This window comes from Miscanthus floridulus, chromosome 10 (assembly GCF_019320115.1).
Source record: "Miscanthus floridulus cultivar M001 chromosome 10, ASM1932011v1, whole genome shotgun sequence".
NCBI classification, from domain to species: Eukaryota; Viridiplantae; Streptophyta; class Magnoliopsida; order Poales; family Poaceae; genus Miscanthus; species Miscanthus floridulus.
The window spans coordinates 132524447-132627801 of NC_089589.1; the positions used below are offsets into that span (position 1 = coordinate 132524447).

At 46.6% G+C, this 103355-nt stretch overlaps 5 protein-coding genes and 2 pseudogenes across 5 annotated transcripts; 1 reads left to right on the plus strand and 6 right to left on the minus strand.

The window, feature by feature from the left end:
* Window positions 1–22665: 22665 nt before the first annotated feature.
* LOC136487280 (glucan endo-1,3-beta-glucosidase-like) lies at window positions 22666–27356 on the minus strand. The gene is made up of 3 exons (XM_066484421.1): window positions 26160–27356; window positions 23180–23495; window positions 22666–23085 (listed from the first exon to the last, which is right to left on the minus strand). Exons 1-3 carry the CDS (start codon window positions 27234–27236, stop codon window positions 23057–23059), a joined length of 1422 nt encoding a protein of 473 aa, XP_066340518.1. The 5' UTR covers window positions 27237–27356; the 3' UTR covers window positions 22666–23056.
* A 3271-nt stretch (window positions 27357–30627) lies between these two features.
* On the minus strand, window positions 30628–35289 carry LOC136487281 (serine/arginine-rich SC35-like splicing factor SCL30). The gene is made up of 8 exons (XM_066484422.1): window positions 35165–35289; window positions 34579–34739; window positions 34413–34490; window positions 32759–32923; window positions 32642–32682; window positions 32219–32285; window positions 31941–32117; window positions 30628–31144 (listed from the first exon to the last, which is right to left on the minus strand). The coding sequence occupies exons 2-8, from the start codon at window positions 34725–34727 to the stop codon at window positions 31009–31011; spliced, it is 813 nt and encodes a 270-aa protein (XP_066340519.1). The 5' UTR covers window positions 34728–34739; window positions 35165–35289; the 3' UTR covers window positions 30628–31008.
* Window positions 35290–37097: 1808 nt separating this feature from the next.
* On the minus strand, window positions 37098–38956 carry LOC136485743 (xyloglucan O-acetyltransferase 2-like). The gene has a single exon (XM_066482589.1). It carries the CDS (start codon window positions 38739–38741, stop codon window positions 37317–37319), a length of 1425 nt encoding a protein of 474 aa, XP_066338686.1. The 5' UTR covers window positions 38742–38956; the 3' UTR covers window positions 37098–37316.
* Window positions 38957–46939: 7983 nt separating this feature from the next.
* On the plus strand, window positions 46940–49623 carry LOC136489665 (uncharacterized; annotated as a pseudogene).
* A 6353-nt stretch (window positions 49624–55976) lies between these two features.
* LOC136489667 (disease resistance protein RGA2-like) lies at window positions 55977–65139 on the minus strand (annotated as a pseudogene).
* Window positions 65140–65327: 188 nt separating this feature from the next.
* Window positions 65328–68554, minus strand: LOC136485744 (RHOMBOID-like protein 2). The gene is made up of 4 exons (XM_066482590.1): window positions 67870–68554; window positions 66597–66760; window positions 66172–66335; window positions 65328–66033 (listed from the first exon to the last, which is right to left on the minus strand). Exons 1-4 carry the CDS (start codon window positions 68244–68246, stop codon window positions 65479–65481), a joined length of 1260 nt encoding a protein of 419 aa, XP_066338687.1. The 5' UTR covers window positions 68247–68554; the 3' UTR covers window positions 65328–65478.
* Window positions 68555–73353: 4799 nt separating this feature from the next.
* On the minus strand, window positions 73354–84489 carry LOC136489668 (uncharacterized). Its single transcript, XM_066486240.1, has 5 exons — window positions 84043–84489; window positions 75974–76264; window positions 75645–75870; window positions 74127–74215; window positions 73354–73497 (listed from the first exon to the last, which is right to left on the minus strand). Exons 1-5 carry the CDS (start codon window positions 84487–84489, stop codon window positions 73390–73392), a joined length of 1161 nt encoding a protein of 386 aa, XP_066342337.1. The 3' UTR covers window positions 73354–73389.
* Between the last annotated feature and the right edge of the window lie 18866 nt (window positions 84490–103355).

The following is a 103355-nucleotide window of genomic DNA, read 5'->3' on the forward strand; positions in this document are numbered from 1 at the left end:
TTCAACATCTATCACCTCTCTAGGCCTTATATCACCAATGTCCATGTTCTTCATTGCATTGACCAATTGAGTGCCTCTTACATCATCTAGATTCTCATCTTCCTCTTGGTAACCATTTGTTTCATCAAACTCCACATCATGAACCTCCTCAAGAGTACCGCTAGCCAAATTCCAAACTCGATAAGCTTTGCTAGTAGTGGAGTAACCAAGCAAGAAACCTTCATCACATTTATTTTCAAACTTACTCAATCTAGTGCCTTTCTTCAATATATAGCATTTACAACCAAAGACCCGAAAGTATGCTATGTTGGGCTTTCTTCCATTCAATAGCTCATAAGGTGTTTTCTCCATCATTGGGTGACAATAGAGTCGGTTGCTATAGTAGCAAGCCGTGTTGATTGCTTCAGCCCAAAATGAATGACTCATATTGTACTCACTCAACATTGATCTTGCCATATCAATCAAGGTTCTATTCTTTCTTTCAACTAGCCCATTTGATTGAGGAGTGTACTTGGCCGAGAATTGATGTCTAATTCCAAATTCATCACATAACTCATCAATTCTAGTGTTCTTGAACTCACTTCCATTGTCACTTCTAACTTTCTTGATTGTTGTTTCAAACTCATTGTGAATACCCTTGACAAAAGATTTGAATGTTGCAAACACATCACTCTTGTCACCAAGAAAGAATACCCATGTGTATCTAGTAAAATCATCCACAATCACAAATCCATATTTATTTCCTCTAATGCTAGTGTATGTGGTTGGTCCAAACAAGTCCATGTGCATCAACTCAAATGCCTTAGATGTGCTCATCATGCTCTTCTTAGGATGTGTATTACCAACTTGCTTTCTAGCTTGACATGCACTACATAGCTTATCCTTCTCAAATGTGACATATTTCAAGCCTCTAACTAAGTCATGCTTAATCAATTTATTCAATTGTTTCATTCCAACATGACCAAGCCTTCTATGCCATAACCAACCCATGCTAGACTTAGTGATCAAACATGTTGACAATTGAGCTTCTCTAGCATTGAAATCAACCAAGTATAGATTCTCATATCTAAATCCTTTGAATATCAAGTTAGAGCCATCTACACTTATGATCTCTACATCATCCACACCAAATATGCACTTGAAACCAAGATCACACAATTGAGCTACCGACAATAAGTTGAAGTTCAAGCTCTCTACTAGTAGCACATTGGAAATGCTCAAATCATTGGATATTGAATCTTACCAAGCCCTTTGACCTTGCCTTTGCCATTGTCACCAAATGTGATACTATCAATCCCATTGCTCTTGCTTTCATTGATTGAATTGAACATTTTTGAATCACCGGTCATGTGTTGTGTGCACCCACTATCAAGCATCCAATGCCTTCCTCCGGCTTTATAATTTACCTATAAAAGAAGATCAAATCTTTTTAGGTACCCAAACTTGCTTGGGTCCTTATAGGTTAGTCACCAAGGACTTTGGTACCCAAATGACCTTCTTCTTTGGGCCCACAATTGGTGTACCAATGAACTTAGCCTTCACACCATTGGCACCCTTATAAAGTATGTAACAAGAATCAAATTTGATTGAGGATACATTAGGTAGCTTGTTCTTGTTAGTCTTGTAATTTTGCTCTATATGCCCAACTTGCTTGCATCTAATGCAAAACCGACCATTGCCCTTCACAAAGCTAGCTTTGGGAGTGACAAAGGTTGCCTTGCCCTTCTTGGAGGTATAGCCTAATCCCTCTTTGTTGAGAGAAAATCTTTGGCTACCCAAGCACTTTAGCAAGTGGGCTTCTCCACCATAGGCATTGCCTAAGGCACGAGTGAGCTCATTTACCTCCTTCTTGAGGGTTTCATTTTCCACCATAAGTGAGGCATCACAAGTGAGACCATCACTCAAGGGTGAAGTGGAAGTAGTAGTGCTACAAGAAGTGTTAGTGGGAGCAACAAAAATAGATTCATCAATAAGATCACATGTTAGTCCCACATCACATGATATGATCACTTGCTCCTTCTTGGCTTCCTCCACTTTGACTTGCTTAATGAGAGAGGAGTGAGCCTTTTCAAGCTTAGAGTGAGCTTTGCCAAGCTTCTCATGGGCTTCCATTAGCCTCTCATGAGTGGCATTGAGCTCATCAAGGGATTGCTCAAGAAATTTGACTTTCTTGTTCAATTCTTTGCACTCCTTTCCCTTCATCTCAAAGCAAGTATGCACTTGCTCACACATGTCCATGAGCTCCTCCTTGGAGTACTCCTCATCATCATCATCACTCCTACAATCATTACTTTCATTTTCGTCATCACTCACATCATATTTTACCTTGGTAGGCTTTGCCATGAGGCATGTTGATGGAGTGTCGAAGATGGAGGGCTTGTTGTTGATGGCGATGCTTGCTAGTGCTCTCTTGATAGACTTCTTGCCATCATCACTAGAGTCATCACTATCCGATGAGCCATCACTATCCCATGTGACCACATAGCCTCCACCCTTCTTCTTTTGGAAGGTCATTCTCTTCTCCTTCTTCTCCTTCTTTTCATTCTTATCTTTCTTGTGCTTCTTCTCATCTTTATCATTATTACTATTTTAGGGACAATTTGCTACAACATGATTGGGGCTCTTGCAATTATAGCATCTTTTCACATATTCTTTGCTCTTGGTGTGATCTCTTCTCTTTCTTGCACCATAGCCCTTCTTCTTCATGAATTTGCCCATTTTGCGCACAAATAGAGCCATAGCTTCATCATCAATATCACTAAGATCATCATCATCACTTGATTCTTTCTTGGACTTGCCCTTGTTTTTGTATGATGATGAACTAGCCTTGAATGCTATGCTTTTCTTCTTCTTGACTTCTTCTTCCTTCTTATCATCCTTGCCATCACCTTCCCTTTCCACACGGTATGTCTCTTGTGTCATGACATCACCTAGTACTTGGTTAGGGGTGATATCCTTTAACCCTCCTCTTATGATAAGCAATCTCAACATCTCAAATCTTGGAGGTAAGCACATCAAGAATCGATGGGAGACATCATCATCCTTGATCTTTTCTCCCAAAGCCTTCAAGTCATTGACAATTACTTATAGCCGATGGAACATCTCTAGAATGCTCTCATCATCCTTCATCTTGAAACTTGTCAACTTGTCCTTGATGATGTACAACTTGGCACTCTTCACCGTCGGTGTGCCCTCATATGTTTCCTCCAATCTCTTCCACACCTCATTTGCTCTTTCATAATCCTTGATTTGCTCAAACACCTTGGAATCAATGGCATTGTATATTGTGTTGAGAGCCATTGTATTGCATTGCTTGTTGATCTTATCTTGGTTGGTTGGATCATTGGGATCAATGATAGCATAGTCATTCTCGGTCACTTCCCATACTTGATCATTGATTGAACCAAGATACATCCTCATCTTTCTCTTCCAATAATCATAGCATGTGCCATCAAAGAACGGTGGTTTGCCCCCCATATGGTTGAACACAACTTGAGCCATAATTTGACACCGAGGTTGTTAAGCCTTCAATCAAACGGTGACCACGGCTCCGATACCACTTGAAAGGTCCTAATATGGCTAGAGGGGGGGTGAATAGCCTATTTAAAAATCTACAAATCAACTAGAGCAATTTGATTAGTATGACAAATAGTGTAATGCAAACTTGCTCTAGCTCTACAAGGGTTGCAAGCCACCTATCCAACAATTCTAGTTGCAATGATTACTTAGGCACCAAAACTTGCTATGTAACTACTCACTAAGACCTCTCAAACTCGCTACTCTAAAGAGCTCAACTAGATGAATGTAAATAATAAAGCAAGCTCTCAATTCTAATTACACTAAAGAGCTTGTATCAACTAGTTTGCAAGAATGTAAATAGGTGAGTAGGGTGATTATACCGCTATGTAGGGGATGAACCAATCACAAGATGAAGATTAAGCCAATCACCGGGAGAATGCAAATGACAAGAGACAACCGATTTTTCTCCTGAGGTTCACGTGCTTGCCAACACGCTAGTCTCTGTTGTGTCGACCAACACTTGGTGGTTCGGCGGCTAAGAGGTGTTTCACAAACCTCGTCCACATGATAGGACACCGCAAGAACCGACCCACAAGTGAGGTAACTCAATGACACGAGCAATTTACTAGAGTTACCTTTCGGCACTCCGCCGGGAAAGGTACAACTCCCCTTACAATCACCAAAGGCGGCCACGAACAATCACCACCTCGTGCCGATCCTCTACCGTTGCACCGAGCCGTCTAGGTGGTGCCAACCACCAACTGTAACAAGCGAAATCTGTAGCGCAACACGAATACCAAGTGCCTCTAGATGCAATCACTCAAGCAATGCACTTGGATTCTCTCCCAATCTCACAATGATGATGGATCAATGATGGAGATGAGTGGGAGGGCTTTGGCTAAGCTCACAAGGTTGCTATGTCAACGAAAATGTACAAGGGTTGGAGCTACAACCGGCCATGGGGCTTAAATAGAAGCCCCCATGAAATAGAGCCGTTATACCCCTTCACTGGGCAAAATGCGCTCTGACCGGACGCTCCGGTCATACTGACCGGACCCTGGACTCAGCGTCCGGTCCACTGATTTATGCCATGTGTCACTCTGAGTTAAAACTGAACCGTTAGATCACAACGGCTAAGTGCTGACCGAACGCTCCGGCTAAACTGACCGGACGCTGGAGCCTCAGCGTCCGGTCGAGTATAGTAAGGGTCCAAATCCATTTTTCCTCGACCGGACACGTCCGGTCCACTTCGACCGGACACAGCCCAGCGTCCGGTGGTATACCTTAGCTACTGTACCGCCAAGTCAGCACGACCGGGCGTAGGCAGTTAGCGTCTGGTGTATTCAGATCCAGCGTCCGGTCACTTGATCAACGCTGGCATCTCCTCTGTCTTCTTCACCCTTTCTCAAATGTGCTAACCATCAAGTGTATCACCTTGTGCACATGTGTTAGCATATTTTCTCAAACATTTTCAAGGGTGTTAGCACTCCACTAGATCCTAAATGCATATGCAATGAATTAGAGCATCTAGTGGCACTTTGATAACCGTATTTCGATACGAGTTTCACTCCTCTTAATAGTATGGCTATCTATCCTAAATGTGATCACACTCACTAAGTGTCTTAATCACTAAAACAAAATGGCTCCTATATTTTATACCTTTGCCTTGAGCCTTTTGTTTTTCTCTTTCTTCTTTTCCAAGTTTAAGCATTTGACCATCACCATGCCATCACCATTGTCATGATCTTCGCCATTGCTTCATCACTTGGAGTAGTGCTACCTATCTCATAATCATCTTGATAAACTAGGTTAGCACTTAGGGTTTCATCAATTAACCAAAACTAAACTAGAGCTTTCAAAGGGTCAGCTCTAGCCTCCACCTGTCACCTGCAATAGGGGGAATAAAACCCTGAGTACTCAATTATACTCAGCAAGACTTACCCGACAGGAGAAAAGAAAAAGACTCCAAGGATATGCAAGGCTATCTGGCTTGTGGGTTTATTGCATTTATAGGAAACATTACTAGGTGTGTGTCCTTATATTTGATTTTTATTTATAACCGCATTGGTTCATTAACTAACCATTCTATGTAAGCACATGCGCTACTTTCAAGTAGGGGGTAAGCAATTAGATTTCCTTTTTTTCTATCTTTTAGTTCTTACTACGGTGCTAGACACGAAACAAGCTGCACCAGATTGCCCGGCGATTCGCGAATCAATACCCCCAGCTGGGTACTCTGAAAATACATGCCCTGCTTGTACCCAAGGCACAAGCAGGATCAACCCATCACTCTCCTGTCCTAGGTGTCTAGGTCCCCGTCCAAACTGGGACTCTAAAAGCTCTAGTTTGGTTTTTATGAATTGATGAAACCCTAAGTGCTAACCTAGTTTATCAAGTGCTCATGAGATAGGTAGCACACTTCAAGTGGAGAAGCTAATGAAGATCATAACATGACAATGGTGATGGCATGGTGATGATCAAGGGCTTAAACTTGAAAAGAAGAAAGAGAAAAACAAAAAGCTCAAGGCAAAGGTATAATTTGTAGGAGCTATTTTGTTTTGGTGATCAAGACACTTAGAGAGTGTGATCACATTTAGGTTTGATAGCCGTACTATTAAGAGAAGTGAAACTTGTATCGGAATACGGTTATCAAAGTGCCACTAGATGCTCTAACTCATTGCATATGCATCTAGGATCTAGTGGAATGCTAACACCCTTGAAAATGTTTGTGAAAATATGCTAACACATGTGCACAAGGTGATACACTTGGTGGTTGGCACATTTGAGCAAGGGTGAAGAAGTTAGAGGTGAAATGGAGTTGGTCGCAATGATGCTGGCGTCGGTCTACTGACCGGACGCTGGGTCGCTCTGCGACCGGACGCTGAAGGGCTACGTCCGGTCGTGTTGTCGGTCGGCACAGTGATTAGGGTCAAGCACCGGACGCTGGGCTGTGTCCGGTCAAGCATGATCGGACGCGTCCGATCAGCAAAAACATGTTTTGGACCCTTACTGTAAACGACCGGACGCTGAGGGTCCAGCGTCTGGTTAGCTCTGTCGGAGTGTTCGATCAACATGTCGACCGTTGAGATCAAATGTTCACCGTTGAACATAGGAGACACGTGGCCGCCATCGAGCGATCGGACGCTGAGGTGCAGCGTCCGGTCAGTAGGACCGAAGCGTCCGGTCAGCCCGAGTTATGCCCAGTGAAGGGGTATAACGACTCTATTTCGTGGGGGCTTCTATTTAAGCCCCATGGCCGGCTATGGCTCACATCTTTGGCCATTTTCATTGACATAGCAACCTTGTGAGCCTAGCCAAAGTCCTCCCACTCATCTCCATCATTGATTCATCATCATAGTGAGATTGGGAGTGATCCAAGTGCATTGCTTGAGTGATTGCATCTAGAGGCACTTGGTGTTCGTGTTTCACTGTGGATTTCACTTGTTACTCTTGGTGGTTGCCGCCACCTAGACGGCTTGGAGAAGCGAGGACCATTGAGCAGAGGGTGGTGATTGTCTCCGGCTTCGATCGTGGTGATTGTGAGAGGTTCTTGACCTTTCCCCGGCGGAGCGCCAAAAGGTACTCTAGTGGATTGCTCGTGGCTTGTGTGATCCTCATCTTGTGTTGGTTGTGCGGCACCCTATTGAGGGTTTGGCGTGTGAAGCCAATTAGCGCGTGAACCTCCAAGTGAGTGAATCGCCACAACGAGGACTAGCTTGCCGGCAAGCAAGTGAACCTCGGTAAAAATCATTGTGTTCATCATTGATTTCGAGGTGATTGGTCTTCATTGTTATCCATCCTTGTGATTGATTGGTTCATTCATCTACACAGCGGTATAACTTTCTTGATCACTTCTTTACTTTATCGCAAACTAGTTGACAAGCTCTTTAGTGTAGTTAGTTGTGAGAGCTTGCTTGCTTGGTTAGTGTGGCTCTTTAGTTAGCCTTTGAGAGCACGCTAATATAGAGTAGTGTTATAGCTATTGTGTGAAAAGAGACTATCTAAACTAGAATTGTGATAGGCGGCTTGCATTTTGAGTAGGCTAGCACAACACTTGCTTCGCCTCATAATTGTCTAACCGTTTTGATAAGTGTTGTTGTAGAAATTTTTATTAGGCTATTCACCCCCCTCCCTCTAGCCATTAGGACCTTTCAAGTGATATCAGAGCCAAGGTCACCGTTATTTAAGGCTTAACAACCTTCGGTGTTAAAATGGCTTAAATCAACAACACCAAGAAGCCACCCCAATTTGATGGCACAAATTATCCCTATTGGAAGTAAAAAATGACCACACACATCAAGTCAATCAATAGAAAGGTGTGGAAGGTGGTAGAAACCAAAATTGAGATAGGTGATCCGGAGAATCCCACCGCGGCCGAAGAAGTGCTTCTCCAAAATAATGACATTGCTCTAAGTGCTATTCATGATGTAATTGATGAGAGAACATTTGAGCAAATCAAGAATATTGAGATGGCTCATGAGGCATGGAAGAAGTTGGAAGAATCATTTGAGGGCACTCAAGCCGTGAAGGGTGAAAAGGCTTACATTCTCAAGGAGAAGTTTGCAAGCTTCAAGATGAAGGAGGATGAAAGTGTGCCGGAGATTTTTCATAGGCTTCAAGTGCTTATCAATGATCTCAAAGCACTTGGAGAAGAGGTGAAGGACAAGGACTTCTCCCACAAGTTCTTGAGATGCTTACCTTCGAGATTTGGCACATTGGTCAACATTCTAGTGAGGAGTGGTTTGGACACCATGACACCAAACCAAGTATTGGGAGATATTATGACCGATGATACATATAGAGATGATGATGAGAAGGAAGAAAAGAAGGAGAAGAAAGATGAGAAGAAGGATGAGAAGAAGGATGAGAAGAAGAAGAGCGTGGTATTCAAAGCCATATCATCCAAGGGCAAAGCTAAGCAAGAAATATCAAGTGAAGAAGATGAATCATGGGATGATGATGATGATGAAAAGATGGCTCTATTTGTTAAGAGATTTGGCAAGTTCATGGTGAAGAAGGGATACCATGCTAGAAGAAAGAAGTCTTCATCCAAGAACAAAGAAGAATCAAGAAAGTGCTTCAAGTGTGGAAGCAAAGATCATCTTGTTGCTCAATGCCCATACAATAGTGATAATGATGATGACAACAAGAAGAACAAGAAGAAGGACAAGAAGGAAAAGAAAGAAAAGAAGGACAAGATGGCCTTTAAGAAGAAGGGTGGTTCATATATAGTCACTTGGGATAGTGATGCTTCCTCAAGTGAAGATGATGATAGTGATGATCACAAGACCACCAAGAAGAAGGTTCTTGCAAGCATTGCTATCAATGAGAAGCCTTCTCTCTTCGAATCTTCATCATGCTTCATGGCTAAGGCCACTAAGGTACAATCTTGTGATGATGAAAGTGATGAAGAACATGTTGATAATAATGAACATGAAAATGAAAATGATAGTGATAGTGATGATGATGAACCTACTAAAGATGAATTAATTGACATGCTAGAAGATGCTAAAGAACACTTTGACATCAAGAGAAGGGAATGCAAAAGCTCGCGTAAGGAACTTATAGCCCTTAAGCAAGCCTTTGATGAGCTCAATGTATCTCATGAGAGGCTAGAGGAAGCCAATGAGAAGCGGAAAAGCTCACAAAAAGCTTGAAAAGGCTCATTCCTCTTTGCTTGATGAGCAAAATAAAAAGAAGCATGTTGAAACTTGCAATGTAGGTTTAACTTGTGATATAATAGATGAATCACTATCTATGCCTATCATTGTTGCTCCTACTAACCCTTCTTGTAGCACTTCCACTTCTACCTCATCTAGTAGTGATGGTCTCACTTGTGATGCCTCACTAGTGGTTGAGAATGAGAACCTCAAGAAGGAGGTCACTAAGCTCACTCACACCTTAGCTAAGGCCTATAGTGGTGAGGACCGCTTGCTTATGTGCTTGGGTAGCCAAAGAGCTTCTCTCTACAAAGAGGGATTGGGCTATACCCCCAAGTAAGGTAAAGCGGCCTTTGCTCCGCACAAGACTAGTTTTATGAAGAACAATGATCGGTTTTGCACTAGTTGCAAGCAAGTGGGTCACAAAGAGCAAGAATGCAAAAATAAGAGCAAAAATGCTAATGTATCCTCCATTAAGCTTGATTCATGCTATATGCTTGCTAAGGGTACAAATGGTATAAAGGCTAAGTTCATTAGTAAACCATGGATGGGCTCAAAGAAGAAAGCCATTTGGGTACCAAAGAGCCTAGTGACTAACCTTCAAGGACCCAAGCAAGTTTGGGTACCTAAAAAGAATTGATCTTCTTTTGTAGGTCAATTACAAAGCCGGAGGAAGGCATTGGGTTCTTGATAGTGGGTGCACTCAACACATGACCGGTGATGCAAGAATGTTCAACTCAATCAACACCAATGACAATGATGATTATGATAATATCACATTTGGTGACAATGGCAAAGGCAAGGTCAAAGGGTTTGGTAAGATTGTAATATCCAATGACATGAGCATATCCAATGTGTTGCTAGTAGAGAGCTTGAACTTTAATTTGCTATCCGTGGCACAATTATGTGATCTTGGATTCAAATGCATATTTGGGGTAGATGATGTAGATATCATAAGTGTAGATGGCTCTAATTTGATCTTCAAAGCATTTAGATATGAGAATCTATACTTGGTTGATTTCAATGCTAGTGAAGCTAGATTGTCTACATGCTTGTTCACTAAGTCTAGCATGGGTTGGTTATGACATAGAAGGCTTGGTCATGTTGGAATGAAACAATTGAATAGATTGGTTAAGCATGACTTAGTTAAAGGCTTGAAAGATGTTGTGTTTGAAAAGGATAAGCTTTGTAGCTCTTGTCAAGCTGGCAAACAAGTTGGAAACACCCATCCTAAGAAAAGCATGATGAGCACTAGTAAAGCATTTGAGTTATTACACATGGATTTGTTTGGGCCAACACAATACACTAGTATCGGTGGTAACAAATATAGATTTGTGATAGTGGATGACTACACTAGATACACATGGGTATTCTTTCTAGTGGATAAAAGTGATGTATTTGCAACATTCAAATCATTTGTTAAAGGCATTCACAATGAGTTTGAAACAACCATCAAGAGAGTTAGAAGTGACAATGGTAGTGAGTTCAAGAACACTAGAATTGATGAGTTATGTGATGAATTTGCAATTAGACATCAATTCTCGGCCAAGTACACACCCCAATCAAATAGCCTTGTTGAGAGGAAGAATAGAACACTCATTGACATGGCAAGGTCTATGTTTAGTGAGTACAATGTGAGTCAATCTTTTTGGGCCAAAGCTATCAACACGGCTTGCTATTGTAGCAACCGCCTCTATTGTCACCAATTGAAAGAGAAGACACCATATGAGCTCTTGAATGGTAGAAAGCCCAACATTTCATATTTTCGGGTCTTTGGTTGCAAATGCTATATCTTGAAGAAAGGCACTAGATTGGGCAAGTTTGACAAGAAATGTGATGAAGGATTCCTACTTGGTTACTCCACTACAAGCAAAGCATATAGAGTTTGGAATTTGGATAGTGGTACTCTTGAGGAGGTTCATGATGTTGAATTTGATGAAACCAAGGGTTCACAAGTAGAAAATGAGAACTTGGAAGATGTTAGAGGCATTCAACTTTTAAATGCCATGAAGAACATGGATATTGGTGAATTGAGGCCTAGGCAAGTGAATGATGATGAAGATGATCAAGTGCAAGTGCTCCCTAACTCAAATATGCAAGATGATACAAATCAAGTTAGTGCAAGTGGCTCTCATGATAATAAACAAGATCAAGTGGCTAGTACATCATCTCAACCCAATGATCAAGCAAGTACAAGCAATCAAGTTCCAATCCTCCAACCAACCAATGTTGCAAGAGATCATCCTTTGGACACTATAATTGGAGATATTTCAAGAGGTGTACAAACAAGATCAAGATTAGCATCATTTTGTGAACACTTCTCATTTATGTCATCCATTGAACCAAAGAAGATAGATAAAGCTTTGAAGGATGTTGATTGGGTGAATGCTATGCATGAAGAATTGAATAACTTCACAAGAAATCAAGTATGAGAGTTGATAGAAAGACCAAAGGGACATAATGTGATTGGAACCAAATGGGTCTTTAGAAACAAGCAAGATCAAGATGGGATAGTAGTAAGGAACAAAGCAAGATTGGTAGCACAAGGATATATACAAGTTGAAGGTCTTGACTTTGGAGAAACATATGCCCCGGTTGCTAGATTGGAAGCAATTAGAATCTTGCTAGCCTATGCTTGTGCCCACAACATCAAGCTCTATCAAATGGATGTCAAGAGTGCATTTCTCAATGGCTACATCAATGAAGAAGTATATGTTGAGCAACCTCCTAGTTTTGAAGATGATAAGAAGCCCAACCATGTATACAAGTTGAAGAAGGCATTGTATGGCTTGAAGCAAGCACCTAGAGCATGGTATGAGAGATTGAGGGACTTCCTCCTCTCTAAAGGTTTCACAATGGGCAAGGTTGACACCACTCTTTTCATCAAGAAGATTGGAAAAGATCTATTTGTATTGAAAATCTATGTAGATGACATCATATTTGGATCAACAAATCAAGATTTTTGTGATGAGTTTGGAAAGATGATGGCTAATGAGTTTGAGATGTCCATGATTGGAGAGTTGAGTTACTTCCTTGGTCTTCAAATCAAGCAATTAAAGAATGGTACATTTGTGAGTCAAGGCAAGTACATCAAGGACATGATCAAGAAGTTTGGAATGATTGATAGCAAAGTCATTAGCACACCAATGGGAACCAATGGCAACTTGGATAGTGATGCAAGTGGAAACATGGTGGATCAAAAGTTGTATTGGTCTATGATTGGAAACCTACTCTATGTGACCGCATCAAGGCCGGATGTCATGTTTAGTGTATGCATGTGTGCAAGATTTCAAGCCTCACCAAGGGAAAATCATTTGAAGGCTACAAAGAGAATATTGAGGTACTTGAAGCATACACCAAATGTTGGTTTGTGGTATCCCAAAGGAGTAAAGTTTGAGCTAGTTGGTTACTCTGACTCAGATTATGCGGGATGCAAGGTTGAAAGGAAGAGCACATCGGGCACATGTCAATTGTTGGGAAGATCACTTGTCTCATGGTCATCAAAGAAGCAAAATAGTGTTGCATTATCAACCACCGAAGCCGAATACATATCCGTCGGTTGTTGTTGTGCACAAGTACTTTGGATGAAGGCCACTTTGAGTGACTTTGGAATCAAGTTCAAGAAAGTGCCATTGCTTTGTGACAATGAGAGTGCAATCAAATTGACAAGCAATCCGGTTCAACATGCAAGAACAAAGCATATTGATGTCCGCCACCATTTCATAAGAGATCATCAACAAAAAGGGGACATTTGCATTGAGAGTGTAGGCACCGAAGATCAACTTGCCGATATATTCACCAAGCCATTGGATGAGAAAAGGCTTTACAAGCTAAGGAATGAGTTGAACATATTGGATTTCTCAAATATGTGTTGATGCACTCCCCACTCATATGACATGCCTCTCCTTCGAGCAATCTAAGGTAAAAGTTGATTGGCATGGCATACATCCTTGCTAAGGACATGTTTAGTGCATCTAGTCATATTTTCAATCTTATTAGGACCTTTCAAATAGTTCTATTTTGTTAGGCTCATTCATGAAAATCAAATGTTTTTGATGTCCATATGGTATCACTATTGCTTCTATGCTTGACTTGATCTAGTGATGGCATATGACATGTTTATGGGCTTGTAAACCTAGTGTTTAATCTAGAAAATGAGCTATAAGTGTTTAACTCAACATGGTACAAGATAACCCTTATTTGGAGGTGTGAAGAAGCTTGTCCTTGGATCAAACCGAGTTAAATATCTTTGGCAAATAATCTAGACTAGACCAAATTTGGGAAAATGACCCTCACCCCATTGATTGACATTGATAATCTCGACCCTACAAGTAATACTATCATATTTTGAACCTTTGTGGTCATTGATGACAAAGGGGGAGAGAAACAAAGATAGTAGCAAAGATAGTGAAAAAGGGAAAGAAACATAAAGATATCATGATATATGACATAGGGGGAGAGATATGACAAAGGAAAGGGATCAACTAAAATTTTGAGCACATAAGTAGGGGGAGCAAGCTCATGAACTTGTATGGTGCATTTGAATGTGCATTTCATATGTTTGCTTGCATGGCACAAGTATTAAATTTAAACATCCATGCTTGTGTGATGAATGTTAGTTGTAAGATTGAATGATGAAATGAAATCACTAGATAACTTTCATTTCCAAGTAAGTCTTTACAAGTGGTATCTTTCCAAAGTATGTTTCCAAGTGATATTGAGCTAACCATGGTGCTAAGGATGGTATATTGGTGCACTCCGATTGGTATCATGCTTCAAAGGTCCATCTTTTATACCTTAGCATCATGTGGTAGACATTGACTCCTATATTTCCTATCTAAGCATATGTGCAAGCTACAATCCAAACTCTTAGCACATATGTAGGGGGAGCAATTGCTGCCATTTGGGATTCATGAAACTTGTCCATATCCTTTTACAAATGGTAAATATGCTTGGGCAAGCAACATGGATTCAATTGAATTTTCTTTCATATCTTTGTATAAGGGTTGTCATCAATTACCAAAAAGAGAGAGATTGAAAGCTCTAGTTTGGTTTTGGTGAATTGATGAAACCCTAAGTGCTAACCTAGTTTATCAAGTGATCATGAGATAGGTAGCACACTTCAAGTGGAGAAGCTAATGAAGATCATAACATGACAATGGTGATGGTATGGTGATGATCAAGGGCTTAAACTTGAAAAGAAGAAAGAGAAAAACAAAAAGCTCAAGGCAAAGGTATAATTTGTAGGAGCTATTTTGTTTTGGTGATCAAGACACTTAGAGAGTGTGATCACATTTAGGTTTGATAGCCGTACTATTAAGAGGGGTGAAACTCGTATCGGAATACGGTTATCAAAATGCCACTAGATGCTCTAACTCATTGCATATGCATTTAGGATCTAGTGGAATGCTAACACCCTTGAAAATGTTTGTGAAAATATGCTAACACATGTGCACAAGGTGATACACTTGGTGGTTGGCACATTTGAGCAAGGGTGAAGAAGTTAGAGGTGAAATGGAGTTGGTCGCAATGATGCTGGCATCGGTCTACTGACCGGACGCTGGGTCGCTCTACGACCGGACGCTGAAGGGCTATGTCCGGTCGTGTTGTCGGTTGGCACAGTGATTAGGGTCAAGCATCGGACGCTGGGCTGTGTCCGGTCAAGCATGACCGGACGCGTCCGGTCGGCAAAAACAAGTTTTGGACCCTTACTGTAAACGACCGGACGCTGAGGGTCCAGTGTCCGGTCAGCTTTGTCGGAGTGTCCGGTCAACATGTCGACCGTTGAGATCAAATGTTCACCGTTGAACACAGGAGACACGTGGCCGCCATCGGGCGACCGGACGCTGAGGTGTAGCGTCCGGCCAGTAGGACCGAAGCGTTCGGTCAGCCCGAGTTATGCCCAGTGAAGGGGTATAACAGCTCTATTTCGTGGGGGCTTCTATTTAAGCCCCATAGCCGGCTATGGCTCACATCTTTGGCCATTTTCATTGACATAGCAACCTTGTGAGCCTAGCCAAAGTCCTCCCACTCATCTCCATCATTGATTTATCATCATAGTGAGATTGGGAGTGATCCAAGTGCATTGCTTGAGTGATTGCATCTAGAGGCACTTGGTGTTCGTGTTTCGCTGTGGATTTCGCTTGTTACTCTTGGTGGTTGCCGCCACCTAGACAACTTGGAGTAGCGAGGATCGTTGAGCGGAGGGTGGTGATTGTCTCCGTCTCCGATCGTGGTGATTGTGAGGGGTTCTTGACCTTTCCCTAGCGGAGTGCCAAAAGGTACTCTAGTGGATTGCTCGTGGCTTGTGTGATCCTCATCTTGTGTTGGTTGTGCAGCACCCTATTGAGGGTTTGGCATGTGAAGCCAATTAGCACGTGAACCTCCAAGTGAGTGAATCGCCACAACGAGGACTAGCTTGCCAGCAAGCAAGTGAACCTCGGTAAAAATCATTGTGTTCATCATTGATTCTGAGGTGATTGGTCTTCATTGTTATTCATCCTTGTGATTAATTGGTTCATTCATCTACACGGCGGTATAACTTTCTTGATCACTCTCTTTACTTTACCGCAAACTAGTTGACAAGCTCTTTAGTGTAGTTAGTTGTGAGAGCTTGCTTGCTTAGTTAGTGTGGCTCTTTAGTTAGCCTTTAAGAGCACACTAACATAGAGTAGTGTTATAGCTATTGTGTGAAAAAAGACTATCTAAACTAGAATTGTGATAGGTGGCTTGCATTTTGAGTAGGCTAGCGCAACACTTACTTCGCCTCATAATTGTCTAACCATTTTGATAAGTGTTGTTGTAGAAATTTTTATTAGGCTATTCACCCCCTCTCTAGTCATTAGGATCTTTCAGACTCCAAGCCCCTGCCCCTGAGTCCCAGACTCAGTGCGGTGCAAGGACCTCCTCCACCAAAATAAAACCCTGACAGTCGGTCTGAAAAGAGCCGGATCCACAACAAGAGAGCAACAAGTCTTCCAAGCGCCCATACCCAAGTATGTGCTCTGGATAATAAGTCTGTGACTTGCCTCGATGGCTTATGCAATGATCGGTCCTTAATTGACACAAACAAGGAAATCAGTGTAACCAAGCCATGCCCCGCGTCCATGGCGACACAACCTTTTACACCCACCAATACCTAAACCATATCCCTGTCCGGTCACCATTTTTCCTTTCCACCATTTATTTATTCCAAGTGATCATAATACAGTAATATATTTCCTATCTCTCGCGAGTGACAGGCAATCCCTCGACTTCTACCGGAGTCCTGAGGCATAGCAATCTACACGATCCTATCATAGTAGTAAGACTCATAGGATAAAGATATATATATACAAGTGGGTTTCATTCAACTCCTTAAAACTTAATGCACAAATATAATTTAAACTGTAGAAAAGTAGGGGTTATGCGCCGGGGCTTACCTGGGTAAGATATATTAATAAGTTAGTATCAGCATCTTCAGATCATCCACAATATCTGAATAGAAAGCCCATTGCATCATCTCCTAGAGAGAATACCATCACACCATCTGCAGATTTCCACTCATCCTTCACTTGATCCGTTGATCCATCATTGTACCTATATGATATGCAATGTGATGTAATACAAAAACATAATTAATCGACTGCAATCGTGACTCGTAAAATACGATTTACGCCTCTCAAGTTAACGGGCTAGTTCTAACGACGATCGTACCTAGGCTACATATACACGTTGTCGGATAAGGCGCTATTTCCCAACAATAAACCAACGGTGTTTCTTTATTCTATTCTGTCAATTTAATCTTTATTCGCAATAGGACATCATTATCTATCTAGCAAACTAATTATTCTGGAGCTACAACAATTACAGTGAGTACCTAATATTGATAGGAGCCTACTGTAGAATTTTCAGATCCAATACTATTACCAATTTACTATAACAATTCCTACAAGTTTACATTTTTATAATATTAAGTACCTTAATTTAATTATATAGCTTCCAAGAATATTATCAAGCTATGTGAACAAAATACCCTAACAGGTAGATCATTATTTTTGAGCCTAACAAAATTGGTTTCACCACTTTTGAACGCATACCCAATTTTATTTTAAATTTACAATTTACCTTGTAAGCTAAATTAGGAACTGCTCTACAAATTAAAAAGGTCGGCGTCACTGATCCCGGCCCAACGCGAAACGCGGTCTAGTGGAGACCGACGGCCCAGGCGCGGGCAGCGACGCGGACGGCCCACGCGGAAGCAGCTATGCACGGCCCAGCGCGGGCGACATAAGCTAGCCCAGCGTGGCGCGCAGGCGGCCCAGACGCGGCGGCCACAGGCTGGCCCAGCGCGCGGCGCGAGCGGCCCAGGCAAGCCGGCCTACGGCTTAGGCACACTGGCAGCAGGCTGGCCCAGGCGGCAGGTGGCGACGACAAATTTGCTAAACGGTCCCTACACTTTCCCTAATCGCTCCGAGATCCACAGGCAATATTCATTCGAGTCATGTATTTTGCAGTAAACACCATGTACAAAACTATGCTTGGATGCATACCCTTCTCACCTCATCTTCTTCATCCTCCGAAGAAGAGCACCGGCAGGGGAGCTCTGGCCAGCGACCAATTTCGTCCGAGAAGGCATGGCGGCGATGGAACGACGCGAGAAAGGCGCTCCAGGTGCAGAAGGGGGCGGCTCATCGGTGGGGCTGGCCGTGCGGTGGTGCGGCACGATGACGATGAAGAAGGCGCCTGGGAGGAGCAGCGCGCTTGGCATGGACGGGGTGAGGCGCTGCGGCTGTGGAGCTGGAACAGCGGCTCCTGCATGGGACCAAGGGGCTCGCGCAAGGCATCAGGGAACCGGAAGGCGGCGCGGCCATGGCGCAGCAAGGTCCACGACACCGGCGGCACAGCGTGCACGCGCGACGGCGGCAGAAACGGACGACGTCGGGGCCGCTGCGGGACCGTGGTCCGGCGTGGGGACGCAGCGTGGGATCCGGGCGCAACTGCGCGCGATAACCGGCGACGGGCAGGCCTCCTCCGGCACCGGGCGAACCTGGCGCCGTGGCCCAGCGCTGCGGGACACGGCATGAACCGTGGAGGCGGAACCCCGCGCAGTAGCAGCAGCACGGGCCGGGCTGACGATGGCGGAGGAGTGGTGGGGCCGGGGGCAGTGGATGAACTACGCGTGCGCTAGGACGCCTCGATGGCAGCGGGCCGAGAGGCTTGCACGCGCAGCGTTTCCCCATGAGGTGACCGCGACGGCGCTCCAGGGCCTGGTGGTGCGGTGAGGAAAACGAGGCCGATGAATGGGTTCGGGCGGGTTGCTCGACATGGTGGTTCTAGAACAAGGAGGAGGGAGGCGGAGCTGAGCTCGGCGTGGTCCTGGGCGATGGCGCGGGGAGCAGGATGAAGGTGCGCGCAGGCAATCAGAGGGAGGCGAGGGAAGCAAGAAGTGACCGACGGACATGGCAGTAGAAATACAAAAAGAAGAGGATAGCATCACGAGGGTGGTACACGTCGTACACACGCTGGCGCTGCAGACTTGACCTTGGCATAGAAACAAACAGCCAACGCAGCCAGGCCGGCAGGCCCACGCGCGTGAGGTCGCAAGGAAGCAAATGCATGTGGTCGACTGCGCTCGTCCAAGAAGAGACACGTAGAGACAGGCAATCAGAGAAACGGAGACAAGCAAGACATTGATGGTGTTGCAGCGATGATGCGACGAAACGGGCAGTCGAACGATGACGTTTAGCGGGGCGTGAACACGACAGGGCCAGGCAAACGGACACACCGTGGTGCAGGGACAAGACGATAATAAATGCCAAGCAACGAGTACGCTGTACGTCAGGAAAAATAAACGAAACTGATGCGCTCTCTTTCTCGTCAGTTCGTGCTTAACAAAATAAACCCACGAGTAAATATATATATCATTCTATTTATTAATGGATTTTATTTTATTTGTAAAAAGTTGATTTGCATGCTTAATCAATTAAACAAGCTATTCGCTATTTATTTGCTAGAATCGTTATCGGACACTCCTAAATATTTCTACGCACTACCTAATTTAACTTCAGCGTTGATTTGAGTCCACGAAACTAAGCCACACAGGATTCGCTTATCGCCTCGAGTATGTTTTAAATAAAAAATCCAAGAACTCGCTTTGAAAATTTTACTTAGGCTTAAATCGTGTTGCTAAACGAGCTCGTAACACTAGAGGTGTTACAGCCGGGGAGTGAGGGGAAGGAGGAGAGAGCAGGCCAGGGCAGGCCGGCTGGGGAAGTGGGCTGAGGGGGAAGGAGAGAGGCCGGGCTAGAGCAGGCCGTGGGCCAGAAGGGAAGAGGGCTTGCTCTTTTCTTTTTTCCAAATTGTTTTTCCTAATACTTTTCAAATATGTTTTGAATTCATTTGAACCTTGAATCAAAACCAAATTTAAATATTATTTCAAATATACTTTTCAATTCAAATAAAATTGAGCAATTTTGGTAAGTTTTCAAAAATAAAATTTTACAACTTTTTAAATTCTTTTATTTTCTAATTTTTTTTCTTTTATTTCGAAGCCATTTTCAAATTTATCTCCAAAAGCAATTTCAAACTATTTTGAATCTTAATTCAAACCACTCAATCAATAAATCAAATGCACCGGCATGCATGCACAACCATGTTGCTACTCCTTATGATGAATTTTAATATAATGAAAAATATTCTTTTTCTTATATTTCATGAGCACACAAATTCAAAATTAAATCAATTTAACTACATTTCCAAAGTAGCAAAATTTAGGGTGTTACGGTGCAGGACTGTTTCTCTTTCTTCTATCTTCTTAAACAATCTCATGTATTTCTGTTTATCTTTAAATGGAAATGAAGAATGGTCTTCGCGTGGAAAAAAATTGAACATTTTGATTTGCAAAACTAAACATGGCATGTATATCACATCTTGGTGGCATCATATCTTGCACTGCTTTTCAGAACAGAAAAAATAAATTACATTTCAGTTTTTTTGAAGGAACAGGAGGGGCAAGGAGCCCCTACTGGAGATTAAATTAAATTAAACTTGCAGTTTGTTACAGAAAAAACATTTCATTTTGTTGATTTCACCTGCAATAGATGGTATGAGAAAAATACTTGTCCGTTTCTTCTCTATTAATAGAAACGGGCACCGTCTAGTGCTTAAACAAATACACACTTAACACTTAAAAGACCTAAATCCAAAATATTCTTGAAAGACTATGAGTAGAAATAAAGCGTTGTGTTCAATCTACAGTACGTACACACATATGCGGCTCACTGTGCCGCCCCTTGACCTAAAAAAAAGTAATAATGCAATCCTAAATGCATTAACCAAGAAGTTGCAAATTGTAATCACATAGGTACTAGTAGTATATATTAAACCAAAAATGGTCTTTTTCTTTAGAAAAAGAAAAAAAATAAACTAGGAAAGCCAAAACAAGTCAACCTTTGGCTTTGCAGCAGCAGGCTGCAAATCCTGTGCGTGTACAGTGGTTGATAGGGGATGATCCACGATCGTTTATGGCCTCCCGAACATGCTGCTATTCCTTTCATGCTGGTGGCTCCTCGGAAATCTAATCACGAAGTGGTTACTAGATCGAGATCAACGCAGAGGGTGATCTAGCCTAGTTGCAACGAACACAACACAAAACGATCATAGACCTGGGAGTCCGTCAGTCATTGGTATAGTAGAGATGTGAGTGGAAGGACTGTGCAGGTCAGTGTAGTGGTACGGCGGTGTAGCGTCGACCTTCATGACACCAGCGGCACTGGCCAATCACCTTGGCCGTGCCTAGAGTTGGGGAAGAAGGGTGGCAACATCATTCCAAGAAGGATTTTGTGGACATTATATTGTTCCTCTTCTCTGGAATTGGGTTTGGTGTAGGGTTTGCGATCGTAGTTGTATTAGCATGGGGAATCTCTGCTATTAGAAGGCAACCGTGAGAAACGCAAGAAGCCTTATTGAATCATATGTATTGTAATGGAATAATTTTTTATTGTGCAAGGTTCTTCAATTAGAACTATTACTATCGTGAGTTTACTATGTTATTAGTCTATCCAGAATTCCTGGGGTTCATTTAAAATTGTTGTGTGGTTTTTGGGGGTGTTTGGTTCCCCGCCGAAGTTTGCAATGCCATACATCTGGCTGCCATAGAAAGTTGGCTGGTGTATGGTTCGCGTGTAAACTGTGACAGTAACAAGCTTCTTTGGTTCATTTTCTGTGTTAGATTCTTGCCATACAGTTGTAGCAGCCATTTTCTCTGCAGCGCCAAACAGCCCAAGAGAAATCTGTTCCTTTATTTCGATAAGGGTTTGTACCTGTTACTTGAGGTCTGTTAGTCTGTAACATGCATGCTGCTTCATTAGAAGCCTCCGTTCGTCACTGTTACGTGGATGGTACTTCAGGCACGGTCCCTATATTTAAATTCAAAAGAAAAAGAAAAGGTACCATGAACAGCAACAGCTATTAAGTCGAGATAATTTCAGGCCAATAGCAGCATTTTGCTAGTGCAAGATGCCTAATTGCTGAATGATGGTGAAGTAGCTATTAAGTCGAGATAATTTCAGGCCAATAGCAGCATTTTGCTAGTGCAAGATGCCTAATTGCTGAATAATGGTGAAGGGAGGGAGCTATAGTCGATACATAGCAGGGGTCTACAAGTGGTAGTGCAATAGACTGAAGCCCAAGCGTAGCCTGCCTTAACGTCACGATAAATTTTTCGTTGGATAACTGAATGTTTGTGCATACGGTAAGTCCTTGGGTAACTGAAGAAACATAGAACCAGATCTGCAGGACAAATGTTGGGAGAATGGACGGGCAAATGTTTAGTGTAGCTTAAGTCTCGGTAGAGAGTTTCGTTGCGCTATTTTCAAGACTGCCATGCCATATAGAATGAAATAAAACTTGGATAAAATACCCACTCTTAAGGCGTGTTTAGTTTCCTATTTTGGCCAAAACTTTTATTGTTTTATCTTATCTTTTGGCAAAATTGATCTAAACACCATAGACAAAAACAGCAAAACTTAGGCTACAAAACTTTTAGCATTTGGGACCCAAGAGGCCCAAAACTGGGCAAAAAACGTCTTGGGGGCGCGTGCTGTGTCTGCATGGCTAAAGTTTTGCCGTGCATCTAAACATCAAATGCCAAAAGTTTGAATGACAAAAGTTTTGCAGCAAAAGATTAGGGGCAAAAGTTTTGCCATTCCAAAAGCATTTAAACACCCCCTCAATGTAAAGTTTAATGATAGAGTTTCATAGACATTTAATTCTAAAACTCGTAGAGAGTTAGTAATCGTGTCAAAAGAGTTTCATCCTCAGAAAACTCATTTCTTCTTCTCTTTTCACTAAAAACATTGTCATGTCATAAAAAATACATCCGTGGCAGTCTACTAAATGCAAATATAAAATTCAAATGAAACTCTCACTCAGACCGGTCTACCACCGAGAAACAAGGAGGCCTCGTTTCACTCTGTCAATTACTTCAATTTTTGTGTCTACATCGAAAGGAATAATGATAAGTTAAGAACACTTTATTATTCACCACTACTACACACGACAAAGAATCGCAACACGCGCCACCATCCATCCAAATCATCAAAACACAAAGCTAGAACATCTGGGATACGCTACACCACATCAATTTACTCCGCCCTCTGTGCTGAGGGAGAGGGACGGATGATAACAATGCAATGGCGGCTCTTGTAAGATTAAGAACGACTCGACTAGTAGTGATTGAGAGCAAGAAGCATGGGTGTCAGACATGAGTATAGAAGTATTTGGCGCAAGCCCGGCAGTATCAACCTCCCGGCGTTGCCGTGGCTGGAGCCTGGAGGACGATGTGGACTCGAGGCTGGTGCCCCTGCCCCCGCACTGCCTGGACTTGCTGCGCCCCGTCAGGAGACGTATTTGCAACTCCCGTAACCTGCAATATAATCCAGATTCAGATACGCCATGATAATGTATATATATCAGTTGCAGTACGTTCAGAGATCATGCAGGTCAGATTGGGAACTTACTGGGGTCACTGGAGGTGACCTCGCCGGTGCCCTTGAAGTCGCAGTCGTAGTCGTGCAGGCCATTGGCCTGGTAGAACGCGTTCATCACGTACGAAGCATGTGACTGCACGTTGTTGGGGTCGAAGCACGCGCCGCCGCTCTGGATCGGCTTACAGTCGACAGAGCCACAGGCGTAGTTGATGTTGTTCTGCAGGTCGGTTGCGTTCGCGCCGGACTTGGCCACACACCACTTGCCTCCGCCTGACGGCGAGGGGTTTGGTGACGGGTTGGGACTTGGCTTCGGAGATGGATTTGGCGATGGGTTTGGAGATCCAGACTGCAAGGCCAGATAGGAAAAATGACTTGTCAGCATCGGATTGGAACAATGCATTTGTCCCAACAAAAAATTAGAAACTGAATGCACTCATATCAGGATAAGGCTAAGCATTGTTTCTCGAATCAAAATTTTCATAGTAAGAGTTTCAAACTGTGAACCGAGATATGCTCATATGCACACTTGGTCCTTATTAAATCAATTCTTTGTCATAACTTTTTTTTGGGTAAACTTTAGCCTGACATGACTCTGCAATTATACATATGACTTTAGCATGTGACGAGATACAAACACATGCTCTCCAGAGCCAATACTGGCACCACCGGCCAAAAGGCCAAAATATGCCCTGCCCAACTTGCATTGATGGCACGCCTAAGATTCTTGAGTCAGTCACTAATACAGGTCCTCCAGCAGAATGCTAAAGAGTACAGACAGCCCACCTTCTCCACATGGTGCTGCATTTTGCCAGGGCATCAGCAAAAGCAAGAAGGTCGAAATCGCTGCCCCTGCCTCATTTTTTGATTGGGCAATTGGGGCAGCTAATCATATGCTCACCAAACAGAATAGAGGGCTACAAGTTTGAGAAGCTTGAGATAATGCGTAGGAAGCTAGAACGGTGAGAGAAAGAGGAAACGCCCAGCCCAGCCATAAAGGTGCCTGACTTGTTGGCGGCGATGACCACCTAACGAAGAATCCTCATTTGGAAGTACACGGAAAGCATCCCAAGTAACAAGCTTTTCGGGGTACATTCATTCAGATTTCAGAATCTAGAACCCATCTGCTTTGCTTCTTGGTAGCTACTTGTGCATGCACGAAACCTTCACCGATTCGATGAAGAGATAAAAGCATAACGCCAATGGATATGCTCATGTTTCGTGTATACTCTGCAGTTGTCCAGGTCAGAACCTATTATGCTACCCACAGGCCCTACCCATATGCTTACTATCTGTAGTGTGTTGGGTAAGCACCATGTGGTGCAGTCTAGAAATCAACATCTGGATGGATATACGGAGTAGGCTCTAAGTAGACAATTTTTCCCTGTTCGTTTGGCCGATAAGCTATGGCTGAAAGTACTATTGACTGATTTGTTGTGAGAGAAAAATACTATTCGTTGACTGAAAAAGTACGGCTTATAAGCCAAACGAACAGTGCAAGTAGTTTGGCACTAGACACTTGCATATGCACATGAACAACCTTTGTAGCAAACCAAGGCAAGAAGCAACAGCCTGTTCGTTTCGGCTTATTTGTTCGTATCTAGCTTATAATCCATGGCTTGAACAGTATTTTTCTCTCACACTAAACCAGCCAACAATACTTTCAGTCATGGCTTATAAGCCAATTCAGCCGAAACGAATAGTAGTAATCAATATATACTAGTAGTACGAGTTTGCAGGTAGTATTGTGTAGTAAATTGCTAATCATTTTTCGGATAGCTGACACCAGAATACCCCGCAGTTTGTTACAGCTGTAAGTACTATGGTAATAGCTACCGTACCCTGTAAAAATAAGAGAATTACCCTGTGCCAGCTAGCATTAGCAAAGCAAGTAGCTTTGGTACGGCAGCATGTCACCAAACACGGGTAGCAAGCTAGCGTGTGCACACACAGATCTAACTAATCAGGGTACCTTTCGTGAGAGACTAATCAGAGCAGTGCTAGTACTAGCAGCAAGCATAGAAATTGCAGAGGTGTCAAAAGCCTGAGCTGCACATGGGGCACGGGATGCCGTCACTGGATCTATCTATCGAGAGAAATAAAAACGACAAGGAAGCAACCGGGCTCAAAGGAAACGTTCTAAGCCTTTGACAACTGGGCTAGAGATGGCATCATGGTGGCGAGATAATTGGGAGAAGAAAAAAGTTGGAAACGAAAGCAACACTTTCCAGATGGGGCGGCGGTCCGGTCCACGCGGTATGTGCGCATGGCTGCACCTGTCCTCTGCTGATAATTCAGTGTGAACCAAACGGAGTGCCATTTCAATTCATGTTTGCATCAGCAGCGTAAATCAGGCATCACCAGTCTGTCGGCCCCGCATCGCATGCTTGCTTCGTTGCTTCCTTGCCTTCCAGTGACACGCACACGGAAAGCTTATGCCGTTTCCGTGCTAAACTTGAATTTGTTCCCATCCCAACGGTCGCATCTCGCATGCATACGTGTGCTGTGCTTAATAATTAAACAAACCAAACCCACTGGATGCAGATTGCAGGCATGGGAGGAGCTTACCCACTGCCGGTGGCGAAAAGAAAAGAAAACTCCAACTGGTTTTTCGCTGAGACCCCAAAAAATAATAATACTACTAATACTAAAATGGTGCTCTGTTGGAGACATCATCGGAATGTGAACCTATGACCTCCCTGAAGACCTGCTTGAACCGGCAACGGCAAGCGCGATCCTTTGACTATTTTGACCCCCCGCCGCGGTTTCTGAAACCGCGTCGGTCCATCTGCGGCCTCCCCCTTTCCTTTCTTTTCCACAGCAGGCGTACTACACTTTCAAATTCCCCCCAAAATTGAATGGAACAGTAATCAAAAGAAATCGCGCTGACTGGGAGCCAATAATTGCAGCAGATTCGTCCGTAATGAATGAACCAACGAACGAACGAAGGAAGCAGAGAAAGATATCGACAAACAAAAATGAGCGAGAGCAGAGTAATAGCAGCACAACTCACCGATCCTTGGCGGAGGAGTCCAAGATCATACTTGGGCGTGAAATCCGTGTTGAAGATCCCAAAATTCCGCTCCGCAACCGGCCCGGGCTTCTGGTTCTCATCAAACAGCGAGAACACGTACGTCTCGAACCTCCTCCCGGGCATCATCGGCGTCCCCTTCCCGCCGCTGCACACCCGGATCATCCCGGCATTAAAATCCCTCGCCTCCTCGGGCCCCACCCCCACCTGCCCGGCCTCCGCCTTGGTCGGCCACCCCGCCTCGCCGACGGCAATCTCCACGCCATCCCCGTACCCGAGCCTCTTCATCGCCGTGTAGATGGCGTCCATCTGCGCGTCGAACATGCTCGTGTAGTTGAGCTTCGTCCCGGGGTCGTACACCCCGGCGTTGGGACGGAACACCGCGTAGTTGAGCGTCGCCGCGTTGTAGCTGAAGTACGGGTACGCGTTCACCATGAACGGCGACCCGGTGTCGTTGTGGAACTTGAGCATGGGGGCGAGGATCTTCGTGTCGAGCCCCGGACGGAACCGCGCGTTGGACGGGATCCCGTCGGAGGGCGCCAGGATGCCCAGGTAGTGCGGCGTGGTGACGCGGACGCCGGGGAGGTTCTCGAGCTGGAGCGCCTGCGCGAGGCGCCGCATCGCGGGGAGGAGCGCCACGACGAGGTCGGGTACGACTGTGGGGCCGAGCACCTCGTTGCCCGCGAGGAGGAGGGTCACGTTGGCGCCCGCGGCGACGTGCGGGGACAGGTTGTCGCGGACCCACCCGCGCGCCGCGTCCAGGCCGGTCGATCTGTCGGCGAAGGTGGGGAGGAGGGCGTTGGGGATGGAGACGGCGAGCGAGATGGACGGCGCGTTGGCGGCGAACGCGTCCAGGAAGGCCGGGTTCGCGTCGAAGAGCTTCACGCGGTCGATGGTGGTCTTGGTGGCGAGGAAGGACGCGACGGCGGCGGGGGACGGCAGGTTGTCCGCGTTCGCGCCGTAGTTGACTCCGATGGGCAGCGACGGGAGGCCGCCGCCCTGGGCTGCGGCTGGCGACAAGCCATGGAGGAAGGCGGCGAGGAGGAGGTGGAGGAGCATCGGGAGGCGTGGTTGGTTGGATTTGGCCTTGGTCTCTCTGCTCTGCTCCTGGGAAGGGGGATGGATGGATGGACGGCCCGCTGTGGTGTGGGTTTTGAAACCTCTGCGCTCGCCGCGCTCCAGGCTGCTGCTAATTCTTTAATTATTAATTAATGCCGCTTGCCTAAAGCCCGGCTGTCTTTTGTTTAATACTATAATTCTACTTATAATACTATTATAATAATAAGATAAAGAAATAAAAATAAATGAAAGGAAAATAAATTGGCCCGCCCGCTCTGGGTCCTCGCAACGTGAGAGAGGTGCTCTGCCCGGCAGTTTCCTTTTCCTGTCGTGGTCTGCCCACTCCTGGAGTCCTGGTGCTCTGCGCATCTGCTCTTCCTGCTCCGACGCTTCCTCTTGTTTTTTTTTTTTTTTTTTTTGGCATTGCGAGTGTTTTCTCTTGTTGTATAATATAATATTATATTAGCATACGTGCATTGGATTCGTTCGGCTGGTCTATAAGTCGCTTGTGCTGATTTGTACGACTGATTTGTTATAAGAGAAAAACACTGTATCATGACTAATAAGCCCCGGCCGAAACGAACAAACGAACATAATGATTGTAGGCATAATATACATTCTACGAGTACGTTTAAACTTTTGAAAGAAAGAAAGTGGTGGCAAGGGAGGAAAAAGAAAACACGTACTAGAGTAAATTATTTAGTGATAGAAAAGATTCTATTTTTCCTCGTCTCTTTAAATTCCTTATTACAAACTTTATGTACCTATCTTTTTTTTTTTTAGATAATGTATTTACTTACCTATCTAGTACTAGTATTATAGGAATAGATTAGGGGCGTCCCAATGGCTTCTAAATAGCTACTCTAAGAAGAACTCTTTTAGCTATTAAGGAGAGATCAAATAGCTAGTTTAGCACGATTTCTTAGAAACAACTCTCTCACAACTCACATAACTCTTCGTTGCAGTGTTCTTGTTTTTATTATTTCTAAACCATGTCTAGGCCTAGTTTAGATTGCAAGTTTTTTCGCTCTCTCTCCATCACATCAAATCTTTGGACACATGCATGGAGTATTAAATGTAGATAAAAAAATAACTAATTACACAGTTTGATTGTAAATTACGAGACGAATCTTTTGAGCCTAGTTAGGCCATGATTGGACAATAATTGTCAAATATAAACGAAAGTGCTACGGTGCCAAATATTAATTCCTAATCCCATTCTAAACAAGGCCCTAGCTAGCTATTCCTAAAATGTCATTGAGGACGCCCTAGGGAGCGGTGAGAGCCAGCGTGAAAAACGAGCGACCTGCTTCCAAACTAGATAAGGAGTCATGTTTTCTGGGATCTGTTCCTTCGCTAGCTATGGCGATGATTTGCTATATCTTTTTTTTTTCCTCTCCTGGAAACGAAGATAAAATAAAAAAGGCACCTGCTCTGGGAAAGGCACACGATGGCAGCGTGGCATATTCATCTTGTCTTGTCTTGTTGTATGAACACTTGCTATCCTTTGGGATATGTTGTGAAATGAAATGAAAATACAAAGCACTAAAGCTGGCAAGCTGCCGTGTTTCCAATTTCGTAATTCCGCTTACTTTGAATTTTTATTTATCACGGACTTTTTCCCGGGGGCCAAAAGTTTTTGACCCATTATAATAAAATCAATCAATCAAACAGAAATACAGCACTACGGTTTGGGCACCTACGAAACGGTGAGGTGGGGCGAATTCATTTCCTTGGACGTGGAGGGAAAGAATGGAATTGCAAGCAAACGACGCACCGGGCCGGGCGACGGTAGTCTAGACTAATCTTCGTTTCTTCTATAATTTTTTTTTTCAGTTTATTTAAATTTTTCTCTAACCATAGATCGAAAAAGTAGGGAGCCACACACGCGGACCACCGGCGCTTGCGACGTCTCTGCAGCCGCGTCGTCCGTCCGGCCAATCCCGTCAAAACAGCCAGTCAGGAGGCCCGGCACAGGCCAGCCGCAGTTCCTTCACAAATCCAGTCATTGCACGCTGTCGGCTGTCGCTGAATCCATCACCCGTCTCTTTTTTTTCTTTTTTTTTTTTTGCTTTGCTGCCACCTACACTTCTTTGCTGTGTTTGCTTCGGCTTCAACTCCAACAAGCACCACTCGCCTCTTTCTTTTCCTCTCTTTTTTCTTCATTTATTTTATTTACGGCTGCTACCGGCACGTTGAATTGGCGGCCACTGGCAAGCAGGGGCGGATCCAGGGCCCGGGCTGCCCGGGCTGCAGCCCGAGGCGAGTCCATGTAGCCCCTTTAATATATGTGGTGTTTAGCCTAAAAAACTATGATCTTAATTAGACAAAAGGAAGCCTAGGAAGCAAGATCAAACTGTTTTGAACGTGAATCAGCAGCTCAGCTCGGGGCGCAGCCCCGTTCTGGATCCGCCCCTGCTGGCAAGTGAGGAAACAAAATGCTACTACATTAGGAGTACGTACGTATGTACTATACCAGCGTACTAGTACTACTACTAATTATAAAAAGCATTGTAAACGGTGCGAAATGCCGTGCCAACAAACCACTCGTGCTCTCATTCTAGGCAATGTCTCCTTAGATGCTTTCAGTTTTTTAGTGTTAAGACAGAGCGAGGCCAAAAGGTTTCACGAAAGTTCGCATGTCTTGTTGTGTCAGTGCAGGCGTGGGACGGCAAAAATAAAATATTCGAAAGCTCCCAAAGTTGTGTTAGTTTCTGAATCTCGATCCCTTTATTCCTGTGTCGAAGTTGGTATAATTTCCTTTTCTTTTGGAAAGGGAAAGACAGGAAAGAAAAGATTCACTACTAGTTTAAAAAACGTTTGCGAGGGCAGCGTGTCATATATTCGTCTTGTTCACGCAGATTTGCTCTCTTTTGTGCTTCAAAATAATTTTGCATGCGTCTCGAGGACCAATGGTCGTAGGAGTACTACTAGTAATATAGTCCCTATCCTCCTCCTGTGTACATAAAATCGTGTGAAAAAGAAGAACAGAAAAACGTGTGAAAAAAGAACACCAGGTGACACAAGAGAGGGATTGCCGAGTCAGTGAGTGGTGTTTAGCCGTTTACTGCTGCTTTGCCCCATCCCCATGACACCGTGAGTCGCTTGCTCCTCCCTTCCCTCACATGCCGTCAGCATGCGGCAGACCCGTCTATCGCCTACGCGTGGGATCAGGGGATGGGATGGGCACACCAGCTAAAAATGACTCGCCGGAACAGACCAATCACCCAATCGCAATCCATTTGTTCATCCTGCATTTCCTTTCTGCTGTGCAGTGCTGAAACAAACGGACCAGAGAACACATCACAGGCAGCTGCTACGCTCGCCTGAACACTTACCGCTTCCTTTGGCCAGGCCCAGCCCGTCCACACACACATACATCCACCCATGATGCAAAAATAGAATCCATTCTCAACTCTTAAAGTTTTGATAACATTGCACAACGATTCCAGTCATCATTCATTAACCTAAAACAGCAGCAATACATCCAGAACAAATACCACAAGTACCATACCACAGGAGAGTCTTCAATCCCTCAGACACATACAAAGACACCATACCAAACCGTCTCCACTCACCGACACGCCATCCATTTCCATCCATCCATTCACTCATTCCGAGCAACCAACCACCGGACATAGCCCACATACACGGGAAAATCAAAACAGAGCCTAGCAGCAGAGAGATAACAAGAGTCTGGCAAACTGCCCCAATCAGCACAGGGGGCCCAACTAATCTGTGCCCACACCCTTCAGTTCCATCGCCACATTCATCAGCCGCTGATAGCAGGTGACGCCGACCTCGACCTCGACCTCGACCCTGGAGGCGACATGGACGCTGGCCGGGGTGACCTGCGGCGACCGCGCCGAGGCTCCTCATCCTCCTCGCCTGCTGGGGACCTCTTCCTCCTGTCATCAACAAATAACAAGCGATGTTACTACTATTCAACAGAAACACCTATCTGAAGCAGCTAGTCCTGCTGTATACATATAATGAATTGTATATTTTACCATATAAAAAAACATCCAAAATGAATACACCAGATGAAGCTACTTATATCAAACAGCAACCATACAGTATGGACAAACAAGTGACTCGAGCCTACGTATCCTAGGCCCAAGATTCTAACTGGGAAACAAAAAGAGCCTTCTCCCTGCCATGATGCAGTTTGACTCTCAAGACAATGCAAAGAATGTGCCTGAATATACATGTAGATGTGCAAGTGTACAAGGGATTTCCACCATAATATTGCTCAGGAAAGGCATTTCATGTCAAGTAAGCTTTACACAATCATTCAAACAAATAAAGACGCTATTGCTCAAAGATATACCTCCCCCTGTTCCAAATTATAAGACATTTTAGTTTTTCTAGATGCATTGCTTTTACTATGTATTTAGACATAGTGTATATGTAAGTGCATAGTAAAAGCTATGTATCTAGAAAAGCCAAAACATATTACAATTTGGAATAGAGGAAGTACAAACTTAATGAAGGCCCCATTCCCTGATATCCTCCACAAAGGACCACTTCTCATTTCTTGCTCAAACAAATGTTCAATGTAATAACCCTAATGATGTTGCATGTTACAGATTGGGAAAAATATTGCTCAACAAAATAACCACTCAATAGGACGCACAACATTGCTACTTCAGAACATAACTAGATGGCATAGACATGCACCAACAGTGAAGGAACAGAACTTACTCATCATGACCGTTGTCTGTACCACGGCGATCATTTCTGTCATCAGGAGTATAGGATCTCCTCTTCTTATCCCTGTCATTTTCTTTAGGCTGTTTTGATGACCTTGGGTGCTCTTCCTTTGCCCTTGGTGGGGAAGCAGAGTAGTCATCATGCCTTTTTGGGGCAGGGGAGTATGACCTGTAGTATAAGGTAACATCATTTCAATGAAGGTTACTGCACTGGTACATCATGGTTGGTCCATTACTTATTCAAAGAGACTCAAGACACAGTAAACATACTGTGATCTACCACGGCCACGGGGGTGTGGTGAGCGGGAACGCGAGTATGAACGAGAACGAGACCGTCCTGCACATAAGGAAATGTAGCAACTTGTCAGTGCTCAAACAACTTCCGAAACCGTCAATTTTCAGTACACACTTTGCCACCAGCAGATGCAACCTTCAAACAGCCCAATATAAGATCCAAGGACAATGATACAACAGAATCGCATGAATCCCAATCACGAAACTAAAATGGACAACCCTCCCCCGCGCCCCCCCCCCCCCCCCCCCCCCCCCCCCCCCCAACTATCTTCCAGTTAATCAAACAGCAACAGTTGAACATGAGCAGGGTATTTTTTTATAAGATATTACGATGCATACTCAAGCATTCATCCATGCATCTCAAATAATAGGACTAACAAAGCAAATAACTTAGATTACCATGGCGATAAGGACGACGCCCTTCATGACCAGAATAACCTCTGCAGAGATACAACTCAAGTCATTTCAAATGAAACACAGATAGCGCTTCGAGAAAACCAGTGCTTATTGGCATACCTTGGCCCAGTTCGTCTACGCATGTCCTCGGGCCTTTTCCGTGTATCCGCAGCAAGTACAACAGTTATTTCACGCCCAGCAAACATCTGACGGTTCATGTGGTACTGCGCCTCAGAAGCATCATAAGCATCAACAAACTCCACAAATCCAAACCCCCTTGGTTCCCTGAATGATCACAAAAGCCTTCATAAGTAAAATTCACAAAGTATGGTACTGGTAAACAAGGAAGAGGGCACATAACAAACATAAATAGTATGTGCCTCACAAGTTACTACCAGGGATTCATATTATGGTGAATCATTTACAGTTCTCCATAGAGCACAGCTAACAACTTACAAACATGTTCATCAAATGGTAGCAAGCCTCAAAAAGTGGTTAGGAGCCCTTAGATCCAAAATTTCTTGTATACATCTTCATAAAGTGATTTGCTTCAAGTTCTTCGAGTTTGAAAAGTCATGAAAAGTGCTTGAGACCAACTTGTCTTCATTATATCTTCCCATGGAAGACACGGTAAAACCCGCTTCTCTTCAGGAAATTAACAAATCAAATCTTGTCTTGATAAAAGAACTTCATTCGCAATACTCTATCTCACCAAACAAATGAACGATTAGGACTGTTCAGGGCTTGTATTTACTTCAACCACAAATACAGTCCTGAGAATAATTTCAAGAGAGTAATTCGTACCAGAAGAAAGCATCATCATATAATGTAAATATATCCCATACACAAGAAATTAATTAGTGAAGTTCAACAGATGGTTGTATTACTAGCCTTACTCCATTGTTTCGCCTTAAGTTATCCTATGATGTTTTAATATTATGCATAAAGTGCATATAAGAAAGAGAAAGGGAATGGTAATGGTTGAGTTCTTTTTATTCAACTTTGCTAAGCCACGACAATCAGTCCATTTTTGGAATGGAGCCTCAGGATGTATATATGTCAACCGTGAGCCTGTGACAGTCTGTACACCTCCAGCAAAGCGTACAGCCCAAGCAAAGCTTTCAGTTGCATGCAAACATTTAGCAATCATAATTTCGACGCCTTGGTCAAAATATAACATCGAAAAATGGTTGCTCCTAAAAAGCAGCAGAAGATAAGGACCCCAAGCATATTTGTAGAATCCCAAATGGACATGTTTGTATATATATCAACACATGGAATGCACAAACGCACTTGTAGTGCGATGGCGTGTGCTCCCTGTGGTTGACCCAGCCGGCCAGGGTTCGATCCCTGGCCTCGCACCTTATTCGTGGGAGTCCCTCACCCTGGTGAGGTTCAAAAACAAACATGGAATGCAAATGTAACGGGTACAAATGTTATATCAAAAGGGAAACTCCAGCGACGCGTTACAACCCAACCAAAGTGTTCAGTTTCATGCAGACAAATGCTTTGCTCCTAAAAGACAGTAGAAATTAAAGTACCAAGCACATCTGAACCAAAACCACCAATGGTTGGACATGTTTATATATCCAATCGTGGCATGTAAATGTAACGGCTAGAAATGGATGTCAACGGACACAACCATTTATTAGCCTCCCAGTGTAATAGTCTCTTGGCAGGTAAGGACATGCTTATATATCCAATCATGGCATGCAAATGTAACGACTAGAAACGGATGTCAACGGACACGCCTAGTTGCCACATTAACACTTACCCAGTGTGATAGTCTCTTGGCAGGTAAACATCCCGAACAGGGCCGAACCGTTCGAAAGGGACACGGAGTTCCTCAGGCCTGCAAAGTTGGTTGGAAATGTGAGGAGCAATTTAACCGCCAGCGCAAGAAACAATGGGGAAGGGTGCCCAGGTCAGAGTTTGTATACCTGCATCTCAATGGAATGTTGCGGACCAGGAGGCTGACAGAGCCATGGTCACCACGGCCACCGCCGTATCCTCTCCTCGGAGGCGGGCTCCTTCCCCTGCCGCCGTATCCTCTCCTCGGGGGGCTGTACGCGGGGCTGTACCTCCCCATTCCTCCCGGTACCTGCACATTGGGAGTCCATTGCCGTGCTTAGGGGAGGGAAGCTAGTAAATCCAATACGGTGCGCATCTGCGCATCGCCGTGTAATCAAAGAAATCAAATAATGGATGCGCCCGCGCACAATTTAGGCTTTGGATTAGCTTACACCTTACAGACAGGACGCGTGCGTTTGAGCGGAAATCGAACCAATCCCCGCGCACGCCATGCTAAACGGATAGATCTACGCGACCTCTCGAGAACTAGGACGGATTAATGGAAGCTAACGTGAAGAACGGTGTTCGGACACATTCGAATCAGGGAGCCCCCTACCCTAGGTCACGTTGCGATTTTTTCTGTTCTTGTTCCTAAGCGCGAGTTCGTTCCCACAGCGAAGAGCGCGAGCGGCGCTGGAAGAGAGGAGAGAGGGAGGGAAGGGGGAGGGGGCTTACCGCTGGTGAGCCGGCGCCGGCGCCGCCGCTGCTGCCTCAGCCGAGGATGCGGAATTAGGGCAAACGAGGAGAAGATGAGGGGGAGGAGACTCGTGTGGAGAATATACCAAGTGTGTAGGATTTTATGTGGGCCGCCAAGACGGATTCTAATTTTCTACATGGGCGTCTTGGGCCTTAGTAAATTAGGCCCCCACAACCATGACTCTTTCCGCGTATGGGCTGCTATCACAGTGTTTTTCTTTTTCAGCCGTACTCCCTCCATCCATTATATTTTTTGAGATGTCATACGGTATCAATCTTGATCAAATATATATATAAGAAAATATTAATATTTAAAATACATAATTACTATCAATAGATGACTAAATATATTTTCATAATAAACTTTTTTGGAATACAAATATTGCTAATATTTTATATAAATAAATTTAAGAAATTTTGACCAGCATGAATGACATTCTTTTTAGAACGAAGGGAGTACACAAATCGAATAAATTGTAGATGCTCTACCCATTATCCAAGATTGATATCGCAGCGATTGGATGTGCTCGACATAGATTGTAGAATCTGCTCACCATAGTGGTGGAGTCATGGATTTTAGGGTTAGGTCAGCAAGACTCTAGCTTCTCCTAGAAGGGCTTCGGCTCTTTTTTTTTGGAGCAGCTGCTCAGGTGGAGCTAAAGCCATTTTAAAAAACATTTGGCAAAAACGGTTTCAGTGGTAGTTTTGTAATAATTTATATTGGACTTGTGAGGAGGAGGCACTTTTCTGGCTCTGGCTCCTCCAAGCTTCTCACAAGGAGCCGTTTTTTACATGGTAGTTTGGCAGAGCTCCTTAAAGATGCGAGAAGTCGGAGCCAAAGCCGTGCCAAGAGGGGTCTCAGAGAGCAATACCCCATGCTAGTAGCGACTCTTCAGGTTATGAAATTGCTCAAGAATAGTAGCTTCGTCAAGTGAATTGAATAGTTTCGGACAAATCATCGGCAATCTTATTATACGATTTAGACTTGATAATTTTCATAGTTGAGAAAGCTCTTTCAGTAATTATATTGTCAGTCATACCAGCGCTAACAATGCCAATTCCATAACCTTGTACACCAATGGAAGAACCTAATGTTTTTTTAGTTTGAACTATTTTTTGGGACAAACTTGCAGCATATATACAAGTAGAAAAGGTAGCATGCCTCCTCACACGAAGAATATGTGTCTCAAGTTGTCCTCTTATGATTGCACCATCATTATATGAGAAATCCTCTCATAGACTTCAACAAGTCGAGCAAGATTGTTGACATCAAAACTAGAGAAAAGGTTCTTTGTATCAAGAGAATAGAACCACATCCATTGCTCTATCATCGCTTCACTAAACTCTCTCCCCTAAAGCCTTGAGCTATATATATAGCGTGGCTAACATGTTGCCCTAGGCCCTCACGGCTAGCCACACCCCTGGTTGCGGTGAGCCCCATTGGCCATGCGAGCCACTAGCCACGCCAACCTCATATGTATCACCCTTAGCTCCCTGTCGTTCCTCCCAAGCCACATTGTCCCCGATCCGTGAGTTCACAGGAGAAAAGAGAAAGGAGGTAGGATAGAGAGGGAGCTTAGGGGGGAGAGACGAGAAGGAGGGAAATGGAGCTAACATAGGGGGCTGCATATGTTAGCATGCCACATCGGCACACGAGCTAGAGTCAGACCCATTCTAACATTGGTTATGAGACGACCCAAATATAGATCAATTAAGAACCTAATTGGCAATTTGCGATCAAGTTTAGAGACTGAGATGACACAATTCAACAATTTGAAGGACCTAAACGATTGACTTGTAAGTTTAGAGACCAGGATAATAAGTTTGAGGACCTAAAAAACGATTAGCGAGTTTAGAAACCGGAATGATACGACTGGATAAGTTGGGAACCGTCGGTGCATGCTATACAAAATGTCGAAGGATCAAAGATGCTTTTCAAGAATTTAGAAGTGGTTTACATTACGGTTAAAATTAAAAACAAAACTTTTCCACATAAAGCAAATGTTTCACAAACTTGCAGCTCGGATACATACAGTCAACATCGATCGGTTTTCTCATGCAGATCGTGGACGATACGAACGAAGTGAAGACATGCAAGAGCTAGCAAATCTAGATCAATCGAGCGTTTCAGCTAACGGAGGATGGTCTGGAGCAGTATCTGGTTAAACGTGTCCACCGGCCCAGGCATGCACCAGTGCAAGCAGTCGTGCTGCACCCGGCCGCCCGTGTTGCCGGCGGCGAACGGGTTCTTGCGCATGTACGGCCCCGGGTGGCCGTCCGGCCGCAGGTTGGCCAGCGCCGTCACGTCGACCGCCGCAAACCGCATGGTACTGGACGAGGACGACGACGACGCTTCCTCCACCTCTTCCACGACGATCTTCCTCATCTCTGTTTCGGTGTACCCCAGCTCCCTGTCGGCCTTCTTCTTGCACGGCGCGCCCTCGTTCCACTGCCCCTCGAAGTGCGACGGCGAGAACGTGGTCATCGCCACCAGCTTCACGCCGTCGGTGTGCTGCTCGTGATGCCGGCGGGCGGCCTCGGCGAGCGTCCGTCCGACGGCGTCCCTGAACGCGCGGAAGAAGCTGATCTCGGCGACGGCGGTGTGGTTGAACTCCGCCGCGTCACAGCCGTGGCAGCCGACGACCTTGCCGCCCTCGTGGTAGACGCTAGGGATCCGGAACCAGTGGCCCGCGGACATCACGACGGCGTCGATGCCGGCGAGCTCCGACATCCAGCGCTCGTCGAACGCGTCCAGGAACACCTGGTTGTAGCGCACGCCGTCGCGCTCCGACTTCTCGACGCCGCTGAGCAGGAACGGCGACCAGAAGATGGAGACGGTGGCGTTGTGGTCGCGGAACACCCAGCGCCGGAACCTGCCGTCGGCGCTGCGGTGCACGAGCTCCGGTGGGGACGCTGACGAGAGCAGGCACACGAGCGACTCCGCCTGGTTGCGCGCCAGCGAGTCGCCCACGAAGGCCATGTGCCGGTTGCGGAGCCAGCGGAGGAAGGCGGCCGCGGAGAAGTCCGGCAGGTCGCACGCCCGCGGCTGCCACCGCCAGTAGACGTAGCCCGTGTCCGCACGCCCGTTCGCTGTGCAGCTCCGGCCGTCGTCCTTGATGGCGCCGCAGGTCGTACCGTTGTAGAGCGGTGGGCGTGCGTCCGGCACCCACTCGCCGTCGGAGTAGTCACACGGCGGCGGCGGTGCAGCAGTCGTACCGACGATCGGCAATGTTTCATCGTCGTTGTCAGTTGCGGCTTGTCCTTGGTAAGGAGGAGGTGGAGATATCGTCGATAGCGGCGGCGCCGGCGGCAGCTCCGGATCCTGCTGCTGTATCGACGGCGGCCTCTCCGGCAGTGATGATGGCTTGGTGGTGGTAGATGATGATGCCGCAGCAGGCGGAGCTGCTGGGTCGACGAAGAGGTAGAGGAGCACGACGGCGATGAGCGCGTAGACGGCGTAGGTGACGAACTTCTTCTTGGGAAGCGAGAAGTTATGCTGCTTGTCGTTGTGGTGGAGGTGGTGCTGGTACGTCTTGAGGAAGTTGGTGGCCATCATGGCTATCTCCCAGTTGTTCAGATGTGGTGGCGGTGCTGCTGCTGCCTGTTTGTTGTTCAGGGCTTCAGGGTGAGGGTAAGGAAACCATGCATGGGCAACTGCATGCACGCATGGTGTTTGCAGCGGGTACCAAGAAGAAGAAGAGGAGGGGAAAATGGCGGTAGGTTGGACAATATTTTATGCTGAAGTGCGGATTTGGGTGTAACCGTGCAAGACTACTGCAAATTATAAAAGGCATTATATTATTGGGTTTCGCCATCAGCAGACGTGCCAACGACACTTTATGTGTTGGCAAGAAAAAATTGTATCGAATCGGAGGTAGGTTATGATTTTGCAGCTATACCTACCTACAATTTGTTACGCTAGACGTTTCTTTGTTAGGATGCAACGAAAAAAAGCTAGGTAGCTGTCATATAAAGGACCCTGACTGCTGACTGCTGCCGGTACTACTGCTGGTGCCATGTCACCACTCTGTACTACACTCCCTCTGTTCCGTCTTTCTATACATGTGACGTTTGTTACCAAGAGGCCATCCGCCATGAGGTCATATATAATGTAGGTTCGTTTTCACCAGTAGCTAAGCAGCTAGCTAGCTTTGTGTGTAAAATCTGTTAAATGGTTCCCAAGATCACTATATATGCATGTACTACACTGTGTGCTTTCAATGAATGTTCTTGTTTACCAAACAACAAATGAGCTCCATTTTACATAGCATATATAGGGGAATTCTCTACTACCGGAAAACAGGGTTTACTCAGCTTAGCCTGGGCATTCCGTTCTTCGGTTCGGTTTCGATTCGGTTCCTCGATTACATAAGAAGTCGGTTCCTCGGTTACCTAAGAAATTCGGTTCCTGAGAAACTGGAACCAATCGGTTCTCAAAAAACATTGCAACCGACCAATTTGGTTTTCGGTTCTTTCAGTTCGGTTTCGGTTCCCAACCGAAGCAACCGAATCTTTGCAGCAGGCCACCATGCGATGCGCTGCCGCGAGCGCCAGGACTTTGCGTGATGTGCTGCTGCCGAGTGCCCTTGCCGGCTTGCCGTTACCGAACGCCTCACCTCCGCATGACGCGCTGCCGTGGCTAGCCTCCGTGGAGCCACGACTATGCTGCCGCACCTCGCCGGTCTCAGGTGCAGCGGCGAAGTGGAGCGCAGTCGCACTGTGGTCGTGCTCCTCGTAGAAGGAGCATGGACGGGGCTAGGAGGGGAGCGGGAGGAGGGCGTGCGGTGAGCAAGGGCGGGCGGTAGGCGGGCGCGCGCCTGGAGCTGGCATCGTCGGCTAGCTGGTGGCTACCGGTGCTTGGTGCGTCGGGCCGCTGGGGCGCGGTGCGGGGTGAGGCTCTGGGAGCTTAGGAAGCGGTCACTTGGACTCGGTTCGGTTCTTCTGTTTCGGTTAATTATACCCAGGGCTACACACAACAGAGCACTATGTACTCAGTCCCAGCAGAAAATAATTAAAGCAGTGTGTGTAGTAGTTAATTAAGTGCACTTAATAAACCTAGTACGACACTGAATAATCAGCTAAACAATTATTGATGAATAGTGAAACCAGTCATGGGTCACATTCACCAAGACAGAAGCAAGCACAAGAGCCTTATCCGTCGAGTGGCACATCCATGTGGCTTAGCTTCAAAGGAACAAATAACGTTCAACAATGTTGTTTACCTACCTTCAAATTTTGAAATACCTACCTTCAAAAGCATCTCATTAACCAACGTGACAGCAGCCGCCACAAATTAAACTAGCTTCTTAGACCACACGAATGATTCAATCTTAGTCTTCCATTACATATGCAATGCTTTAGTTTCCATATATATGGTCCGGGGTTGTTTTCTTTTTTTTTCTTTTTTAAGGTTGTTATTAGATCCATATGATAGTTATATTGCATGTAATTGTTATGTCAACTTCTATCAGAACAAGGAAAAACATTGAGATGTCTCTTACGGTCCGTTTGGATGTAGATATTGGATGGCTGGCATTGAATTGGGTACCAATACCAAATCAACCTAGTATTGGAAATGAGCTACAATACCAAATAAGATGTTTGGATGTAGATGAAATTGCTATTTGGAATCAAGGACATGGCAAATACCAAATAAATGTTTGGATGTACATATCTCGTCGAATTGAATCGACTCGCCTTCTTCCCCACCGACGATGTCCTCGGACGCGGCGCGCTGCCCCGGAGATGCAAGACCCGGCTCTCTGGTGACAGAGAGGAAGAAGGGACTTGAGGAAGAAGGGGATCCTAGATCCCTGGCTGCAGACCGCCGGTGGTGGGGATCCGGGCACCTCAGTGGTGGCCTCGAGGAAGAACCGCTCGGCCTCCTAGATCCATTGTCGAGCTTGGGAAGGAGAGGATCCCACACCTCACCGGACATGGGGAAGGAGAGGACGGCGAGCTTGACCGGTGGGGGAGGGGTCAGGTGAAAGGTCCTTGTGTGATTTTGGTAATTAAGTATCAACCTATGTGGACTAATTGTGTTTATGTGAGATACATAGGTGATTAGTCCATAGGTACATGTGTATGAGCAACATATGCCATGAAGGTAGAAATGGCTCGGAGATGTTGCAAAGCTCACACATGTGATGATGAAGGAGCTCATTGAACATGAGACATGACATTGAGTCATGTGATCAAGGTGGAGAAGATCAAGACAAGACTTGGCTTGATAGACCGGTTGCAAGCGTGAAGGGTAAGTTGGAGGCTTTGAAGCGATGGACCACGTGGCGGTGAAGCTTAAGCAAGACCTGGCGCCGATGGACGAAGGCAACGGTGAAAAGCAAGTAAAGTCAAGATCGATGAACCAATACGGTCACGTGATGATATGAAGTGGATCATATCATTTGGTGATTGGTTGGTGCATGTGTTGCATCAATATTGGAGGAGAAGGAATAGAATGCGTAAGGCAAAGGTATAACCTAGGGTATTTCATTTCATCGGTCATAGGTGTGTAGAGAAGTTTATGACCGGATTTAGGATAGATGGCCGTACTATCAAGAGGGGCAAACTTGTTTGCATATCGGTCATCTAGTGCCACTCGAGTGATCTAACTTTGCATCGTCGCTAGGATCGAGTGGCGTGGCAAGTTGAGTGGCTAATCCTTTGAAAAATGTTTGTGAAAAGCTAACACACATATACATGGTGGTGTACACTTGGTGATGTTGGCACATTTATAAAGGAGAAGAAGTTGGAGTTGATGTGGATCAACTCAGTAAAGAAAAGGGTTCGAAACTTCACCGGCAGAGTGTCCGCCCGTCGAGTGCGGACAGTCCGACGGTGCCACCGGCGCCTTGTACAGAAAAGACAGGGTTTCACTGAGTGCACCGGACGCTGGGGTCCTGCGTCCGGTCAGTGGCAGCAATGAAGGCGCAGGCGTCGGTCTTCGACCGAACGCTGGGTGGGTGCGTCTGGTCTCGCTGACGTGGTGGCACAGAGAAGAGGAGAAAGGACCGGACGCTGATGCTGCATCCGATCCTGACCGACCGGATGTGTCTGGTCGTAGTTTGAGCAGCTCTAGGAGCTTACTGGAAGTGATCGGACGCTGGAGTCCTACGTCCGGTCGTGATCAAACTAACGCGTCCGGTCGTGAATGGAACCTCTCTGGAAACGACTGGACTCGTTAGAGGTGCGTCTGGTCTTGGCTGTTGAGATAAAGCGACTGAGGTTGAATGGAGGCGACACGTGGCGTGCATCCATTGACTGGACGCTGGCAGGGTGCGTCCGGTCGATCTGACCGGAGCGTCCGATCACCCCGATCTGTGCCCAATGAAGGGGTACAACGACTCTATTTTCGTGGGGGCTATAAATAGAAGGGGTCTCGGCCTTGGGCTGGTTGCTGAGCACACTAGAGCCTTGGTGGCTTATGTGGTAGTGCTTGGGAGCCCTCTAACTCACTTGAGCTTGATAGTATTCATCCGATCGAGTGAGTGAGCGATTCTAGTACGATTGCATCGTGAGGTTGCATCGAGTGGCACTAGGTGATCGAGATGCAAGCCAGTGATGCTTGTTACTCTTGTAGGTTGCCACCTCCTAGATGGTTTGGTGGTGGTCTCCATCGAAGCCCGCAAGAAGCTTGTGCGGTGCTTCGAAGAAGAGCTTTGTGAGGGGCATTGTGCCACTAGTAGAGAACCTAGCTGTAGTCCCGGTTCTCAACCCCCTTTAATCCCGGTTTTGGAACCGGGACTATGCAATCGAGAAAGGTCTTGATTTTTAGTCCGGGTTCCTCCAACCGGGAGTAGAGGTGTTTATTGGGTAAAAAATGTTGCAGCTGTGGAGATTCGAACCTACGACCTCCCACTTCAGCTCTTGCACGCGTTACCATCTCACCTACCACCGCACATCTAACTTAGATAAGATATGCTTTCCTTTTAAATTCAGTTTGGAGACACCTTTAGTCCGAGTTTGAGACATAAACCGAGACTAAAGATACCTTTAGTCTAGGTTCGTGTCTCAAACCGGGACTAAAAGTCACACTTTTAGTCCGGGTTCATGTCTCAAACCGGGACTAAAGATTCTCGCACTGACGTGCCTCTGACACACATCGGTAACCGTTGGGCAGGGACCTTTAGTCCCGGTTGGAGCTACCAACCGGGACTAAAGGTTTCTCTAGTCCCGGGCACGAAAAATACCGGGACTAAAGCCAAATTTCAAAGTGGATCAAAAGTCGTTTCTCTACTAGTGTGCTCGCCCTGCGGGAGCCACAAAGAGCAACTCTAGTTGAGCATGTCATTGAGCTACCCTCACTTTCGGGGTAGGTTCTTGCGGTGCCCGATGTGCGACTTGGCGGGTGATGCCAATTAGCTGCCGAACCACCAAGTGAACGGTCGACACAACGGGGACTAGCGTGTTGGCAAGCACGTGAACCTCGGGAAAAAAATCATTGTGTCATCCTTGTATTCCCATTGATTTGCATCCTCGTTACACAAACTTGTAATTACTTTCATATACATTGTGCTTGTGTAGTTGCTTTTGTAATTAGTTAGCTTGTGTAGCTTGCTAGTTACCTTCTAGCTTGTGTAGCATAGAAGTAGCTCCCTTACGTGGCTAATTTGGTTTGTGTAACCTTGTTAGTCACATTGCTTAGTTTGTGTAGCTAAGTATTTGCGCTCTCTAATTTGGCATTGGTTGCCTTATTATTGAGCATTACTAGTGAGCTTAGGTGGCTTTGTGCTTTTGCTTACTAGCATGTGTAGGAGCTCCCTTGTTGCTTGAAGTACTAGTGGCATAGGTTTGTGTGACCTTGCTTCTAGACTTAGATAGGTGAGCTCTAGCTAGCCCGGCACCTTTGTTTCCTAATTAGGATATCTATAAGGTGCTTGTGAACTTCAATAGAGGAGGTGTAGTCTTGGCTTGACCGATTGTATTAATTCCTCATTTGTTTCGGTTAGCCGGCTCAATTAAATTTAGAAATGACTATTCACCCCCCTCTAGTCGCCATCTCGACCTTACATTGGGGCGGCGAGGGCGCTCGACGGGGGAGACGTCGGGCCGGTGAGCCGACAAGGGAGGGGTCGGGGCAGCGAGGGCGCCCGGCGAGGGAACGTCGGGCCGGCGAGGTTGACCGGCGGGGGCGCGAGAGGGAAATGTCGGAGCCACGAGAGGGAAGCGTCGGGGCGGCGTCGGGGACTTGGGCAGGGAACCACTCGGCCCAATCCCACCCAATACAAAGCCTTACCCCTCTGTATTGGGAGAGGTCACTCCTAGTTCTAGTCCAATACCAAGGCATTGGGGTTGCAATTCTAAATCTCAATGCCATGGACATCCAAACACTAGAATTCGGGAAACATGATTCCAATTCCCAATTTCAGGCTCCAATATCTACATCCAAATGGGGTATTAGGGCCATTCGTTTTGAATTAAAGTATTATTTAATAGATTTGCATATATAGTAAATGAGAAAGATCTGAAGGTGATATAACCTTAATTTACTGTTCAAAATAAATGACAGCATGAACTCCAAACTCTTAGAAAACAAATATTTTGCAATCTGTAAACGTACATCAATGTAAAGAAGTATTATATTGGAAATGACTACAGGAAGAAGCGCTCTAAGAAGTTGTATAAATGAAGGAAAAACACTGTCAAAATAGGTTGGTTTGACTCAATTTAAGTGTTGTAGTACAAATGGGAGCTGCAGGGAGAAGCGTACCAAGAAAAAGCTAAAAATGCCATTGGGTTTCTAGTTTTGGTAGGATCCACCTCTCAAATCCGAACCTTCTCATCATGGAGTGCCCCTCATAGAGGCCTCCCATCTGAGGTCGCGCCGCGTTAGGGCACCATCGCCAAGGCAAGCTGCCGAGAGAGGAAGGGAGGGAGGGAGAGAGAGAAGCATCGGAGACCGCATCGCGAGAAGCACTGCCACCGAGGTATGTTGCTGGGAGAGAGAGAGAGAGAGAGAGAGAGAGAGAGAGAGAGAGAGAGAGAGAGAGAGAGAGAGAGAGAGAGAGAGAGGGAGGGAGTAGAGAGCGTAGAGAGAGATGAGAGAGGGCACATATTTGAGAGGGTGTGGACTTAACCGTTTTGAGGTGTTGGACTTGATGCCTTATTAACTATATTCGATTTTATATATTTTCTGGTTCAGGACCAGGTCATTGCCAGTTTGAGTAACACTGCTGGGTTATACTATCAATCGGCACTCTGCAATTCTGATTATTTATTACTGTCGGTTGATTTTAAAATCCGGCAATGATAATATTTTTGCTTTCAAACTGACCGTGATATCCCTATCCCTGTCAGTTTTAAAACTTTGGCAGTGATGGTCCAACAGTGATTGCTTATTTTGTAGTAGTGAATTCTCCATCATACATTTGAAAACGTAGGAAGCGTTCTCACATCCATTGGAGGCCACATCTTTAGGGATGTTTGGCAAAGCTTCTTGTGGCTTAAAATCAAAAGTGAACAACCCCTAATATAGGGTTGAGAAGAGCCCTCACCGATTACCATAGCTTACAATATGTAGCAACAAACCCTAGATAATTCAGCCATGTACAACAACTATATCACAATTTATTACAACAATACTTATCTACAAAACTAACTACATGGCGGCCAAACTAACCATGAACTTGTGCTTGTTTTACAAGGAACTCTAGCATCCTTAGCTTTCTTCTCATCCATCCTCTCTTAACTCTTCTCACATCCATCTCAACTCCTAGCCAGCCGATCATGCCTACCCCACAATGGGATGCTACGTGATTCCTCCACAGCGGAATCTTACAGAACTCGCTGGTGATTCCCTCCAACACCAAACGCTCCACCGTCTCCCACCTCTTTGCCTCCCAGATGATAAACTCAAAGAGAAGAGAGGAGGAAACGAGATGGGATTCGGGAAAAGGAGGGGCCTTGGTGCATATTGCACACGGGTTCACCGTCCACATGTGCGGGTCACGTGCACCTATTGTCCACGCTGGCACTGCCATGTAAGGCGAAAGGCATCTCCGAAGGGTTATTGACCTACAGTGCGTTACTTAACAAGTTTAGAGAACCAAAAATTGATTTTGGGAGTTCGTAGACCTAAGTAGCATGTGGCCACAAATTTAAGGACAACCAATGTATTTGTCATTTTAACTTTTAGTACTTTTCTGTCCAGAAAGAATATAATTTTAGGATTTACACAGGCCAGACTTTTTCAGGTATAGTCAAGTTTACAGAAAATAGCATCAACATTTATGTATCTGAATAAATTTATTTCTAAAATATATTTTGTAATTAATATAATGATATTTACTTTGTATAATAAATTTTAGGTATCTTTTCGTATAGTTTTGGTCAAACTTTACATTTTTGGACTCCTATAAAAGTGAGAATTACATTTTTTTTGGACAAAGCGAATAATTTATTGACTTTGGGTGGAACTCTAGGGTGTTTATATGTTGGCATAACATGCACGGGCGGATCCATGTTGTCTGGGTGCGGCCGCTCCCATGTCGAAATACGATTTTCTTTGTAGTATACAAATTTTTACTGTATTCACACCCACTTGGCCCAAACACTTGCATCCACAGCCTAGGTTATGAGAGCCCACAATCGAAATAGGCAGCCCAACATCAGTTCCAGACTTCCTGGCCGGACGTCCACACGCACGCAGGAATCCAGTAACGCTTCGTTCGTGTCGTGAGTCTTCGACTGCATGCCTCCTCTCCCGCGGCCTTCTCTCCCGTTCCCCTCCGCCTTCTTAGCTTCTCTGATGGAGTGATGGCGTTGTGGCCGGCTAGCCAAGTAGCCAACGACCACGGCACGGTGACAGTCTGCAACAGCCACCAGGAGCGCCGCACTCGAGCGCTGAGCGCACCGCACAACAGGCAGGACCGGGACCACAGGAGGCAGCAGCAGCACACTCCACCCACCTCTCTCCACTCTCCTCTTCTATGTTCATCTTTTACAAAGTAAGCAAGTTCAAATATTCTCCATTCTTTTATAGTTTCAGTTTCCATCAATCTCGTCATCGAGTGATTTCAATTTTGTGGCAATTTGTCTAGATTCTAGGGTTAGGATTTTTTGTTCTTTTTGTGATATTTGGTATTTGTGAAAATAATCAAAGTAACTAAAATTTAAGTATTCTTGTGGATGCTAGGAAAAAAATAGAAATATTTTTTAAAAGAAAAGCACCAGACAGTCGTCCAGATGATATTAACTGGGAAGAGGAAATCAAATATGACCCAGGCTTAAGAAAGGAAATTAATTCTTACCATCCTAATCTTAGAGAGAGGGTGAGAAGGAAATATTTGGAGAATGGGCCATGCCAACCACGCACGTGCAATTTTCCCTCTACACAGATTGGGGAAAAAGACAATTCAAGAAGGTTTCAGCTGGAATGGTTTGATGAGTTTGGAAGTTGGCTTGAATATAGTGAATCAAAAAATAGAGCATATTGTTTTAGTTATTTCTTGTTTAGAGAAAAGAAGGATGCAGGATATAAAGCATTTGTTGTTGAGGGTTGGAATGGTTATCACAGAAAAGAGAGGCTAAAGATACATGTTGGCAATGTTGATGGATCACATTTTATTGCTATGAAGAAGTGTGATGATTTGTTACAGAGAAGTCAGCACATAGATGTTGTTTTGCATTAGCAGAGTGAAGCATCTAAGAGGGCTTATTTTACTAGATTGAATGGATCCATTGATACCGCTAGGCTACTATTGAAGCAAGGCTTGCCTTTTCGTGGCCATGATGAGTCGAAGGAGTCTTTGAACAAAGGGAATTTTTTGGAGGTTTTTGATTGCTTAGCAGATCATGATCCTAATTTGGGGAAGGCAGTGGGTCTTGTAGGTAATAGTTGTATGGTGGCTCATGAAATACAGATGGACATTGTAGAGTGCTTTGCAAAAGAAATCCTACAATCTATTCTTGAAGAACTTGGGGATGATGTGTTTTGCTTGCTAGTTGATGAGTCAAGGGATGTTTCCTATAAAGAACAGATGGCAGTGGTCTTGAGGTATGTTGACAAATGCGGAATTGTGAAAGAGAGGTTTGTTGGCCTTGTGCATGTGACTGAAACTTCTTCTTCATATCTCAAGTCATCTATTGATTCTTTACTTGCTAAATTTAAGCTGAGCTTAAAACAAGTTAGAGGCTAAGGATATGATGGTGCTAGCAACATGCAAGGTGAGTTCAATGGGCTATAATCATTAATTATGAGAGAAAGTAGATCAGCATATTATGTTCATTGTTTTGCTCACCAACTTTAGTTAGTTATTGTGGTTATTGTGAGAAAGCATAAGGGTATTAGCGATTTCTTAACCATGATTCATAGCTTATTGAATGTGGTGGGTGGATCAGCCAAGAGAAGTGACATGATTAGGGATATAAATCATGAACAAGTGACAAAGGCTTTAGGGTGTGGGCAGCTAGAAGCTGGGAGAGGGTTAAATCAAGAACAATGTCTTCAAAGACCTGGAGATACTCGTTGGAGTTCCCATTATAAAACTCTAAAAAGTCTAGTCAACATGTTTTCTTCAATTGTTCAGGTGCTACAATTTGTGGAAAAGGATGATAGAGATTGGAAAAATAGAGACCAAGCATCAAACCTTCTAGTCTACTTCCAATCTTTTGACTTTGTGTTTTACCTGCATCTCTTATTGACCACATTAACCATCACAAACACTTTGTCATTAGCATTGCAACGCAAGGATCAAGACATTGTGAATGCTATGAAGTGTTTGAAATCAACTAGATTGCATTTGTGTAACCTTAGAAGAGATGGTTGGGGCAACTTATTAGATGAAGTAAACGAGTTTTGTGAGATGCATGATATTGCCAGGTTAGAAATGGAAGATGCATATATTGATCCCAAAAAATCTAGGAAGGCATCTGGAATTACAAACAAGCATCACTATGAAGTGGATTGTTTTAATGAGGTTATAGATTGGCTTGTTCAAGGGCTTGATAGCCGCTTTAATGAGACTAGCTCTCAATTGCTTGTTTGTTCAGCTGCTTTCAATCCAAGAGATTCATTTCATTATTTTAATGTAGAGAGTCTGATAAACCTAGCAAAATTATATTCTGATGATTTTAGCTCTACAGATTTGAGGGATCTTAGCCACTATCTTGGCCTCTACATTGCTGATGTGAAAGAAGACAATCGATTCTCCAACATAAATACTATCAGTGAGCTTTCACAAAAAATGGTGGAGACAAGAAAAGATCGTTGGGATCCATTAGTTTATCGACTTTTGAAACTTATGCTGGTATTGCCAATTGCTACTGCAACAGTGGAGAGGATATTTTTAGGGATGAAGAATGTTAAAACATCTCTTAGTAACCGCATCGGTGATACACACTTGAGTAATAGACTTATTTGCTATGTGGAGAAAGAAGAATTAAAGAAAGTTACAAATGATGCCGTGGTTCATCGTTTCATGAACATGGAAGGAAAATGACGTAGATTTGATCGATGAGAGGTAATGCATCTCTTTTCAATTTTTCAACGATACAATATGTAGATTCTTTGTTTACAACTCAATGATTTATTTCTTTTTCTCTAGGTCAATGATGATTTCGTGGTTGGGGATTCTATTTTGCTAACACCAACAATCTTTTGCTATTATAATTATGGGGTTCTCTAACTATATTTTGATAAACGGTAAGCACAAATGCACTATTACGGCTACTTCATTGTTGATGTACATCATTAATTATTGTTTGTTTTAAATAATTCATGCTACAATCATGGCCATGGTACTAGTAAATTACATTATTGATTTATCGTTAGCCGGTAAGCCGCACCCCCTCCAAAATTCTCTAGCTCCTCCCTAATAACATGGAATGTATATGTACCTTAATTAATCTCTCTTTCGTACGTGATATCATTTCGAAAATGTCAAGTCACAGGGACTGCCCGGCGCGCACTAAATACAATGACAAAACTGCAAAAGCACTTAAACCACCCAGTACTACTAATAATGTCCTTACCCACGTCTAATTTGGACGTTTACTTGCACGTACTGCTGGGAGCCTATCATTTATTTGATTATCATGTAGACGTGGGGTCAGAATGGACTAAAGTGTGTCCCGTTTCGTGGTCACTTGGGGTTAAAGAAATACGTACTTGAAACTTTATATTTGAAAGGTTAACTGATCTACTTCCAACACTGAATTTCGTGTACAAACGATGTTTGCTGGAAAAATGATCTGCTACACCACTAGTACACAAACGATTTCTAGAGTTGTCTTATCTTATTTTTCTCTTAGCCATGGTTGATCCAAAACTATCCTTAAAAATGGTTTTACAGCAACTCCATTAGGGGTGCCTTTGGTTTGAGCACAAGGTTGGATGGGATATGACCATCAATGGATTTCTGGACATGATTATCTATACTTGTTGTTTGGTTGAATGGATGAGACGAGTCCTTTTTTATTTGGTTGGATGCATATTTGTCAGATGGGGCAAGACGAGACGTGCTATTTTTCTGTTTGATTGGATGGACGAGGATGAATAGGCTGATATCATACATGACCCACTTGTAATTTATTTAATTTTAACCAAAATGTTATTATGTGAGATCTTGTTTTGTAGATTTAATTGCAACGAATACAACTATGTAATCATATCCTAAACCACATAAACGGTTTAGTAGATAAAATCGTTTGAAGGTTATTTGTACTCATTAATTATTGTTGCCACGTCAGCAGCAACCACGCCATCCAACCCGTTCGTGTGCTCTTAAATCCGGCTTGATCCACTTCTTTTTTCATCCGGAACAGTATTTTTCTCTCACAAATTCCTCCAGATTCCTCCAGAATTCCTCCAGCCCCCGTTCGTTTGGAGGAATTCTGGAGAAATCTGAATGAATCTGGAGGAATTTGTGAGAGAAAAACACTGTTTCGGATGAAAAAAGAAGTGGATCAAGCCGGATTTAGGATAATCAAATCAGGTCAATTTTTGGTGTCCTTTTTCTCCAGCATCCGATGAGAATATTCTATCTCTTGTGTATATCGTTATCCAACTTGTCCATGTAACCAAACACTACGTATCCATGGATGGTCCTATCCCATCCATAGATATCCAGCCAACCAAATGCACCCTAGATCGAGAAAACCAATCCCCTTTCCATAAAAACTCCCATACAAAGGAGTCAGGTGAAAAAAAACTGCTCCAACAGATCTTCTTTCTCAATCTTTCTCTATATTTTTTTCTCAATTTCTCAAAACCTTCCCTCAAATAGGGGTGAGCAAGCAGCATTTTTTTCTCAATCCCGTTTCCTCCTCCTGTCACTGACATCTCGAGCGCCATCAGACCAGGACGTCGCCGTGCCTTGTGCCAGACGAGCAACCTCCATCGTGTTGCGCCCTGCCACCACCATGCCATTGCTCCGGGCAGCGAGCCCAACCGCACCGCCGCCTCCTGCCGTTGCTCTAGCTAGGCCACCGCGCCATTACTCCGGTCTAGTGAGCCCCGCGTATCATTGGCTGTTGCGCCCCACATGCCGTCGTCGTGGTTGTAGGCTGTTGTGCCCCATGCACTGGCTACCGCTCGATCTGCTACTTTGATCTGGGCCATGTTTAGTTGCCCTAAATTCTAGAATTTAGCACTATGTAAAAAAGAAAATTTCTCGTCATATCAAATTTGTGGTACATGCATGGAGTACTATATATTGACGAAATCAAAAACTAATTGCACAGTTTAGTTGTACTTTACGAGACGAACGTTTTGAGCCTAATTAGTCAACGATGAGACAATTATTATCAAATAAAAACAAAACGCTACAGTAGCTACAGTAACGCACCGAATCCGGCGGCGCCGATTCGGTGGCCGAACTAAACACGGCCCCGGTGAGCCATACGCCGGCCGCCGTTCCAGACAGCCCTGCACCACACGTCGCTGTACGCTCCAGCCTCCAGGCCAGTCACGCCTCCTAAGGCCGGCCGCACTACTCCCACTTGACATGTGGGTCTCACGTGTCAGCGTGCTTTGTGGGTACGGGTTTAGATCCATTTGGACTGACTATAAGACCTTAAACGAGTCTAAAGACCAAAATGACAGTTTCTGAGTATAGGGTCCAGGATGACACACATTCACAAGTTTAAGTACTGTCCATGTACTTTACTCTGAAATTAATATATCCTACACAGGAAATGAATCTATAAATCTGAAGAGCTAAAGGTATTACTAGGCTTACTCCACGTGTTTTGTCTGAAGTTACTCTATGTTACTCCCTCCGTCGCTAAATAAGTCAACTCCTAGAATCTGTCCAAGTCAAACTATCTTAAAAGTTAACTAATTTTATAGAAAAGAGTAACAACATCTATAACATAAAATGAGCATATTATGAAAACATATTCTTTGGTATATTTATTGATACTAATTTGATGCCATAAAGCTTTACGAAGTTTTCTATAAATTTGGTCAAATTTTAAAAAGTTTAACTTAAGACAACTCTAGCAATCTATTTCCTACAACTAAAAAGAACAAAGTGTGGACACTGTTTTGGTGCGACAATTGCCTTGGTTCGTCCGTCTGCCACCCCATGCGATCGATCTCACCTCCCACGCTGTCCAACGGGCGAGCGAGAAAAGGAAAGGCGTGATAGAAAAAGAAACTATCATCCTTACGATCTCCACCTGCTTGAAAGGAAATAAATCGATCACCTGAGGGCACATGCATGGAAGGAAACAATAATCATGCATGGAAGAAAATATCAGTGGTGCTAAATAAAAGATGTGCATGTTATACATGGTGAGACTAGTGAACCTTCTGCAATTTTCTAAATGAATATTCCGACCATTAGTATATAGGTCCATTCCTCTGCGTTTTTTCGTGCTGCCATTAGCATATAATATGAAAGTATTGTTGTGTTCATCATCACTTCCAGTTGACTACTTTCATTAGCATATACTTCCTCTATCCCAAAATATAAGTCGTTAGGGGATGCGTGTAGGTCAAACTTTCTCAATTTTGATTAGGTTTGTAAAAAATACATGCAACATTTATATCTCCAAATAAGTTTATTATAAAAATATATTCAATGTTCTATGTAATGATACTAATTATGTATTATAAATATTAATATTCTTTTATATATAATTGGTCGAAGTTAAAAAAAAGTTAACTTCTTGGGAAGCGAGAATGAATTCTATTTTGGGACAGAGGGGGTATATGAAAGCAGTGTTGAAAATATTTTAACAATCAAGTTCGCCTCTGTCTGATTGGTAAGCTTAGACATCATAATGTCATCAAAAATTTCGACTCTCATGAACACCCTTATGGATCAGTGCAAAGCATCCCAATCCTACGGCATACATAAATAACAACCTTAAAGTTATGATATTTTCAAAGGGTGGACAATAAAGACTATTTTAGACGTTCTGGCATTAGAGTATATATGTGCAGACACATAGGCATGGTGGTGCAAGTGAGCAGCCAGTAGGAGTCGAGAGTCAGGGGTGTTTGGATCTAGGACTAAACTTTAGTCCCTGTCACATTGAATTTTTAGATATCAATTAGGAGGACTAAACATGAGCTAATTATAAAACTAATTACATAAGTTGTGGCTGATTCGCTTGCCAGCGCTGTGTACATGATGGTATGGAGATGTGGTGGAACTTATTCATGGATTTATTGGCGCACGAAAGAAATGAATATCGGAAATCTCTTACTGCCGGTATAAAAAATGATCTTAGCCGCATCACGGAAAGATCTACACAGTAGAGTTTGTGAGCCGCGACGCCACGCTCTCTTTGATTGTGTAAATTTCACGAACTTAGCTTTTTGGATTAAATATCACTTTAACGTTGGTCATATACTTTTACAGTATTATTATCTTATCGTGTGATCCGTGTGTTTTTAGTACAAAAGTTTAACTGTCGCGTAGCAATGCACGGGCACGAACCTATTTGCATATATACTCGAACCTGTGTATACATGATTATATGAAGATGCGGCGGAACTTATTCATGGATTTATTGTCGCATGAAAGAAATAGATATCGTAGAATTTTTTTTGTCGATATAAAATATTATCTTAGCCGTATCACGAAAAGGTCTATACAGTAGAGTTTGTAAGCCTGTGACGTCGCGCTCTCCGTGACTATGTTAATTTCACGAACTTTGCTTTTTGAATTAAATGTCACTTTGACGTCGGTATTTAATTTAACAGTATTGTTATCTTATCGTGCGATCCGTGTGTTTTTAGTACAAAAAATTTAGTTATCCCGTAGTAACGCACGTGCACGCTACCTAGTTTATTCAGGGACTGAGGGAGTATTTTAGATTTTGAAACAAGTGCATCGAAACAATAGAATGGGAAATGGCGAGTTCTTATTTATGCAAGTTTATTAATGTAGGACAACTAGTCCATTTTGCAGATATGTATATATATATATATATATATATATATATATATATATATATATATATATATATATATATATATATATATATATATATATATATATATATATATGCGCGCGCGCAAACTGCGAGCTTTGTGACTACTGTGTGTAGGCCTCGCCTTTTTCCTTTATTTTTTTAGAAAAAGGAGGCTGTAGGCGTTATTAGGTAGAGTTGCACCGCTCGCCTACCACCTCTAGCCATTTTTTTTTATCTAGCTAGGTTCTCTTATTTTTAATTCCCGCACCGCATAGAAATGGACTTGATTTGTGTATGAATATGATGTAGCGATTTTAATACTCATGATTATATCAGTTTGTCTGTTTGCGTTATGATATATGCTAGATCTTTTTTTTATATATAACATGGCATCGATCATACATACAGACTTACAGAGATGAAATTAAAAACGACCGAGTCGAGCGAGCTAGGCGAAGAAATGGGCTCCATGCCCATGGACCTTCTTACGACTTCGTATTAGGCCCGGCAACTATATGGGCCGCCATCGCGGTTGGATTGGAGGCCTTACTGCTGCGGGCTAACGACTGGACGTACTCCTTGGAACTTTGGAAACCCATTGGAAGCAGAAGATGGGGAAGGCATCTGATAGTGATAGCACTTAGCAGAAGCTGTGCCTGTGCCTCTCCCTCATGGTCATCCACATGGTCTCTGAATATTACTGTATATTTTTTTCCCTCCGATCCGATCAAATGCGTCATGCGATGCTTGACTCACCTGCCGCATCCATGTTCAGCTTTTCTTCAGTCGACGCAAATGGAAAGGCATCCTTATTCCTTAGGGAGGAGCTGACAGCCGGAGAGGGAGGTGTTCACCAACACATTCCCCTTCTTATTGTCGGTAATAACTCCAGCTTCAGACCGTTCCACCTTTTCCATGAATTGCATCACTGCACAGCCGGCTCCCATTTTATTCATTCAGTAGCATATATATAGCGAGAGAAACCAATCCGGCACCTGGTTGATTGATATATATACATCCCACGTACTCTGATCCAAGCTCCTCACCAAAGCATATTTGCCGCGACTACATCAGAGTCAAGGCACAGGGATGTGCTTATCTTACATCAGCTAGCTGGATACATATATATAACCAATGAGGCACCAATGAAACTGATTACAAATATAAATAAATGGCGCAACTCTGTGTTCTCGATCGCACTCTGACTCCCACAGTTAAATCGACGGCATCTATCGATAATAGTGATTCCTTGATGCACACACAAAGAATAACCTGCGAATATGGTACACGGCACAGGTATCTAGCTGCAGAGCAGATCCCTGTCCTGCGTCGCTCCTCGTTCTTGCTTTTGCCCTTGCAGATGAGGGAAGTTTCAACTTCAGCGTGTCCTGCTGCTGGATTCATCGCCGGTGACGAGTTGCTGCTGTTGCTGTTACTCCATTGGATGTCAGTCAGCGGAGAAGGCGACATTCGGGGTGTGGCCATCACTGTTCACCGAAGACCAATTAACTCGCAGACAAACTAAAGCGAGGAGCAGAGACGCCCAAGCAGCCGTGGAAAGCGACCTGTAAATTATAGATATAAAGAAACCATCAAAGCTGACAGTTGAGAAAAGAGGCTGGATAAACTAGATTCAATTTTGAATACAACTCTATTGTGAATACATCCACATATGCAAATTCAGTTGAGAATGTAGGCGCGCCGTGCAATGCTGGAAGAGTAAAACTGCCTTTAATTTCACTGAGTGCCCAAAACATAGTAAGGGACATGTAGCAAGTGTTGAGATTTGAAATGACAGGCCTGGCAAATTAAACATGTTCGCCAAAAACATGACAGGGCTGACATGCAAAGCATATATCTATATATCCGCATCCATCCCTAATGCCAGCACCAGCAGTTCCCCAGCATGGTGGGTCGAGGAGGGCAACTGCTGGATTTCGGCAGGAAATTGACAGGCATGCTGATTAGAACTACTAGGTGGTAGGATCGACACATGGTGCAATTGCCCGTGTAGGTACTATACTAGGTAGCAGCTACAAGAGGATAACATAAATGAACACAAGATTTATGCATGCACCATATACGTGAAAGATTGTTGTGTACCTTTATAACGAGAATCTAAATATGTAGTATCCACGAGGCCGCTGTCCAGTCGCTGCTGCAGAGCTGAAGGGAGCGATTTTATACCTGGGCAACTGCTAATTTCAAGCCGACGAAGAGATGAGTACTCTTGTGGTTCTGGTCCACTGGGCAAGCATGCCAGGCTTTTGCAACCGCCCAGATCAAGGAATTCCAGTGCTGAGAGATCTGTGATGCATAGTGACCGCAACTCTGGGCAGTAGTAAATTAACAGCATTTTGAGTGCATCCAGTTGCCCTGATACGAACCGTAGTTTGGAGCAGCGTTGAATACTTATTTTCCTGAGGGACGAGGGAAGATTGACAACCTCTGACAAGTGACAACCCGTCACACTCCCATATTGAAGATTCTAGAGATGATGGAAGGAGCTTATCCGGGGCCACCGATGGTGACAGCTTCTCCTCAACAGGTGTGGATGCCGTGACGTCATGGCTACTACTAGCCTCTTGATTCAACTGTTGCCTACCGTATATGGACTCTAGCTTGAGAACAGGGGAGTAGAACACCTCTACCAGACTTTCACACTCCCATATCTTTAGAGACTCTAGATGGGGCAAAAGTTGGCTCCTTCCTGATGTTGCCTGGTCAGGACCATTTGCCGCTGCGTATCCAATTAGATTATTGCAATGGCCAATCCGTAGCCTCTGCAAGGAACTCAGGCTTTGGAATACTTTCTCCGGCCAGAAGACAAGGTCATCGCAGCTATAAATTGTCAGATCATGCAGCTGCCCATAGCAAACCCACAGTGACAGTGCACGTGGTTGGAAGAACAAAGTGGAGCGGTATAGTTTCATATGTACCACAGATGACGGATGGTCCCATTCCTCCTTGCCGTCCAGCTCGACACCCTCCAAAGACAAACTGGACAATGACGTCATATATCTGATTCCTCACAGAGAAATATGTTGATTTGCTTCCCACAAAACCAGTTCTTTGACCTTTGGTGCCTTAGGTAGAGTTGTTAGCTTTGGGCATTTCTCGATAACAACATTCTCAAGCAAAGGGAATAGTGCATCTTCTTCTTCAATTTCAATGGCAGCCTCCCATCTCTCAAAGCTACACAAATCTTCCAGTGTGAGCTTCTTCAGTTCTGGAAATGCTGAGCGGACCACTGTATAATCTCCACTGTTAGTATTTATTTCCTACCTGTACATGCCGCCTCCTCCAGGCTGGCCTGGCCCTTTGGGCTACCCTGTATCCTCTATTTATATGTAACCCTCTTGTAATCTCATCATCAAGTGAATCTAAGCCTGTTGGCATTCCTCTATCATGGTATCAGACTAATCACGTCTTGGGCCTCCAAACAGTTCTGGTAATGCTACCAAATTTTTACAGCCTTCAATGTGCAATATCTCAAGCTGAGGAAATGCTACTACACAACCACGCATTGCCTCACAAAATCCATCAAAAACATCAAGATTAACTAGCTCAAGATCCTTAAGCTTTCCAAATGTCGAGGATGTACAGCTGCTACACAGGAATTGCAATTTCCCCAATCCTTTCAAATGAAGGAGTTGCAGTTCTGCTAGCTGACACAATGGAGGAAGCTGCTCTGCTTTACTACAATCAGATAGCAGAAGCTCAACTATGTTTTTCAACATACCCATCCAAGATGGAAAAATGGTGCCTTGGTAGGAATATATTTCTAGAGCCAGCAGTCCATCATGAGCTTCAAGACTCTCTAGAACCTCATGACATTGTTGTTCCTCCTCCTTACCACTTGTCCACTCTAGTGACAGTTGTCTCAGTTCCTTCTTGTTCTCAAGATTGGCTGCTTTTGCATTTCTTCTCCCGGTCACATTTTCGAGCTGCTTTAGCATTAATGAACCACCAATATTTAAATCCTTTAGCTCTCCAAGACCACTACAATTCAAGCCACTTCCCACTACAAAACATGTAATGGTTCGAAGAGAGGTGAGTCGTCCAATCTTAGGAGGCATGCACTCCAACTCCGTGCACCCATCTGTGTAGAGATGACGAAGGGTAGTCATGTACTTTATTTGTTTTGGAAGTCTTTTGAGTCTCCGGCAGCCAGAAAGTTTAAGTGTCCAAAGACTATATAGGATGCTTATGTCATCTGGAAGTGCTTTGATTGTACTACTTGTAAGATCAAGGTACGTAAGGTGGCACAGGTGCTTTGGTTTTATTGACATATGAACCCTTATTGGACTTGGCAGAGAGAGTGCTCGGAGAGAACTAAATTTTGATGAATGTAGCACATCATCATGGTAATAAGATCTATCAAATATCATTGTTTGTATAGGTGGAAACATTTCCCTTGTAGTACCAAATAAAAAGTTTAATTCCTTTTTCTTTGTGCTTGTTTGAAAAAGTATATGGCGAGCAGCACTAGGAAGCAACTCACCACTTTCAATAAATTCATTAGTTATGCAAACACACTCCTTTTCTGAAGCAGACAACGCAACATCATGCATGAGGTCATGGATCTTCACAAAAGTTGTAGAACTATACCCAATCCTTCTTTGCTCCTCATACTGGAATAATGACCTTGAAACCATCTCATTGACAATCCGTTTACCCATGGTTTTCAGCAGGTACCTTGTTTTGATCTGAGATATAACCATTGGCCATCCATAGCTGGATAAGCTTGTCCACATCAATTTGATAATCCTTTGGATACATAGCACAAAAGGCAAAGCATTGCTTCATGTCAGTTGGCAAGTCATCATAGCTGAGCTTGAGTATAGGTAAAATTCCGGTCTCATCATCATCGCATATCCTGCTTCGATGTAATATGTCCTCCCATTCTTCCTTAGTGGTCTTGTTACACAATACAGACCCCAATGCTTTGGCTGCCAATGGAGATCCAACACACCTCTCTGCAATCGGGCGAACTAACTTAAGTAGCTCCTCCGGCTTAGTCTTGCGCGAACTGAAAGCTCTTGTTTCAATAATTTCATGTATGAACTCTGTGTCCAAAATTGCCACATCATGGTATCTATTTTTCCATGAGTTGTTAGCTACTGTACCCATGAATTCAGCTATTTCTTTATCACGAGTCGTCGTCAATACGGCACTACCAACACCACCTTGTTTAAGACATGCCTTCAACTTTCCCCACTTGTCAACATCTTTATTCCATACATCATCCAATACCAGAAGATACCTATTAGGAACATATTTTTTCTATTAGTACCTTTCTATATCAAGCAAAGAGTTTATGTTGCGAGGAATCATTCCGATCAGAGCGGCTGGTTCAAATAATATTGGTCATTTTGGTCAAAATTATTTCCTGATGTGACTGGAGGGAGTAGCAATTGTGTGGATACGTGATGCTCAACTTGAAGTCAGCTAGTGGATATTTGCATAAAAGTGTTGCTAAAACAGTCATTACAAATATTGGATTTGTGAGCTTTTGTGTTTAAGCTATATACTGCATATAGTCTACGAGAGAATCATAATGTGATCTGTTTTTTGGGAGATGGAGAATCATAATGCTCTAAGAGGACATGAAAAGTAGTGATATAGATTGCATACCTCAAGAACAAAAAAATAATTAGAGCTAATGCCATGTTTGGATGTGGGTTGACCTATATAATTTTCTTGGTCAATAATTCAAGCTTCCATTTCAGAACCATTTTATACTTATATGGAATTGCATACTGGTAGAACACAGTAGTAAATATTTCTTACATGTGACCATGGCAAAAAACATGAGTGAGATAATTATACCCGTTTTTGTGCTACTTCATTTTTACAACCCACGCACAAACTTATGTTAGCAAAAAAATTCCATAGGGGTGTACAATACATGACAGGACGTACCGAGTGTTCAGTAAGAATAAATAAAACATAAAAGCATGATAGAAGGTGAGAGTTGAGTTAGCAATAATACCTCTTTCCCCTAAGATATTCCTGAAGCTTGTTGAGTGCCTTTTCAATCTTTGTCTCTGACTCATTATATATCTCGTTGGCAAGATTACAGACATTGAAATCATCTGAGACACACACCCACTTTAATAGCAGGAAATGCTCCTTGACCTGAGGGTCGTTGTAGATTTTTTTCTCGAATACGCAAAAGATTTGCATATCATTGTAATTAAGAAGAAGAAGAGTTTAACCATACACATGACACGCTTCTCATGAGCGCCCTAGGAGGTCTTACAGTTTGACTGGACCTTTCTAGCAGACTGTTTCAAACTTCGATATTACATAAAAGTAAACAACCGAACTACGAGCAGCGCACTAACCTACGGAGCTGTGCGTCTCCGCTAATGGCCGCGCGACTCTGCTCCGTCATCCGAGAAGAGCCTTCTACCAGTCGTAGCAGTGGTCGCCGGGAACAGCTCGTCCAGTGCTTCCACTTCGCTCGACGTCAAGTTCCTTGCGAAAAAGTCGTCGTAAGCTCTCTTGGACGCGGATAAGATTGGACCTGCCGGCGGTGCAAAGCCCATCCTCCGCATGAGCAGCACCTCGCCCCGCTTGGAGATCGGAATGTGCGCCAGCGGCTGAGCGGCAATCCGTCTGCCCCGTTTTGGCATGGGTTGCCTTATGGTTGCCACCTTCTGCCTGGGTGGGCTGACGATTAGTGGCGTCATTCGCTCGAGCTGCATCTCCTTAGTGAAACGTGCGAGACGTTGGGCAGCTTCACGTGGTGTGGGCGTCGCGTCGCTGGGGGTGGTGCAACCCTCTACGACGCCGGGTGCTCCCAGTCGTTGTGGCGTGGGTTGTGGCGGCCCCTGCACTGGCGACATCGGAGACAAGTCTGTCGTCCACCGAGCAGCCGCCGGCGTGGAACAAGTGTCCGCCACTGGTGCTTCAACCTCCAGAGGGGCTGTCGTAGCAGGCAGACACCCAGGTGTTGGTGCTCTCATTGTGCGGCTCACGACGAGCGAGGCGGCGAGCTCCTCCAGCATCGGGTCGAAAGAGATGACCAATGCGGGGGGGCCCGCACTCACGCACAGCGCCAGCGCCACCGGATCTGGCTCGGGGAAGCTTAGTGCAGCAGTAGAAGTAGGTGCCCTGTCAGCGTGGTCGGCGGGCGCACCCATGCCGATCTCCTTCGACTTAGTCTTGCATCGCCGATGTTGTCGTTGTCTCCCACCGACGCCCCCCATGGCCCCCGGTGCGGCACCCTTCGCACCGCCGCGCGGCGCGTGCTGGGAGGACGTAGGGTCGTCGCGAGCAGAGTACCGTGGCAGGTTGGCACCCACCGCCGCCGAGGTCGAAGCAGTCCTTCGCCTGTAGTCCTTGACGAGGTGCCCGAATCCACGACAGCGCAGGCAACGCCGTGGCAACCGACAAGTCGCTATTCGGTGCGAGTAGGAGAGGCAGTTGAAGCATCTGCCGTGAAGCTCTGCCGGGATCTTCTTGACCTGCGAAAGTTGCTTTTGGCTGGGGCGAGGCTCCGTCAAGGCAGCACCAGATCCTGTGACCTGCCGGGGGAGGATCTCACGCCACCCATCGGTGTTGGGGGCGGAGACCCATCCACGGCGGCCGAGGCGTTGGCGGGCAGGGACACAGCCATCCACTAGCAGCACAGGCAAGCCGTTCACCAGCTGCGGGCGTGGCTAGCAGCGCTTCCTCCGCCTACGGCCATGTCCCTGTCGGCCCCGCTCAGCGCCCGCACAGCCGTGCAAAGACCCTGCTCCGCGGCGCCCCAAAACTGCGGTTGAACGAGTTTGGCGACGCACGGGGGACGCTGAGGCCGGCTTCGTCGGGCGACAAGCGGCCTCCAGGTATGTCGCGGGGTGGTCGTCATCGGTCTCCTCGTCATTGTCGTCCGCCCACCGCCGGCTCTTCGAACGCCCTCCCGAGGAGCATCCGGGGAAGAACGGTGCCGCGGTCAGCGAGAGGGAGGATCTTGAGGCGTCCAGCGACGCCGTGACGGTAGCCCAGGGCCCGGGCGTGCCTGCGGTGTTGCTGGCATCCTGCCCCAGCGACGTTGGGGACGAAGCGCCAGAGCTGGCCCCCCCGGCCGTCAGCGGCGCGGCCGTGGTGGCGTCCGTGGCGGCGTCCTCATCCCCCGGCGGCATTCGCGCGAGCTCCGCGGGAGGAGGCGGCGATGGAGCGGCCGAGGCAGTTGCGGTCGCGGCGGCTGGTTCCGGCATCGGTGTCGGCGGCGGCGCAGGTGGCCGCGGAGGGGGCGCTGGAGCACTAAAGCCCGTGGATCCCGCATGGACGGGGTCGACGCCGTTGGTGGCTGCTGCAGTGGAGCCCGACATCATCATCGGTGTGGACAGAGCGGCGGCGGAGCCCGACCTCGACGGCAGCGGTTGCGTGGAGGGCCGCGGAGGGGCCGAAGAGCCGGATCCAGCGGGGACGGCCTCAGGTCCGCCGCCGGCCGTGGCGGCGGCAACTTCCGACGCCAGCATCCGCGCGGGCGGCCATAGATCCCACGGAGGCGCCAGAGTGCCAGATTCAGCGACATCTGTGGTGGGAAGGGTAGGGGAGGGGGAGGGGGAGGAGGAGGGGGAGGGGGAAGGGAGGCGGCTGGCGCCGGCAGCGGCGGCGGGTGGGAGGCCGTCAGGTCAGGGCTCTCGAAGGGTTCCGCCTCTCGAAGGGTCGACCTTTACATGTTTGGGCCGGCAAATTAAACATTGATTAAACAATCAACAAAGGGACTGGGGTCGTTGTAGATGAGTTGAGCAAGGGTGGTCTTGCCCAGTCCTCCCATTCCAACGATGGGAACAACTAAGAGATCACCACCATTGCTAGCTTGATGATCGAGCAATATCTCAACAATTTTCTTCCTCTCCTTATCTCTAGATCTACTAACAATATTTTCAGGATCAACAATAACGGAATCCGTATCACGCCACTCCTTCCATGCTGGTGCGGTCTCAACCTCAAGCTTGTTGAATCCAAAGGTGTTCATTTCATCCACAAGGTCCTTGAAGGTGTCGACAATCCTGCGAAGCCTATAGGCCATCCTGATATGGAATGCAACACGGTTGTGGGTAGGGAAGAGTTTTACTCCAGCCATAATGCCAAGCTTGGCGATGTGCCCATTCTTCTTGGCTCGACGGCGGAGCGCCTCGTACTCAAAGTCATCAAAGACCTCGTTCGCCTCGTATGCCGCCGCCTTAAGCTACTCGAGCCATTTCTTCACTCCTCCTCGGCGAGACGCCTGCTTCTCGGCGTCGGCAATGACGTCGAGGATGGCAGGCAGCCAGCGCATGAGGGTCTTGTGGTGCTTCTCCATGCCCTCCATCACATTGTACTGATCCAGGAGAGAGCTGGACACCTTCTCCTGCACCAGGGACACCAGTGGGGCGACCACCAGGCTGGCCGCTAGTTCAGCCATTGGAGCACTCAGCAGAGCTCTGGATCGAGAACGTGCGCTCAGAGGGAGAGGAGAGCGCACAATGGCGTGCAGAGTGGAGAAGACAGAAGAGAATGGTCGCTCTGGAGGAAAACAGAGTGAGGCTGGGCATCGACTTCCTAGCTTTGCCCGTCAGCACAGCAGGGCATCTTTGGTTGCTGCATTCTATCTAATAACGCATAGTACTAACTAATATGGTACCATTACGGCTGGAGATCGAATCGAATGAATTATTTCCCTGTCTCTGTCTGTCTTCATCTCTCTCTCTCACGAAGGCTGAGGCTGTAAATCGAATAAATTCTTTCTCTTTCTTTGTCTTTCTATCTCTCTTTCTGTCTCATGGAAATCAAATAAATACCAGGTGGGGATTTGGTCGACATCAGTTGTCCAAGGAAGGCACCCCTGAAGACTGAAACGGTGGTGCTGCATAAATAATAATAGCTCGCATCCTGCTTTAACTTGGAGCTGTATGTTTCTCCATCTCACTTTGACAGTAGAAAAGCCTCCAGTATACTTGCTTCATCTACGCAAAAGAGAAAAGCAATGCATCTGTCACCCCTTTTTTTCATGTCCACGCACGCAAAGAACCTTTATCGGTTCCGGTTGAGAATTGAAACCGATGATGCATCGTCCGTCCGAGCTGGCACAAGAATGAGTCGAATCAACCACTGCAGCCTGCAGGGGGCGATGCATCGAGGAGAGAGAGGGAAGAACCGATGCAAGACTTGGAGTCGACTCCTGGTGCATAAAAAAATGGATTTGCACCTGCTGGTTGCTGCTCCTACGCCGATTTGAAGGCGGAGGCAGATCTCCGACCTCCGGGGCGCGGCTCAACGAGGCAGATCTGCGATCACCGGCTTGGTGTGGTGGCCACGAAGTAGGCCGTGGAGGTGCCGGTGGTGGCCGAGGGCGGGGCCGTGGTGCCACGGAGCTCGGTGGCCGAGGTGGTGATGGACGTGGATGTGGCGGTGGCAGCCATGGCCCATGGGCGAGGCCGGGGCTGGGGCGGCGCGGAGCTCTGTGGCCGAGGTGGCGCCGTTGGAGGCGGCGGCCCGGGGAATCTCCGCTCGGCCGGGGATGCGCGACAGCCTCCTGGTCACGGCGGCGATGGTTGTGCGGTAGGCGGCGGCAGAAAAAGGAGTTTTTTTTTTTTAAGGAAGAGGCAGAAAAGGAGCTGGGACTCTGGGAGGACTTCAGTGCGTGTTTTTTGTTATTTGTCATGTGGGACCCACATTGCTTTTTACCATAAACGGATTCATCCCTTTGGTTGGATTACGTGGCTATACTAACTTCCGTGCGACTGTAGATGCTCTAACAAAAAGATCGAAACGGCAGTAAATAATCTCAACAATCTGTTTTGGACTGTAGTATGTTTGTTCATCATCTCACTCTGCCTCTGACGTACGGTGAGTAAAAATGGAGCATCTATGATCTATCTATTCCTTCCTTCATGTACACAAAGAACAGGGCCGGTACCAAAGAATAGTATCTATGTATAGCAGTACTAGGTGCAGAGCTGGTTGCAGAGGTAGTTGATCCTGTCCTGCGACGCGTCGGCGGGCGACGCGACGACGTACGTCTGGTTCCTGCCGCCCGCGCAGATGACGGTGAGCGTGTTCTCCTGCTGCATCGCCGTGCACGTGGTCGGCGAAGCGTCGCACCTCCACCTCTTGGTCGGCACGCAGCTGAGGTAGTGGCACCACGGGCAGTGCTCGTTCGCGTTGTACCCACGGAACAGCAGCACGGTGGCCACCGTGAACCCGACGACGAGCAGCACGGCGGCGGCCAGCCACAGCACGTACTGGTACGTCTTGTGCTTGCGTTTCACCGAGACCGGCGGCTGAGCAGCTGCTGCCGTTGGTTGCCTGTCAGGTTGTGCTGCTGCTGATACTCTTCTCTGCTGGGTGAGCCAGGCGAATTGCGGGCGGATGAAGAAGACGAAGCCGAGGAGGAAGCCCGAGATGAGGCCGCCGATGTGGGCGAAGTTGTCCACCCTGGGGAGGAGCCCCAGCGCCAGGTTCACCACAATCACCAGCACCAGCGTTAGCAACGCCGCCACCTGAACGAATTAATCAACTGCAATGATTATTTAATCCATCGGGCAAAATCTTTTGGAACCGAGGACGAAGATGAAGCTGATGATGAAGGATAGGATAGGATAGGATAGCAGGGAAATCAGGAAATGCATGATGTATACCTTGTTTGCGTACAGTGACCAGTTTGTTATGAGTTCAGAGAGCATGGAGCCAATGAGCCCGAACAGAGCACCGGAGGCGCCAACGGAGACATTGGACTGTATGAAGAGAGCAGACATCAGGCTCCCGCCAAAGCCAGAGATGAGGTAGACCAGACCGATCCTCACTGCATATTGCATTGCATCATAGGCATAAGTACTAGGCCGACGTGAAAATCTGTTCCCTTTTTTTCCTCCTTTGCAGAACAAAAACGAAAATCTTGCTGATTTTCTACTAGAATTTATCAATTTATCAGCATCTTGGATGGATAAGGGAGTTCCAAGTGTGACTGAAAAGAATGCATCTGATGTGCTAGTTTAAGTCTTTAAGCGAAGTAGGAATGAAGAATGGAGTAATTAATCCAAAGACAGTATGTATGATCACTTACCAAACCCGAATTCTTGCTCGAGGCGTATGCCGATGATTACGAGGCAGAGCATGTTGATGAGCAGATGAACAACTCCGGCGTGGAGCCAAATGCAGGTGATCAGACGCCATCCTTGGCGGCCATGGACAACCTTAGGCACATCGAGGGCACCCATCTTCACTAACCTGGCATTGAGATTTTGAGATAAAAAATATATATTGTTTTCAGTTTAGCCTCTGATGAGTACTGTACCTGAACGTACTGGTAACACAAGCAATGAAATCTTCTTCTTCTTTTTTTGTCCGACAGAAAAAGGGGGATGAAGTGAAAGTGAAACTCTAATTTTAATTTTGAAGTGAGAAATGCCATGTATGCCATCATCCACCTACTCTTCTTTGACTTTGCAATGTGTCTTCTGTAATCTAAGTTCAGAGAAGTCTAATAAAGATATCAGCACGCGTACATAGAATAGAAAAATGGACAGGGACATTTGAATCCTCCTGCAGCTAGCGTTCACCAAATCAGGCAGCCCATGAGTGGCCAATCAAAGATACTAGTATACTAACTGAACTGGTACCGACTCCAAAGATTTTGTGGTCAGAGAGAGAGAGAGAGAGTAGCTAGACACGCCATTACATTTCACATTTTGGGTTGGTTGACAAATTAAACCGGCCGAAGCAATTGCATTGCTTTGCTTTGCACAATGTCTTGTGTGCTTCGTCAATAACTGTCTGTCAGATTCAGAGGAGGACATCACCGTGGCCCAAAGTCAAATTACCAACTAAGCAAGGAAGGCTTTGCACACAACAGAACTGAACAGGGGCATGCAATGCAATTTGACAGACTGAACTCTGCTGAGTGCTTCTTGGGTGGGCCCATCATACGTACACTGTACTACAAGTATACAGCATCATGATGAATCTGTGGGATTTGCTGGTTCTTGCTTGTGCTAGTAAATCAAATGGTTTGCAGTGGCCAAAACTCCCTTTGGAAATTAATTAACTGGGCCGGGCATTGTAGTCGTAGCCGGCCGGCACCAAGTAAAAGTTTTTTTTTAATTTATTTACAGATACATCTAGCTACATTAATAAATACTAGTAAAGTTGTCATCTTTGGTATTGCTACAATGAATTATCATGTTTAGCATTAGCAAATAATAAGTAGCCTGCTATCTAGAAGCTGATACGAATATGATAGTATGATGGTGCAAGCAAAGCAACCATGGCACACCACCGTAGCATTGGAGGAAAGAAAAACAAAGCAAGAAAAACAAGCGCGTGGTGACTGTACGTACGTGGCGGAGGAGGGACCGAGGAGCGGGTTCTCGCGGAGCGGCTGGAAGGCGAAGCGGCCGAGGAAGCCGGCGGCGCAGTTGGAGTTGTGGCGGGGGCAGTCGTTGACGTACATGGTGACGAGGAAGATGGCGACGCAGGCGACGGTGGCGGCGGACACGAGCCACGGCGACCAGCGCCGGTAGTAGGGCCGCGCCCTGATCACCTGCTGCTGGTGGTGGCGGTGGCGGTGGTGGTGCGGGGGCCTGCTGGCGGCGGCGCTGGTGCTGGAAGGCAAGGAGGAGGCGCCCTGCTGGTGGGAGTGGGAGTGGGAGAAGGAGGACGGCCGCTCCACCAGCACCTGCACGTCCTCCTCATCGCCGCCGCCCGCGGGCTTCATGGATGGATGGATGGATCGGCGGGCGGCGCTCGGTGCGGTGGTGCGTTAGTTGTGCCCCGGCACGCAGGCAGGCAGACCGGCCGGCGACGTTTTGTTGTGAGGTGTGCGGATCGATGTGTGTTGTCGTGTGGGATTGATGATTAATTGTTGGAGAAGACAAGAACAAGATGATGATGATGGATGGGATGGGAATTGGAAAAGGGGGCCGGGAGAGCGTGAGGAGGAAGGACACGAATCACACCGGTCGATCTGTAGCCTGCCTGCCTCTAGTAGCAAGGAAGAAAGGAAGGCGTGTAACAGAGGAGGAAGCAGGGCAGGGCAGCTGGGCAGGTGAGGTAGACAGACTGCAGGAGCTACAAAAAGGAGAAGCATCTTTCCTTCCTTCCTTCAATTCCGTGATTAATTGTTTTCTTGTTTGTTATACTCCTATTGTATTCCAAAAATATACAGCTGCTGCAGCGCGTGATTGCATTGCTTGTGGGGAATTTTGGGTGCCCAGGACCCAGGTAGTGTGTATATACATTTATTTACAAGAAACAATACACAAGGAAATTAATTAATTAATTAAAGGGACTAAATGGAAAGGGATAATAATAAAGAAAGAAAGAAAGAATTAGCCAACTGCAAAAGACAAAGATTTGGTATGGATGGTGGTGTAGTTTTTTTTTTAGTGGACGATGGTGGTGTAGGTGGCCTGCCCCAGCTGCCAACTCTCTCCAGCTTCCGACGATATTAGTTCGTGCAGTATCGTGGCTGTCCCAGTCTCTCCACCTATGGAACAATCAGGAAACACTCCTGCCTTAGTGCCTGTTTAGTTTTCAAAATTTTGTAAAATTTTTCAAGATTTCTCGTCACATCGAATCTTTGGACGCATGCATGAAGCATTAAATATAAATAAAAAATAAAACTAATTACACAGTTTAGACGAAATTCACGAGACAAATCTTTTAAGCCTAATTAGACTATGATCAGACACTAATTGTCAAATAACAACGAAAGTGCTACAGTACCATTTCCTAAAAAATTTCGCCAACTAAATAAGGCCTTAGCCATACCCCGGTACCCGTACTGAGTCGGCCCATGGCTACACCGCTACGCTGCCATGTGCCATCCCATGCCCGCTGCCTATTAGAGACATGCAAGCAGTGGCGGAGCGTGAATCAAAGTTAAGAGGGGCCAATTATACTGTAGCATATTTGAACTACTGTTTGAGAGCAGCTAGTTATTCTGCTGCAAGTGTATTATTTATTACTGGCACGGATATACTTATATTATTACTGCTGCATCTCTACTATTGTATAGCTAACTTGCTTGCTCGGACAGTCCTGTAACTTTGCACTAGCTAGCATGACGGAGCTTGCACATCCGTAGCATATATCCTCATTTTTTTTACGGGGCAAGGGGGGGTCGGAGCCCTCTATGGCCAATACGTGGCTCCGCCGTTGCCTGCAAGGGAAGAAATAAGTTACGTTGAGAAGGGCTTTGCAAGCATCCCGACGTCCAGCGGCGCGTGGGACACGTTCAGAAGTCCGCACCTGTTGCCCGCCCTTTCACACTAGTATACAAATGTTTTTGCAAGACGGTGCTCTTTTATTAACGGAGACGGTCATAAAATTCAACCGTCTTGGTTAATGCCTGAGATTAACAGAGGCGGACATTTTTTATTTACCGAGGCGGACACTTTTGGCCGCCTCCTAAAATCGATTTATGGAGCCGGGCGTATTAAGGCAACCGCCTCAAAAAATCCTCTATTTTTTAGGCGGTCATCTTAAAGCAACCGCCTCTAAAAATTCATTTCCGGAGGCGGGCACACTACAAAGTCCGCCTCCAAAAAGGCCGCGGCCCGACAGGCCCAGGCGAGGCCCGATAACCGTCTTCAAGTATAAATAGATAGACTTAGGGTTTCTGGTTCACTCCCTTTCTCAGACCGAGCCCGAGCGGCGCCGCAGTCCCTCCCTCTCCCACACGACCCTCGCGAGGACGACTCACTCCCTCTCCCGCACGAGCCTGTCCAGCGCCCCTCCCTCTCCCACACTGCCTCCCTCTCTCTCCGACCTCTTCCCACACGCCTCCCTCGCTCTTCCTCCTCTCTCTCTCTCCCTCAACCGCAGTGGCCGGCGAGCGCAATAGCAGCGGCAGGCGGGGCGACAGCATGGGACTCCAACTCCTCCAGGCGAGTTCTGCACCCCTTCTCCTTCCCGACGGCGGTGGGTAGCGGCGTGGGGCCAGCACCGGTGGGCGACGGCGAGGGCCCTCGCGCGCCCGGCAGCGGCTGCGGCGGCGGCACCGGGCACGGGAAGGGGCGACGAGAAGCAGGGCGCGGCCCTCTCTCCCTCCCCTTCTCTGCCTTCTCCGGCGAACAGCGGTTGCGGAGGGCGCACCGGTAATGGAGGCGACAGATCTGCGGCGAGGAGGCGGATCCAGCCGGGGCTGCACCAGATCCGGCTCGACCTCCACCGCCTCCACCAGATCCGACTGCAGGGGCTCCATGGAAGGCGTGTCCAGGTGCGGATCCGACGGCGGCGGCGCGTCCCGGCCCGACAGTGGTGGCAGATCCAGGACGGCGGCGGTGTGGCTGGGCTCGACGTCGGGCCCGTATGGGCTGGCATTGGGCTCAGCTGCTTTTTTATTATTTTAATTTGATTTATGAAGGCGGGCAATCTAACCGCCTCCCATCAAAGGTCACAGATAACCGTGACCTTTGATTGGAGGCGGTTGATTTGCTCGCATCCATTAATCGTTTTTGTCCGCCTCCAATAAGATTTATGTAGTAGTGTCGGCGATCAATTTGGCAGCCGCTGGTCCCCCGACTCCAATTATTGTTTCGGATGTCCGATGGCCACAGGGCTCTCTCGCTCGATCGCTCGTATGCATTGTATGTAGTCATGTCCACCCGCACACACACTGCTGCTACGCCTGGCCGTGCGCTGTTGCAGCACCTGTCCGAGCATCGCCGCCGCCGCCGCAGCGCCTACCGGCCCGGACCCGCCTGCTGCTACCGTACGCATGCGCCTACTGCCGCATCCGCTTCGCTTCTTGCACACGCGGGGACCACTTTTGTGCGCGCACTTCTATCGCCTCCTCATGGAACACTTGCAATATACATCTAAAACAGATGAAACATTTGGAACATACTCTTACAACACATGTGTATGGCCACTTCAACATATGCACAACATCCAGATAAAACACTTACAACATACGTTTGAAACAACAAAAACATTTTTTTGCGAATAGAAATATTTAAAACATACACTTGCAACATACGTGTATAGCCAGTGCAACATATATAGCATCCAGATAAAAACACTTGCAACATACGTTTAAAAAATAGCTAAAACATTTAAAACATACACTTGCAACATACGTGTATTGCCAGTGCAACATATACAACATCCAGATAAAACACGTACAACATACGTTTAAAACAACCGAAACATTTGAAACATACACTTGCAACATATGTGTATAGCTATTGCAACATATGCAACATTCAGATATATTTTTGCAACATACATCTAGAACATACATATGTGCTAACATATCAGGACCATACAATGCTCTAACATATCAGCCCATACCGAAATGGTTGCTATTTTTTTACTATGCTAAGTTGACTCACAATATGATCGGACTCACGTATATTTGTGGTCTATAATTATTTTTGGACCAAAGGCATTTTTGTGCACATGCATGCAGTATAGACGGTCGCCATACGTTGCTCTAGCGGGTCATTTAGCATAGCTCTCTGTACATGTCGATTATGTCCTCTTCCGGTATACGTGCATGTCACGTATTCACATTCTGAGAGGGTGCTGTATATATATATATATATATATATATATATATATATATATATGTACATGCACATATTTGTATTACATTGGCAAAGTTGTCCATGGATTAAAATATAACCGGACCCATTGTTTTTATTAAAAAACGGCGCAGGCGAGGCGCAGGGCTGGCCGTGTGGAGCTGTCTGTCCGAACCCGCTTATTTGGATTAAAAACGTGGGGCGTGTGTGGAGCGTCCGTCCGGACGACCGCGTCCAATCATTTCCGCATAAAGAAAGAATATTTTTTTTTTGAGAGGAACATAAAGAACAATCTATATACTATGTAGTAGGTTAGCAGGCTTAATTGGCCAACTTGTGACCGTGTCACTACTGGACCCGCATGCTCTTGCCCTCGGTAAAGGACCAGAAACCCTCGGCAAAGGCTTTGCCGAGGGCTGCTCTCGGCAAAGACCCCTCGGAGAATTTTTAGACGGCGAAGGGGTCTTTGTCGAGGGTCCTTTATCGGGCACTCGGCAAAGAAAAGAAGCCGTCACGCGCCGGCGCTGTTGGCGGTTTCTTTGCCGAGGGCCGACCCTCGGCAAAGAAATGGTTTTTTTTGAATTTTTTTTGTCGAGGGCCGGCCCTCGGCAAATAAATTTTTTTATTTTTATTTTAAAAACCTTTACCGAGGGCCTCCTCCCTGACCCTCGGTTAAGAAATTTTCAGGATTTTTCCTAAAAAAATCTTTGCCGAGGGCTATTCCAGGGCCCTCGGCAAAGGTTTTTTTTTTAAAAAAAAATTTGTTAGCAAAGAAATAGTTTTTTTTTTAATTTTTTTTAAAAAAAACCTTTGCCGAGGGCCTGCTCCCTGGCCCTCGACAAAGAAATTTTTAGGATTTTTCCAAAAAAATCTTTGCCGAGGGCTATTGCTAGGGCCCTCGGCAAAGGACCCTTCTTTGCCGAGGGCCTTGGTCATTGCCCTCGGCAAAGAGGCAGAAATTTAATTTTTTTTTTGTTTTTTGCATTCCATCGACACAAGCATTTCATATATATACATATATATATCAACCATCATATATATATATATATCACACAGAACCAATTTTCTCACAATATATCACAATCATAATTGTGAACCACAAATCACAATATATTACAATGACAAGTCACATGTTCATCATCATTCACATGTTTATTACGACAAGTTCATGAAATCCAAGCATAAGTCAGAACCATAAACCACAAATATTACAACACTCCACAGCAACCTTCACAAACAGCAGATGAAAGGTCATAGGTCCTCTTTAGGTGATGTGATGCAATTAACCTGCAAGAACAATTTCAAATTAGACAATGGCACTGTATTCTTTCAGCAGTATGTAACACACATGACTACACAAATATATGTACCAAATCTTTTATTCGTATTGGAATGTTTCCGCAATAAACTTGTAAGGACATGCCAATTAGCAAAGGCCTACATCAAGGAAAAAAAAGGAAAAATCCAAGATATATTCATGTACACCACTGCCAATTATGGGGGTCACCACCCTAGAATCCCGACGCGGCCACACGAGTGGGGGCGAGCGGCCATCACCAAAAATTCACTCCGTAGTCTTTGTTTATCTAACTAAAAAGCCTTCATGTATGAAAAGACAAATAAGATTTCTTTTTCGTAGGCATAGGTCACTAAAAATTAAGCCGAAGAGCACAGCTGCAACAACATATCCACAACATTCCTTCCACCATGGTGGCAAGCCTAAAAGGTCAGGTGATGTCTGCGAGGTGAATTAGGCTCGTATAGGATCTATATTTATATAAGGAAAAAGTTGGCATGAGTTCAGTGCTGCAGCATAACGTCTACGCCATTAAATTACAAAAGTCAGATGATATGTTCAATTTTGTAAGTGCATTATGATGTGAACACATGGAAATGGCGGGTAGATTATAAAAAATAACAGTAGGTACCTAGAAATTTCTTTCCCAATTGAAAAGTATATACTGCTCCTTGTGGCTGCTGGGTTATATACTCATATGTAATCATTAATCAAGATGCATCTGATTAGCTTGACTAATAAGAAAAAATAGGAGTTACTATAGGTTTACCTTTGAAACAGGTGGCAAAAGAATTCCACTGATAAGGAAGTTTCTAATCTGTGTTCCAATCACCCACGAACCACACCTTGCAGGTCTGTCTGAAATACATTAGCAGAATAACAAAAATTTAGTAATTAAATAACATCATTGGCATAATTGGTGGCACTCCATGTAGGGAACTATCAACGTCAGGACTACATTATAAGCAGTTGTACATGTGTATGGACAAAACATAGCTTCCTGTGAGGTAAGCAACATATCAGTCTCACGTCTCCTGCTGGGCTCAGGAGTAGGAACGGTATGGGGAATGGTAGCTCTGATTAGGAAAAGAAAATAATGAGACACAGAGCACGAATGCACTATGAAAGAGATAGAAGAAAATAGAAACAGACTATTTTGTTTCTAGTAAGTAATAGAGACACTTTGGGTTTGGTAACGCATATATCATGGATAGCATTTTAAAGTTGCCCCACCTAAACCAAAGCAGCGTTGAAGCTGACTACAAATATGTAGAGGAAAAGGAACAGGTTAATGTTACTACTGAAACCTGAAATGTCTTTGTTTTGCTATGAAGCCTTCTCAAAACTGGATATATGGATCTGGGAGGTATCATTACAGCAATGGACGGTGTACCAAAAATTAGATGGTGTAACAAAGAGAAGGGCAACTGTAAAGCCTACCAAACTTCCCTGCAAGCTCTGGTGCTGAACATCATAAGGGAATCACATTGTTGGTACCATACTTCCCTGCAAGCATATTAGGAACCGTTGCTGTAAATTGGAGTGTATGGAGCAAACCTATATCTGATTTTACATCCTTGAAAAGAATTCATGTATCTAACTGACTCTTGGCATCCGAGACATGATAATATGCTTAATTACAGCACTACAGAGCCTAGTATACCATAAAGGCCTGCAGAAGGCAAACAACATAACTCACAGTACCTGGAGGCGGGCGAACAGATCGAGCTGCGGCCGCTGCGGAGACGTACGGCCTTGAAGGAGTAAACAGCTGTTAATAATCAGACACCTAAGCGTATTTATTTTCTAGAGTACTCTTACATACCTTGATTAAGTAATCTTACCTAAAGTATGTGGAAATAACAGAGCATAAGAACTGATCAGTTGTCTATACACACACAGCTGCTACTAAAAGGACAACAACCAAAACAACTATGACTATAAATTTACAGGAACCAAAACGATCCCTTTTACCCATCCCGTAATTCTGTTGTCCTTAAGCTATCCATATACACTGGTAATAAGCATATGCCCCTACACGTATTGGAAGAAAACACATATCAAAACGGTATGAGGACATATTGACCATATCATCATCCATTGAATGGCTAAACCGTAATCTACACTGGTAAAATGAAGCAATCGCAGCAACATAAATTAGCACAAAAATGCTTAATTTATAAAGAATCTATCGTACACAGACTGAGCTGCATGAACTGAGCATAGAAGAAAAGCGAAACCAGACGTATCCTGACCTGTTGGTGTGGATGGGAGAAAAAATACGTACGTGAATAGAAGATAAAAATTAGATGTGGCATAACCGGCGAGGCCCGCCTAGGCAGCCGCGCCTGGGGGGCGCCCGTGCAGGGGCCGCCGCGCCGGGACAGCTGCAGCTGGGGCATGGCCAGGCCGCCGCGCCAGGGGAGCACCCGCGCCGGGGCTGCAACCGTGAGTGCCACCGCGCCAGGGGACCCGTGCCGGATTTGCTGTCGTCGAGTCGGCAGCGCAGTTTGCTGCGGCAGTCATCGCCTGTGCAATGCAAAGGGGAAGATGGAGTGAGAGAGGATCTAGGGGAGGAGTCATCAGACGGAGCAGGACGAGGGGAGGGTCACATACCGGCAGATCCGACCTCGGAGCTTCACTGCCGCACCCGCCGGCGAGGAAGGGGCGGAACCCTAGGTCGGCATCGCCGCGGCGCCGGGGGCCAGCCGCCCAGGACGATGTGCCGGCCCGTGGGCTGCAAAGGCGGACGCGGTGCTTGGCAGCAGTAACCTCGCCGGGGGCGGGGGCGGCTGCGGCGCTCGGTGGGGTGGGCACGGTGCGGAGGAGGGACGAGAAGCGTCGGGAAGGAGCAGAGAGTGGGGAAGGAAAAGCAGAAGCTGGAGTATTTATTTTTTTTAAAATTTTCTTTACCGAGGACCATTGGCCAAGTCCTTGCCGAGGGCCAGGCTAGGCCCTCGGCAAATTTTTTTGGTTTTTTTGAACCCAGTTATTTTGTGGTGCTATAATACATTATTTAAAACTCAATTTTAAAATTTGGGTCAATTTGGATTTTTTTTAATATATTTACCTAATTTATTTCTTTTCGTTGATTTTTTCCGAATATTTCAAATTTGAACTGCAGGTGGATGGAATAATGCAATTTAGTGATTCGAAAAATGTTATTCATGGTATTTGGTGTATGTTGAGTCCCTATCCACGAACTCGCATCAAATTTCGGGCATCTTCTTCACGTAACATGACGAGAAACTTGTCGGAAAAGTGTTTTTAAATTATATAAAATCCATACGAAGTCCAAAAATCACGAAACTTGTCGAGATGTCATGTTATCGCATGTGTAGGCTGTGGTAAAAAATTGAGAAGGTTTCGAGCGAGTTGCGACGTCGGATGCCTGAAACCCAGACATCTCTACATGTTATCGCATGTGATCACATGTGGAGATGTCTAGGTTTCAGGCATCCGACGTCGCAACTCGTTTGAAACCTTCTCAATTTTTTACCACAGCCTACACATGCGATAACATGACATCTCGCCAAGTTTCGTGATTTTCGGACTTCGTATGGATTTTATATAATTTTAAAACACTTTTCCGGCAAGTCGGTCGTCATGTTACGCGAAGAAGATGTGCGAAATTTGATGCGAGTTCGTGGATAGGGACTCAACATGCACCAATTAACATGAATAACATTTTTCGAAACACTACATTGCAATATTCCATGCACCTGCAGTACAAATTTGACATATTCGAAAAAATCAAAGAATCGAAATAAATTAAGAAAATATACAAAAAAAAAAGTCAAAATTGGCCCAAATTTTAAAATTGAGTTCAAAACAATGTATTGTAGCACCACAAAAAAACTGGGCTAAAAAAACAAAAAAAAATCTTTGCCGAGGGCCTCGCCTCGGGCCCTCGGCAAAGACGATTTATAAAAAAAAAATTTGGCCGAAAAACTGGTTCAAAAAAAATCTTTGCCGAGGGCCTGGTCTAGGGCCCTCGGCAAAGACTTTTTTTAAAAAAAATTTGCCGAAAAACTGGTTTCATAGAAAAAAAAAACCTTTGCCGAGGGCCTAACGGGTGGCCCTCGGCAAAGCTTGACGGGAATGGCCGCCGTGACCCAACGGGCCTAATTTGCCGAGGGCCGCGGCCCTCGGCAAAGATTTGATTTGCCGTGGGCCTGTCTTTGCCGAGGGCCGGACCCTCGGCAAAGGCCTCTTTGCCGAGGGCCGTTCTTTGCCGAGGGCTCCTGTGGCTGGCCCTCGGTAAAGAGTGTCTTTGCCGAGTGCCCGAGATTTGACCCTCGGCAAAGCCTCAGGCCCTCGGCAAAGCACGCATTTCCAGTAGTGTGTGCTGGGTCGAGCTGAGCTACTTGTTTGGTTGGGGTGGGCAACAAGCTAGCCCTGTTCGCTTGAACTTATAAATCGTACTTTTTAGTAAAATGATAGTGTTTTTTTTTTATAATAAACCAGTATCAGCATCATCCGGCTACCCGAACAGGGCCGGGTTGGGCAACAGGCTACGCTGGCGCGAGCATATGACGAGCGCCACGCCAGCCGTGCTGTGTGTGCCCCACGCCAAATTAGACAGCGGGCTACGGCCTATCCCATGCTTGGTATGCATGCTGGATTGGGTTGGACTAGCTTCTTGCACTTCATACCTAGCAGATAGAGATGCATGAACTCAGAAAAATCAACAAGAAGTCAGAGCAACTACTAGAATTTATTGATAACAGATGACAGAGATCAATATAAGGATTCAAGCAGATTTGTCCATGAACCCGCAAATAGACTAATTTTTTACCGGGTTCTGCGAGCAATCCATAAAATCAAGGTGGATACGAGCCCTCTATGACAAGTTCATCTACTACAACAACTATAGCTACTCTAGGATGGCTCGGGTAATTAATTTAGTAAAGTCTTAATACTTCTTATAGCTACTGAAACAGAAAGATGCTGATCTGGCGATCTTTGCAGTTCGAGACTTAGGAATAAGGGTCGCCGTTGGATCGTAGATGGACTGTGCTGGTGAAGTAGCTCAACCAGTCTGCAAGACTGAGTGACAAAAATGAGCTTGACAATCCCTAAGATTACATTCGAGAGATAGCTACAGATCAGTGCTGGGCCTCTCACATCTACCACATCCTGTTTGATTATACTAGGCCCATTTAGAATTAACTGACTTGGGCTATTCATTCCTACAAGCCATCGTTTTGCAGGCCCAGTCCAGGTCCACCCAATTAACATCTCACGCTAAAAGGAGAAAGAAATCGGTGGATACCATGACTCGGTTAATCTACCGCCACATGGACATCCAGGCTTACTCGGCTCTCAGTCACGCGCTCAGCTCCAGCCCTCTCGTCCTGCACGTCGAGGGTATATGTTTACATAGATGGTGTGTGCATCCAGAATTTTTTCTGCTAAAAAACCCAATTAACATCTTTAACTGCACTCGTTTCCTTATTCATTTTATTTACCAATTTCTTTTCTTTCATGGATTTCATTGGTTTTATTCGACTCTCTGTTTTGGCACTAAAGGATTCTTTGGCGTTTTGCCTAACAGATGATTGGTGCTATATCTTATTGCTAGAAACAAGTAGTTTTTATGGTCTTCAAAACCTAAGTGTTACTTGTACTTGTTCACTTTCTTTGTTGCCTTTTCAAATACAAAAGATGGCGAGTTTGATCTGTGATGTATCAAGTTATCGTTCTTTTATCCTAAGTACTACCTTCCTTGATAAATATCATATCAGATATGAGACACTATATGATCCTAGAATATTAATATTTTTTAGATATCTTCACAACCATGTGCGTCTTTGGATATCAACATCAATCCAGGCTTTTGGGTTGGAGAGCATTTGGATGTTCAGAAATGACACGACCTCTTTTCCGAGGATTGTACTAGGATGATCTTCCAGAGAGAATTCGCTTTGGTTATCCATCACCTAAGGACGACCAATACTTATTGCAGTATTAGTCAATGGATAGAGACTCAATTATAATTTATATTTGGTTTTCTTTGCTTCCTGGTTTCGCTTTGTAACTCAACTCTTGTTTTCGTATATATATATCCATTAATTAGGAGACAACTAACCCCTTCTGATTTCTTAAGAAACAGCGTCGATCCGCGCATGTCAATGAAAATTTCAGTTCGGTATTGTGCCTGACGCAGCTCCTCGTCAAAAATAAATAAAAGAATCATTGATCATCTACCTGACCAGCACGGCAGCACCTATAGGATGAAGAATAATATATAATTATCTACTCCTATATGTGTATGTATATATAAATAAATTTAAGAAGCACCTAGCTAGGCCTACTACATAGTTTATACTAATAAATTTGACGCATACTCCATATGTGTTTAATTAGTTAAACTTATGTTAATACTAGTATAACATGAGTGACAAGGACTGGAACGATGCATGCATGGTCTCATCAGTCATCACCTTGTTGTCTAAGCTTCTTCTACCTTTTTTTGTATGGTCAAGACTGACTGCTTGACTTTTGGACACACGGTTCCTGTGTGCCACCTGCTCCGTATATCGCGTTCGTATCCTTTGGGATGACGAATACCGGACTGTTTATTCTGGCCTACTTTCCTGGTCCTTTTTTATCAGTTGTTTTCATTTCCTGAAAAATCAAATATTATTATTTATAAATATAATAAATATCATTAGATAGATCATTGCTTCTATTTTCATAATAAACTTATTTAGAGATATAAGTGTTGCTAATATTTTCTACAAACCTAGTTAAACTTAAGAAAAATTCACTAGCACACTTTCTATAGCGATAGTTAAATAGGGAGAGAGAGGTAGTACGTGTCTCATTGCTCAGGTTTGTGTCTTAGTTAGACCTTGTTTGTTTGTCAAACAAAATAGCTTATATAACTAAAGGTGGCTTATAGGTTAATTATAGGTAGTATATATGGTAAAAATATTGACTAGATGCTAAAATAAGCTGATGTTTATATATGTTGACATCTTAATGTGATATTTTACAATAGTACCCATTAGGGGGGAGCCACTCAAAGGATAGCTGTGACTCTGTGAGACTGCATGCATATTACTTGCTGCACAGTCGCATGGCTGCATGCATATAGTTATTTTTCTTACACTTGATTCTATAGCTGAGCAACAGAGCCAACATGACAGCGTGAAAAAGTTACCTAGCTTCTGACGCCGATGTCTTAGCCAAAGAAACAGAGAGAGATTTTAGGCAGATCTGCTATGGAGCTTGATCCGGCCCCCTCTTCCTTTCGGCTCTAGCTCCGCCACCGGTACCCATGACCCTTAAACCAGAATATATAGGCCTTTAGAGAAACAAATAGACCAAATATAGTGTTGTAGGAGATAGTTGATATCCGCACTAGAAAGGAGAGAGCTTGAGTTTCATTCTCATTTTTTAGTCGATCGATTTTCATTTTAGCCGATTATTATTGTAACTCGTAGTAGAGCAAACGCACCCTGAAATGCATGCGCAAGTACTCATAGTCATAGTATAGTCTAGTGTGGATCATTAGCTAGGCGCATACCCATACTATCGGTGCAGAAAGTGACCAACTAGTAAATATTTGTAGTTTTGCTGTACGTTGTGATCGGAGGTGGCCTAGCACTCAATGACACAGGATTTATACTGGTTCAGGCAACGTGCCCTATGTCCAGTCGGAGTCGGTCAGTGACTTTATTCCGGAGCCCAGGTGCTCGAAGTCTGTAGTGGGGTTACAAACGAGAAGGAGAAAGGAGGGGGTATACAAGAGGTTCGGTTGGCTCCGACCGGAAGGGTTGCGGTTGGAACTTGATGGTCCTACGGTTGTAAGGTGTTGATGTCGATCTCTGAGCTTCGTGAAGTTGATCTCTCCTCGTTAGAGGGAGCGCAACCCCTTTTATAGATGAAGGAGATGGCTTTTACAGGTGAGAGAGAGAATACAGATATTTCTAAGCCTTGCTGCCTACGGTGATGAAAACTGGATAATGGTTGAAGCCCCCCAATACTGTCGATGTCGCTGCAGGATGTCAGATGTGCATGGGGGGTCGAGCTATCTTCTTCAGGAAGGATGGACGCCGGTACCTGCAAATACTTCTGGATGCCTAGTGGCCTGTGAGGAGCCGCGCTATGTTCACCCAGTATGGCAAATCCTAGAGCCCATATTGTGATCGATGTCCAGAGACACGCGGGGGGGCTTACCATATGGGAGTTTCCAGTGGCCCCTACAATACTTTGTGTCAGGGTGGCTGCAGAGCACTGTTTCGTGTAGGGTATGGTCCCTGGTACAGTGGTTTTGACTTATGAGCCATGCCTTGCCTTTCTCCGCACGTCTTCTGGTTCCTTCCGAACGGGGAGCCCCCGGTCGGATGACTCCGTCGGCTCTCAGTACGTCGGTCGGAGAAGAGCGGTGAGCAGGCTTCCCACGAGCCCCGGTCGCGGGGTCGGAGTCGCGGGGTCGGAGTATTAAGCAGCGTTTTGGGCCAAGCCTTCCGATTGGAGAGACTGCATGGAGACGGCTGGTGCCAGAAGCGAGTGCTCCGGTCAGAGAGGTGGGCCAAAGAAGTTGACGAGCGGGCGTCTATTCTCAAGGGTAGACCTTCCGGTCGACGACCGGACTACCCTTCCGGCCCGCCATGTTTTAGTTTTTTGGGCCGGCCCATGAAATATATGTTGTTTCCTGGGTCGAGCGCGGGCGTGGAAGACGGTCCTCGAGGGACCCCGGGTTTATGAACCCAACAGGAGCCCCCGAGCCCCCAGGCGATTTGAGCTGAATCGTCCAGGGAATTTTTTGTCTTGCTGGCGTGTGCGCGCGAGCGCACCCGCGGGTGTAGCCCCCGAGCCCTCGGGTGGTTCGGGCGGAACCGGCTGGGGGTTTCTTTGTGTTGTGTCTGTGGGTGCGCGTGTTTTGATTTTTAAGACGTGATTTTGTTTGACCATGGCGTCGTTGTGCAGCCAAGGTGTTTTAAGCGCGGGGGTTGGATTGAGACAGAACTTATTGATCCCGATGTCGGTGCGCGCCGGGGATCGGTCGAGGAAGTTTAGTTTCGGATGTAACAGAGTTTGATCTTTGGCGTCGGTGCGCGCCGTGGGATCGTGTAAGGTGGAGTCGCGAGTAGACCCAGGCATCGGTGCTCGCCGTGGATCGAGAGAGTTAGTTTTAGTTAGTGAAGCCGTCTAAAGCCGTTACGCGAGTTTAGGAGTCGCGGTCCCAGGAGCCGTAGCCGGATGTCGCCAATCCTATTGACGCGAGTTTAGGAGTCACGGCCCCAAGAGTCGTAGCCGGATGTCTCCTATCCCGTCGACACGAGTTTAGGAGTCGCGGTCCCAAGAGCCGTAGCCGGATGTCGCCGATCCTGTCGACACGAGTTTAGGAGTCGCGGTCCCAAGAACCGTAGCCAGATGTCGCCTATCCCGTCGACGCGAGTTTGGAGTCGCGGTCCCATGGCATTTAAGCCCCCGAGCCTTGTCGGGCCTTCGTGGGGGTTGTGAGTTGTTTTGCGCTACCCCATCCGGTTCCTCACAACTGGAGGAGCTGAGTTTCGTCGCCTGTCCTGATCGCTCGGGCTCGAAGACTAGCTCAGTGAGCTCGCTAACGGGTGTGATCGAGCGGAATCCGGGTCCATCATTCATGACAGGGTCGGCATAGCCCTCTTGTGGCATTCCACTACTCCTTTACCTATAGCCCGACAGATGCCTAGGTCATTCCGAAGACTGACCCTGGTGGCCTAATGGCCTCCCCTCGATGGAGATTATGTGGGCTTGGCGGGAGGTTCAGGATCGAACGAGAAGGTTGAGATGACCCGGTTTGCTAGACCGGGCAAAGGCCGCACGGTGCTCATCTACGGTTTTCTCCCCTAGCTATGTTCGGTTGCTCATATCGAATGAGGCAAGCCGCCGCTTCGTGGCGCAACACGGAACGTTCTGATGCATTTCGTTGCATGTGCAATGCTTAGTTCCCGAGCCCCCGGGCAGTTCATGCCCTAACCATCCGGGGGGTTCAGGCGTATGGTATGAAATGCGCGTATGGATGTATGAAATGATTATAAAGAAATAGATGGGGTTTTATAGTGTTTACCTTTGGTAGTTTTGAGTGACAGGGCTTGGAGAGCTTCAGTCGGAAATGTCCGACCGGGACCCGAGCTCGTCATTCGTGATGGAGTCGGCGTGGCCCACATGGGGCGTCCCTTCGCTTCCTACCTATGTCCTGGTGCTTATCCTGAGTGAATCGATCGACTAAGGAGGCCGGTTGATCTCTCTTGGTGGAGATCTTGCTGTTGGATCTCTCCAGGTCTGGCCTTGACGACTGGAGTGACGAGGTTCGGAGAGCTCCAGTCGAAGACGTCCGACCAGGACCTGTGCTTGTCAATTGTGGGTTAGCGCTTGTGTGAACAGTTTTGTTTTAATGAACACATGCTCACCTTGGTGACCTGAGAGATGGGGTTCAGAGAGCTCCAGTCGGAGGCGTCCGATTGGGACTTTGACGACCTGAGTGACGGGGTTCGGAGAGCTTCAGTCGGAAATGTCCGACCAGGACCCGTGCTTGTCGTCTGCGATGGAGTTGGCATGGCCTACATGGGGCACCCCTTCGCTTCCATACTTGTCAGTCGGTGTCTATCCTTACCTATCGTTCTGGTTCCTTTAGGTCTGGCCTAGGGAAGTGGGGAGCCGCCTGCGTGCGGTGGCGCTTCGGTTCCTACGCTAGTCGTGTGGTAGTGGTTGATCGTGCGGTAGTGGTGGGCCACGGCTAGGCCACATCCCGTCTGATCAGCAGCGGCGGCGGCGGCAGCGGCCAGGCTGGCCGCGCCCGCGCCCGCAGCAGCGGCTGGGCCACCCACGCCAGCGCCCGCGCCCGGGGCAGCGGCCGGGCCACCTGCGCCTGCGCCCGCAGCAGCAGCAGCGGCGGCCGGGCCATCCGCGCCCGCGGCAAGGAGGCCGCCGGCGGCGGCGGCGGCCGGGCCGGCCGCGCCCGCGCGCTGGGCCCAGGAGGAGGGGTAGGGAAGGGAGGGGAAGGCCTGGAAGTAGGTGGGGGAGGGAGGGAGAGGGCGGCTAGCCATGGCGGCGGCAAGAGGCCGGCCGGCGGCGCCTGGCGGCTGGTTGGGGAGAAGAAAACTAGTCTGATACATGCTAGAGTTGTGAGAATCCATTGCTTAGGCTAACCCTAGAAGGGTAGCAATATATATTAGTCATACATGGGCCTCATGGGCCTAATATACTCATACTCTCATACTCCAACAGTTCTTGCGCGGGCTCCTCAATGAGTGGGGTCTGGAACTGCAGCACCTCAACCCAATGGGGGTGCTGCACATCGCTGGCTTTGTCACCATCTGCGATGCTTTCCTCGAGATGGAGCCGCACGTGGACCTCTTCCAGCTCTTCTTCTCTGGGAGAGCCATGGCGGACTGGAGTTCAGCCAAGATCGCTTCGGTCGTAGGCTTCGCCCTACAGCGGAAACCGCGCGCGGGAGGATCGTATCCCGCATGCTCCCCATGTGACTCCAACCAGGGATGGCATGGGGAGTGGTTCTACATTAGGAATCCAGTGGGGGCACCATTTCTGGCGTTTATCGGCGGAAGGCCGGTGAAGCAGAAGAGTTGGTCGTGGGGCTACGCCCACACGAAGAGGCACAAGGTGGAGGCCATCAAGGAGGAGTTGTGGAAGCTCGTAAGGGACGACCTTGATGGGGTGCGGGTGTTCCACACCCTTTACGGCCGCTGGGTCACGCCGTTGGCGGAGAGGACGCACCCGATGTGGAAGTACAACGGCCGGTCGGACCCCGACCGCGTGTCGCCGGAGAAGCTGCCGGACGAGATCTTGAGATCTGGAGTCGCGTCAGCCGAGTCCTGCAGCTGAGGCCTAACGAGACGGTTGTGGGAAAACCCATACCATTTAATGCCTCGATCATGCCCTCGCTGGTATGCTCCCTCACTTTGCTCGTGCTTTTTCCTCTGCCCCTCTTCTTTTTTATTTTGGTTTATTCGTTTCGTAGGGGCTTGGGAGGTACAAGTCCCGGCCACCTTCCCAAGGGGGCGACGGGCCAGGCCTGGTAGGCCGCCTAGAAGGAGGCGGCAGACGCCTAGAAGAAGAAGAAAACCAAGGAGGTTCAGCGGAAGGAAGAGAAGAAGAAGGAGGTCGCCCGGCGCGTGAGGGCCATGGAACGTGCGAGCGATGTTGAGTCAGAACTCGTGTCGGATGATCCTACAGATCTGGATGACATGGCCTTCTCTAACGAGGAGGAGAGTTGGGAGGTCGTTGCGACTTCGGCGGTGCGTCGTGACCCTACGGTGACGTCTGCTAGCGAGGAGCAGGAGGCCGCGCGGCGCGTGGAGGTTCCTGCATCGAGGAAGCGTGCGGCTAGCACGGACGTCACCGGTGAGCGAGCGGTGAAGCGGGCGCGGTCACCGCGCCCCTCGACGGCGTTGCCAGCTCCGTCGCCACCTGTGGCGGACGTGGCTGGACGGACCGGGCGGTCCAAGGGGCGGCCCGACGACTGTGTGGTGACAAGACCGGTGCCAACGCCGAACTTGCGACCGAAGGAGGCCCCACCTGCCGTGGGTGCGGCCGAGTAGTCCAGGCGGTCCGAGGGGTGGATTGACGCCCAGTCAATGCACGACTCGCAGTCGGGGGACGCCTCGCCCACTGCTCTAGTCGGGGAGCCCCAAGCCGGAGGTCGTAGCGACCCGCAGGCCGGGCAGGAGCGGGTTGGGACGACTCTAGCCCCGTCTGAAGTGAGGGGACACAGGTCGCGGTCTGGGAGCGATCCTCGTCCTATGAGTCCGGCGTCGGAGCCTGTCTTCAGAGTAGTGCCGCTCGCCACTCGGTATGTTTCTTTTTGTTGCTTCTTTGACTTTTGGTGGTCGAGACTTTTTGGAGTGCGGCTTACCCACGATTTTTGTCAGTGGTCGGGGGACGCCGGGGTTGAGCATCGCCCTGGCCTCCGTGCAAGAGGTTTTGAGGCCCACTTTGTAGCGCGTTGCGGTGAGCGAGGGGGCAGCAGGGTGGCAGTGGTGAACCCTTCCCTCCCAGGGGTGGTGTCCGCCAGGGCAGCTGCTAGTAACGTGATAGCGGCGGTGACGTTGTTGGTGGTGATCCCGATGCTGGTGGCGGAGGTAACCCTTGTGGCCCCTCCTCCGCCAGTTGCGGTGGAGGAGACGAGGGGGGGCGAGCTCCCCACCGCACCGGGTGGAGGGCTATACGCCCCATCCCTACCGTCGAAGCCGAAGTCATAGGAGGGAAGCGTGGCCGGAACGGAGTTGGGACACTAGGCGGCGTCTCATGCGAATGTGGTGGTGGAGATCCTGTCTGACGATGAGGCGGATACCGTGGTGGATCCACTGGTGTCGCTGCGGGAGCTGGTGGTGGTTCGGTTGGAGGCTGGGCCCTCCAGCGGTTCATCGGAGGGTGACCTAGAGTGGCCCTTCCCCAAGGACCTGTCGAAGGCGAGGTTCGTCCTCTGGGATTCCCAAGAGCACCAGCTCTGGGAAATTTTTGGTGGACAAGGGCACGCCGTGGTGTCCAAGCTCACCGAGCTGTCCATGAAGTTGGAGAGCGCCCGGAAGCAGGCTTAGTTTGCCCGGCAGCTGGTTGAGGTCGACCTATAGCTTGCCGCGGAGGTGAGTTTCTGGTACTTCTCCTTGCCCTTTGAATCTTTCATTGGTTGTTTTTATAACGCCTGTTTTCCATAGGAAATAAGGAAGGTGTCATCCCGCAAGTCTCACTTCCTCTAGGCGGAACACGCCCGGATGGCCGAGCTTGAGTGCCGGGTGGAGTTCGCTTGCCGCGAGTCCCAGGTCCGAGCGGCCGAGGTGGCTGCGGCGCGGGTGGAGGAGCAGCGTGCGGCAGAGCGGGCGACTGCTGTCGAGCAAGGGCTCGAGGCAGCGAAGGTCCGCCAGGCGGAGACTGAGGCGAGGCTACGCACGTCCCTGGCGAGCACCGAGGCGGCAGTCCAAGAGGCCTTGGCAGCCCTTAAGCCAGAGCGAGCCACCCTGGAGTCGGCACAGAAGGCCCTGGAGGCGAAGCAGAGGGCCCGGTCGGAGGCGAATTGGGAGGTGCTTACGCTCCGGGACCAGGTGTTGGGGATGGAGGACGCGAGTGCCTGGCTACGTGAGCAGGCGGCTCGGCAGGCAGACGATCTCTCCACCCTTGAGGCCTCTCGCGTCGGTGCATACCTTTTTGTTTTCTTGTGGTGTTGATTCCTTTTCCCCCCAGCCTGTTTCTGAGCTTGTCGCCCTTCTCGCAGAGCTAGGAGAAAAGGTGAAGGCGCTGGAGCTGGCCAAGTAGTTAGTAAATGTAAGAAGTTTAAGTTCATGGGGGGAACCCCTGTGTAAAACGTTCGTGTGTGTTTTAATGACTGCAATCGGTTTTTGTTTTTGTGATGGAGTTGCTCCGTTCGGGGAAGCTTGTTCCCTTTCGTTCCTTAGTTCTCCCTTAGCATAATTTTGTTTTAAATTTCTTTCTCTCTCATACCTGCCCGTTTGTTCCGTGGGCTGCAACTTTACGAGCCCAGGGCATGGCCCGCGAGGCTCGGCCGGTCGTAGCCGTAGGAAAAGGCGGGGTGCGATCAGTCGGAATGTTCTAAAGCAAAGTTACATAAGGTAAAACAAAGGAACGAACTACCCTTTTATTCAGGTAGGAAGGAGTTTCTTCATACAAAAGCAAAAGAGTAATTAAGGTAAAAACAACAACAAAGGGGTAGTAGAGCCCCCTAGTGGAGCCCCCAGCGCCCCGAGCCAAAAAGTGTTCGGTCGGGGTGCTCTTATAAGAGCGTTCGCTAAGTAAAGGTAAGACTGAAACTTAGGAAAAGAAGAAAAGACATAGTTGTTCCAAGGTCATCAGAGAGAGTGTCGTCATCGTTGTCCTTCAGTCGGTAGGCTTCTGGTCGGATCCCTTCATGTTCCAGTCGTCTGGATCCTTGTCCGCTGCGCCCCCTTCTTCGGTCGCTGCCTCCTCGCCTTTTCTTCCTTTGGCCTGCCGGCCTACCTCAGCAGGCGCTTGAGAAGCTAGCAATCCTTGTAGAGATGGTTTATGGGATAGTTGTGGCTGGTGCACGGGCTCTCCATGAGATTGTGGAAGTGGCCCAGAGGGTCTTGCTGGGGCTGCATGCCCACGTGATCGATCGCAGTGACCGACGCGAAGTTAGCCGGTTGGCGGCGATCCTTTCTATTTTTTTTCCTCTGCGTGGAGGAGCCCTCGTCTTGATCCTGGCGCTTGGTGTTACCTTTGTCGCGGCCCCCGTTGAAGCGTAGCAGAAAAGACGCTTGCTGGGGGTGTTGGACAAAGGTCCGTGGTTCCAGACTATCAGGGCTGGGACTCCGATCGATGCTGCGCGCGTCTTGGTTCGGCCCGAGCCGCGCGTAGATAGGCGGTTGGCACGGGGCGGTCGTCAAGTCAAGACAAGGAGCGGTTGTGGCTTCTTGTGCCGCAATCGGTGGTTGAGACGATGACAGGGTGTAGTGCCCCATCTGCTGCGTCCCTGTTCCCCGGACGGGGAGCGAGGTCGTGAGTCGGCGTCGCGATACGGAGTACTCCGCCTGTTGAACGGCGACGGTCTCCAACAGTGTATGGAGGTTCTGGTGGATTGCCCATCCACGAGGGTTGTTTGGCTCGGGCAGGTCGCGCAGGAGCATTGCCGCGGTGGCAACGTTCTGACTGGCCCGAGCGAACTGTGGGGGATCGGTTCCCCGAACCAGATCGTTGCGCTGGGGCTGACGGGCATGACCCCGAGCGCCACTCATAGATCCTCCCCGTGCTTACATGTGAGCTCGAGGGTCTCTGCGTGAGGGCCCGACGTGGCGTGGGTCCAAAAGGACTCCGTTACCCCTAGCGGCTGTTCTGAGGTGTCCGCCATAGTGCATTCTCGGGACCAACGGTGGCTAGGCGCCACGTTGCCGATGCTGGAACCGTCGCTCCGGACGTCGTCATCCATGATGTCGAGGAAACAGGTGGGAGCATAGCTCACCATCTCCACTAACTTAGACATGAGAGGGTGCGGCGCCAGCACCTTTAGGAGTCCCCAGGCGTATGCGTCCGCGGAAGACGCGAGGCCATAGGGGAACCGGCCGTATGGTGGCTACGACGGGGACAACGGTAACCCACCGAATATTTAGCGGAAGATAGAGCGTAGTAAGTAAATAACAGCATGTATATTACTCACAGCGGGGTTTGAGCAGAGAGTTTGCTCGGAATGAAGCGCAGATGCCGCGCCGTTGAAATCACGCGTCCCGGAGTCGATGGAGGACGTCCCTCCGACGGGTGCCGGGTCACGAGCTTCCTCGCGGAGGTGGAGTACGTCGAGCCTGTCGGCGATGAAGTCCAGGCTCCCAAAGCAGAAGGCCTAGGATGGCTCGAAGACGGGTGGAACCCGCATCTCGGCGGGCGAGAGTGCGGGGAACTCCAGCGAGCCGAAGCGAATCGTATCGCCCGAGCCCGCCACGGCGGGGGTGGCGGAAAAATGGGCCATCCGATGAACAAAAAAGTGTTGAACGTACAACGTCTTCCCCACGGACGGCGCCAACTATCGGTGCAGAAAGTGACCAACTAGTAAATATTTGTAGTTTTGTTGTACGTTGTGATCGAAGGTGGCCTAGCACTCAATGACATAGGATTTATACTGGTTCAGGCAACGTGCCCTACGTCTAGTCAGAGTCGGTCGGTGACTTTATTCCTGAGTCCAGGTGCTCGAAGTCTGTAGTGGGGTTACAAACAAGAAGGAGAAAGGAGGGGGTATACAAGAGGTTCGGTTGGCTCCTACTGGAAGGGTTGCGGTCGAAACTTGATGGTCCTGCGGTTGTAAGGTGTTGATGTCGATCTAGTGAGTCTGAGCTTCGTGAAGTTGATCTCTCCTCGTTGGAGGGAGCGCATCCCCTTTTATAGATGAAGGAGATGGCTTTTACAGGTGAGAGGGAGAGAGTATAGATATTTCTAAGCCTTGCTGCCTACGGTGATGAAAACTGGATAATGGTTGAAGCCCCCCAATACTGTCGATGTCGCTGCAGGATGTCAGATGTGCACAGGGGGTCGAGCTATCTTCTTCAGGAAGGATGCACGCTGGTACCTGCAAATACTTCTGGATGCCTAGTGGCATGTGAGGAGCCACGCTATGTTCACCCGGTATGGCAAATCCTGGAGCCCATACCACGATCGATGTCTAGAGACACGTGGGGGGGCTTACCATATGGGAGTTTCCAGCGGCCCCTACAATACTTTGTGTCAGGGTGGATGCAGAGCACTGTTTCATGCACGGTATGGTCCCTGGTACAGTGGTTTTGACTTGTGAGCCATACCTTGCCTTTCTCCGCACGTCTTCTGGTTCCTTCTGAACGGGGAGCCCCCGGTCGGATGACTCCAGTCGGCTCTCAGTGCGTCGGTCGGAGAAGAGCGGTGAGCAGGCTTCCCACGAGCCCCGGTCGCGGGGTCGGAGTCGCGGGGTCGGAGTAGGAAGCAGCATTTTGGGCCAAACCTTCCGATTGGAGAGACTGCTAGGAGATGGCTGGTGCCTGAAGCGAGTGCTCCGGTCGGAGAGGTGGGCCGAAGAAGTTGACGAGCGGGCGCCTGTTCTCAAGGGTAGACCTTCCGGTCGATGACCGGACTTCCCTTTCGGCCCGCTGTGTTTTAGTTTTTTGAGCCGGCCCATAAAATATATGTTGTTTTCCTGGGCCGAGCCCGGGCGTGGAAGACGGTCCTCGAGGGACCCCGGGTTTACGAACCCGACACATACTATTTTATTGGGTTGCACACTCAATCTTAGGAAGCAAGTACCCTGGAATGGACCAATATGGTATCCTAATGCAACTTTACGGGCCTGAGCGTGCAATTTGTAAGTATCAGGACCGGGATGAAAACTAAGTACAAGTTTAGGAAGCCGTACATGCAATTTGCATATACTAGGGTCTAGATAAGAATTCAAGACAAGTTTAGGAAGTCCAATGTGCAATTTGAATGTGCCAAGACCTGGATAAGAATCCAGGACAAATTTAAGTACCGTCAGTGAAATTTACTTTGAGTTTATTGTGGAACTATATTTTATGATCGATCTAGCAATAGTTTATTACATTAGACATCACAAATTAAACGTTTTCTACATTTTTTTCCAGAATATGTTTGGTCAAATTTAGAAAAAGTTGACTTATTCAGAAACAAGATTTGTATTTATTTCGAGACGAGTCGGGGGTACGTGAAATAGCCCCGTGCTGATTGGCTGGTGGAACGTAATCGTGTGACAGAAGAAGATGATGACAGATGGGATATGAGTCAAACGTACGCTCGTGCGTCCCAAAAGTCTTGCAAGCGGATGGATCGAGAGATGTCCATGTGTCACTATCTCTCTCGAGGTAGTACGTGTCTCATTACTCAGGTTTGTGTCTTAGTTAGACCTTGTTTGTTTGTCAAACAAAATAGCTTATATACTACTGGATTCAGGCACTTTGCCGAGTGCCTAATGAACCCGGCAAAGGCTACTTTGCCCTCAGCAAATCCTTTGCCGAGGGCAGCATTCGGCAAAGAGTCTCCGGTAAAAAATCCGTCGGCAAAGAATTCTTTGCCGAGCGCCTTTTATCGAGCACTCGGCAAAGTCTTTGCCGAGTGCAATCTCGGCACTCGGCAAAGAAAAGTGACCGTCACGGCATCGGTTGCGTTAGCACATGCTTTGCCGAGTGTCATGTCAGAGGCGCTCGGCAAAGATTTTTTATTTTTTTTTTCAAAATTTCTTTGCCGAGTGCCCTACCGAGGAGGCACTCGACAAAGATTTTTTTTAATAATTTCTTTGCCGAGTACCCTGCCAGGTCGGCGCTCGGCAAATATTTTTTATTTTTTTTTCGTAATTTCTTTGCCGAGTGCCCTAGGAATTCTGCATGCAGAATTCCCAGCTTTGCCGAGTGCCAGGGTCAGGGCACTCGACAAAGAGGCTAATTTTTTTGATTCTATATTCACAAACACAGCATATAAGAGATATATATAACATCTGTGACATCACAAACACAATATAGCACATATATATCACATCCATCTCATCACAAAGGCAATACCATATATATATCACATGTCGATCACACAATATCTCACATACACGACATCACAAGCATAATAGGTCCAATATGCATCGAAACAAGTCGATAGTTGATCACAGTGCATCACATGTCCATCAAGCGGTGAAAAACAGATACAAACTACCGGTGGGAAGAAAACTGAGTGCTTGGTGAATGAAAAGTGTCGTCGTCTGCTTGCGCCTGAGGTGGGTTATTCGAACCCGCCGATGGAGGCTGCATAAAGGACAAGAGATTGCATCTGTTAGAGTGGTCATCTAATGAAAGCACTAGTCGAAGCAATTTGGTTTCATACTCACAGGACTAGCTATAACTGGCGGCGACGGTGGAGCGAACTGCGGCAAAGCTACACCGTGCATTTGCCCAAAGTTCTTCAGGAACGTCGTAATCTTCGCCAGCTGCTTGGCCTGCCTTTCCCGCTCGGCCCGCTCGTCCTGTCTTTCCCGCTCGGCCTGCTCGGTCCTCACCGCCAGGTCCCGCAGCTCCTGAGCCATCCTCTCGTTATCGGCCTGCAACATTTCAATCGAATGTTTCAGTAATGTAAAGGTAACTAAGTTATTTAAAGATCAATGTACGAAGAGTTAAACGGGACTAACCTAGAGTGCGTCGACCCGCTGTTGTGAAGGGGATGGCTGTTGGCGTATGGCCGGGCCTCCGCTCGGGGTCTGTGCTCGGATCTGGGAGAGGGAGGGAATCTTGCTGGGCTCGAGGGTGCCATCGCCTATCTAGTACCGCCATGCTTCTTGCCTTGTTCGAGCCTCATGACCATCATCCCATTGATGTCGTCGGTGCTCGGATCCCAGTCTGGCCCATGGACCGACCTTGCCTCCAACGCGTACGAACTGATACGGGTGTGGACGCTCGGGTTGCTGTAGGACTCGGGCAGGTCATCCGGGGTGAAGGTGATAGCGGACGTTGCCTTACCCTTGCGGGCCAGACCATATGCCATGAAATTGGAGATGGACTGCCCACCATGTGACGCCGACTGCGAGAAAGACAACAAGATGATTAGAAGAAATATGCAGAATGGAGCGTAAGAATACTAAAAATTCACGTACCCATGCTTGCTTGTACGCGCCGAGGCTGCGGCTGCCTTGATGGTGTGTGGGGCCTGTCGCAGCCATACACCGCTCCTGCCCCACCTCATGGTCTTGGATATAACCCTCCGTGAACCACATGTCCACGATCATCTCCCAGTAGTTCCGATACGACTCGCACCACCATGGAATTGTCTACATGTCATAAAGAATTTGAGATGTAAGAAGACCAAATTAAAGCTACTTAATCTCAAAACGAATCAGTATTATTCTTCTTTATTTACCTCAAGGTACTATTCCTGCGTTAGCGTCCTCTGTCTTGCCTGTGTCTTGGTGATCTTCTCACCAAGGTGCGTGGCGTAGTACTTGACGATGCAAGTGAGGCGCTCCTCGTAGTGCATGTCGGTGATTCGTTTCCTAGCACTTTTCACCATCACCTTCTCCGCCCTGTCCTCCTGTCCCTCATCACATCTGAAAAAAGTTTGCAGACAGACACAATGTATCAATTCATTATGTCAAAAAAGTCAAATGAATGCGATGTATTGATCAAAGTTGTGCGAGCGAGACTTACCCAGAACTCTCTCCTCACCCGCTCTTGCTTATCTCCACATGCGTCGGGGCATCTTTGTAGTGGTCCCACGATTTGGCCAGCTCAGTGTTCCCCTTGTGCGTGACAATGCCGGGGTAAAAGTGCCCGCACACAAGACCCAGGATGTGGTTGGGGTTGCGTGAGTCACCAGGCGACACAACCAGCCAGTGCCTGCACAAGTCATTAACAAACATTATTAGTTTCTTTGACAATTTTCAACAGGTTATATGAAGTAGCTGTGATAAAATCTAAAGTTACTTACCTGTCCCCCTGGGGGCGGATCACTGGGCGTAGGGGAAGAAGCAGAGGCCCAGGGAGTTTCGAGGGACCTCGCAAGTAGATCCTGGCCACAGCAGAGGAGTCCAAACCAGCTATGCCTCCAGCCTTGCCACCCTGTTGTGCCTCGTCTCCCTCATCATCCGTCTATCGAACTAGCTCCTCCTCGTCCGAGGAGTCCGGGGTACGGCGCTCCTCCTCCGGCACGTCACGTGGCCCGACTAGAGGAGGCCGGACCCTCCTGCTGCCGCTACCGCTACCACTGCTCCTGGCCCTTTGCCTCCTCCTATCCGACGACCCCTCTTCTGCATCCGGATCTACATCGCGTGCCCTCATGAACCTCGAGTTCACGTTCCTTGGCACATGACTGCCCACCATCTTTGTTCAATCACCTGCAATTAAAAAGAAACAAACAAGACATATTAGTACATGTGTTAAAAATAGATGCTAAATAAATAAACAAAACACGATTACAAAATAACATAGTATTACATGTATTAGAAGTAATCATCATTATTGGGATTATCTAGATCATATGTCTCGTCATCACTATCAAAATTGTCCAAATAAACAACACTGTCCGAAGGTTCAATGTTGCCTTCATCGTCATCGTCTAAATGTAATCGCTCAAGCATTTCTATGTCATTGGAATTTTGCACCTCATCTCCTTCTTCCTCGTCATCGACCCTTTCATTGTCTACTTCCATTCTGATCGCCTCGGTTAAGTCTATCACCAACCTCCCTAGTAGCCCATCTTCTTGATAGAACTCTCCTTCATATGTGTTTGGGTTGAAGTTGTAATCTTCATCGTTTGGGACAGCTAGTCTACCATGTGGCGATACCTGGTGCACAATAGCCCAACCCTTAAGAGCCTTGTTGCCTTGGCACGCGTATGGCAAATAATAAACCTGCACGGCTTGGTGAGCCACAATAAAGACATCTTTTCCTTGATAGACGGAATCTTGTCGAATCTCGACTTGACCAATATTAGGGCTCCGTTTCATTAGTCGAGGATTGAACCAGTGGCATTTGAACATGATGAGACGAAGAGGTTTCGAACCATAAAATGCAAGTTCATAGATTTCTTCGATTATGCCATGATACTCGAGGCCATCAGTGCCGGGAGTACAAACTCCGCTGTTTATGGTTTTTCGATGGGGCCGAGCTCGCTCGTAGCTTGCTGTGTGAAAGCGATATCCATTCACATCATAACCTGAATAAGCTTTCACCTTATTGTCAAAGCCATTTGCAACCTGTCTCAACTCCTTACTCATAGTTGCATCAGTTTGGGCCTGCAAGCGCAATAATGAAAGATTGCCGGACTAAGTACGCGAAACTCAAAATCTCAAACTAGGTACGAGGTAAATTGGACAATACCTTTGTTTTGAACCAAGAAATGAAATCAGGCCTCCCTGCTCCCAGACCCTGTGAAAGAAGGGTATCGGTTTGCCGTGGGGTAGGACCCCTTGGTTGATGCCAGGATACACGAATAAATTCCATGTGCAAACAAGAAAGAATCAGTTGGGTGCAGAATAGTGACGACGTATTGAAACAAGTTCGTTGAGAACTTACTCAATGAACGGCTTCACCTCGGTTAGGTTCTGCAACACATATAGCATGATACTGCGCCACTCTTCATTATCCAACCTCTTATTGGTCGATCCACTTGCGCTTCCGAGTTGCCCATGGAAAAGGCTGAGGTTGGATTCATTCTCGTTAGCATTGTAGCGAGGGAGTGGATTATGCACGCTAGGAAGGTTTGTTGTGTAGTATAGCTGTGTGAAGTTTGTCACCTCCTCCAGAATGGAAGCCTCTGCAATGGAAGCCTCAATTTTGGCTTTATTTCTATATTTTTTTGCGAACGGCCTTCAGACATCTCTCGATTGGATAGCACCAATGGGCCTGCACGGGCCCCCCATACGTGCCTCATACGGGAGGTGCACAATCAAATGCTGCATCGACAAGAAGAAGCCAAGTGGAAAGATCTTCCCCAACTTACAAAGCAACTCAGGTGCCACTTTCTCCAAGTTTGCAACCACGGTCCGAGATAGCTCCTTGGCACAAAGCTGGCGGAAGAAATAGCTCAACTCTGTAAGCACTAGCTAGACATACTCAGGAACATAGCCTCATACCATCGCCAGAAGAAGCCGCTCAATCCATACGTGGTAGTCATGACTTTTCATCCCATTGACTCGCATAGTGCCTAAGTTCACTCCCCTGCTTAGGTTCGCTGCATACCCATCAGGGAACATTAACGCCTTGATCCATCATAGTACTTCCCTCCTTTGTTCGAGTTTCAAGACGAAATCGGCCTTAGGCCTTTTCCAGTTCTTGCCATTTGCAGGAGGACGCATCTCTTGCTGTGGTCTATCACACAACGTCGCCAGGTCCACTCTAGCCTTAGGGTTGTCCTTAGACTTGTCAGTGTCCATGAGTGTTGCCCAAAGTGCCTCGGCGATATTCTTTTCAGTGTGCATTACATCAATGTTATGGGGCAGTAGGAGGTCATCGAAATAGGGGAGCCTCGTCAAGCCTGACTTATGAGTCCACATGTGTTGCTCACCATATCCCACAAAACCACCTTCTTCATTGGGCATGAGAGCATCTATCTGAGCATGAACCTCGGCACCAGTCTTCAAGTGCGGTCTAGGGTCCGTGACTGCGACACCTTTCCTAAGTTCTTGGTGTCTTGTCGGAATGGATGGTTGGAATCTAGGAATTGATGATGTTGATCGAACGACAAATACTTGTCACCCTTCTTCAACCAAATTAACCTCACAACTTCCTGGCATATTGGGCACGGGAACTTCCCCTGAACACACCAGGCGCTGAATAACCCATACGCTAGGAAGTCATGCATGGACTATTGGTACCAGATGTACATTTTGAAGCTTTGCTTTGTAGCTTGGTCGTATGTCCATACCCCTTCATTCCAAGCTTTGATCAATTCATCAATCACAGGCTCCATGAACACACCCATATTCTTCCTTGGGTGTCCAAGAATTATCAATGTCAAGATCACGTTATGTCATTGAAAGGCGATGCCAGGGGGGAGATTGAGGGGGATAACAAACACGGCCAACATGTGTAAGGGGCGGCCATCATGCCATAAGGATTGAACCCATCTGTTGCCAGCGCGACACGTACATTATGAGCCTCATCGGATTTCAGACGATGTTTGTCATTAAAGCTGGTCCATGCTTCACCATCAGATGGATGTACCATCTTGTCAGGATTGTACCGTTTGCCATTCTTGTGCCACGTCATCTGTTTCATGGTTTCCTCGGTCATGAATAGCCGTTGAAGCCTTGGCACGAAGGGAAGGTGCCGTAAGACTCGGGCGGGTATCTTAAGCTACCTCTTCTGGCCACCACCATCACCAGACTCTACCTTTAGGAACCTGGAAGCTTTACACTTCGGACAATTATTTGCCTCCTCGTGTTCTTCATGAAATAGGACACACCCATTCAGACAAGCATGTATCTGCTCATATGGCATCTTCAGTGCTTTAAGGAGCTTCTATGCCTCATACATGGTCTTCGACAACATGTGGTCCTTTGGAAGCAGGGTGCCAACCATGGCCAACACCTTATCGAAGCCTTCTCGACTCATGTTCAAATCGGACTTCAACCCCATCAAGCGACTAATGGCATCTAGCTGAGAGACCTCAGAATGAGCGTGAAGGGGTTTCGTCGCTGAGTCCATCATGTACTTGAACGCATCTACGGCTGCCTGCATCTTCGCCTCCTCACGTCCTTCAGCAAACTGTGCTTGGTGAATGTCATCTACCATGTCTGCTACCCTGGCATCAGCATCAAAAGCCTCGACACGTGGTCTCACCACCTCCTCTCTCATACGATCGGCTTCACCATGGTGGACCCACCGGATGTAGTTCGGCATAAACCCATTCCTGTACAGATGTATACCCATGACTTCCTAGTTTTGCATTCTCCTATTACCACACTTGCTGTAGGGGCACAAAGCCATTTTTGGGTATCTAGTGGCCTTGCCAAATGCACGCTTCAAGAAACGATCGGTCTTGTTCATCCATTCAATGCTGACATCACCCTGACTTGTCCGGCCCGTGTACATCCACTAATGGTCCTCCATCCTCTAGCATATATAACATCTCCACAGGTGACCATCAATTGCATCTATGCGGTGTCCCTACTCTCTAATAGGTGAGGATAGATCCTAATCCCACCCACGGATGCGTAGATGAGGTTAGTTTCCATGCTCCGCTCCTATCTGAGACAGAATTTCGGCAGCACCTCCCCGCTGTTCTCCCGATACACGTCCTGCAAGGGAGAGTGTGTATCCGGAGAACAACAGGGGGTAATGTCGAAACACCATCTCGGATCGGAGCGGACTATGGAAACTAACCCATCTACGCATCCGTGGGCTGTCCAAAAAACGTGGACCATCCGAAACAGATACGGTCGCAGATATACAAAGATCTGCATACCTCCAACCGTATCTCTTTCAGACGGGAGACACCTAACTAGGTTACGCGACCAAAGACCACATATGGACAGAGGGGTTATACCTAGGGTGCCGGTGAGGTCAGGGTAGCGGGGCGGTGGAGAGTCGGTGTAGTGGTGAGTCGACGCGGTGCAGGAAGACCCGCAGCGCCGACGAAGACGATCGGGGTCGCCGAGTCCCTCCCACAGGTCCTCCTGCAAAAAAGGGCAAAAATGGTTAGTGTCGACTCAAAATTTCAGCAGCACCTCCCCTGCACGGGGAGGTTCCCAAAACCTACAAAAAACATGGCACAAAGGCCAACAACCACATATATACCAAACATGGGCACGAAGGCCAACAACCACCAATATATCAAGAGGAGCCATGTACTTTAGTTCTCTTTCCATGCAGATGAAAATATTGAAGTAGTACAACAACAATTACTACTAACCCTACAACTACTACTAACACTACTACTAACAACTACTTAACTACCAACAGTACTAATACTAAGAACTACTTAACTATTAACAACTACTACTACTAACCACTACTACTTACTAACTACTACTATTTACTAACTACTACTACTACTAACCCTACAACTAACACTACTAACTAATACTACTAACCACTACTACTTACTAACTACTACTATTTACTAACTACTACTACTACTACTACTAACCCTACAACTAACACTACTAACTACTACAACTAACACTACAACTAACACTACTAACTACTACTACTAACACTACAACTAACTACTACTAACTACTACTACCACTAACCCTACAAGGGTAGGGCTTACCTTGGCGGCAAAAACGGCAAGAGCGAGGGCTGGCGACGACGGTGGGGATGACCGCAGCAGCGCGAGGATCAACGGGCGGTCGGAACGGTGTGAGGATCGACGAGCGATCGGGTCAGCACCTTCCTCTTCTTCCTCCTCCCCCTTCTCTTTCTTCCTCTTCCTCCTCCTCTTCTCTTTCTTCCTCTTGCTCCTCTCCTTCTCCCTCTGCTGGCCGGCCATAGGGCACGGCGGGGCCGGTGGAGCTCGGGGCCGGCCGGGTCGCTATCCCCGGGGAGCTCAGAGCCCGGGGCGGCGGCCGGGGACCCGGGGCACGGGGCCACCGGGGCGGGGGCGTGGGGCCACCGGGGTGGGGGCGTGGGGCCACCGGGGCGGGGGCGCTGGGCCGCCAGGGCTGGGCCGGAGCGCCGGCCGGGTGCCGGGGCTAGCGCCGCCGGGACGGGGGCGGGGGGCGCGGGACGGGGGCGCCGGGGCGGGCCCAGCAAGACCTCGCCGGAGGGGGATCACATGTGGAGATGTCTGGCTTTTAGGCATCCGATGTCACAACTTGCTTCAAACTTTCTCAATTTTTTATCACGGCCTCCACATGCGATAACAAGACACCTCGACAAGTTTCGTGATTTTTGGACTTCGTTTGGATTTTATATAATTTAAATACACTTTTCCCGCAAGTACATCGTCATGTTACGACAACAAGATGCTCGTAATTTCATGCGAGTTCCTGGATACGGCCTCAACATACGCCAAACATCATGAATACCATTTTTTGAATGACCAAATTCCATTATTTCATGTACATGCAGTTCAAATTTAAAATAGTCGGAAAAATTCAACGAAACAAAAATAATTAAGGAAATATAGTAAAAAAACTCAAAATTGTCTCAAATTTTGAAATGGAGTTTTAATTACTGTAGCAAGGCCCCAGAAAAAAATAGGTCAAAAAAAACAAAAAAAAAATTAATTTGCCGAGTGCCAGGTCACAGGGCACTCGGCAAAGAATTTTTTTTAAAAAAAATAAAAAAAGCCTTTGCCGAGAGCCTAACGTCGGGGCACTAGGCAAAGGCTGACGGCAGGTGGCCGCCGTCACGTCGGCCACCTTTGCCGATGGTCAAATTTTGCCGAGTTCCCGGCACTCGGCAAAGTTTTTTTTTGCCGACGGCCACTCTCGGCAAAGGCATATTTGCCGACGGCCTATCTTTGTCGAGTGCCGCTGGGTCCGGCTCTCGGCAAAGATTGCCTTTGCCGAGTACCCGACAGAAAGCGCTCGGCAAAGTTTTTTGCACTCGGCAAATCGGCCGTGTCCAGTAGTGATATAACTAATGGCGGCTTATAGGTTAATTATAGGTAGTATATATGGTAAAATATTGACTAGATGCTAAAATAAGCTGATCTTTGATAGCTTATTTCAGTTTATATATGTTGACATCTTAATGTGATATTTTACAATAGTACCCATTACGGGCGGAGATCCTGGGCTCCGGCCCACACCCTTGTCGTTGGTAATTTTTTAAAGGATAGCCCCCCTTGCCGTTGGTAAATTTTCAAAGGATAGCTGTGACTCTGTGAGACTGCATGCATATTACTTGCTGCACAGTCGCATGGCTGCATGCATATAGTTATTTTTCTTACACTTGATTCTATAGCTGAGCAACAGAGCCAACATGACAGCGTGAAAAAGTTACCTAGCTTCTGATGCCGATGTCTCAGGCCCTCTTTGGCGCAGCTCCTGGAGGCTCCGGCTCCTTCGCCCACGACACTGTAGCAGGAGATGTTTCGGAAATCGGGGCAGAAAATGAACTGGAAAGAGCCGGAGCCGGTGAAGCCACGATTTGGAGCTCCACCGGCTCCGTGCTACAGTAGTGGAGCCGGAGCCGGCAAGAGCCGTGCCAAAGGGGCCCTTAGCCAAAGAAACAGAGAGAGATTTTAGGCAGATCTGCTATGGAGCTTGATCCACCTCCCTCTTCCTTTCGGCTCTAGCTCCGCCACTGGTACCATGACCCTTAAACCAGAATATACAGGCCTTTAGAGAAACAAATAGACCAAATATAGCGTTGTAGGAGATAGTTGTTATTCACACTAGAAAGGAGAGAGCTTGAGTTTCATTCACTACGTAAAAAACGTTTTTTAGCAACGGGATGAATTTTTTTGTAGAAGCGGCTGGTGATAGAGCCGCCCCTACAAATGGTTGCCAAATGAGCCGCCCTTACAAATCAATTTGTAGGGGCGACCGGTGTTATCAGCCGCCCCTACAAATGGCCCGATTTGTAGGGGTGGCTGGATATCCAGCCGCCCCTACAAATTGATTTGTAGGGGCGGCTCAACAATGAAGTGCCTCTACAAATGGACGCTGAATATTAAAAAGTAAGCACTAAAATTCAAATTTTGTAAACGACCTCGGATGAAGAAACAATCAAAATGAAAGTTGTAGATCTCGAAAAGTTATGAAACTTTGTAGTTGACAATTTTTTCAGTTGAGATCATTTACTACTTAAAAATACTGTTTGAAATTATTGTTCCCGTTTTGTCCTCTAATTCGGAGCCCATTCTTAAAACTGGTTTAGTTTTCGCATACGAACTCTGATTTCGACGTTCCATATATCAAAATCGATCAGAAAAAATTTTTGGATCCGTCCATCCCCGGCTTTGCCGGGGTTCGAAAATTTTAGATTGGTCAAAAAGTGGTCAGAAGATCCTCGTTTCGTGGTCATAAGGTTTTTATCGATTTTGAGCAAGTCTTCTGAAAATTCCACAGGCCATGTCTTTCACTTGTTTAAGCTCATATTTTCTGTGGTTATTTCTTTTGTGCTCCTAAGTGAAGGAAAAATATCAAAAAATAAAATAAAATAAAAAAGTTGAAATTTCCCAAAAAAACAACGATAGCCCAAAAAATAGAAAAACAAGAGAGGGGCAAAAGAGGAACAATATCTAGAAGAGCATATAGAAAAGGCCTAACGTTATTTTGGAACACTAATTGATTTCAGATGAAAAAATCATGAACATAGAAGTTGCAGAACTTATCAAGATCTACAAGTTTTATTTTGGTCATTTCTTTATCCGATAAAGTGGTAATAACATTGTTCACAAAATTTACATATATCTCTTATAGTTTCATAAACAATAAGAGGGATATGTAACATTTGTGAACAATGTTACTACCACTATGTCGGATGAATAAATGATCAAAATAGAAGTTGTAGATCTCGGAAAGTTATGAAACTCTATAGTTGACAACTTTTTAATTTGAAATCATCTTGTCAAGGAAAATTACGTTTGAATTTCTAAAATTTGAAATTTAAATTTTATAAACGACCTCGGATGGAGAAACAACCAAAATAAAAGTTGTAGATCTCGATAAGTTATGAAACTTTGTAGTTGATAACTTTTTTATTTGAAATCATCTTATCAAGAAAAACTATGTTTGAATTTTCAAAAATTTGAAATTTGAAATTTTTAAACGACCTCGGATGAACAAACAGTAAAAATGAAAGTTGTAGATCTTGAAAAGTTATGAAACTTTGTACTTGATAACTTTCTCATTGGAAACCATCTTGTCATGGAAAACTACGTTCGAATTTCTATTATTTGAAATTCAAATTTTATAAGTGACCTCGGATAGAGAAACTACCAAAATAAAAGTTGTAGATCTCGAAAAGTTATAAAACTTTGTAATTGACAACTTTTTCATTTGAATTAGTTTAGGGCCTCAAACAATTAATTTATGCTTAGTTTTGTATAATACATGGAGAATCAAAATGGATTGTGGACACAAGTGAATGTGAGGTGTAGTGGTAGAGGAGAT

Excerpts from the sequence above, each read along its gene's own strand:
- LOC136487280 (XM_066484421.1), bottom strand. The coding sequence starts at position 27,236 with ATGCTCCTCCACCTCCTCCTCGCCGCCTTCCTCCATGGCTTGTCGCCA. Across the intron at positions 23,496-26,159 it reads GACTCCTCCGCCAAGGATCG|TCTGGATCTCCAAACCCATC; the intron begins GTGAGTTGTGCT and ends CTGGCCTTGCAG. Across the intron at positions 23,086-23,179 it reads GGTCACCTCCAGTGACCCCA|GTTACGGGAGTTGCAAATAC; the intron begins GTAAGTTCCCAA and ends ATTATATTGCAG.
- LOC136487281 (XM_066484422.1), bottom strand. The coding sequence starts at position 34,727 with ATGGGGAGGTACAGCCCCGCGTACAGCCCCCCGAGGAGAGGATACGGC. Across the intron at positions 34,491-34,578 it reads AACATTCCATTGAGATGCAG|GCCTGAGGAACTCCGTGTCC; the intron begins GTATACAAACTC and ends CCAACTTTGCAG. Across the intron at positions 32,286-32,641 it reads GCGTCGTCCTTATCGCCATG|GACGGTCTCGTTCTCGTTCA; the intron begins GTAATCTAAGTT and ends CCTTATGTGCAG.
- LOC136485743 (XM_066482589.1), bottom strand. The coding sequence starts at position 38,741 with ATGATGGCCACCAACTTCCTCAAGACGTACCAGCACCACCTCCACCAC.
- LOC136485744 (XM_066482590.1), bottom strand. The coding sequence starts at position 68,246 with ATGAAGCCCGCGGGCGGCGGCGATGAGGAGGACGTGCAGGTGCTGGTG. Across the intron at positions 66,761-67,869 it reads CTCGGTCCCTCCTCCGCCAC|GTTAGTGAAGATGGGTGCCC; the intron begins GTACGTACAGTC and ends TCTCAATGCCAG. Across the intron at positions 66,034-66,171 it reads GGTCACTGTACGCAAACAAG|GTGGCGGCGTTGCTAACGCT; the intron begins GTATACATCATG and ends TAATTCGTTCAG.
- LOC136489668 (XM_066486240.1), bottom strand. The coding sequence starts at position 84,489 with ATGGATTCTCACAACTCTAGCATGTATCAGACTAGTTTTCTTCTCCCC. Across the intron at positions 75,871-75,973 it reads CTCCGAGGTCGGATCTGCCG|CAAACTGCGCTGCCGACTCG; the intron begins GTATGTGACCCT and ends TGACTGCCGCAG. Across the intron at positions 74,216-75,644 it reads AATTTTTATCTTCTATTCAC|ACAGACCTGCAAGGTGTGGT; the intron begins GTACGTATTTTT and ends AATGTATTTCAG.